We start from the raw sequence: 122590 nt of genomic DNA, 5'->3' as shown, positions 1-122590 counted from the left end.
ACCAGGAAGATAGAACAAAATGTGCAGTGACTTTAGTGTAACCAACATTTTACAAATGTACAGCCATGTCACAGTCTATAAACGCGACTGCTAAAACAAATGTTAATCTGTTTTCTGTTTTAATGCCGTTTATCATGTTTGTCTGTATTTTTAACAGGTCCAACCTTTAATGATTCATTCAGAGGATTATTACCATTTAGGAAAAAGGTTATTACTCACGTCTGTTTTCTAACCATTTTATGTCCGCAATTTATGACCACGCATGTATGCATGTATGTACATAAGACCGTGGGAAAAAAAACAAAACCGGGTTACACCTTCTTTGAGGGATTTACGTAACGCCTTCTTTATATATGCCCACGAAATGATCTATGACACATCCAGGATTTAACAATTAGCAACACACATTTATGTAACGTGTTTACATAGCAGATATCAAAATATAAATGCTTTGAAGCGGAACAATTGCTGGTGCCCCCACACTTCTGCACCTATATGGACAGTGTTTGTTGGACTGTCTGGCATTTTGTCAGTGACCAGAATAAAACTGATAACAGACTATTAAAATACAAATGAGTCACCCACATACTTTGATTCCTCCTGTATATGGGCTATTGGGTTTCTTTTAACCACAAAAAACATTGTGTACCTTAAAGGATAAGATCACATTTCATCAAGTCTGTCTTAAAACAATACTCACACGCCCATATGTGCATTGAAAGAATTATTCGTTGTTGTTATTATTCCTCCTCCTCCTCACTTGCTGTGAAGCGATAACTTCCTAGGACTGAGGGACAAAATCCACAGTCTTCATCCTGTGCAAAAATGTATTCTAAAATTCAGCCAAAGCTATGAGGGTTCAGCAGGCTGAGTTAGTCAAACAAAGTGTGTATCTTCTAAAGTTAGGGTCTTTTTTAGTACAAAATGTGTGTTGTTATACCTCCACTGCAGCCCAGCAAGGAAATGCTGTCCAAACACAAAGAGTGAATTTCATTTGAACGATAAAATAAGATAATCCTTTATTGATCCCCCACAGGGGAAATTCAGGTATTACAGCAGCACAGACAGATATAAGTACAGATAAATAGATAAAATTAGTTTGGCGAACTCAGACTGCTGAACCCTCATATTAGCTTCAGCTGAAATTAAAGGGACACTACTGCTTTTATACATGAGGATCAGTTTACCTGTCATGGGGAGCACTACGGTTGCATAATGACTTCTGTGGCTCTGGTGGGAGCTTTCCAGAGTTTGAGAAACTAACCCTGGTGATGTCATAGTGATGTCATCAGGGTTATCTCAATTTGGACATGTAGACTGATATTTTGAAACAGAAAGCCTGCGTTGCAAACTGGATATTTCTGCCTCTGCTGCTTTGATTTTGAGCAATCTTTACAGCCAGTGTGAACAGGAGAAATTACAATGACCAATAACTCTTTCAATAATGTACATATAGGCATGTGAGTATTGTGTTAAGATAGACTTGAAAAACATCCGAACCTGTCCTTTAATATGTTTCTGGCTGATTTGATTGAACTTGAGTGGCCCCTGTGCTACATGTAGATCACATCTGTCCATGGCAGGGTTAGTCTGTGAGGGCCATTATTCCTATGCAGAAATATTACAAGTTGGTTTTCTCGATTGCTAAGACACATTTCTTGAAAGCTGCTCTCCTTTTCTCTAAACTGTGAACACAAAACAATTTTCAAGCTACATTCACAAAACCTCAGACTCTTCTTGCAAAACCAAACTTTCACCTCAAAACAGTTCAATCTGTGCTCAAAACTGAACTATGTTGTCAAATCGTGCCCCGAGTCAATCAAAATTAACACTGCTGAACAGTCACTAAACACTACGTAGAAAAATAGAAAACACAATGCTCAGGACATGAAGCTGGAGAAATAAATGTTTATTGTTCACTGTAGGCTAAATGCATGTTGCAAAACAAAAATAACCCTGTGCATTTAGCACTTGTATAAAAAGACAAAACAAATCTTATGCGTTTGCCACTGGTGTACAGTAAGCCCATGTAAAAATATAGTACAAAAATATACATGGAATACTAGGCCTACAAACAGTTAGACCAACCCTCCATTACAATACTACAGTATATTGGTACAGTGATGTACTGAAACATTTACTTACAGTATACTGTGGTACAGTATGTAGTATGTCATACAGTAATTGCTGTCAACATTTACATACTGTACTATAATGTCAAAAAAAGGTAATTACCTGTTCTCTAAATCTTCGGTTTATGGTGGACACAGTGAATCTACTGATGTTTGGTTGTACCCTTTGTCCAGCCTCCCTCATGCTCATACCATCGACAAGAACATGGTCAATCACAGTAGCTCTGGTTTCATCAGATATTACTGTTCTTGGTCTTCGCTGACCACCTCGACCTCCTCTCACACAAACTCTTCCTCTCAGATTTCTATCCATTGTAGGGCCTCACAAACCAGTGCTCTCTGAACTGGCTTACTTTATATGTTCCCTCACATCATTAGCCACACGTGTGATCAATTTTGAGTTGTGTTCAAGTGGTGACATCTGTGCTTTAATTGTGTTTGACTTTTGTCACCTGTCAAAAGAGTGATTGATTCAATCAGTGGGTTCAGGCAACTGAGCATTTCGGTTCAGACAATAGGGTTTAGTGTTTTAGCAATTGAGAAAAACTGCAATTTAGCAATATGCATCATGTAAGCACAGTATCCACTGAAATAATAAAGATCTTAAAACTACATTCTGATGCTCTTACAGCCTTAAGACTGGGTAAAGCAGGGTCCCTCATCATGTCAGTGGTGCTTTAGTAGTAATATATTCCAAAACAAAGTTAAAATTAAGTTACCACATTCCTACACAGTGAACCTGGGGCTTTTTGGGGCCTCTGGGGATCTTGTTACCAGAAATCTGTAGCGACCAGCTGTCACAGAATAAGCTGTTTTTGTCCATCCATTTCCCCACCTTGCAGCAGGTAAGAGCGCTGTCTTATTAAAACGTTGTTCATATGAAATATTAGTATGTTCTGACGGGTCGCAAAACTATAAAAAGCATCACTTTCCCACCTGTCGGCTAAAAATAAGTTGATGGGATGTTTTCAGCCTTATTAAGAGCGCAGTATCCCTTATTCAAGAAATGAGTCAGTGAGAGACATGAAGCCCACTCTACATATTCAAGAAGTAACTTCAATGCACTTTATGAACCTCATTCCCACCGTAATTATTCAGCGCAGTGGGCGGCCGGCCGTCATCGTTTCGTTTTATTTTCGGCTGTTACAAACTCCAGAGATGGTGTACAGCGACTCGCCTGCCTTTGGAGGCGTTGGTTTCTGTTTCTGTCTATCTTACGTACTATCTCCGCCCTCAAGGGAGAGACTTCTCCGTTTACCGAGCACCTTTTTTCACGCACTGCCGTTAGATCAAAATTAGGTGTGACGGACTGCAAGAGCGCAAAGGACAACGCTTCAATTTGGCACCGGACCCCCCCCCTCCTCCTCTCTCTCTCGTTATGAATTTCTGGATTAAGGGGACGTCGTTATGCCACGCAGGGTGAACTACAGACGCTTTCCAAGATAAAATCACCGGAGCTAGAAGCAAAGGAGCACGTCAAAAAATGTGCATGAATCAGATAATGCTCAGATGCCGCTGCACATTTTCGGGATTTCGCCTGTAAATACCTCTGGGATGTTTATTTTTATGCTTTTGTGGTTTTAGTGCGCGCAATGTGCAGTAGGTTCGTGTGCTGCTCAGAGTTGGCATAGCCCACCTTGATAATTATCCTCATTTTAATATCAGTAATCGGCATGATTAATGTGCAGCGTGCTGTACTTGTAACCATACAGAATCCGTGTTGTGTCGTGTTTTTAAATGTAAATATAAGTGACAAATGAAGAACTAATTGGGTCTGTGGATCGGTAGACCAAACGCGCTAACAGGAGTTCATATTATTCCCAGATAATAAAGCGACGCAGGGGCTGTTTGAAGTCACATGTGCCCAGAACAAACAATTAAGATGACAAAAACCGTCCTCAGAAGAGATTCTCTTTATTACCGAGGAAGCTGCATTGGGATCACATCTCAGTTCCTGGATTGCAATAGAGTTGGAAGACAGGGAGCAGAGGAAGAAGAGAGGGAGGAGAAGCAGAGGAGAGCTGCTGAGCTGCACAACAGAGCCACTGCTGATAGACAAGCTTTGGCTTCAGTGATGGACTGAGCTGAAGGTGTCGGGACCCCTGTGACAGCCAGCTTCACTGCTTCCCTCAAGAGGCCTTCACGCTTGACAAAAGGCATGCATGGACACACTGCAGCATAGGTGAGAACACAAGGAGTTGCCCACGTTTGAACACAACAAATTGGCCCTAATGATTGAAATACAACTATCTCTCAAAGAGGACAACACTGGCCTTTCATTTGGAAACCGTCTCTCAGGTCTGCATAAACTGATTTTACCTTTGTCCCAAAAAGCAAGTAAACCTGGAACCTCAGCCCCTTCCCAAGTGCCCTGGAAACCCACCGGATTCAGTCCGCAACCACAGATGTAACTAAGCTGTCAGGATTTCGTCACCAGGAAGTCCTGTGTTTTTGGGTGAGTGTTGTACACATGTGTGGGCAGAAAGTCAAGTGACATACACACAAAATATCTCTCCCATCTTATAGTGTCAGTGACAGCGGGCCTGGAGAGGTTCACTAATCGAGCTGCTTAAGCTGGTCGTCCACCTTACAGCCTGAATAGTTTTCAACAACACAGGCAGCAGGGTCTATACCAGCTGTTAATACAACTGTGACATTGCTCAGGTGTCTTTCTGAGCCTTTTTTTTTAAAGGTGATGCACTGCAGGCCGAATGACCTCTGACGACACAGTGATGAGTTCAGTGAAAGTGGGACATCAGCACACAGGTAGAAAATTTAAGATTTGCCTAATGATTTTATATAAATAACTGGTGCCTATATGAAACATGTATTTCATGTGTTTTCAATGATAAAATGTTATGTGGTTTTTTCGCAGTAGTTTTACCAGTTTATTTTGGAGACATTCTCCCACAAATGTGTAGGCTGTTTAGGAAATTTGGCACAAAAGCAAAATGAGCCACTGTTGTGATTTGCTTGCTGTACCGGAAGGCTGCCCCCTCCCCTCCTCTAGCATTGGCCTGATGGATGTTTGATAAGACAATTTATGGAGGGTTTCTATGTATGAAGATCTGATTAGACACCGTGTTCTTTGCAGGATATGATGCCTTAAGTATCACATGTGTAAAATGCATTTTCTGCCACTATATGTATGTTTCAGTCATTTAATTTGTATATATGCTATTTTCTGGCATTATAAAGCCACACAAGTGCCACAAATTTGCATTTAAAACTTGCATTTTAACTGTTTGTTTGCATGAAATATTCGCTAATCGGCGCAAAACTGCTTTCATGAAGTGTTACTTATGTAAAAGTGCTAGCCAGGTGTCACAATAGTTCATTTTGTCCCACGTGCAAGATGCCCCAAGATGCAATTTGTACACATAATAATGGATATCACAGTACCTATAATATCATAGCACAAAACACAACACCTGACACTTGGTGCCACACATTGTGTAGAATATTGTTTATTCATATAATGTATTATCAAGAGAATTTTAAATTAGGTCCCTGTAAAGTCCCCCAAAAGGTGAAGGCAGTGTAAGGACCTGGTTGATTAGCACTCAGCTTCTGTAAAGTCGGCAGATTTTCTTGCCATTTTGCACTAGTTTCACCGATACCTGTTGTTTGCTAATTAGCTGTCTCTAGGTGGTGCACACTGAACACCTGCACAGACTACAGGGGGGATCTGAGAGCTGAGATATGCAAATTAGATATTAAGAGCTCATTCTTTAATTTCAATTATGTCAGAACAAAGTCGAAATGACAAAATGGGATATTAATTTATTATTTTAGCTTTCTCAAATTAGTTTACTTTGACCAGGCTTGGTTCAATTTACAAAAACAAAATTGGTGCGAGTACATTTGTGTTATGGTTAAAATAACATTTGCCAAAAAGTGTCCCACTTTCACTGGACTTTGCACTGGGGTCTGTTTGTGTATTTTGGACGAATAGATGAAAAATCAAGATACGCTTGTGTGGATTTTTCTGTTGTGACAGTTTTCCTCCATCTCAGCTGGCAAAAACAGATTTACTTGATGTTTGGACACTCTGTAATGTAGCTTTATTATATTGCGGCTCTTGCATACAGTTCCCCATCTTAACAAAACAAAACATAATGCAGTGGAGAGAGAAGAGCTTCAGGTAATGAAATGTCTGAGGCTGCACACTTGATAGAACAAGATAAGTCCAGCTCGCTATGACTCACTGGCCCTCGCAGGATGTGAGCTATCTCGTACATCTCGTCATAGGATTATTTTCTTAGTTTAGCTGAAATAGAAAGGGTGAGAGTCATGGACGTCTAGTAATCTTTCTTTGTTCTTCGTGGCACTGTGGAGAATCTGGACTCCTTGCCACTCTGCCACAGTTGTCAGCTGGGAGCCTGACAGCTGGCAATGAGCTGATTCCACTCCAACACCAAGTTTCCGTCATAATTCTGCTGCTCTTCAGCCATCTTCAATGCGACGCATGGCGGGGCTTTCTCTCGCTGCCAAGGACAGAAAGGCTTTGTCAGTCTGTTTGAATGTTCTCTAAAAAACAAAAAAGAGTAGGGACTCCTGTCAGTGAGCTCTCGTCCTGCAATCTTCTCAAATTGTTTTCTTTTGCTTCGGGCCATGAATTTCTTTGCCATCCTCATTTTTTTCAGCAACCCAACTGAGAAAACACAAGATATTTTTACCCTTCTGACAATTCTTCTCCATCCTGAGCCTCTGTTCTCACTTAACAACAGTACTACCTCATAATACTCATCTGTTTTCTCTTCCAGAACTGCCTGACAAACCTCTCCTCATATCCTCCTCCTCTTAATCTGTTCTGTTCCTTCACTAGACTTAACTACCTCAGATTTCTCATTAAAGTGCCTAAATAGTTAGCATCTCATACAGCTGTGAGTAACAGTTATTTTTAAGATAAATGGATGTCACGAGCGGGACAATCTCTATTGAAGCTGGCATGTCCCCTGTCACAAGAGAATAATCAAATGTCTTGACTGTTTTCCACGTTTTCCAAATCTCCTTGTTTGGATGACATATGTATTGGCTGTGTTATGACTGTTTTTCCCACCTTTCTTCCTGAAATTCCAATCAGCGAACAAGGAATAGAAAACATGGGGATTAAAGCACTGATGTGTCGGTAGGCATGCTTATCAATTAATCATAATAACAGCTTGTGGTTAAGCAGCATCATGACATTTAGCCTACAAGGTTATAAAGGGCAGCTATGATAAGTTGAAAGTTGCTTTTAATACAAATATATAATTTACTGTGGCCTGTAGTTTTTCAGTTTTTCTCTATGGTGAGTGAAATTAAGAAGACAGTAAACCTCCACCACTATTTTTGGTAAAAATCTGATTTGTTTCAAGGCATAGACACATTTCTGAGTGTGTTCACATGCTCTGCAGTAGCCCCAGATTGTGCCTCCCATGTATTATTATTGCATTCAAGTCAAACAGCTAAACATTTCCTGAAAAAAAATCCAGAGGGTCATTCATCAGCACTTACTGCTGTTTGTAAGACATTTCCAGAATCCTCAAAGACTCTTTTAACCATTTAGATGAAAAGATATTCCACCTACTGCATGATTAAAAAATATATTTTTAACTTATTTTCCAAGTTGCGACTCTATTCCCTATACCAAACCAAAATTGTGGCTGGAAGTTACATTTCTCCTTGTTTGTTTTGTGAACCAAAATGCTAAAGTTTTGTTTTCATCTCTGGTCATATTTGTCTATATTAATGTTACTTTCCTTTATTTCATATTTACATGCATAATTACATTTATTTTTCTTGTGGTACACAAAAAATAATCTTGTCATTGTTGTTGTAAGTGACTATCGGTCCATCAATCTTAAAAACTAAAAAAATACAACTTTACTTTTGTCTGTGCCATATAGCTGCATGGACACATCTTCAAAGACGTGGCTGCCGCATCAGAGTCAGTTTGGGTTGGTTGGTCAAGCAGAGGTTTGCTGTGGCGGACCTGGAGTTTTAACCCCAAGTGAGTCAGTTTAGCCCCACACTGGTGGAAGTCTGCTTTTCACTACTGTCAACTGTGCCTAACTTTTACAGCCTCTTCTCCAGTCTGTCGTGGTCCAATAAGATTTTTCTCTGTTATATATGTTTTTATATGTTTCCCTTCAACTTGCTGTCTTCTCTGACACCACTGTCGCCAATGGTTAATGGAAGGTTTTAAAATACACTCAGCCTCAGCTGTGCCATTCTGCTCTTTTTCCTCTGCCATGGCTTTCCAGTCCTTTTCAGCACTATGCAGTTTTACAAAAGTACCTCAGTATATTGAGGATTTTTTTACCACTCAATCCTCTACCGGAGCATCACTCACCCTCTGAGACCTGCTTTGTCACACTCCCAGAGTTTTATTTTGACATCCTCTAGGTTTGATAGCGCCATTTGCCTTTTATACCGGCTTTGATACACTTCCGAGTCTTCCACCTCACTATGCTCTCTTTACTTCCCCAGATGAAAGCAACAATTTCTGCTCCCTCCAGGGACAGGAAGAGAAATCATTTTGTGTTAGTTAGCACAGCGTGTAAAGCTGTTGTTTCATTTCAAACATTAAGACCTACACACTAATGTTTTGAAGTCTTAGGAGGAAACTAACAAGATGCGGTTCATATTGTTGGAGAATTCTTAGTTGAGAATCATCTTATTTTCAGCTGTGTTATATCTGGTGAGATAATACAGAAGTATCTCCGTACAGTCAGTGTTAAGAGCTTCAAATTGCTGCTTGATCTCTGATTTCATTTTCACAATTTTCAGCTATTTAGATTTGGGTCTGCTCTTTTATAAGCACGGCACCACAAAAATGCTTCTAAATACATTAGTAAAAATGAAGGTAGTTTGATGGAGAGCAGTGCACAAGCTGCGAACGTTCCTATGGTAACTAGGCCACACTCCCCTTGGCTAGCTCACACACACACAGGCAGAGGGACAGGCAGGAGAGAGGCAGGAATGCTGGAAAACACACACGATGGAGAGCAACTTCAGACTGTTTATTTAGGTTACTGTTCTTATGCATTTCCTCCACTTGAAAGGTATTCACATTTTAAAAACCCTGTTGCTTGGCCTTGAGAAATCGTGGTTACATGCAGAACGTTGGCAGTCGCATTCTTTCTGTTCCTCCAAAAATATCTGTCAGTTTTCAAGCCGGTCTCAGGTTCTTTCCCATGGCTCCGCACACACCCACACCGCCCCTGCTTCCTCAACCCCTCCACCCACCTCTGCTTTCAAATCCAGCAGCTCTGTGCATTTTTCCATTTACTTGATTACAGTGCTGTTTCTAAACATAGCAACTGAGTGGCTCTGAACGCAGTCAGAAGTGTCATTTGTCCCTTTTTGTCCCAACTTTTCTTAGCATATACCCAACAACCCAAGTTTTTTTTCTATTTAAACATCTTATAATTAAAGCAGTATTAACTTTTTTGTGCCATTATCTTTTGCGTGTTTATGTTCGACCCATCATGTTAACTCCTCCAAGTTTGCGTCTTTACTCAAAAAGGAGCTTACTAAACAGTAGCCCTGTTGCTTATTCACCTTGCACTTAAAAGCACCAGGCATTGCAAGACAAGAGTTTATTCCATCAAGCAGCTGATTCTCAAAATGTGCTCGGCATCTCCGATGTCGTTCTGCGTTTTGTAAATCACTGCTCACACTTAAACTGTGTCAAATCTCCTGGGGCGATGCTGCCGGCTTGTCAAAGAGCCACAAGGTTGATCCAGCAGGGTTTTGCTTCTGTCAGTCATGCAGGCTGATTATTTGGACAGCTCGCTGTTAATGAATGGCCTTAACTTTCTACGCACATTTCTACACACGCACTGTCAGTGGTTTTTCAACAGCTGTGATGAATTCATGGTGGCAGATAAACCACCTTTGACCCGATGTACTTTGGCAGTTGGCATTTGTTTTCTTAAACAAGCGCTTCTAGAGTTAAGTGTTTGCTTAAAGAGAGTCAATTCACCCAAATTAAAATGTATTTTCTCACTTGCCTCTTGTGCTATCTATCCAAAATTTTGATTATTTAAAGAGCGACTTAACGCCCTGTTTTAGCTTGAATACTGCCCCTTTATGATATTAAAAAATGTATTCAAATCCAGCGTGCAATGATTGCATCAATTTGCTTTGTACTTTGGGGTCATGTAGTACAAGACAACGTCACAGTTTCTTGCTTTTGTTTGGTCTAGAAGACATAATTACTAGATTGTTTCCTTGAAGAAAGAAAGAAACACTGCAGACACCAGGATCAGTTGATGGTATAATAATATAACTTTACATATAATTTACTAAATCAAGTGGATTTAGTTTTAAGTAACTCTTTAAGCACCACAAACATAATTCCTTTCACCTCCATTGTATAGACAGGAAGAAGAAATGTGAAAGGATATCTCAAAACCTAGGGACATAAAATCAAAACTCTTTATGGCTTGGTACCACTAGGACCTTTATATTTTTAAGGTGGGTGCATTTTTAAGGTGGTGTTGTCCACAGAAGATTTAGTGCTGACTGTGGAATAATAAAGGAATAAAACTGTTGCATACTTTGGCGATTATAAGGCCACTGATACTGGATATCTGAGGCAGAAATCAATATTTGAGAGAGAAAAGACAGATAACGATGTAATGGTCAATATTCATTTGTTTACATGCACACATAACATAAACAAACATTTTTGATAAGGATATCTGAAGTTGTTTTTTAGAGTTGTGACCAAATTGATCCAGAGCGGGACATTTTACAGTTGACAAATAAACATTGTTTCTAAATAACCTCAACATATCTTTGGTAGTTCTGTACCACAATTTCTTGCTGCTTATTGGTCATCATATTATTATTATGTTATTAGCAGATAATATCAGCCAACCAATTTATCTGGCGGGCTGTAATACTGATGGAATCATAATACAGGTGATTTTGTGACCTGCAGTAAATTGCTGATTTGTTTGCAGTAGTCAATCACGTGAAAAATCACATTTTTATTTTATTAACTGCATTATAAAATGTTCAGTTGTCTAGAATTGTATAGATAATAGAAATTAAACAGTTTAATACAAACAGCACTAAGTTTGAGCCTTTTGAATAGATACATACAGTAGAAGCTATGAACTGGCAGAACAGATAAGATAGAACTTTATTCATCTCGAAGGAAATTGTTGTGTCACAGTTACAGTAGGAAGCAGGAAAGAGTGCAAATATATAATATCAATAAATGTGCAAAAAAATCCCAAATATACATAATGACAAAAATATAAACAAGGTTAACGGTAAGGATCATATGTTGCTCATATCTCAAAGTATATCATATCTTCAAGCTGCAGAAACTGTGCTGTGATATATGGATGTTGATTATTTGTCCAAATGTAATAAACTTAATTAGCATTAATTTAATAACATTTTCTCCAACGTTTAACACTCTTTTATGATGAGCAGATTTTGCAGGAAGGAAAATAGTGCGCACAATCTCGACAGCATTAAATAACGATTAAGTTAGTAAAACCTCGACATATCGACTTATGTTATGGACATATTGGAGCTGTCGGAAAAATACCAATTTCCCAGTCATAATTACCATTTGGTTGTTGACGTGAACAGTATTTACTAGTCGGAATGTGGCAATTACGGAGACTTCCATATGACATGAATGCGACATCTGCCCCAGCAGGCCTGTCTGTGAGTCACCAGAGGCTCCTTGTTGTCATATGCTCCAGACCAGACATAACGAGATTGTGTGTGTGTGTGTGTGTGTGTGTGTGATCTAAAACTGGAGACACTGTCACTCCAAGACAAACTGGTCTGCACCATCACCATTGTGGACAGTCGCAATAAAATCAAGCTCAGCTCCCACTCTCTATACAGTGAATCTTAAAACATAAATCATGTAGCCCTCATAACACTGAAGAGGCCTCACACATGTGACATAAAACAAACTGAATATGACACCTGTCAGAGAGCACAAATAGCATAAACAATGCACATTCTCATCATGAGTGAAAATGCAAATGATGATCAGTAAAAGCATCCATATTGGCATAATTTTTCATTTAAAACTGTGCTTTTGAATATGTTCATACTTTTTTGTCCATACCAAAAAGTTATACGTGTGGTGATTTGATTTTAGGTGTTTAAATACATTACATAGCATAATGATTTTCTGCATTATGTTTATATTCAGCTGCAGTTCAGAAAAGTCACTGTACTATACAAACCAACTTACCACCCTGACATTTACATACTGTCCCAGCAGACAGTCATAGCTGTGTCCTCCAGATGACACAGGCATCACTTGAGAGGACACAGTCAAACTTTAAAATAACTTTCCGAACAAATGCAACTGTGTGGGGCTGTTAACAGTTTTGTAATATGTGTGAAAACGTGTTCACATTGAATCTCGAGCCTTTCTTTTTGATAAAGTGCATCTGCATGCCAACAAACAGACACTACTTAGGATTATATTGTAGTTAGGGATGCACATATCCGACTTTTCTCTTCAGATACCAATTCAGATACACAAATCGTGTGTACAGATGCGTAGAACTTATTAGGATCATTTTCGGCTCTATGGATGGCAATGTTGGTCTGTCAGTCGGTTGGTTCACCACTTTGATCCAGACTGAAATATCTCAACAACTATCATATAGATTGCCATGACTTTTTGTACAATCATGGTCTCCAGATGATCATTTCTAATGAATTTGGTGATCCCCTGACTCTAGTGCAACCATGATGTTGACATTTGTGGTTCTGCGTGAAACGTCCATTGGATGGATTGCTATGAAATTTGGTGCCATTCATGTCCCCCTCAGGATCAATTGTAATCTCTTTAGTGATCCCCTGACTTTTCATCTAGCACCATCATCAAGTCAAAATTTCAATTTGTCCAGTACTTTGGTTCAAATACCTGCAAGGCTAATGGCATTCATGTGTCTGCGTTTTTGTGTACCCACCAGAAGCTTCGTCTTAAACCATCATAATTGACATTTTATCGAGTGTTTAAGCCAAATTTCTATGCTACACTATTTTCCTGGCCATTGTTTTAGCTATATGTTTTAACTTGGTAAAAGTTTTCAGTCATTGGACGTATGGATCTTAAGTGATTTAAAGATGGCTGTCAACTCGACGTGGTTTACCGGACTGCCTCCACTGCTGATAGCTCAGCTAGGTTTGTTTTTCGTCCGGCGGCTAGGCTATCCGGTTGCTTTTATTAAGGATTTTAAGCTCTTTAGCACTTTTATGGACTTTACTGTGGATTTTAAGTTTTGAGCACTCTCATGGATTAACTGCAAGCCTGATGGCTCAGTGTGGATCTTGTCACCTTACCGTCTGTAAGCTGAAGAAAAGTATTGCCTGTCTGGAAGCCAAACTCATCCTGGAGTTCTCCACTGTCGCCTCGGCCCAGGCAAAACACCTTGCACTCCCCAGCTACTCTGTCTGCGGCAACCAGAATGCGACCATCCCATCTCACTCCCCTGACTGATCCCATCATCACTGGCGCCCCGGAGCATGAAGCCGTTCCAGCTAAGCCTGAAGATCCGTGGCTCCCCATGGGTGCAAAGCCCAAAGCAATTGCCATTTCTATTCCTTGCTGAGCCACAGTGGATGCACGGTCACTCGTCGGCGGGGGTGGTGAGAAGGCTCCGGTGAATTCGACTCCACGTCAACCAGAGCGCTGGACTGTAGCCTGTAAGGACAGACATGGAGGGATGCTCCCTTTTTCCAGCGGTCAAGTCTTCCTCTCGCCGCAAGTTACTGAAAGAGGCCGTGATCAGGAGAAGCTCTGGAGGTCTCATTCGTCCTGAGATGGCAGAGAACACCTCTGCTAAGAAGGACGTCGCCCTCTCGCCGCAGCAGTCCCCGGCCACGTCTATCCCAGGGACAGCTGATGGAACTCGGCAGTCTCCATGGTCATCGACTCTGCCTCCTCTCCTTAGGATTGATTTTAAGATCTTATTGATTGCTCTCCATGGCCTGGCTCCAGACTATATTTTAGACTATATTTTAGACCTTGTAATCCCTTATGAACCTTCACGTACTTTGAGATCTTCGGGCAGGGGTCTTCTGTCTGTTCCTGAGTCGAGGATGAAAACTAAGGGGGACAGATCTTTTACCATCAGGGCCCCGAGGCTCTGGAACAACTTGCCCGAAGAAATTAGGTTGTCTGAGTCAGTGTCTTCTTTTAAGTCTCTTCTCAAAACACATTTTTATCAGAAAGCATATCCTGATTTTAGCTGAACTGGCTGTTTATTTGATTGCTTTTGTGTATTTTATTTCTTTATATTTCATCATTCACTGTGGTATTTTATTTCTCTTGTTGTGAAGCACTTTGTACTTTGTTTTGAAAAGTGCTCTATAAATAAAGTTTTATTATTAATTATTATTATTCCCATCATCCTCAGCTGTACAGTGGCTTTAGTGCTAATTAACAGCATGCTAACATGTTAAACTAAGATGGTGACCATGGTAAACATTAAATTGAATTAATAATTAAACTTACGCTGTGTCCCAAATCTGTACTGCCTAATATTTCTATACAGTGTATATACTACATACTAATTGTCATAGTATACTGTTTTAGCAGTTAGCATATGTTCTTAACACCTTTATACTAACCGGAAGTGATACAATACGTGCAGTGTCAGATGTTCATCAAACTGCGACTTTGTCACTGCCAGTTTAACTTCACAAACAGAAAGCAAAGAATCTTTCTTAAAATGAAATACTTTTTTTGTTTTCCAACATCTTAATAACATCTCACAATTTATTTTAATATTTTTCCCAGCTGCTAGCAGCTCCTCCATTTCCTTTCTGCATTGCATTGTGGGGAAACAAGTATCCATCAACAGCACACTCAAAAATCAACTGTATTTAGTATGCACTCTGTCCAATTTGAGTATACTTAATTTTGTCACTTTTCAAGTGTGAACACACTATATATTGAAAACCTGCTTAGAAGTAGTATGGATTTGAGACATGCAGGTTGTCGTTGTTAACATGCTGGCATTAGCATTTAGCTAAATCCACTGTTGTGCCTAATTACAGCCTAACAGAGCCGCATGGCTGTGGACTCTTGTTGACCACAAATGATTGTTTGATGATTATGTGCCATGGGGTGAATGGAAAGTTGGGGTTTCATTAAGTGCATCTTTAGGTAAATGAATAGCTGCTGTGAGACTTCATGGTTATTAAAAACTAATTTCATAGTTTCTATTTGGTAGGGCTGCTTATGTCATGATCACTTAGCTCTATTCTTAGTTCTAGTTCTGCATCTATTTCTATTTCAAAAAATAAAATCAATCCTGTGAAAAAGGTTCATGATTTAATTCAATTTATTTAAAAAAAAAAGTTTCCAAATATGTATTAATAGAGAGCTATATGCTAAAGGTTGAGTATGTTTCTCCAACACCCACTCATAGTCTTCCTCTTTCTGTCTTCCTCTCCCTCTGTATCACAGTTAGCTAGAGGCTGTTGCCACCCACACACTCCATCCTGACAGCAATTTACATTCAGAATAACCCATGTGAACACATCCATGTGTTCTAATATGTCACGTTTACTTAGAGCACCGCATGATGCTGCTGACTGTTTTAATGGCGGTGATGTTAAAAATTGGAAATATGCTAAATATTCCTCTGCAGGGTCATTCAATCAATATGATGTAGCTCTGCCTCTGAGAAGTGTTAGGATTCAGCCCCTCATGAGACACAGAAGAAACTGAAATATTTCCTGCAGTCGAGAAAGATTCCCCCTGTGGGCACCCGATAGGTCTGATCAGTTCACTCGCATGCGTGTTACCAGAAACACAGTGTTGTGCAGCATGTTACTTAGTGTTTTTCATCATCTTTATTGTGCAGTTGTGTGCCAATATCTTCTACAGTTCAAGTAGAAGCCCTTGGAGTTGTTTCCATGGATACCAAACAATTAGCTGGGATTCAGAATAGAACCTGGAGAGTAGCCTATTTACAGGCTTTAGGAGCGAGGAAATCATAGGATGATAATGTCTTGATTCTCTGTTGCAAAGGGGAAAAAAATCTGCTCATTTGGTTAATGGGTAATTTCTAAAAAAATTAAATAAATAAATTTGATCCAACAGACCAATTACAGACAAAAATAGAAGAGCAGAATGAATATCAACATGAAATATACACATGCTTTTAGCTTTAAGAGACAAACCTATGGATGAATTAGGTTAACATCAAAGGATCAAATGTATGATGGGTTAAAAAGCTTAAAAAAAACATGAAATCCAAACAATATATGAATATAAAATAGAATGTGGCTTTATTTTACAACCTAAAAAGTCATCTTTGGCTTCAAGTAAGAGCAACATATTACCTTTAGACATGCTTCATTCCTCCTTGTGTTGCTGTAATTACAAACCTTGAACTGTTTTTAGCTGGAAAGCCTGATAATCAGACTGAATTTAACTTAAACTTTCATTCAGCCTGACATCATGTTCTTGTTATCTGATTTCTTGTTAAGTGGGGCGTTATTTTGTTTCTAATCAATCGGTAGCGCGTGACATATCTGTCCAATCAATGTCATTTTCACTTGACACCTGCTGCGGTAGTGGTTACTGAGAGCAGTTAACATTTTTCACACTGATCAAAGAAATATGATAATTTAAGAGTTATTTCTGTAACTCGACTCACGACAACTTGTACAGCGGCGTCAATCTCATCCACGCTTTTCACCATTTTTCTCTCACTATTTTTCATGTAGCTAGGTAGCTAACTAGCAATGTTGGAAGATGACTTTCCCATTCCTTATCCTGCCTGCTAAACTCTGATTTGTTGATTGTTTCAATTGTTGAACAAATTGGACATGTGGGTGGCGATTCACAGGTCTGGAACCATCCAGGCTAGGAAATAGGACAATTTTTCAACAGGGTGTAAATTTACATATTAAGCTTGTAGATTTGGGGTGTATTTGCCTTCATTCTGTTGTTTATAAAACCTCTCTTGCATTTCTGTTGCTGTCTGTATGGAGAGATAAGGATTTCGGAGTAACACGTGGCATGTTCTGCTCCTGTGCATTGGCCTAATCTTTCTTAGCCAACGCAGACATGTAGAGAAAGCATCAGATCTGATTCCCTACAGATAGCAGTCTATACTTTTATTGATCCAGCACCATGTTCCAGAGTTTGCACAAGCCCAAAGTCAGACAAAGACCATAAGGTTCAAGATGACTCAGTACAGCATGTTACTTCTTTTCAGGAGTCCAGTATAGTTTTCACATCAGGTTTTGCGTCACTGGCCTTGGATACACAATGTTTTCCAATGGAAGGGCGATGAAAAGTGTCTTCCAGACTGTCACAATGTTGTTCTTTGTGGTTTTTTGGAGGCTGTAGCTGTCTGTCCTTGTTGCTGAGCTTCACTTACACCTACTATTCTGCATTGTTGATGTGCTTTTAGCTTGTTTGTGATTATTATATGTTTGACATGTTTTTGTAATCCTATTTCCTTTTCTATATGTGACCAAAGCAGCTGCAAGGTAATGACACAAGCTATGAATAAGATAATGTAATAACTGTAATAAAATGGCCCTCTTGACTTGACTTTTTTGTGATAATGTAACAATAACATCAAGAAATATTACTTAAATAACTTAGAAGAAAAAGAATATAACGGTTCGTTATTATATTATGATTCAACATAATAATTATACGATCCATTACGCTGTCTTTTGTGACCTATTTCACATTTTGTGTCATTTTGTTATTACATCATCAAATGTCTGTAATATTGTTCAAGTTGTCTCATGTTGTTTTTTCAAATCTCACAAGAGTGTCAGATCACTTTGTAAGCCAGCACACACTGTTAATTGTCATTCAGACTTAATGACTCTGTAGCTGCTTGTACATTTTGTCCTATTTTGACTTTTTTCAATGCTCCTCTTACATATTTTATCTATTCTTCACCATATTTGGTACAAAATGTATTTGGAAGAGCACAAAAAGTTTTTAATTTGTTTTCTGATTTCATACCCTTTTCCGATTATTGGCTGCCAAAGTAGGTGTGACCCATTTGACATTAAATTGTCATAATCGTTGAACGCATTGTGTAATTGCTACCTAATTTAGATAAACAAGCACAGATAAACTCTGAGCAATCTTGCAAAAATTGATGGAAATTTACTCAGCAACAGCCTTACAGCAACATGGTAAATTTAAATGGCCATAACTCAGCAGCCAATTAGTCTGACTCACCGACAGTTTGCACAGTTCATCATCAAAATCCTAACATTCCCAGCATTTTGGTATAAAATCAGCATGATCTTTCATAATGCACTATATATATTTTGATGCTGTATCGGGATTCAGATGCAGGAAAAAAACTCAAAGGACAAAAACATTTGATATTTATTAGAATAATACATTTAGTAATAATGCATTTGCTGACTAGGTATAATAATTTAATGTCTGTAATGTCTATGTTTTTTTATTGATCTATTTTATTTTTTATTTTTTTGCTGCACTCTTTTCTAATAGACCAATCTCGCAGGGCAAGTTTTGCCTCTGTAAGACAGTCAAGCATGGAGACCCCTCCCAATGCCACCCCACAGCCCTTCAGACAGCCGGTGAGTACAGTAAGGTTTGTCACGCTCTCCTGATGCAAGTGTATGGCATATGTAAGCTTTCTGCTCACATAGAAAACATGTACACATTTTTGGGCCCAGTCCGATATTGTAAATTCACACTAGGGATGCAAAACCAATGTCATGCTTGAAGAAGAGTTTACACTTTCATAGATACATTTTCATACATAAAGTTTCTAGCTAAGCTAAGCTTTTTTATTGCATTATATTCCGACAGTTGGGGGAAGTTTTCACTCTGCTCTTATAAACTGTATTTGTTTCTATTTTCCCTTGTTGAATCTTCAGAGTTTTCTCAATCGAAGGTTGAAGGGTTCCATCAAGAGGGCCAAAAGTCAGCCCAAACTGGACCGAACCAGCAGCTTCAGACAAATGATTTTGCCCCGGTTTCGTAGTGCTGACCAAGAGAGGTAAGTAACTTTTGTTGTATGAAGCGTTCATATAATTCAAGGTAATACCAACTGTTTTCTAATTTGGTGTGACGTGGGTGTTGGAGCCTGTCCCAGCATACTTTGGGCAAAAGCCAGGAAAACACTGTGGACAGGTTGCCAGTTTATCACAGGTCTAACAAATATATTAAATATAATATATATAATAAGACATGTATGTTACAGTTTGTGTTGTGGTAAGATCATGCAATAATTATGTGATCATGACAATATAAAACATAAAAATCATTACAGCATGGATTCTGTGTTCCTTGGGATCATGTTCTTGGACTGTGGGAGGAAGCTAGAGCACCCAGCGGAAACACAAACCCAGGGAGAGTAGGCTAACTCCACGCAGAAAGAACCAGAGAAATTTTTTTTTAGATTTTTCTTTTTGTGTGTGGCATGTTTGCCTTTATTTTATAGTGAAGAGCCTCACAAGAAATGTGGAGAGAAAGAGAGGGGTATGGAATCAAGTAAGGGAACATTGTGCTTATATGGTATGCGTCTTAACCACTAGGATGCCCCTCCATGACCCTTTTTACTGAGTCAGTTTGCTGACTTTTATTTTCTACTAATGGTCCCATTCTATTCGCTCTCGGTCAGGTCACCTAATGATGGTGCCTTTAAAGTCACAGTGAAACGGAAGTTAGAGTGTCTTTATCTTTAGTAATATGTGTGGACGGAGTTTAGTTACTGTGATTTGAATCAAATCCTGTAGATTTGATTGGGTTGCTCAAACGTGGGCATGGCTAAGCGAATACAGCGTGATATGGGGCTCTATTTTTGTGACGCATATTTAGCATGTAACAAGACATTAATGAATAATTAACACAGGAACACAAGATTAGAATTTGTAAAATGTATTTTTAATTTCACTGTGTCTCAAAAGTAACTGACTGATGAGAATCTTGGGAAATGTAGTGAAATCCAATTAGACCTCGTCCTGTAATAGACCTCTAATATGGCTTACTGGGCTACTTAAAGGGCCAGTGTGTAGGATTTAATGACATCTAATGGTGAGGTTGCAGATTGCAACCAACTGATAACCCTTCCCTTCATCCTTCTGTTACAAGCGTGTAGGAGAAACTATGGTGGCCGCTAAACTCGCGAAAAATACTAAAGACCCTCTCTATAGCCACCGTTGGCTTGAACCTTCTGGGCTACTGTAGAAACAGCGGTGCAACATGGCGACCTCCGTGGAAGGGGACCCGCTTGCTCTGTAGATATAAAGGGCTTATTCTAAGGTAATGGAAACACAACAATTCTTATTTTCAGGTGATTATATACTAATGAAAACATATGAATATTATATTACATTTCTGCCAATATCCCCCTAAATCTTACACACTGGTCCTTAAAAAGAAATGGAGCCATTGTTAATGTTTTTAGTTACATCTGTGCTATTCCTGTTGTGGCAAGTCAAAATGTCTGCTGTGAAAAAGGTCTGTTGCTACTTGTGGCCACACTGGCTGATGTTACATAGTTACGTAGTCTCGCTTTAATAGATTGCAGTTAAGATTGGTAGATGTTCAAAGTCCCCAGATGACTTTGATGATCCCTTGACTTTTCATTCACAGCCATATAAAAATGTTCACTTGTCCAGCACTTCAGTTCAAGACAAGATACCTTGAAAAACCAATGAATTCTCGTCAGCCTCAGCTGCACATTAAGATTATTACTCACATGGCATGCTTACATGCTAACATTAGCATTTGTGTTATCCTTAGGGAAGATATATATATATATATATATATATATATATATACACATACGCACAAGAATACAGGATACACAAACAAAATCTCCAGTACAACAATCAAAGATTTAACCACAACATCCTCCACCCCTACACACAATCCACCCCTTCCCCACCTAAAAAAAAAAAAAAATCTTCAGTTTAAGTACATCTTATATTAGTCTACAAATGTTGAAAATAAAAACCTTTGTCAGATTTGGACGTTACAGAGGGCTACTTATTTATCCCCAGGTGCTTCTATCATATGGGCTAAGTCTGTCCTCTCTAGATAACATACGAAGGGACCCCAAATGTTGTGAAAGATTGACTGATTACCCCTGGCAGAGTCCTAGATAATTCAGAAATCCATTTACCCATACTCGGCCTACCGACCCTTTTTCCATGATAGAGCAATAACTCTTTTGGCCAACATTTTTTTTTTTGTCTCCTTCTAACGTTATGATTAGCTGGATATTAACCTAGTATAAAAAGCTTTGGGTCTAGAGGTATTTATATGGATAATAGTCCTGATAAGAGTTACTGCTTCCCAGAATGTTTTTATTTGATTACACTGCCAACAACAGTGTAAAGGTGTGGGAAAATTTTAAACCATTTCTCAAAAAACTAAAATCTCTCTTGTGTTTTTATGTGTGAAGCAGAGTGTGTATAAATCTCAAACTGCCAGTGGCTCACCTGCCTCTCCACCTGAACTGTGGCTTCTTATCATCTACTCTGACAAAAAGCAAAGCCCTGCTGAATGAGGGACATTGCCTTTAGTCATTCACTCACAGATGGTTTGAGCTTGTGCTTTTTCCAGAGCTTTCAGGCAGTTACTTAAGATATTCATTTGATTGACATTAATAGCAGAACTACAAAACAATTTATCCCATCATTGCAATGCTGCCATCGGAGCTGTGAAGTATTACAAGTGAACTTAAAATGGATTTGCCAAACCTTGTCTTTTAAATAAATTTGTGGTTTGGAGTCAGTTTGCAGGTGTTACACTTTTCTAAATTTTCTAATCTAAAACTATCATGAATGTTATTTTGGTAAAAATATCTTAATTTCAAAGGTCTGTTGGACATTGCTAGAATTAAATGATGCCTACATTTATCATGTCAGTGTGATTGATCACGTCAGGATGAGATAGCTTGCAGCTCCGGAGGCTCTCATGACAGCTTTTTCTTGTTTTGTATTCTGGCTTGAGGTCACACCTCGGAGGATTCTGGCTTCCATGGTGATCAAAATTTTATGCAGTCCTCACACAATCCAGTCACGACGCACATATGGGAAATGTAACGATGTAGAGAGGGAGAGGCAGAAAGTAAAAATGTAATGCTGACATTACACTTTCCTCCCATCACAGGAGATGCATAGACATTTTTAGGGCAGGTGTGGATGTCCGATGCTCAGAGATGTGAAATGTGTCGTTTAGCAAGGGCTGTAAAAATCCTTTGTTCTAAAATGCAGGGTGAGCACCAATGCAGAAGCCCAGTTCAAATGTTAAAATGAATTATATATTAACCCAAGGGGTTCTGTGGAGGCAGCATTGAAGGAGGTGGTAGCTTAATGGTGTCGGGGTTAAAGGGACTTTCTGCCTCAGTCAGTGTGCTTTCCCCTCTAACCACAGCCGTTCTCCAGCTCCCACCGCTGCCTCAGACAGCTGCCTTCACAGCCTGCTTTGAGTTCTGCCCACACACACTTAATTTACTCAGTAGTGTTAAGTTGACTTTGCTATAAACCCTCGCCGTCCAACTCCACACTCTAGCTTTCCAACACAGCTGCTCTACTTCTTCTGCCAAGTCGGTTTACCAAAGTATTTTACATGTTCTTCATTCTGCGATGGCACTGTCAGCTCCACTGTCAGATTCACTGCACCTCTCACCACATTAAATCTGGTCTTAAATTAGCGCTCCTCATTTGCTGCATAATTATCAGGTGTTTCTTCAAAGATGCTGCTTTTCCTTCATTTTCTCTTATGTTCAAAGGCAGTGTTAAAAATGCAGCATGCTAGCTCCAGCTTTTTAGTGCAGATGAACTCCACACTTTTTAGTTCATTCTTCTTTAGTCCAAACTAGTTTCAGAAAATGTCAAAGGAATAGTTAGAAAACGTTTTGAGGAATACACTTGTTTACTTTCTCACTAATAGTTGATTAGAATGATGATTGATGAGAAGATTGATTCCACTGTCATAGAGACTAGACTAGGCTAGAGCCAGCAGCCGGTTAGCTAACTTTGCATAAAAACTGGAAAAGGGGGGGGGAAACAGCCAGCCTGGTTGTGTCCAAAGTGGAAAATAAAATATGCCTACCACCACTTCTATAGCTCAAAAAGTAGTCCAGCACATACACAAAGGTTTTTTGTATGGATTAAACAAATGAGATATAACGTGTTAGTGGCCTTTAGAGGTGCTGGACCGTTGATTTTGGGGCTTGCTCCCCCTGCTTCCAGCCTTTATACTAGGCTAAGCTAATCACCTGCTGGCTTCTTCACATCTTCACATACACTAGTGTACAGACACGAGAGGGGTATCAATCTTCTCATAACTCTCGAAGCAAAAATGTTTTCCTCTGTACATTTTTTTCAATTGGCCTACTGACCTTTTTGCTTCCACTTCCACCACCACTTTTCTTTTTCTTGATATGGCTGCCCTCTTCTAAAGGTTACCCTATGATCAGGCCTAATCCTCTGTGCCTTTTATAACTGCACTACAGTATTTCTGCAGACTAGCCCCACTGAACTTTTACATTTACGTTTACATTTTTCCCCATTACACAGTAGGCAGTACCATCATTACATTTACATTTTCATTTTTAAAGTCTTTTGCAGTTGTAGGAATTTAAAGAGTTGCATTTCCAGACAACACCACAAACTCAGACACTGTGGGCCATATAACAGGCAGTATGAGTCACATGAGTCGAGTCAACAAACCAAACTGCAAGCACCAGAACTGAAAATCTGGTAGTCTTAACTTTTCCATAAACTCATTATAAAAGGATCAGATCTCAAAAATCATAGTGAGATTGCAGGAGAAATGCACAAGGATTTCTGAGCTGCAGTGACTCATTGTTTGTTAAATGAAAACCTTTCTGGATTGTTTATCTGAAGACCAATGATTATCTGAATTCTGAAAGTAAATAAATCTCTTCTTCTTCTCTCACCAGGACACGATTGATGCAGAGCTTCAAAGAATCCCACTCCCATGAATCCCTACTTTCTCCTAGCAGTGCAGCGGAGGCTTTGGACCTAGTTTTGGATGAAGATGCCATAATTAAACCTGTCCACTCTAGCATTTTAGGACAAGAGTACTGCTTTGAGGTGTGTTAAGTTGTATAACCTTTTTTATTCTCCCTGGTTTCACCTGCCTACTAATGGACTTGTTTTTTTTTTTTAAACTCACTGTATACTTCTTTAGCCAACTAACCAATTGAATTGAATTTGTTAAAATGTATGTTAAGACATCAGATCAGATGCGACTACAAAGCCACTTCTCACCTCTCTCCAAATTAGATAAACCTAGATAGACCTAGCGATTTAAAGAGTTTGTGCTAAAGTGATTAGTCGATTGACAGAAAATTAATAGGCAACAGTTTTGAATCGATTAATCTTATCTTTAGTCTTTTATTCTTGTGTATCAGGAGATTATCTGGTTCCAGCTTATCGTGAGAATTTGCTATTTTCCCCTGACTTTTTATCCGACTGTAAATTAATTTTCTTTGTTATCTTAAGCTTTGAGGAATTGTTACATTTATATATTTTATTTACCAACCAATTAATCTGAAAGACAATCAACAGATCAGTAGTGAAAATAATTGTTAGTTGCAGCCACATAAGGAATATTATATAATAATGAATATACTAAAACTTTATTTTTGTCTGCAGGTGACCACCAATTCAGGGACAAAATGTTTTGCTTGTCGTTCAGCTTCTGAGAGAGACAAGTGGATTGAAAATCTGCAACGAGCTGTCAAACCTAACAAGGTAGAATCAGTAGATTTTTTTGTAATTTTAAATTCTAACTCAAAATGATCCGGCACCTGGTGACCTGTTATTTCATCACAAGAGCCAAGGTGTAACATTAAGAACATATGTAGATAAGGACTGTTATAATGCAGTAACAGAACTCCTCGTTTCACTTTCAGGACAACAGCAGACGAGTGGACAATGTGCTCAAGTTGTGGATCATTGAAGCTCGAGACCTTCCAGCTAAGAAACGCTACTATTGTGAGCTGTGTCTGGATGACATGCTGTACGCACGCACCACCAGCAAACCCCGGACCGACACCGTCTTCTGGGGCGAGCATTTTGAATTCAACAATTTGCCTACCATTCGTAGCCTTCGTTTGCACCTCTACAAGGAAACTGACAAAAAAAGACGCAAGGTAAAGTATTTTATATTGATCTGAAAAACTCTAGTTCTGGGTCAAAAACCATTTTATTGTGCTACAAATATAAAAAAAAAATAAATAAAAAAAAACGATTTCTTGGTAATCTAGGAGAAAAGCACATATCTTGGCCTTGTCAGCATCCCCATCTCCAGCATCACGGGCCGGCAGTTTGTGGAGCAGTGGTACCCGGTGATACAGTCCAGTGTCTTGTCCAAAAGCGGCGGTGTTGGAAGTGCCAAAGTGATCAACGCCTCACTACGTGTCAAGTCTCGCTACCAGACAATGAACATCCTCCCGATGGAGCTGTACAAGGAGTTTGCCGAGTACATTACCAACAACTACCGAACACTGTGTGCAGTCCTGGAGCCGCTGTTGAGTGTGAAAAGCAAAGAGGAGGTTGCGTTTGCTCTGGTGCACATCCTTCAAAGCACAGGGAAAACAAAGGTAAACAAAGGGGTAAAAATGTAACCTGATTGCATGTTATAGTTCCATAAATCAATGCTGTTCACATCTCTCAGCTCTCTGTATGATCTGTAGGTTTGTTTCATCGCAATAAGTACTACTTCCTTTCCTTTGTATATGCTCTACTGAAGTGAAAATGTAATCTCTTCTCAGGAGTTCCTGTCTGACATGGCGATGTGTGAGGTGGATCGATTCATGGATCGTGAGCACTTGATCTTTCGTGAGAACACGCTAGCTACAAAAGCTGTGGAAGAGTACCTTAAACTGATAGGTCACAGATACCTCAAGGATGCTATAGGTAAGGCTAAATCACTGTGTATGTAATCCCCAGCTACCTGAATGAAAGGCGTATTTGAAGTGTGTCAGACTAGGCTACATTCCAGCATAAACAAAATCTGTTCATTTAGCAAAAATGATTGTGACATTGTTTAACGTTGAGATTGTTTGATCTACATTTGTGATATATTTGTGACATCTTCCCAAATGTCTCTTATTTATTGTGGTAGCAGCATTTTAGAAATACTAGTCTAAGAAGAACTGTCTAAATGTCACATCAACAAACAGGAACTGCGCTTTAATACCATTTCTGTGTAAATAAAATGCAAATTTCTTCTTTTATTCTCTCATGGAATGAAAGAAAAATAATAAGAACAGTTGGATTAGCTGTTTTTAAGGTTTTTCTTGATGCACACAATCCAGGAAGACATCCCGGTGATTTTTCATGTTTTATCCCATTTATTACAAATCCTGTATATTTTACATTTATATTTTTAAGTTTTAATATTGACTTCCTCCAAGCAACCATTGTTTAACAAATTAGTAACCCACGTTTTAGCTTTGAGAGGAACAGCATATCTGTTGAGGCATTTTAGGGCTGAGCTTTTTGTATAATGATGTATTTTGGGAAATATAATGACACTGTGATCTACAACTTGCAGGTGACTTCATTCGAGCCTTATATGAGTCTGAGGAGAACTGTGAGGTGGATCCCATGCGTGTCCCACCGTCAGTCCTTGCCGACCATCAAGCCAACCTTCGCATGTGTTGCGAGCTGTTACTCTGCAAGATTATTAACTCTCTTTGGTCAGTTTTTCCCGATTTATACCCCTCAGAAAACTGTACGCATTTATCTGCTCTGTATCTGTATTGATTGATGCCATGAAGGGTCTAAAACAGCCTGCTAAATGCAACTCTCTGTCTGGCGTCCATTTTGGTCCACGCCAGTCACTTTAATATGGTGTGTAGAAAATTCCGAGTCTCACCTTTCCCAGTTCCCACATTTCCTGAAGGCAGCATGATTGAGCAAAGGTCTCAACCTTCTTTGTTATGCAGTAATTCACAATGCCACATCTCTCTCTGTTGATCCCGCCCCTCGACGCCAGCAGGGGGACAAAAGTCAGCTGAAAAATAAGATTGAACCCGAAAACATAAAATCTGAAACTGAAAAAACTTTTAGAATCTGGGGGAAAAAAGATTTTTATTAGGAAAATAAATGTATATAAAATGAAAAAAAGAAAATAAATAATTTATTCTAAGAAATTACAGAAATGAATTAAACTTTTATTTAGTTTGGTTACATTTTTTTCAGGGTTTAAGATCTAGCTTTCAGTTTAAAATTTTGGCTTTACATTTACAATTTTGTCTTTCCAATTGACAAAATATCTTTTCCCCCATTTGTCTCCATGGTAACAACAATATGAAAGCTTTTGTTTTGCAAACTGATATGTAAGCAGCAATAACTAAATGAACTAAAGAACATGATTATTTACTATTTAGATGTTTTTTTCCCCCCAGTGATATAATCAGTAAAATCATCAACATCATGTAAGACAGTTTAAAAAATGGCTTCATAAACACATTCTCCATCCTGAGCAGGATATGGTCCAGTAATTTTCCGTATGTTTTAGTCTCCTGACCTTGCTGAATTTCTTGTTTCAGCATATTTCCCCGGGAGCTAAAGGAAGTTTTCGCCTCGTGGAGAGCCAGATGTGCTGAGCGTGGAAGAGAGGATCTCGCCGACAGCCTCATCAGCTCCTCCCTGTTTCTTCGCTTCATGTGCCCGGCCATCATGTCCCCCTCCCTGTTCAACCTAATGCAGGAGTACCCCGCCGAACGCACGTCCCGCACACTCACACTCATAGCCAAGGTGATGCAGAACCTGGCCAGCTTCAACAAGTGAGTCTCTATCATCCCCTGTCCTCTTACACCAGCTAAGACATTACTTAATTAATTTGATTCATTTCATTGTAGATCTGTGGACATTGACACTTGTGCTAGGTGGGATGCACGTCACAATGTAACATCACGGAAATAGAGACTTGCAGCTTTGACTGCGAGGGTATAAACTGTTACTCACCCACAGTGAGCTCCAAGGCTTTCAGCTGCGACACATTTGTTCCTACCTTCACTCTGTACTCTCTACTGACATTTCTTTGAATATTAAAACTGTTCTGCTGGCTTAAATAGGCTCCTATAATTAAGATATCAAAAGTTTGGTGGTAATTTAATAGGCTCTACACTTAAGTATCATTGGATAAAATGCTCGAACGATCAGAGATGTAATACTGTTGGCACCCAGAAATATTACTGAAGGTGATTTTTAAGGTGAAGTTCATGCTTACGCTACATTATCTTAGGCATATGTTTATATTGTGATAAAATAATACTGACTCAAGATCCCCTATAGTGTTGAAACAATTAGTTGTTTGACAGAAAATGAATCATCAACAATTTTAATAATCCATTTTAACAGTCAGTCCTCTGTTCAAAACATGGTTCCAGCTTCTCCAATGAGAGGATTTGCTGCTTTTCTCAGTTTTATATCATTGCTAATTTAATATGTTTGGAAGTATTTTGACAATGTCACCTCGGCCTTTGGGAACTTGTTATGGAAGTTTTTCACTATTTTCTGACATTTTATAGACTAAATCGTTAATTGAAAAAATTTTAAATAATAATTAGTTTTACCTTTTTTCAGAGCTTTCAACTACACATGTGAGGAGTCATTGGCTGGTTGGAGAAAGATCAGGTCATTTACATCTGATGCCAAAATCTTTGAAAACAGGGGTTACAACTTGTTTTCACATGACTGAAATTGGGCTGTGAGATTCAGTTGAGTTAGTAAGCAGACCTTGAGTTAACAATATTTGGTCAAACTACTGTACAAATCAATCAATTTCCGAGTGTGTTTACATGCGCAGTATCCTGGTTATGATCAGGTTTTTGGTTTTTGAGTAACAACATCTTTCAGAAACCTGAATAAGCCCTTATCCTGGTTTTTAGAAACCTGGATATGCTACTGTAGCTGTAGCACTCTTAAAGAAAACCAGGATATTGTGGCATGTAAACACCTTATCCAGAACTAATCACACAGTGAGTAAAAAAACTCTAATAAATATAATGATAAACAATGTAATTATGGTTTAAATTCTGAAATGAAAGTCAGTGAAAGTCTGACAATAGTGCTGCAGAGGATAATTTTTAGTAATGCATTTATCTTCCATTACTAATGACAAAGACACACCTGCACCGACGCAAACGTTCAGAAACCTGGATACTGTTAGAATTATATTAACAGGTTTCTCATGTTCCATGTAAATATTATATCTCGACTATGATCAAATGATATGAGTCAAAATGGGCATGTAAACATACTCACTGTTGTTATATTGTTTTACACTCAGAATGAATATGTGCTGGACATCAAAAGTAAAAGCAAACACTTTCCAAATACCTTTTTCACAATATATGACACTCCTGTACTGTACAGTGTGTTTCCATCTTCTTCTCTGTCTTCATGTATCCTGTCATTATTGCCTCTGCAGATTTGGACCCAAGGAAGAGTACATGTATTTCATGAACGAGTTCCTGGAGATGGAGTGGGGCTCCATGCAGCAGTTTCTCTATGAGATTTCCAACATGGACACTGGAGGAAATGCTGGAGGGTTTGAGGGCTACATTGACTTGGGCAGAGAGTTGTCCATGCTCCACAGCTTACTGTGGGAAGTCATGGGCCAGCTTAGCAAGGTAGGTGGAATAATGGGAAAATTAAATGAAACATTTAATATGATTTCTTTCACTAACTGAGGAATATAGAGAGTTGGAAAATGAGGTTCTGCAGTTTTCTATTTATCAGACACAGGATGATTGTTATTTGAACTCCATTAAAACTGAGTTTGAATTAGTACTTTAATATTTAACTCTAGTGCTTGCACTGTTAATTAATTGAAATTCTACTGTAGCTGTAACATAATGAAAGTTATGAATATTTTATGCTCCGCCCTAAATTGTCTCATAGGTTGACAGATGTGTAACGTCATGTGCTTTTTAGCTGCTGTAGTCTGGGTTTCATGAAAGACATTTTCTGCGTTTTCTGAATAACATTTGAAATTTCTGAATGAGTAAGTGAATCATACATGTATATAACAGAGGTTTCCAACCCCTGGGGGACAGACAAGTACTGGGCCATGGAACATTTGCTACTGGGCTGCATAAAACGCTGAATAATAGTTTTATTATTAGGGATGCACCAATCTAACTTTTTCTCTCACGCTACAGATTCCGATACCTAAAATAAGGTTATCTGCTGATACTGAGTACCATTCCAGTACCATGCTCTCTTCATCCCAAAATTAAATATGTATAAAACGTATTACATATAACAAAATTGTCTATAAATGACTTCCTGACAAAAAAAGTGCAGAAAATGGTCTTAATGTTCTTTTAGAAACACTACATAGAATTAATTTTTAGTAACATTAGCTAACCCTGAATGCTGCTGTCAACACTTCCTTCACATTAAAATGAATTTAATGCAGTTATTACATCTTTATTGAGTTGACGGTTCATGGCTGAATGAATGTCACTGATAACTGAAAGCTGAAACTTGAACGACATTAATGGAAAAAAGGTTTTAGTGTGAATTGGTGACGTGGTCAGTATTGGTGACGTGGTCAGTATTGGTGCCGACACCTACCCAGCAGATTGAATTAGGGCATCCCTATTTATTATTATAATAATGATAATATTAAATAATAATTTAAGGCCATTTGTGCCTATTACCGTGAACTTGGCACAGTCTCCCTGTGATTCTTCTTGCCTTATGCCTCGCTGTCAAGCCCACAACAACAGGATAATGACTTTGAACTAAAGTAGGTCATCAGTACATGAGGTGATTAGTTTAATCTTCTGTTTTACCTTTTTTTCTCCGGTCGTGCCCTCCCTCCACTTGCCTGGACCACTACTGCATTGTCAATAAAATGGTCTCTGTTGTAAAAAAGGTTGGGAACCCCTGGTGTAAGGCATGTGATCATAGGAAGCTTTGGGATTTCTTGATTTTGAAAACCTTTCCATGCTGCAGGATGCCATTCTCAAACTCGGACCCCTACCACGGCTGCTGAATGACATCAGCGTCGCCCTGAGGAACCCGCAGCTCCACATGCCCACAAATCAGCAGCCAGACCGACCAAAGGACAGACTCTTCTCGCGACCATCTTTCAATCGTCTTATGTCCTCTGACTTCCAAAGCCTTATGATGCGTGACTTAAACAGGTATCTTCTCATAGTTTCCTTTGGGAAAATGTTTTCTTTCGTAAATTCTTTACATGAAGTTGGATTTGCATGTCTTTAAAGAGTGTGTGCTCCTGTGGACTGTGTGCCAAGATGGGTAATGCTAATGGGAATGGTCATAATTGCAAATATGCACCTATTGCACATAAACAGAGGAATTTCAGTTTCACACAGGTGTAATTAACAGCAGCACATAAAAAAGCCAAAAATACACAAAAAGTGAGAATTCAGTAACACAAAACAAAACACTGGTGTATTTTTAAGAGCCCCTAACGCTAATGCTAATGCACCTCTTCAAGCTTTTTAAGTATTTTATCAATCGGTAATTGCAGGCACCATCTGCTCCCAGACTCTTACCCAAACCTCTTTCCTCTGTGTTAATTCATTTCAGCACTCTTGCTATTGTCAAGAGACAGTTGCTCTCATTACAGCCTAACTGTTTAAATAAGAACTCTTTAAGTAAGAGAAAAACAGCGGTAATATCAGAGGACTCCACTGCAGCTATTTGTGTTTACTATTATAAATCCCTACTACAGCTTCAAACAATTAACAAGCTACAATTTCCTTGAGTACATTTGCTAACCGTATAATGTTTTGGCCGTATAATTGGCATCCTGTCGGCCTATAGGGCAACGGTCCACGTGAGATGAATCTAGTGGGTCGTGAGATAATTAGGAAATTTGTTCATGTTTCTGACTTTTCTGTTTTTTTTCTTGTGAAATACTGCTTTGTACTTTCAGGCCTCTAAAAATTATTCTAAAAATTCACTCTTTGCTTGTGATCCCTTAATATGAGGCAATATCTCCTTGCAACCCCTCATAATTGCAAAGAAGGTTGGGAACCACAGGCCTAGAGGTTAAAGGCACTGACCATGTGATTGCGGTGTCCCCAGTTCGGGCCTTGCCAGGGACCTTAGTGTCATGTTGTTCCCCACTTTGTTCCCCCACCTTTTCTGTCAACTCTCTACTGTCCACTGTCTAATAAAGGCATAAAATGCTACAAAAAATACTGCAAAAACAGTAGGTAGAACAGAAGGCAAAATTTCATGTTTGGGACCACCTGTCCTGTTTAAAATTAAATGAGATAATGCAAAATAGAATCAAGTATAAAATATTTATGAGACAGTGTTCATAAACCCATCATTGTAACATATTTTTCTGTTGTGTTTTTGCAGTTCAATAGATATCTCTCGCCTGCCATCCCCTACGACTGGAGTCTCAGCTGTAGAATCCCTCTCATCTAATCTGAACATGAGGCGTCAGGCAGAACGAGACCTCCGCTCGTCGTCGAGGGAAGTGTTCTACGTGACCCGCCCGCCGCTGGCTCGATCCAGCCCCGCATACTGCACGAGCAGCTCGGACATCACTGAACCTGATCCAAAGGTACGATGTAAAATAGTGAGGTAACTGATTTAGGTCATAATTCTTTTTAAGCCTTCCTGCAAATATCAGTACATACAGTTTTATAAAATACCATAAACAAATTGCTAGCATATTTACATTACTATATATGACAACTAAATGTGTTTGAATCAAATTTAAAACTCAAAATGCACACATTTACTGTACATTTAGAAATGGAATAAAATGTGTGTATTTTCTTTGTCATGAACAATGTTTTTGTATATAAATCCAGTCCAACATAAAGCTACAATAAATGTTTTTGCTGTTTCTCTCAGGTCCATAGTGTGAATAAAAGTGTGTCCATGATGGACCTTCAGGACTCCCGTATGAACAGCATTTCCAACCTGAACTCTGTGGGAGACATGCTCACCTCCTCTCAAGCCTCCATTGCCGGCCTGGGCCACAGCTTCGGGAACCTGTGTGGTCCTCTTCGTATGGGAGGGCATATGCCAGCGGGCTCATCGGGCTCCGGTTTGAGGCTGAGCCAGATGGGCCACATAGGGGGGCCCACCGAATCCATCTCTCAACAGCAGCAGCAGGCGGCAGCAGCCATGCACTTCCCCCTGTCTTTCCAGAACCCGCTATTCCATCTGGCCGCCCAGAACTCCCCAGCTCAGTCTCAGTCTCAGCCTCACCCCCCTCCCCTCCTCCTTGCCCCCGAGCCCGAGAATGGCCACCACGACTATCAGCCAGCCTTTGCCAACAATGCTTTCTCTCGCAGCGAGGACTTGTCCGGCCTGCGGTCACAGAGCAGTCTGGTGCAGCCGAGCATTGTCCACTCACACAGCTACAGTGATGATTTCACCCGGCAGAATCAGAGCAATGACTACGCCTGGCACCAGCTGTCACTGCAGGTGCAGGTAGGAATCTGTTTCTTATCTTCACACTCTAAATATTACAGAAAGACAGTTTTACATTTATAAGGATATGCAACAATATTCTTTTGAAGAACATTTTCTTTGCTTTAAAGGTTTACCTTCGTATTTTTCACCATTATCGGCGAATCTTACATATGCAAGATCTGTGCAATATAGTGTTAACGTTTTATCTACACAGATGATTCCCATAGTATAAAAGAAACATTTACTGTTTAATGTCTACATTTATATTTATGGATGCAACGCAATGTTTCTATGGGAATGCATAATTCAGGGTTTTGTTAAAAGCAGTCTAATGTCATTTTATAGACACAGAGGTGACAGAAACAGTCATCACAGATTGTCTCTCTGCCTCTTAATGAGTGTATAATCTGTAAGAGACCATTTCCATCTGGACAGAAATTGGTCTCCATATTTATACTGAACTGTAGCTGAATAGTCAGAATGGCATTGTATTTTAAAGAGCACCACCAGGTGGAGAACTTGCTAGCTTGTCCATAAACTCACAATGTACACAGACTGCTATTCATTTCAGTTGTTCACTCTGTTTATTTTTTTTACTTGTATCTGTAGCAGTGACCTCTAACTAGCTCTCTATAATTCAGGTCACGTTCTAAATCTCAAAACTGGACCACCTGTTGTGTATTTATTGTTCGACACTGGCTGCTGCCATTGTTGTTGGTTGCTTGGCTGTCAGAGCTGCCACAGCATACACTCAGTTGCCAGGTAATTGTATTGCACTATACTGACAATATTTATTTGGCAAAATAATATAAACACCTCTCTGTAAAACGGAACTACATCCTCCATTTCAACAGAAACTGAACATTATAACCTTCATTAACGTGGGATTTACTGCAGGACTGTTGTATTAGACTAATAAACTGGAAACTGATTGTACATCTCAAGCTTTTTGGAAAACAGTGGGTATCCTCAGCTTAATAAAAACAGAATATCTGTGACACTATTTAAAGACATCTTTTTATTACTTTTTGTATGACCTCAATAAATATACAGTGTGAACGCCATGCACGTCAAGATTCACCCTCTCTGAGACTAAAACCAGGTTGCTTTGGCTTCTCTTGAGTTTGGAGTCAGCTTCAATTAGAAGTTAGATATTAATGTGAACTTATAATTTACAGTTGCTACTTTAAGCTTTTGTGTAGGACAAAACGGCTGACCACTTGAAACTATTGACTAGTTACTTGTTTATCATTATTCAAACCCCTTAAACTTTTGAGTGGACAAATAAGGTAAATAAAATGGCAATGCCTGATTTTAGTAAAAATATGTATTCCTCACATATGACTAACTTTAAAAAAACTCAAAAAATTACTTTAATCCCCATCGGGTACTTCTATTAAGCAACAAAAATCTCTGCAAAGTCAAACCCAATGCTTGAAACTGCAAATATGCCACTGTCCTTTTTAAGTTGTGCATATCAGTGGATCTCCTGGCTTATGCCCCTCACATTTTCTACTGTTTCCTTTATTTTAGCAATCACTCTAATTCAATACAATAGAGTATTAATCACTACTGGATCTATACATGTTGTGATGAGAACAGTCACAGCCAAGAATTTTTTTTCTTATTTTTTCAATTTCAAGCCAAATTGTCCATCATACTTAGAGCCTTGTCATTTATTCTTAGTGTGATTTTAACTCCTCGATTGAGCAACAAAAATGTCTGCATGAATTGCTGAATTCAGGCCCTAGTAGTTCATTAGATCCTGCTTGTACTTTTGTTTTCACTGCGTTCAAACTGATTGTCAGGTTGCAGAACAAAGCTCGGATCCCAACGAAATATGAAGTGTGTACAAAATGGCTCTCTCATGAGCAGCAGAATATGCAAATCTAACAGTAATCTAAGGACACTTTTGAGGGACACTTGTTACGCTACAGACAGCACACTAAGGCAGGATCATTCGCTGGTCTGCTCTGCTGAACTGCGTAGGGTGCTTGACATCAATCATACTGTGTGTCCTTGTTTCAACAGGGCTGAAAACAAGCTGTCGGTCAAAACAGGCAAGAAAAGAGTGTCATAACTGTATGAAAAAGTTATGACACTTTATACTGTATCCATTAAAAGCTATTTTATACATATACAATTATTATATGGACAATTAGTATCAAACTTGTTTTAAAACACACGAGAACCCACATTATAAACTTTAATTAAACTGTCACTTGTTTGATGGAGTTCAATAGGATTCTTGTATTTTTTTGGAACAGCCTTTAATGAAACAGAAATCTAAACTGATCTTTTTGGAGTTATATGAGTTGATGGTGTACTCGGGCTGCTGATATATCACACTTAGACATTTACTACAGCATGTCTGTGTAAAATTAAAGTGTTTAATGATACCGTCTTGTAGTCTTGAGATATTTCCGTCCTGCTGTGTGGGCCTTAATGGAACAAACTTCACAAGTCTCCTGTTTATTAATACAGATGGTGTGTCAGGACAGTGCTTTATCTATCTATTCATCTCTCTATCTATACAGCTATACAGCAAGATATACATTTATCCATACTGCGGTTGGTTTATAAAGCACTAAATGGTTTAGGGCCAAAACACATTCAAGGTCGGCTGGGACAGATCTGCTCTCTGTCCCCAGAGTCAAAACAAAACATCAGCATTCAGTTTTTATTCACCACATATCTGGAACAAACCCAGAAAGCCTGAGGTCTGCTCCGACTCTAAGTTCTTTTAAATCAAGGCTAAGAACGATTCTTTTTGCCACTGCTTGTTATTAAATTAAATTTAATTTAGGACTATTCCGTATATCTTGCACTTGCATTTTTATTCTTCTGTTTAATCCGTTTGTATTAGTTTTTAGCTTTTTTTAATCTTCTATTTTATTTTTCTCTTTTTAAATCCTTTTTTATGTCTTTTTATATCACCTTTTTTATATCTGCCTTTTTATGTCTTATGTAAAGCACTTTGCATGGTCTTGGTGTTGAAAGTTTGCCTTGTTTGCCCAACCATCTGTCCATCCACACAAGTCACTGTGTGACGTAATTATAGCATCTTTCAAATGATTCAGATGGCATATGTTGTTGTTTGTAGAAAGAGCAGCTAAAAAATTTGTGCAGTGAATGTGTTTCTTGGTGTCCCGGGCTCAAATCCGTGGGTGGTATGGGGTAACTATGTGCACTTCTGTCTGCCTTTGTGTCTTATTGGATTTCACCACTGGGGGGTGTCATAGTTGGATATTTTCTAATTCTACACATAATGGCTTTCAGTAAACATTGGCTTAATTTTCTTGACAATTTCTTTTTTTTCTGTCACCTTATTCTCTCCTCAGGAGTCTCTCCAGCAGCAGCACATGATGGGAGTTGCATCTCAGACAACCACTGGGACGGGCACCCCTGCCTCTTTGGCCACACCACCTACTACAGTTCACCATGCCCGCCAGACATCCATCGCCCCGCCCCAACACCTCAAGTCACAGCGGTCCATTAACACTCCAGCCACCGCCACACCTCCGAAGGTTCGGCCGCAGAGCAGGAACCTCCTCCTCGACTCTTCTGACACAAACTTCAGTGGCAGTCAGCCGAAACAGCGCCAAATTCAGCAGCCGCCGCATCAGCAACAACAGCAACAACATCAACATCAGCAGCAACAACATCAACAACATCAGCAACAACAGCAACAACATCAGCTGCAACAGCAACAACATCAGCAGCAACAGCAGACGCAGCAGCAGCAACAACAGGACACACAGCTGTCGGTGACAGACAGTCCAGCTCCCGGACTCCCGTACCAGACGAGTTCTGCCAAAGAGAACCAGGGCCCGTCAGCTGCTGCAGAGGGGTCAACAGACACGCCCACAAAAAGTACCAAGAAGTCTCAACAGTCACAACTGCAGCCACCACAGCAGCATCTGCTCAAACCAGGCAATAAACAGGTCGATATAACTACAGTCCTTTAAATTAAAATGGAGCTACAAAACTGTATAGAAAAAATATTTATAACCGTATCCACACAAGCTTGACATTTTCATCAGTGCCTCACTTTATACAGTATGCCACTATATTAAAACACTTTGTTATTTTAAATGGGCATGGGAGCAAGACCACATCTGGATGCATTACATGTCAGTCATGTCAGTCAGATTTTTCACTTTATTTGAAGATTCACTTCAGCAAAAGTCAAATATCAAGGCATTTCTAATATGAAGACTTGAATTTAAAGCATGACTTACCTGTGTTGTTGTTGTTTCAGGGTTCTCAGTCGACATTGAACACCCCGGCCCTCAACGAACGGACGGTCGCCTGGGTGTCCAACATGCCTCATCTCTCTGCTGACATTGAGAGCCTGCGGCCGGACCGTGAGGGCCAGCTGAAAGAGTACTCCAAGAGCATGGATGAGTCACGACTAGAGAGGGTCAGCACATTATTTTTGTACCACGTGTTTAAAAAGTAAACTCACTCGCTTATTATGAATACTTAACATGAGGTTAGAAAATATAAAAAGTATGTCAGTATTTTTGCCAGATTGAAATATGTGAGTAAAAATAGTTTTGTCAAAATATCTGTGACTATTTAAGGTGAAAGCAGAGATACAAAACATTTAACATGAATTAGCCTATGTATTCATTATTTGCTTTACCGTTGATTGACGGTAAGAAACATAGAGCACTTTTAGACCAACCAATTTTTTTTCTCCAGAAACTTAGCATTTTGGTAGCTAAAAAAACAGATGCAAGACGCAACTGTTTGATTCAATAGAAATCACCGGACACTGGATCAGTAAACTGCGGTGAAGTTTAGGATGAAGTTCTTTTATCTTTGACTTTGAACTGATCTATCAGATAACAACTAATGTCACTTTGGACAATGACAGTAGATTTGCACTGCTACATCACATATCTTTTACCACGCCTTGAATTACAATAGGGTTGTTTTTTTTTTAGATTATGTATTTTAAATTTGCAAAGCCAGATCAACTACATGGTGGGACTACGGGTGCAGGTTTGCATTAATGTGGTTAAATGTTAGTGTTGATTAATGTACATGGTCCCCTATAAGTAAGCAAACAAACAAACAGGTGCTAGTCATGGAAGTGTTCCTGGTAAAAGACTACACACACTCTATCATGCTTGGTCTGGTACGTTGTTAGTTAACTAGTTGTTAATCATAAGCATACACTGAGACCAACACATAATATGCCAAAACCACTCAGTTTTGACAAACTGTCCCGAGGGGTTAATTGTCAACGCACAAACTCAGCTGCCTTTATTCCAAATGTATCTTAATATTTCAGTCATACTGTGCATGTAAAACCTATGTTAAGCAACAACACACTTCGGGTCTTTATACTGTACCAAACACTTCAGAACAAAACATACTTAAACTGTTTTCTACATGTGCATGATCTGCACTGAGGTGACACTGTTTCAACCTGCTCTGACATATTGCAACTATATATCAGAGCTATAACAAAAGTTGCCGTTGGCTGTTGTGCATTTGCTATGATGAATAACTCCCACACTCATGCCTATATTACAAACACATGTCTATGCAGTTCTTATTGCACAGCATTGCAATTTATGATAGCACACATTTAAGCCTACCACACTTCCACCGCAGCTTTGTCTGCACATTTATCCCACTTGCTGCTTAGCATAACGAGAGCTGTGCTGCAGAGCCTATCTGTCTATAGTGATAAAGTCACTCATCATTCAGGAATATTTCTGAATAGCAGTGACGACACAGGTGAAGTGACTTTATGTTTATTTCAGGTAAAAGAGTACGAAGAAGAGATACATTCCTTGAAGGAACGGCTAAAGATGTCTCATCGCAAGCTTGAAGAATATGAGCAGAGACTTATGTCACAGGAACAGCAGACAAGCAAGATCCTAATGCAGTATCAGAACCGCCTGGAAGACAGTGAGCGCCGTCTAAAGCAGCAGCAAATGGAGAAGGACTCTCAAATCAAAGGCATCATCACCAGGTGATTAGTGTTCGGGTTGAACTACAGCTGGCAGAAATGAGGCTTTCTTGGCTTTCTCTATTGCATCAAATTTGTCACTAACAAGTTGCTACCATGATAATAAATAATAATTATAAAATAAGCTTTTCAGCAAAGCTTAAAATCCACAATATTTTTTAAATGTATGTCTTATATCATGATTATATATGTTATATAGAAATTCTGTATTTACCATGGAGACAGTCTGTTACTCACATTCATGTGACCTGGTCAGGCAATGACTATTCAGTGTATAACAACTATCTATCCTGTTTCTTCAAAGTGTAACAAGTAATGTACTGCAGATGTAAAAGCAAATGTTTGAGTGCTACAACAAAACGATCCATAAAAGTAGTCAAACACAACTTCAGTGAAAATTCATGCAAAGTAAAGGTGGTTAAAAGTGGTGACCAGTTGAGTAAAAGTTGAGGTTTTCCACTGAAATACGACTTGCATGATGTCATATGTATCAATTTTTGAAGAAATAGCTCAACATTTTGAGCAATACATTTATTTGCTTTCTTGCTGAGAGTTAAATGAAAAGATAGATACCACTCTCATATCTGTGCTTGAGCCAGGAGGCACTTAGCTTAGCATTAAGTCTGGAAGCAAATTTAAAAAAAAAAAAAAAAACACTCCGTAAAAAACTCCCCGTAAAACCACACATTGTTGTTTTTACATTTCTGTTTTTGTATGGATTAAACAAATAAGGTACAACATGTTAATTATTGAGCTTAGTCTTTATGCTAAGGTAAGCTAATGACCTCCTAGCTTTAGCTCCATACTTAAAGGAACCCTGTGGAGTTTTCTTGTAAACAAACACAGTTTATATTGACATATGAATTTGTATCATGTTACCCAAGTCCATGCATGGCCGCGTTTATGTTAATCTTTATAAGCATTTTTATGTGCGTTTCCATCCACCTGTTTTTATGTGCATTTTAAATTTGTGCTTAAAAAAACCTGAGTGGAAATGCAGAAAATAAAAAAAAACTTGAAATATTGCAAAAAAAGTTTTTACGCTTGGCTGAGGTGGACAAGTTGGTGTATAAATAAAAGCAAATGTGACAAAGTACAATGGAAACAGAGCGAATAAATCATGATGCCCATGAAGCATGTGACTTCAACGTCAAGCTTCCGCTCCACTGAAGAGACTAAAAATAGCAGCAGAGGAAAACACAACAACATCAGATCTGTGTGGAGCCATGAGGAGACTGTAACCTTTCTCAAATTAATATATGAAACAAACATAAATGCCATATTTCCATCATGTTTTCTACATTGTTTTCCACCGTTTGAGGTTTGATTGCTGCTCTTTTAATCACGTCACCTTGTTGCGCCCTCTTCCTCTGCAATGGTTTAATGGCACCCAACTGGAGAATTAGCGCCACCAACTGTTTATCTCGATGCTCTCAACTCCTAATAGTCGTATATACAGTAGTGGATGGAAACATACATTCTTTTACAGATTACGCTAACTTTTGTAAGGAAACATGGCTATTGTGCTGCTGCTAGTAGAACACAAAAAACAAGGGACCCACTCATCCACACATTGCTCCATTGCACCAGTAATGGTCAAAAACTCCACAGGATACCTTAACGCACGCATGTAAGAGTGGTATTGATCTTCTAATCCAACTCTCAGAAAAAAAGCAAATAAATATATTTCCCAAAATGTGGAACTATTCCTTTAAATGAAGCTCATTTGAATATCACAACTAATACTGCAAATCATACCCATTAGGCTCATACTTAATATGAAACACCGGTTAAGTCTCAAAATTATTTCAGTATCTTGATTACAAGGACAGAAGAAACCAGGCCAGAATAATTCTGACTGTAGCTACTAAAGAAAATGTTTCACGGAACAAAGTGGGATTCCTACCCAATGAAATGCTTTGTGCACCACATTAAATTTATTTCTGAAAGCCAAACGTTTGTATAACTGGAGTATACAGAGCTCGCATCTCATCACATTTGGTAGAAAGCCTCCATCAGTTAAATTAAACATTTCCTCTGAATACAGATACCACAGATGGGTGCACACTTAACTATCCTGCACACACTCATTTCACAAGTTCTGTATCTGAACAGCTGAATTTGAACTGCCTGGATTGTTCTGAAGGCAGTTCAGATTCAGCTTCAGGAAGCTCTGAGGATAGCTGAATGTACCCAGAAACATGTCAAGACCTTAATATCATCATATGGCCACATAATCCTACAGTAAATTTGAAGAACACCGGCTTCATAATTCTATTTTTGTCAACCGGTATGTTTGTGTCTATTTCCCTGTTGTCAGACTCATGGCTGTGGAAGATGAGCTGAGAGGGGGTGCCATTCCTGATATTAAGCCTCGAATCCTCACAGACCAGGTTTGTGCCTGTGTCTACATCTTTTATCATCCCTATTTGCTAAACCAGTCATGTCCTAAAACAGTTTGCATCATTCTTGCATCACATCCAGAGCATTTGCCAAAGCCAGTGCAGAGGAAAAAGTTTGCAGCTGTCATACACTTCACCTATTCCCATCTTTCAAAAGTACATTTATGTCACATCTGAAATAACATTTCACCATTTACTGCACACGCTTGAAGAGAGAATGAAAACAGTGCTGAGCCTAAAAATCAAGAGCTGGATGGAGCTTAAATTTATGTACAGAGGTTAATCTAGTTTGTCTCTGTGCAGGAAAAGCACGTCTTCAACACTCGAACTGAATATTATTTACCACAAAAAGACTGTTATTATACCACAGAACACATTCATTATTAGAAAACCTTGACTGTGACTCACCAGCAGCGTCACAGTAATTCTGCAGGGCCCAGCTTCGTGAATGCACCATGTGGGCTGGATTGTGACGCAGGTGAAGAGGCTGTGTGTTACGTCGAAATAACTCAGGAGAAACAACGTTTGCTACCCTTGAAATACACTGTTACTTTCTTTCAGCTCTCAATATCAAGAGCAAATAGACAAAATTGCCTCTTGAAATTAAGAACATATATAGTGTTTCTCCACTGGGTCTGCTGTGAGATTGTAATTGTTTTTACACCAGACTTCTTAAACAAATATGAGTGCGTGATGAGAATGCGCGTCCAAACTCTGCAGTTTAGAGTCTAGTAAAGCAGTTTTATGTTGGCAAAGCAGGATTAGTTTGCAAGCGTCCTTTTTGGCTCAAATTATAGTTTATAGCTATAGTATATAGCTATAAAAACAACACACTCGTGATATTGAATGTTATTGGAGTCCCATTAAAGAAGAATCATAGTCCAAGTATGTGTTGAGAAATGCTGTTCCTTCAGATTGGGATAGTCTGGCGAGTGTGAACCGTTCTTTTCCAAAGAGAAAACAGAGAATTAAGATTTAAAAGGAATAGTTTAACTTTTTGGGAAATGCGTCTATTCACTTTCTTGCCGAGAATTAGATATCGGTTAGCTTAGCTTAGCACAATGACTGGTAACAGGTGGAAACAGCTAGCCTGGCTCAGTTCAAAGGGGTGAGTACAAAGGTTTAGTACAAAAACTGAAGTGTAAAAATGACAATTTGCTGTTTTACTGGGGTTATTTGGTAGACTATTTCTTGGCCAGGAGCAGTAACTTCCTGGAGTCTCCGCTGATTTCCTGCCAATCAGATAGACATAGACATAACATCCCGTAAAATAGCAAATTATCATTTTTACAATTTGGTTTTTGTATGGATTAAACAAACGAGATATAATGTGTTAATAACTTAGCTTTAGAGGTGCTGGTAAGCATATTTTGTTACCTCTGGACAGAGTGAGGCTAGCCGTTTCCCCCTGTTTCCAGTCTTTATGCTAAGCTAAGCTAACTGGCTGCTGGCTCCAGCTACATACTTACCGTAAAAACACAGGAGTGGTATTTTGGAGAGTGATCTTCTCATCCAACTCTCTGTAAGAAAGTAAATACACTTATTTTTCAAAATTTCCAACTATTCCTTTAAACTTGCGCCTTTATGAAGCTATAAATGAAGATAAGTTGTAATTTCATCTGTTTTCTCTCCCTTCAGTCTATCTGCCAGGGCTATGGTGGCCACCCAGGATCCTGACTGTCAATTCCAAAGTGACCAGAGTTCATGATGGTCACTCGAGTATGAGAAGACTGATTGAGATCCTCCTACAAAAACCCATGAAGAGAAGCTCACTGGAGGCTTCATCTCACAGCGTTCTTAAAAAAAACTTTGCACATATTCAAACTTTGCCTGTACCAGAACTTGACAATCAGTTTAGCTTGAGGACCAATGTGTGCAGTGAATCGTCTGCACATTTTGACTGAAATATAAGCCAATGCCAAAACAATGGCAATACTGAACCTAATGAGTTTCTTTATTTAATCGGAGGAAGCGAAAAACACTGGGGATGAAGATGGATTCATGATTTTCCCAGCTACAAGCAGCACACTCGCTTCTCACTTAAGTGGCTGCAGACAAAATGTTGTAAAGGCTTTTAAAAGCACAATATTCCCTCATGGTGACGCCTGTGATAAATAACAAGCATGTTGTTAAATCATTTGCCCTCTATAATCCTCGGATACAGGGCCCAAGCAAGACCTATATTACTATTTGATTCTGATTAAATCATTTAGTAGCATATTCTCACTACAAAGGTATTTTTGCTTACAAAGGTGGTTATCATTATGATTTTTGCATTCTTTTGCATATTTTATAGGACAACCATCCCATCTGAATAGATGCCAAACAAATCCTACAATCAACTAATTGCTTTAAATACAATCTAAATCTTCTCGTTGGTTACGTTTGCCTTTAGCACACAGTGTAAGAACAACAGTCTCTTGACTTGCAGTGTATAGAAGAAGTATTTCTTAAAGCAACTAAACCTTTTTAATAATGGAAATACTTTACAATAATCTGAGGTTATAATGTGTTTTGTTCACTTTGTAATAATAATAATATTAATCATAATAAAGAATATATATGACATTTAAAAACAGTGATACAAAGTGCTTCATATATAATATAGACAGAAAGGCCTGACATGAAAGAAAAATGTAAGAAAATATTGAATTTAAAGGGGCACTCCACCAATTCTATGCAGTATAGGAGTACTTCTCAGCCTATGGAAACAGTTTTATAATGTCTTCTGTGGCTCTGGAGGAGCTTTGAGAAAATAATATCTCAGCTTGGGCTTGGAGACTCCAACGCAAAGTCTGCGTTACAAACTGGGGGTGTGGAGTTTGACAGACATGGGCATTAACCAGGCAGTAGGGGCTGGCGAAAAGATGCAATTGGTTGCATCATGGGAAATGTAGGATCCAGTATTTTGGAGTTTGACCCATGCTAGGGACTAAGGCCCCATTTACATTTCGTATTAGCATGTGATCTGTATCTCAGGCCTTTGCATTTACACCTGGTATTAATCTCTGGAACTCAATATGCTGATTAGTTAGCCATGGACGGGTGTCATTCATTTCTAAATCACGTTTTGCAAGGGAAGAGTTGTTAGCTACTGCTACTACTTGAAATTTTGGCAAGCAGCTTAAGCTAGCAGGGAGAGTCAGAGTTAGTTGAACTCTCAATCTGCTCTTCAGATTTTTTTCTTAACAATATGGTCATACTGTACGGATGTGATTTACACCTGGTTGAGATCCTTTCACAGTGCATTCTGCGTGCATTTAAACGTTGCATTTACATGTGTTTTTCCTTATCCAGTTAGGACGTCCAGATACAGATTGCAGGTTAATTCCAGGTGTAAATGGGGTCTAAGAGTCTGGATATCTCGGCCTCAGCTGCTTCGATTTTGACCGTACTTTTTATAAAGGCCTCCAACTTAATGGAAGTGCAATACTAAATCACTGGAGTGCCCCTCCCCCTTTTAGGGAAAACAAACTACATCTATTTAACAACACCGGTTATGTGATCAGAAATTTCTGAAAGATGATACTGATAGCAACAGCAGGACTCCAGCTCATCTTTAGTCTACAATTTCTAATGAATGCTTGTCTCATGGACAGTTACATCTGAGAGACAGTGTTGGTCTAAAGCCAACAGCCTCAAAAGTAATGAATCAACCTGAAAAATCTAAAAAATTATGGTCTGCCATTTTCATGATTTATCTTTTTAGCCTTTTCATGTTTTGTTGTACAGCACTTTGTAACATTGGTTTGAAAAGTGCTGTATAAATACATTTTAATAATTATGATTATAAACATTATGTGCAACTGGAAACAAATCATATTATAGCAAGTAGTGAATTACTCATCTGTTGTGTTGAATGTTTCTGAAGCATAGATGTGCAACAGTTCTGCATGTGCTTTTTAAATGCGAGGACGAGCAAGTCAATTTGTTGTCAGATATTCTAATGTACAAAAAAAAAAACGTGGACATGGCTTTCTCATTGGAAGGCATCTTTTTTTATCCAACCTGCTGATTCTTCTGTTTTTTGCAGAAGAGAGTGGCATTCAGCCTTTTGCATTATACAACATGGAAATACTGAGAGAAATGAACAGAAATCGCAGACTAACAAAACGAGGAGAGACAGTGAAAACAACAGAACAATAAAGAGTTTCCAAGCAGGGATATGTAGTATATGTGCATAGGATCTGACTGCCTTACAGTCTGTGCCACAGGGCCCAAAATAACAATGCCAATACAAAAAAACTTGTAAACTTTGTATATTAAATGTCCTTTTTTTTGTAGTCAGGTGATGAATTAATAAGCAGTGTGTTGGTTAACTCTGTATGTTAGTCAGAATCATTTATATTACAAATTTCATGGTTGATATAATTTATCTTAACCTCTTGCCTTTAAAAGGACATTTTCTTTTCAAGATAAATATCAATGATACAAAGTTATATGTTTATGTTACCAGAAATGTATAAAATAGCTTAATGTATATCTATTCTTATATGTAAAATGTATTCAAATCAAGGGTAGGCCTTCAGGCATGTTGAACTTGTGGTAAAAACTGATTCTTATATTATTAACTCTTAATGCTGCAATCCAGAAACTACAGTGCTATGGTGTGACTGCGTTCATGGGATGAGAGCTGAATAATTTCCCAGCATAGCACATTTCTGTTCTGTTGTGGAATAATAAGACAAATTCTTAAAATATCTCGCCTATGTTTGTGTAACCAAAATAGCAGTGGTGCTTTCAACAATACTGGATTGCAGTTTTAACTAATCTTCTTTTGAAATATGCGTTTATTTATTTGGCCTGCATTGCAATTCAGTATTATGAAATGTTAATACTGCACTTCTGTTTTCAGTTTATGAGAAGCTGCAATCCATAATCTGAAAAAAATGTTTATAAAGACATAAAAATATATGATGCCCATGTATTCTTGAAACACTCTCTGTATTAGCTGCAGTGGTACATACAGTGTGCTACCTCTGAAATCATGCCCTCATCTCCCTTCTCTGTTGGAATTAAGGATCCTTATTCTGCTTTATACCACAACCTGACAGGATACTTTATTCCATGTGGCTAGAAAACCTCCATTTATTTAAGACACAATGCTAACAAAATGTTATAATTTTCTCTCTAACCAAATGCGAAGTCAGGCTTAATTTTTGGTTGCTTGTTTATTGCTGTTTTAGGATTTCCTATATACACACACCTTTCACCATCACAGGGTTTACTATTGAATTTAAGTGCCGTTACCATTACATTTATACAAATCTCCTTTTAATCACAGGATGAGATTGATCGTGTTCCAGGTATCTGTCAGACTCTCAGGTGTTACAAGCAACACAGAGATGCTAGCAAGAACTTTTGATATCATCAAATGCACAAAAATATTGAAACACAATCTTTGGCAAGTGACAATTGAAGCTAAATACAACTCAAAAAGCACATGAAATGAGGGGTCTGTGCTGAGGCGACTACTCTGCTTTTATTTTGGTTGGTTCCTGGCCCTCATCTCATCCATATAAATAGTTTAATTTACACCTTCTCTTTTTGTATTATATGTTACATAACAGGGAACAAGAGTTGCGTTTCTTGGTCCAAATGAAAAACGTGATGGATGCCCTAGTGTAATAAAACTTGGTGAGGAATATTATTGAAGTTACTGTTGAAGAAGTGCTTTATGTTTACAGAATCACGACATTTTAAAAGATGTATGAACCTTTGTTGACCTAAGGGAGAATAACTGCCGCTAATAAATGAAATGAGATATCTTGTATATTTTGAATAAGGGTATTTAACATCTAACAACATATTTATGTTTCTAAAATGGATGTATAGCATTTTGGAATGAAACAAAGTATTTTTCTTGGCAGCTATCATTCTGCACAATTGATCTACTGTGTCACAAATATATAGTTGGTGGGATTTCTGACTTGAATTGGGCCTACTGGATGTAATACCTTAATTTACTTGACATTTCTTTTTAAATAAGCCATGCCCCATGGATAAGCCATACCCTCCAGTCCCCTGATGTTGTATGGTGGATGTTTAATGTTGGTAGTTTTATTTATAATGGTAGTTATTGTAGGTATGATTGCGCTTGTAATTATTATTATTATTAGTGTAAGTATACTTGATTGATATGATTTGTTTTGTTTGAACAAAGGGAATGTATTCATTTTTCAGGTGATTTTTCCGAGTGATTTAAATAAACTAATAAATCCCTAATTGAAGATCTTTTATTTTAAAGTACCAAAGTGAGCTACTTCAGCATTTTTTAAAAAGTTAAAAAGTTAAAAACATAGCAAGGTTACATTGATATTGAGATACAGTATATAAGCATTGGCTTTCAATTAAATTCTTTGAAGACAGGAAGTAAAGTAATTTCTAGATTTTTATAAATACATACTGTAAATGTGAGAGATTTACATTATTTGTGATACAGACCTAAAAGATTGGAGAAGAATCTAAGAGAAACGTCTCCTCAGTCTGTGGAGGAGGTGTAAGTCTTCTGTCTTAATCTCGAATGCTGGATGTGTAAACTGTTTGTGCTAACACATTCACCATATGAACTTTTTACGAAAATAAAATGCCATGTTGTGTTTTCAGCTTGTTCTGCTGCCCCCAAGTGGCCAAAAAAAATCTATTAATATATCAAATATAATCTGGTAATGTTGAGGTTGACTAACATAGGTTAACCATACTGTAGGCCCTACCAGTCTGACGTCTGCAAGCCTCCACAGCTCTTTCTCCCACATATAATGAAGAGATGATCCAATCTAGTCAAGATGCACCACCAAACAATGCTCCTCAACTCACGACTCTAATGTGTCACAACCAATCATAGTCCATCCTCTCATCACAACCCAGTTTAGTACGCTCGTGTGTCATTACTCAGATCTTTTACTTAAGGAAAAGTAGCAATACTACAGTGTAAAAGTACTCTATTACAAGTAAAAGTCCTACATTCACTTAAGTATGAGTATAAAAGAATTAGCATCAAAATATACTTAAAGTACAGTAAAAGTATTGATTATGCAGAATGGCCCATTTCAGAATTGTATATATTATATTATTGGATTATAATTAGGGATGCATTATTGTTGGAGCTTGTAAAAGTGGAGCTAATTTTAATTTATTTATTTTATATACTGTATCTTAACCTTTAATAATGCATCATAATTTATTAGTTTATTTTATTTTTTTGTATTAATAACCTAAATCTGCAAAGTAACTAGCGACTAAAGTTATCGAATAAATGTAGTGGAGTAAAAAGTGCAATATTTGCCTCTGAAATGTAATGGCGTAGAAGTAAAGTACAAGTACTTCAAAATTGCACTTAAGTGCAGTACTTGAGTAAATGTACTTAGTTACTTTCCACCACTGCATTTGAACGGCTGAGCGGGTCGTGGGATGTCAGCTGCTCTCCATCAGAGATCTGATGATCTGATGATCTGATGATGCAAGAGGACTGCAGACAACCACCTGCCTGACACACTGCAGGAATCACTTTCACAGCTCCCACTGCTCCTTCAATTTAATTTCTTTCTTGTCACACTCCTTTACGGGTCATGTATGCTTGTGATGCTTAGTCAATCTAGCTTGAAAATGTTGTGAAAAATGTGTGAAATATACCTTGAATGGATTCTGGTTTCTTAAATTGATTTGCATTCCGCTGTCAAAGACGGAAATAAGTAGTTAATGGAGAAGTAATTTGCAAATTCAGAAAAACGACTTGATAAAATACAGTAGAAACCAATAAGAAGTCGAAAGCTTACTGAAACATCTTATGATTAAGATCAAATTTAGATTAAAGTCAAGTGTTTTTTAAACTGTACTAAATCTCTCTAAAACAATCAAATCCAATAATCTAGTGCATTGATTTATAGAAGAAGTGAAAGATGACAACTCTGAAGAATGTGTGTCCCTGTTATTGTGTGTGGGATCAGTTTGAGCCTCATTCAGTTTTTAAAGTTGATCAACGACACCATCTTGTGGTGTACTGGGAGCACAGAAGGCACAATGGGGCTTTTACATTTGTCATACAGTAGTTTTGCCAAAAACTTTATCTAAACAGTATTGAAACCCTCGATATTTCTAAAGGGGTTTATCTTGATGTATGATCAAATTTGAATAACCTGCCCAACCATCGTTAAGACTGTGGCCAACAATTTGGGTGTAATGTTAAAATGAAAGAAAAGCACTCTTCTTCTCTCTTAAAACGTGACATTTAGCTATTGCTATGATAGTTTGATGCAATGTTTAAGGATTTTTATGTTTTAAGGACATGAATATAGATTTTTAAAAATTTCGATCTATGAGTTCTACTACTATTTTTTCTGACTTGGTGCTCCACTTTTAGTCTACACCAGCTGAGATCACTGTTGTTCTTAAAGTAACAACATACAATCTGACATTTTATTTAGTTCTGATTGGGGCTGTCTGTCTTTATTACTCTGAGTAACTTTGTAGCAAGACTAAACATGCTACATGTAAGTTTGGCATTAGAAACCTACATGTATTTCCAATATTACAGAACAACTTTATGCCTTATTTCTGTAAACTGTGTGCATTAAAGTTTCAGAAAACACAGGTGCATTCCTAAGAATGTAATAATAATAATAAATGTATTTATTCTTTATTCTTTTATACAAGAAATGCAGCTCAAAGTGTGTTACAACAAAGAAAATGCATGCACCGAGTGCTTCACATAAAAAGCAACAGAATGAACATAAAAACAGGGATAGAATGTCATAGTTAATGTAAAATAAAGAATGAGGAATGCATAACATAAGATGGGAAATAAAACCCACTAAAACAATAATATTTAAAAAATCAAATAAATAAAATTTTTTAGCTTTCTTTTCAAACTATTTAGCGAGCTTTCTTCCCTGATACCTACAGGTGCGGTTTACCTCCAGTAAACCAGCAGCAGATGATCGTAGTAGTGAAGTTAGCAATGTCGCTTGGTCCTAGCCCATTAAGGGTTTTGTATGTAAGGAGAAGGACCTTAAAATCAAATGTTACAGGAAGCCAGTGCAGAGCAGCTAAAACTGGACAAAGTGCTCTCTCCTCCTGTTGCGGGTTAACAGCTCAGCTGCAGTTTTGAATGGGCTGAAGTCTCTCCGTGGTTGGTGGTTTTCAGCATCTTTTTGATTTATAAATGGTCGGCTATGTTTCTAAGATGGAAAATTATGTTTTCGCCCCCCTTTTTAATGTGGGACTTGAAGCTTATCTGATCTTAGCTCCCTTGTGCAACAGACGCACAAAATGACACATGACCTTGATGTATGTTTAGAACCAGTTTAACACACAGTCAGAAAGACCAACCAACTTTTCAAGACGATCGATTAAGATGTCCTAGTCAGTCGTATGAAATGCTGCACTTAGGTCTAAGAGAACAAGAACTGAGACCTTATTTTCATCAGTTTAGTCTGAGGTTGTGGATTATTTTAGTAAGAGTATGTTCTAAAGCCTGACTGAAGTTCCTCCAGGATATTATTTATCATCATTATTATATCAGAAAAGAGTTTATTTGCTCTGAAACAACTTTTTCAATGATCTTACTAATGAGTGGAAGGTTGGATATCGGCCTGTAGCTGCTCAGTGCATTACCGTCTAGGTTGGCTTTCTTTAATAAGGGTTTTACGACAGCTGTTTTGAAAGCATCTGGGAAGATGCCTGTTTGAAGAGATGTCTTTATAATCTTCAGGACATGAATTGAAACACTATCAAACACCCGCTTGAAAAATACTGTAGGTCTAGGGTCAATACATGAGGTGGAGGAGTTACACTCAGTGAAAGTCTTGCAAAGCTCAATTAATGTAATACAGGTGAATGTTCCCATGGTTACATCTTGTTTACAGAGTTTGCTGAGGTCATGTGTGTTTACATCAGCAGCCATACCGGCTCTAAATGAAGTTATTTTGTTATTGAAGAACAATGCAAGTTCTTCACAATTTGGGGACAGTGTTGAGTGGCTGGTCAATAGTGGAGAATTATATTCTAGAGTTTCCAGCCTTCTCTGTAATAATTTTGGAAAAGTAATCCATTCTTGCCAGACGTATTGCTTTGTTATAGACAGTCATGGCTTCTTTGTATATATTACAGTGAACTGCGGGCCTAATTTTCCTCCATTTTCTTTCAGCTGCTGGACAGATTCTCTTAATCTCATTAACAGTTATTGTTTAACCATGGGATAATGACCTGTTGCAGCTGGTGTCTTCAATCAAATCATCACAGGACCAGAAAGACAGACACAGAAAGCCTAGATGACGTGCAAAAACCCAATAAGTAGTAAAAAAAAAAGTGCAGGTTAGGGACAATTTTATTTATTAATTTCTATTCGAACAAATGACAAAAATGTGTTCACAGCTGGACAACACAACCAGACTTACAGTGCAGCAATATTAATTGTTCCAAACTGCAGTAGTAAACATGTATACATTAGTTTCATACAATAGTAAACTATTGTATAGTATTTCATGTTAATAATACAACAATAAGAGAAGATGGAGAAGAAAAGGAACAGGAGGGATATCTTCTATTATGCCTTCATTAAATAAGACTCGAGTTGTGCAGCCCAGTCAGACAGCTAAAACTGTAAAATGCAAGACCCACAAAAGCTTAGGTGTGTTTAAGATGCAGCATATTCACAACAGATCTGAAATATATATACTGCACATCCTTAGAAGAAAAGACAGGTCCTCCTAAAGCACACAATCAAAATCCATAAAATTAAACATACCATCCTCGTTACATAAAACTAAAGTATAGGTGTAAAGAATGTGATCATTGTGTTGTGGCTTTACAGGATGGACACTACTGTTGGAAGTGCTGACAGAGGTGCATATCTCTGTGTGTCACTTTGCGTTGTCTGGCTGAACATGTCATTGAGTGGAATGGCCAGCTGCCCAGCTTGTCCCGAGCCCTGCTCCGAATTAATGCCATAGGGTATCTTGGACACAATAGCCAGGCTCAACTTGAAGAGCACATTGTGGAGAGCCACACGGTATTCTTTTCTCACCAGGCAATAGATGACAGGGTTGAAGCAGCTGCTGGTGAAAGCCAAGCAGTTGGCCAGAGGGAAAAAGTATGTTTGAGCCAAGTAGAATGAGGGGCTGATATCAACAATGTCAAGTTGGATCAGGACACTCCAAAGTGTGAGGATATTGTATGGGAACCAGCACAAGCAGAACGAAAGTACCACCACTGCCACAGACTTTGAAATATCTACCTTTCGCCGAGAATTGCTGCCCTTCAGTTTATGCCGACAGAGGAAGCGCAGCAGAAGCAGGTAGGAGAGGGTGATGGTGGCGTAGGGCAGCAGAAATCCCAGCACTACTCGCAGGAGCTGGTTTACTCCAAGCCAGGCTGTACCAACTGGGAAACGGAGCAGGCATGCTGTGTCGTTGCCACTGCCCACACGTCTCAGGTCAGCAAACACAGCTCGGGGTGACGCTGCTACGAGCGCTCCAGCCCAGATAAAAGCTGTGGCCACCGGAGAAGTGCAAGGTCTACTGCACAGGGGGGCTCTGGGTTTGAGGGCAGTGGCCACATAGCAGTACCGGGTCAAACTCATAGCTGTCAGGAAAAAGCAGCTCGCAAACACATTGAGCCCAGTGAGTAAGGACACAGCCTTGCATGTGGCCAAGCCAAACGGCCAGCTGTAGTCCAGTGCAATGTCTACGGCCCAAAACGGCAAGGCCAGGGAGAACAGCAAGTGAGCCAAAGCTAAGTTGAACACAAATAAATTGATGGTGCCTGTGGTGATGGTGCGAGTGGAATACAGCAGGAACATCACTAACAAGTTCCCCAACACTCCTGCTGTAGCCACAACAAAGTACACCACAGAGATGACTATTCTTAGCCAGGGGGATCCATCATCTACAATCTCCAGCCCGCTGTCGATGCTTGTGTTGTGGAAAATCAGATTGGAGTTATTACAGGATGGGCCTACACTGCAACCATTCAGGATGTTGCTAAAGAGCTCAAGTCTTTTGGAGTCAGTGTCTGACATGTTGCTACCCAGAAGGCAATCCTGTTGAGGGTTAAGGTTGTCCCAGCTATTCTTGTGCCAATAATGAACTAAAAATTTAAGTTCTGGTTGTCTGTTTATTAGCTGACAGTCATCTATCCCTGCAAGGAAAGAGGAAATGATTATTACATAATAGGCGCTGCAGTTTGTGAGTAAATAAGTACATTAGCTTTGTCAGATAAGCATATTACACTAAAGTGTTACCCACAGAGTTAGATAATCCAATTTAGATCTCAAAGAATCAAACTTCTCTGGGAGGAAATATATTTAAAAAAGATGAAGCGACTAATCTAATTTCACCCTTTGAAGTGAAAAAGCCTGTCAAAAGTCCTCCAGAGTAATCTATCATATAATCTACATCTATGTAATCTATTATAATCTGTACAAATCCATTGCCTAATAGTGTGTTGGCAAGTGATCAAAGTATTGATATTGTTTTTAGAAACAATATAAATGTTTGATTTGTTAGAAATGTCATTACATATAGTATAATCTACCAGATAACAGACGTGTTATTGCTTATTTAGTAAAACATGGCAGATACACTTTTGAAAATAAGAGTTTTAGATGCAATATGAAATAACAAAAGTACTCTTGGCAGTTTACATGATTAGCATCTGAAGAAAAAAAAGAAGATATATTTTGACCTTAAGGATAATAAGATTACACCCAAATAATTCAGAAGATACTGGTGTTTATTTGTTCACTCCACACTCACAAAATGGTACATTTTCAGATCAGCTTTTTTTCATTTCATTTTAAGCTGTTTTGCCCATCTTTAAGTCCATAAATGACCAATAATTTCATAATTTGACATCAAGTGAATCATCCCAAACTTGTAGTGGAGTTACTGTATTTGTGAGCAAAAGGGAAGCAAATAGACTAGTAAAGGTCACAGGGTAGCAATTGGGTTTAAAATGAGTTAATGCAACAGTGATGAAAGAATTGCATGTTTAATTCTTACATGCTATATATGCAATTTTATGCAAGTACTTATCTTAATCAAAAATGTGTATAAATAACTTTTAGGCAACCTGATCTAAGGCTGTTATCTCCAAATAGAACTATGACATTTTCAAGCAAAATGTGCCACATACTGTAGGTCAGGGGTATTTTCTCCTTCAGAGATAAAATAATTCAAGTTTCTATTTATTTCTAACCTTGTGATCGATAAACTGTGTAATAAACAACCAAATCTAAACTTGATTCAGTTGCAACTCTTTCCATACACATGCATAGCTTTATGTAGAAAAAGATCTCACCTGAATCTCATAAAGGAGGTCAATTTTCAGCTTTCAACAGTTTGTTTTCTTGTAGCCACCAGCTCTGCTGCACAACATGGAATTATCTTGACGGCGGACAACAACAACAACAATGTGGATGTCACCCACCCTGAATTCATGCTCCACCCCATCATATTTTTCACTTTGCATATTCAGACTGGAAATCATTTGCAATGGCACTACTGAAACACAGAAAATAAAAGTGATTACGATGGAAAGATATAATTAAAAAAATTAAAAAACAACTAACCACAACAAACAGGAAAATACCCAAAAGAGAAACTGGGCCATTGTCCAGGCAACAAGTGTTTTAGTTTGATTAGTTTTTAGTGAAGATACAAATTAACTTTACGTCTTAAGTCTTGACTCCTGAACCCAAAGAGACAGATTTTGTTCTGTGATTTTAGCTAGTTGTAAATCGCTTTGTAACATTGTGTTTTCAAAAGTTTTGCATGTATAAATGAATAAGTAAGAAATGGGCTAGCTGGGTGCTTGCCCAGTCTATTTTCCAACTGAAAATCACAGTTTTCCTTATTCAACCAACTCTGTTTATAAGCTTTCTCAAAAACGGATTGTGTAGTCTGACTAAAACATCAAGTACAGTTCAGGATCTGTTGGGACAGGTTAACGAATGTCATTACCACATTTTCCATATTTATACTTTCATTGCTTACTATTCTTTGCCGCTACATTAATTAAATAGAGCACACATTATATTCTTTCTCCAGTTCACATTAAAAGGGTTAAAAAGCCTCTCTGAGTTTTTGCACAGAGGATGCATGTAACAATGTGCTTAAATATTTATGGTGGCGTTAAAGACAAAAAATTACAAGACTTTGACAGAAAATAAAAGCATAGCAAAGCCAATTTTTTCTATTTCTATCTGGGGCTTCAAGATTAGATTGATAGTGGAAATAACATCAGCAGTGAATGAGTAAATGAGATTAGCTTGGAATAGGCGGAAGAGTGGGGAAGGTGATTAATGCTGGTCTGCCAAACTGAACCATCTTCATAAACTAGCTGAACAAAACATGCAGTGTTCTCTGAGTGTTCATGTTTTCATGGCCAGCAACATGCTACAGAAATAACATGTTCATTTCAACCTGAATGTCTCCTCTATGGCACAGCTTTACTTTAATCATGTTATCTAATGACAGCATCCTGCACCATGTTTGAAGCTTTTCATTTGCAACATTTTATTTGTAAACAGATGTTTTGACAAACAGGTCTAAATACTAGCATTTTAATTAGCTACAGATCTGTTAAATTTACTCTCTGTATCCATTTTTTCAGCATTGTGCTTTTTAATAGTAACAGTTTGGCTTTGCTTTTCATTTACTCTATATTTGTAGAGTGTACCGTACTGTAGCTACATGCACAAACATGAATTTGATATGTGAATCTGCACATACCTACTAATTTAATTTCAAGCGCTACAGAACAACCACCTGAAAGCTTATTCGCTTTCTTGCTGAGATTTAGATGAGATTGAAATTGATACCACTGTCATATCTTTATAAGTAGCTTTACAGGTGCTGGTAGGTGGATTTTGTTACCTATGGACAGAGTGGTGCTTTCAGCTATGGTAAATGCTGTTAGCTTCACAGCATGTTAACACGCTCACAATGACAATACTAACATGCTGATGCTAAGCAGGTCTAATGTTTATCATCTTAGTGTTAGCATGCAAACATTTGCTAATTAGCACTAAAAGCAAACTACAGCTGAGGATGATGGGAATGACATTAATTTTGCAGGTATTATACAAATTGAAATGTTCATCCTGAAGGGGCATGAATGTCTGTAGCATACTTCATGGCAATCCATCCAATAGTTGTCAAGACATGTTAGTTAAAACCAAAAATGTCAGCCTGTTGGTGGCGCTAGAGGAAAAGTCAGGGGATGACCATGGTATTATTAATAATGATGATGATGATGATGATGATGATGATGATGATGATGATGATAATAATAATTATTATTATTATAATCTTTATTTATATAGCACTTTTCGAAACAAAGTTACAAAGTGCTTTACAAAATAAAAATAAAATAAAACAGGTAGACAAACAATTTAAAAACAGCATAGCAGTTACACAGCATTGAGCAAAAGGAGTTACATATGAGAAAGATAGAATAATGTCATATAATTAAAGGTGGGGTATCTGATTCTAATCCAATACACGTCTTTTTGTCAAATTCAGCGAATATCTCCTCACAGTCTGCTAGCTGTCTGTTCTGTGTGAGCTGAAATTTTTTTTTAAAAATCCAGTGTTTGTACACAGCTCTGGCTCTGTAAATGGGAAATAAACAAAGTGTCTCGGACCGAGCTGCACAACACTGTTCCAGCCATGAATTGTGTGTCAGGTAATGTTAAATGACTTGCCCACGGACATTCAGCTTACTTTCTAGTTTGCCAAGATATGCTGTTGTGATGTTAGCTATAGCAGCAGGAGAGTTGTGAGTATCGCTGTCTGGAGCTGCTGTGCTGCTCTGGGAAAGCGTCTCGTCCTCTCTGGCTGTTAGCTTCACAGCAGCAACTGTGGGGACAGTTTGCTAACCCACAACCTAGCTAACTTTAGTTACATTGCTCGCCGTGTCGTTGTTTGTGCTATATCAAGGCCCCGTCACCCTGCTGTTGGTCTGTCTTAGTAGAATTCATGAATGTCTGTACAAAATTTCATCTGAATCCATCAAATAGTTGAGGTTTTTCACTCTGGACTAAAGTGGCGGACCAACTGACAAACAATGCCCTCGAGCCATGCCTTTCTGATAAAGCCTCTTACAGTAAGTGCATTTTAAATGTATTAAATCAATTTTACAGGAAGAAACAACCTGCTGTTGAACAAGTTCAGGAATAACTGTTTTCCTACATCACAGATGGTATCCACCACTCATTTTTTCCTACAAAACCCACATAATGATTTATTTTCCTGCTTGATGTGTATATTGTTGTTGTTGTCACATCTAAAGGTACTGCATGAGTATGAAAATCAATTGCATTCTTTATTCAGCAAGAGATTGGAGATTTCAATGGATTTTACAGTTAGATAATATAGCAATAACTTTCTTGAACTCTTAATTTGAGAAGCATGAACACCAAGGAGGTGTCTGTGTATTTCTCTACTTTTTCTCCACTGAACCTCTGACTCGTGTTATAACTTTTTGATCCTTCCCTGTAAGAAAACTATGCTCTCCCATGAGAAAGTGTTTTATTTTGCCTAAATTTTTTGCGTGAACCTGAGTCAGGTGGGGCGTGTTCTTTACTAGGCCTTATAGATGCTATAAATCCTTTATTAATACTTTATAATTTAACTGTAAATATAACTGTAAATAACTGTATAGGTACTGGATGCTTTCTCATATACAGTAAAACTTTTCCCTTATAGAGGAACTCTTATCTGGAAAGGTGATATGTCTATTTTGTTAAATGTTAAATAAAGACAAATGTGGTAATTTAGTTACATTTGCTTATTCGAACCCACTAGTGTGTTGTCAGCATGATAACATTTGCTACATTTACAGTAGGACTGACTCTGGCAAAACACAATTCAGCTGGTCAGGTGTATTTTTTTGGGTGCCTCTTTAATAAATGACATACTTGGATTGCCGTCACCGTGGTTTGTGCATTTCTGAGCATTCCCAGTTGTGCCCCGGAGAATGGGGAGGTCTGTGAGGAAAGTGAATGAACAGTAGTGATGTGGCTTTGTCGCCACCCTTTTTAAAAAGAGAATACAACACTTCTCTGTGCCAAGAAGAGGAGGAGGCCTGGAAACAGCTCCCTCCAACACATTCCCTTTGCTTTCTGTTAGAGTGAGCCCTCTGGTGACAAACGACTGACCTAACAACAAGCAGCATGAGCCCATTTGCTCTATGATGGAGAGAGAAGTTGTTCAGAGAAGGAATATATCATACATAAAAAAAAACCAAACACAAAGTCTTGTCAAATAAGATTATGAACACGTAAAACTGAATCTAAAAACAGCAACACACTGCATCTATGACCAGCCACCTGCTGTGCAACAGATTGGCAATAGAGACTTTGTGTGCCACTACTTTACATTTTGTAAATGATCACTTTTGTTGCTGTTGCCACTGTTATTGTTATAAATCCTGTTGTAGGACTTTGCAAAATGAAAACAGATAATCCTAATCCTGATGACAGTAACACATATTTAACTGTCTAAACCATACCAAACAAAAATCTAACTAAAAACCGAATTTGTGCTATTGTAATGATTTTTGCACCACTGAAATGAACAAGTAGCGTAATAGACTGACTAAACACATAAGTGGGAAATGTTGGTTTCCTGACTCTGTCTTTCCCCAAACAGTGTTTCCCTGATGAGCGGCAACTATGAGGGAATGTTGTACTAAAAAGGCTGTAACTTTGGAAGATATCCTCTTGATTTACTTGGACGCCTCATATTAGCTTCAGATAAAGTTCTGATACATTTTTGCACATTACTTACTTTGAAAGCATATTAGGAGGGGATCTTTTAATGGCCAGTATGAACAAGAGAAATGATGAAGCTACAGCAAGCAAAAACTGTGTCAGTGTTCATATGGGTTGTTCTAAAACAGACTTGAAAAACTGTTAATGTATTCTTTAAAAAGTGAACATCATAACCTGCATGAAGGTAGGATTTATTGCAGAGCTACTGTATTGGACTCAATAGCAGGTTTTATGGGGGGCGGCAAACCCAGGGTCCACACTCACTAAGGGGCCCCATAAGATCACACCCTACTTTCCTTTTGTTACCATAAATTTTATTTGACTAATTTTTATTGATTTAAAACACTACTGTATTCTGTATAGGAAAGATTTAATATTATGCAGTGTGCTATGCATCTGCTTTTTTTTACCTCTCTATTCTGGTGGCATTGTGGTGTTCCTGTTGTCTGTCTGGTACCCCTTGCCTGACCTTCGTTTTGCTTTGCTCTTTTGGTAGAATAATTTAGTCATTTAAATTATGTTAACGTTTAAAACACTGAGGCAGAAAACTGCTTAATTTTACAATAAATTTAGTTTAATGAGTCAGTTATTCATGTTGCCATATACAGTGAAGTTTATGTGTCCCGTTTTTTGAGGATACTGTGCTACAAGGGCTAAACTATTGCAAAATGAAAAAAACAACAAAAACATCTGGTGCACAGAGAAGCAGAGAAGCCTTTGAAATGAATTGTGTGTATTCTTCTAGTTTTTTTAGTCATTGGCAGGTTTGCTAGTATGAAACGGAGAAGGACGGACATCTAAAAGTGGACATTAACTTGTATTTAGTTTGTTGTTTGGAGTTAACTGAATAATTAATTAACTTGGAGTTGAACAGCAGGAATCTTTGAGAAACACACAGTTAGGTTAGTAAAAATAGTGTAGTGGATTTGTGGCTGTCAACTGTTGTGCTAATCATAGTGTAAGTCATCAACCAGAAATACTGCTGATTTTATTCATAGTGTAGTCAAATTGTTGACAGTGAGGATGGTATTTTTGTTAGTGTTTGTTTTTAGAGAGTGAAAACTTGTTTATTGATGAAGTCAGATCTATGCTGTGCATTCTCCTTGGAGACTCTGGACAGGAGGCACTGCCTGACAGTATCTATAATATAATATTATACTGATATCATATGAGAAAACCATCATAAACTCACTGTTGAGTAGCTGCAAAAGAACATCCATTGATATGCTAAATTAATACTAAGTTGTTGTTGGGTACACCACAACAATTTACAACAGAGCAAAATCACAAGTTAGTTACTATATGAACATTTTGAAGTGACATGAGAAATTACATGCTAGAATGTGGTACTTAAGTATTTTCAGTATTTAAGTTACTAAACTGTACCACATAGATCCTGACAGAGATATAATAGGAATATTATAGTAATATCATACAGGGCTTAAAATGATACATTGTGAACTCTTGCTTCCATTTTTTATGATTCAGTAGGCATACTTTAGGCAGTTTCTATACTGTGTTTATGAACCATATTACTGATTATATTATTCAGTGACGGAGGAGGGCCCACAAACAAAGCTCCGCCCCTCTCCCACCAGCAGGTCTATCCCGCCCCTGATTAATAGACTGCATTAGTTTGCCTAAGGTGTAACCATAGATAATAGCGTAACTAGCAACTGAGTACAGTTTAGAGTCCCTTTTAAACACAAGGTCGGCTTGTTGAGGTCAAGAGAGCAAAACATTTTTTCCTTTCCTATAATAATAGTTTGAGTGTTAAATTGTTTATTTTACCATTTTTACACCGCCATGAGTAGTCACGCGACATTGAAGCAATATGGTCTAAACTAATTACTAAACTAATTATTTTATTTACACATAAGGTTTAACTGAATGTATATTAGTGGTTGTGTGATCAGTGAAGACCATCTGTGTGATTGTGCCATTAGAGTACATTCACCTTTGTATTAACACTACCACATAATCCCAAATAAACTAACATTAATCTGAGATAAACGTCCCGCGCGCGCGCGCCCACCGGTCACTTCTTCCCAGCTCAGTTGCAGTGAATGGGGCAGAGCCGCGCGCACGCAGAGATCACTCGCTCTTGTTATTAACGTTAATAACGTTATCTCTCGCGTCACTCATGTCCCCAACAACGACTGCTACCGCTGCGGTGGAGGAGGACGGGACTGCGGTTCAGGTGCACCGCTGTGATTGAAAGACAGTGAAGTTTTTTAACGCTACCGAGAAGAAAGAGATGAGCCCGCATGTTAAGAATAGCGTCTTGGTTCGTCGACAAGTGTTAATCTGTTAAACTCGGCTCGCCATCGTTTTTTAATCGGTGATGGGATTCCTTGAGGAGCGACCTGCCGCCTAACGTTAACCCCTCTAAGGTAAGGAGTGAAGCTAAACGACGGTTAACTAACAAAAGACGGTGTGTCAAACAGGAGTAGGATGTTGTAGTGGCAGTTTGTACAAGTGTGGGTGCTGTGTTTTGGGAGTTTGTGTGGGCGAAAGTTAACAACATCAGTAATATGGATGTCAGTTATAGTGAAACACTCGGTCAAGTCGTGTGTCCTCTGCATCTCGTGTTGGAGCAGCTTGCTACTAGCGACTGATACTCCTGACACTAACTCCCCACCTTATCATCATCATTATTAGGCTATTATTATTATTATCTTTGCTGCGGTTTGGCACAGCTATCAGTGAACATTGTCAACGCACTCAAACTTGTGGTAAGTGAGTGCAAAACGGGACAGACAACAAGGCTGCCATTGTACCGGATCAGCGGCGGATTAACGGAATTCCTTTTCTCTGCACTGTCTGAATGGCCTCCAGTCTCTCTCTCTCTGCCTGCCTCCCTCCCTCCCTCTGTGGGTCTAACATCTTGATTTCTAGCTGCTTTAACCTCTGGCACTCGGTAGAAACCGTAAACTAAAACACCTCACAGCCGGCAGCCACCAAACCAGAGATGTCCAACTGAGCTGTTGTGAAACATGTGGATGGGACTGTGCTGGCCAGTTGTAGTTATTGTTATCAAGGTTTATGGCTGAAAAAAAGGTGATCAGTTAACAGTAGGGCTGCAGCTAACAATTATTTTCATTATTGATGAATCGTTTAGTCTACAAAAAGTCAGAAAATAGTGGGAAATGCCTGTCACAACTTCCCACAGCCCAAGGTGACATATTTAAATTGCTTGTTTTGTCCGACCAACCAAAAGACATTTAATTTACACAATATAACGTAGAGAAAAGCAGCAAATCCTCACATCTGATAAGCTGCAACCAAAGAACTTCATTTTTGCTTGATAACTGACTGACTCAGTTATCAAAATTGTTGCCAATTAAGTTTCTGTCAATCGATTAATTGATTAATTGTTTCATCTCTAGGAAACAACATTGCAAGATGATGCTACAGGCCTTTAAACCCAGGGGTGTGTAGAGTTAATGAGCATGAGAGGACAAATAGATCTTCAGGGTGTTGTTTGTCTGCCTTGCTGATAAAAAGCTGTTGTCTCATGACTGATCATCAGTGTCAGCATTTAAGGATAAAGATTGTTATGTGGGCTGAAAAAAATCTAATTACATCCTGCAGACAATCAGACATGATAGAGGTTGTAGCTCTTATGTTATAGTACTCAAAGACAATAAACAAACCCAGATTTTTATATTTCTAACCTCTCCACCCCTCCTACCCTCCTTCCATACATTTGCACATCATGCACAACATGCACCATCCCCAGCCTCCCCCCCTGTATGTGGCCAACCAACATGTGGGGAAGTAATCCCAGCTATTAGGGTAATCTCCTCAGTATGACGATCAATAGGGGAGGGTGTGCGACGACTACCAGACAAGAGTAGTGGGGGGACAAAATTTGTGCTAAAGAAAAATTATTTAATCATCCAGATTAGGTCAGGAGACTGGGGTCTGGACAGGGGCTTTTTGCTGGAAGGGGGGAGGGGTGCAGACCGAGCAGACAGGAAGATGTGAGGGGTAAGGACATCTCCACTTTGGGCAGCTCCCTTATGTGAGAATGGGCTGAAACATTGAGTTTTCCTTAATCTGGTAAATGTAAACAGACAAAATGGTCACTGCCTAACTGATTATGGGACTGCAACAAGAGTGTTAGTGTAATGAGGAAGAAAGTAAGAAATTGGTGCAAACACTGTATAAGAAGCCAGATTTTGGTTTTGTTAACAGTGTTTCATAAAACATGTTAAACTGAAAAAAGCCACAAGACGTTGTGGAGATGACTGACCCCTGTTGGGATTCAGGTAGGGCAGGTTTGGTTATTAGCAGAAATATCAAAGGTATTTATGAATATTAGTCAAATTATTAATCTTATCAAAATTATTAATATGGATTAATAATTACGGGCCACCACCTTGGGATCAGGGACCAATAACCAAACGTGAAAAACAGTCTCAAAGTTGGCTGTCCACGTAAAATTGCTGATATTTAAAGTACTATCTTACATTAATAAGGGAGACCGTGAAGGGTGAATCTGAGCACTGACCGTCGCAACCAGCTGTTATTACAACACATACACACAATAACCACAGGCAGCAGCTCTTTAAAAGAGACAATAGAGTATTTAACCTTAGCACTGATTAACACTCAATAACTTCAGTCAACAACCACTACCTAAACACAATAAGCATACAACAATCAGCAAGCATATAAGATGTGTGTGTGGGGGGGGGAGAAGATGAGTAAGATGGCGGACGTGACCACGTGGGTCTTCGTCACGCACAGAGCCAAAATGGCGGGCAGATCTGCAAAACTCAAACAAAGGGACAGAGCCGAAAAGGAGGACACGCTCTATTTGTCTTCAAGACAAGCGGGCAGCTTAGCTAGCTATGCGCTCACGCTATCTGGGCATATAAGATGTGTGGGTAAGTGTATAAGTATGTGTAAAGGTGTGTGGGTTAGTGGAGAGGAAAGAAAGCACACAGAGTAAGGCACAAGGAATCTCAAATGCCATGGCAAAGCACAATAGCTGCCCTTTTATCACACAGGAACCCCACAGGAAACTTTAATTCACCATCCATGTTATTGGACTTTGGTCTGATAGAGCACAGTTATTAGCTTCCACGGTGGCTAAAGCTAACACAGTTAAACGGTCCAATGGTGTGGTACCGAAACAAAATGGAACGTGCTAACACAAAGAAAAACACAGCAATTAAGACACAGCAATCCGTTACTCTCTAAAATAAGCAAAGCACAATTAACAACAGTGAAGCTTAGATGAAATAAGGCACAGTTACTGTATAAAATCTATCCACACTATCGGCGGCTCCAGTGGCAAAACTGTTCCTTTGAGTGGCCGCAAAGGGAAGCAGTGGTCGATGTCTGTGGGGAGAGAGAGGCTCAGCGGCGGTCTTGCTCTCTGTGAAGAAACGGTCGGTCCGTGTCTCTTCCTTCTGCACTGACTCAGCCATTTCATGAAACACCTGAGCTGCCAGGTGGACGGACAGGAGCGTCTCACTGAAGCACAGGATTATTTTAATGTAAAATATTGTAGAGAATCATCAGCTGTTTAATGGGATCGTTACAGGGTATAAACGATCAGGATCCAAAAGTGTATTCAGCAAATACAAAACAGCCTGTTGCTTATCCAGCGAGTTAAGACTCTCCTAGGAAAATAAAGTTCACGTGATCTTCCTGATCACGCTTCCTGATCTAACCGGGGTTACAGTGGAAAAGACGACGAGCAGTGTGTGGCGCTAGGCTTTATAGACGTGATGTTGTCACAGCTGCACGCCGAGATTTCATGCGCTGTATTGCGCGTCTCGTCCAATAGGAGTCCGATGTTCGGATTGAACTGAGATCTTGTGTGGCTTCCACCGGGATCTTGCGTTAGTCTTACACCTGGGTGTGAGTTAACGGCTATAGGGACATGGTGCCGTTCTACTGTCTGTCCTTTGTTTCTCAGCTGAGCCTCTTAGTGAAGGCTTCAGCTTTTCCAGGTAGGCCTGTCTTTGTCTCTCAGACGTGGTGAGGCGAGGCAAGGCCATTTTGAGTCTTTAAACAAGGTACTTCAAGGAGAGGAAATTGTAAAGGGAGAAAAGCCCAGGAGAAATAGGTGATCAAAACAGGACAAAGTCATGAAGCTGTTGTTACTGTGGATGCGTTGTGAAGTAGTTAAAACACAGCATGTTTTTCAGCTACATATGAATTTGCTCACCATATTAAAAAGTTACAGGCATCAGTAAGTTACAGCAGTTATATCAACAAAATTGCTCTCTCTTCAAAAGCTGTCATCACTTGCTGCCAATACCTCAAAAACTATTTTTTTTACTGTTAGTGTAATGAGGAAGAAAGTAAGAAATTGGTGCAAACACTGTATAAGAAGCCAGATTTTGTTTTTGTTAACAGCGTTTCATAAAACATGTTAAACTCAAAAAATGTAACTGTTGAATACCTTGTTATTACACCTTTATTTACACTATAATTACCTAGTTGCTGTATGTCATGTACCATGGAGAGAAAAATTATTTAGTTAGAGCTGAAACAATTAGTCAATGTGTCGACAAAAGTTCACTGGTTTCAGCTGAATATTTGCATTTTTCTGTGTTATGTCATTGTAAACAGAATATCTTTTGGTTTTGGACTTTTGGAAATTGTGATGGGCATTTTTCACTACTTTCTGGCATTTTATAGACCAAACTATTAATCAGGAAATCGGCAGATTAATCAGTAATGAAAATATACATTAGTTGCAGCAATAGATTTTAGTTGTTGTGTCAAAACATTCTGTCAAAGTATAACTAATCAGTGCATATCTCAAATATGTTTTGAAAATGGGAAAACATTTACTGTACTTCAATATCCCTGCCATTGTTTATTCAAATACTACTTGTGAAGAGTATTGTAGTCTAATTAAGGTAAGTAACTAAGTAAGGTACTGGGTTAATGCAGTGCAGCATTCCTCTCTGGTCACTAAGCAACTTTTCGTTGTTAACAACTCACCCATCAAAACAAAATACTAGTGGAAGTAAGGATAGACTGGGTTTTGTGATGACTCAGATAGGTTACTGGGGGAAAAAAAGAACTTGCCCTTTAAGTCTCCAGTGGCGGAACTGGAGTGCAAACACTGGCAAAATGTCCAGATGGAAGATGGGAGGGATGAGTAAGGCTTTCACAGATCCCTTCTGCTTGGCCCCATTGAGACAGAGGGAGACGAGATTGGATGGGTCCGAGGGAGTCAGGTTACTATTGGCCCATTCTACTCCAAAGAAGCGGTGGTGTAAAAGATGCAATACCCCTATGGGAAACCTAATCCAGACTCTGCTGCCAGCGGTCATTCTTTTGCTCCAGGGTAAAATCGCTAAGCAGGTATCGCCTTACCCTTCAATCCTTACCTTAATCATAGCAGGAAATAGGAAATTACACACATATGGTTCTGTACTACAAATCAACTTTGTCTATGTAATTTGAGAATTTTGATCTTATGCATTGATAAAGATCTACGCGTCACAAAAGAGCGATGCCGTACCGTAGCGGTAGTACCGGTACCGGTTGTACTCATGAGATTTTGCTGTAGTAAATTATCAGTAAATTATTAAGTTTAAGTATTACAAGATTCTTATCCAAATCACAGAGAATAAATGTTAACACTCAAATCATTGACTACAACATTACTGCACAGAGGGATATTATACTACACTCTTTGTGTATGAAGAAATAATTTTTGACCCTGTACTTTGAGAGTATTTCAGCATAACTTTTTTATTAAATAGTTTGAGATCACAGCCAGTCAAAGCTTACTATTGAGATGAAGAAACCTTATCACAATAGATCAAGATTAGGCATGGGACTATGAAAATTTCATGTCACGATTATCCTGGCCAAATTAATTGTGATACACAATATTATCCCAATAATCATCAAAATATACTTAAAACTCATAAAATGGCACTAAACATACTGGAATCCCTTTACCATCACAGATAGGAATCATCAATTTAGTGAAAAACAAACAATCTTATAAAAATATAGGTATAAGGATAAATAAAAAAATAAAAAATAGCAACATTGTGTGGAACTGTTATAGTAAAAAAAGTAGTCACTCGTGAGAATATTCACGATTATCCTGATAATGGAAATTCACCACAATCAACTTAACTTGAGTGTTTTTTATCCCGATCTGCGATAATATTGTATATCCTTCCATCCCTAATCAAGATGGTTTAGATAAAAAGGGAGCAACGCTGAATTAAGCAATTTCTACACTGTACTATTTGATCTACAACCATGCAATGCTCAAGGTTCGATAGGTTAATACTTTATTGCCATGTATAGCTGAAACAGTTACTAGATTAATTGATCAAAATTAAGATCAATTGGCAGCAATTTTTATAATTGAATAAGTCAATTTATATTATATTATTTTGTATTTGCAAGTTTTCTCACTTTTCTGTGATGGTTTTTGGACTGTTAGTATGACCAAAGTCTAATTTTCCAGGTCAAACCACAGCAGCACGATTGTTTCTTACTCTAACCTAATCTCACTTTAATAGTGTGGGTAAAGTCAGTTTCCCATCATTTATATTTTACGTTTTCTGTGGCTTCTAGCTTTGGTGGAGGACTCTGTACCATAACGTCCTGTATATTTAATCTCTGTTAATCTGTTGTGTTTTCTTTTGCATTGCAGATCAGCATGATCTACATTTAGGTGAGTCTGAAATGAATGACAGTGTGAAAATTTACACCTGACAGAGGTAGCAGGTAGAAAAAAAGATGACAAAACTGATAAAGTGAAAGAGAGAAAGCAGAGTGATAGAGACATAAAGGGAGACAGTCTGAGCGAGTCTGAGCTGACCTTGCCATGATAATCTAATCCCTGTCGAGAGTGCTTTTTTTAGAGAGCAAGTTAATGCCAGCAGATTATACTCCAGTGTCTCCCACACTAGCCAATCCACACTGAAAAGAGTGGGTCCATAGTAGATCCTCAGACCTACGACAGGAGATAAATTAAAGTCAGTAATAGAAGGCAAAATTGCAGTCCTTTGAGAAATCTCTAGCAATCACATCTCTTCATCTTTGCCTTTCTGCTTTCAGTGGCATTGTTCAGTTACTTTTTGATGTCTGCATTTGGGCTCCTGCATGAGACATCTTGTGTATTTTGTTTTTTAGAGTAACTGCTCACATTTTCACATCAGGTAAAATCTCTGCCAATAATCTCTCTTCTCTTTGTCAGTGTACCTTCCCTGTGTGTGCTTCATAGCACTAAGGGGCATCCATGATAAAAAGGCCACTCATCGAGCAGCTCATCTCATGCTACGGAGAGTAATCCCTGTATATGTTGTGTAACCGAGTGGAGAGTTGCACAAGGAGGGGGATGGGCACGAATGTGCGCAAGTTTGTCCGTGCTTGTGACTGTTGAGCTCATGGCTGTCTAATCTCTTAGTACATTAGGCTGTTCGCCCACTGTACTATGCTGCTTCATTGTTTTTCATGCACTTAAGTCACTCTAGGAACAGTGTTGGTCTTGAATACTATCTATGATTTATGCCCAAGTTATACATTAGCAGGTTGTGTTGAGGTATATTAGTATGTGTCAGTCAAATCATATTGTGCTCATTATACTGTCAACATGTACAACACAGGGAAATAGTGCAAGATTGTTGGTTGTGATGGGAGTGACATCACTTTTGCCACTGTCTATGGCTCACTTTCTGTTTCTTTTCTTTTTTTAGCACTTTGCTGTAACACGGTTGTTCTGTGGTCACAGGGGCGCTATAGTCTTGACAGTGTGGTGGTTATTTGAGTAATTGTCATTTTTGTGAACTAAAAATGGAAGCTTATTTTGCTCACTGTAAGGTGCATCAGACCTGAATGTTGAGCATGCTAACTTGTTGTGCTGGATAGTCATTAAACACGTCATCTCATGCAAGTACCTGGGAGCGTGTGTTGACTCCCCTACATCTGGAAGGAGTCATCTTCAACTGCATCAGCAGTGAATCAGCAGAGAATACATTTTCTGCATGCATGCTCCAGAACACAAGTAAAGCGATAAGAAACATATTTTTCTCCTTTGCTTTCAGTATGACTTAGTGAAAAATTAAGGATTTATGCACATTTCAGATAGTTGCTCAGGTGTTATATTGGTCCTTTAGATATAAAACAGTTACATTAAAAAGCAGGCTATTTAAGAGTTTTTTTTGGAGCAATTTAGCTTTAAATGCAGTAAAACATAATTTGTTATGTCAAAATGCAACATTTACATCCTGTATAAAGGAGTTTTTAGATTTGCACATTTAAAAAGTTGGCTCCAAATTTTATTTGTATCATTGTCATTGTAACAGACAGCTGTTTTCACACAACTGAATCTGTCAGTAAATACACTGACACTCATATCCACCACACCTCGGAGTGAGTGCAGGATAGTAAGCTTCCAATAAGGGGATGCATACTGTATACAGGGTTGGGAAAGTTGCTGTAAAAATATGAATTAGGCCTAATCATTACACATTACCTACTGTAAATAACCAGCAACATGTTCCACTAAATTATTAGGAATCAGTAAAAAAAAAAAAAAAAGTTTATTTGACTTCAGTTTGCAGTTAAAGAAAACTTGACATTTGCCATTGTCATTTTTATGATTGTTTTTTTTAATTGTGTTTTCTATAATTATCCAACAGCTGACATAATGTTTTAAAAAAAAAACAACCTAACAGTGATTTGATTTTGTACATGATTGTATTTGCAGTGCTGACAGCAGACAGGTTTCTGAGATTTAGGAAAGCTAATAGGACTTGAAGATAAACGAAGAAAATCTTTGTATTTAGACTGCATTTACTTACTTTGTGTAGCCTATTAGTTTTGTTTTATGCCTCAGTTGTGTTTGCAGGTGGTGGAAACAGACAGGATTATTGGACACAACACAGTAGATGCGAGCTGAGGCTTAGCGAGTGACTATGGCTTTGAACACTAGCATAAGGACAGTCACATGCTATCTCCAGTCAGGGGTATGTTGGCACAGGCTTGTTGCTGGTTGTTGAGAATATTTGGATGACTTCAGCACATACACACACACATTCATGCACAGTCATGGGGTTCATACACACATGCATACTTCCTTCTACCGGTCTACAGTTGCAGAATTTTGCAGATTAGCTGAAAGTGAACATTTCTTACTTACAAAAAAAAGGTATTCGAGATATTTTGGTGTGTAGTATCTTGCATCAGGGGAAATGCTATTTCCAGATCCCGGCAGGAAATTACACCCACAGTTTCAGTGCAGCAACCAGGCACACAGGCAGTGAGCACACATGCGACCCACCAACAGTGGATATTTTCATGCACACGCACACACAAACACAGCACACAGGCTCTCAGCATCAGTGCCCTGGCCATAGGGAGTTTGTGCTGAGCTGGTTGGGACGTCAGGATGAATCAATGCGAGGACAGCTGACTGGACATGCCTATTCATCTGCCAAAGAAAAGAGAGAGAAAAAGGGAGCGAGGGATTCTAAAAGAAATGAATTAAGCCCTGGAGCAACATGTTTGGCTATCTGCATTACTTTACAGATCCTCCATAGGGCTTTCAGTATTTATGGGATAAAAGCAGAAGAGGTGGAAAAGATAGTGACATACAGAGAGGGGAGGGGAAAAAAGAAACCTGGAGGGTTCAAATTATTTTATTAGATTGATTTTTGTTGTTAAAAATGCAGTAAACAAATTCCTTGTTTAAACACAAACACTATACAAATGCATTTTCTTGTATGTTTGAGCAAAAGTAGTATATTGCAGATGCAAATTTATAGCACACACTTAGCACGTAGGCTGCTTTTGACAAAGGCATAAGCTCATACTGTTGAGGCGGCTAACTCCATACTGATGGCCCGTTTATTCCCATCTGTTGCCCTCATCTCTCTGACTTTATCCCCATTGTGTTAACTCATTACATTCGCCTTAACCTTAACCCCTTAATTGCCACCCTCCAGTTTCTCTTGCACATCCTCCCCCTCTTGGAGACAGTGTGCCACATTGCCCATGCACTAATCTGATGGCGTCTGCCTACCAAACACCTGCCATGTCCGGAAAAACCTCCTAAACTCCTCCCATATTCCCGATAAACACCCATTCCAGTGTGAGCGGATCAGCACACATGAACGCAAGCAGGCAGGCATGCATGCAGACAGATGCGACCGTGGATGCAGATACAGATAATTAGACAGACAACCTCATTCCCTGAAAATCATACCAGAGTCAGTCTCTTTTTCTAGCCTTTGAGTATGTGCACCTAGTTTTTCCTCACATTTAAAAGACTGACAAGACAAGAGTCGTCTTTTGTCCTGCTTTTTTGCACAGACATGTATTCGAAGACAGTGACATGTAGGCCCAGGCCTCTTTGCTTTAACAATACCTCTCTCGACCCCCCAATGAGGGGTGGAGGGCCAGACATGAGGCGATGTGACAGTTCTGGTGCGGTTGACACAATAGCAGGTTTTTCTTTTGACTGCCTGGCTGGCTATACGCCACAGAGTACTTTCTTTCACTATTAACAATCTAGCAAATAGTCATGTTTGCCAGAGGAACAAGTTTAACCACATCAGACCGTGCCTATGCCATGTGCTATTTTTCCTGTAGAGTACGACAAATGCCTGTTCTGTTCCTGTATGGTTTTGTTCTGGTTTAAATCACATGTCTCAGAACTATTTGAGCGTGATATATCAAAGTTATGTTTCTGGCTGCTAAGATAATTTACTTCACATTTATGAAGGTTTAATTCTGTGATATTTCTCCCATTATTTAAACTGTGATGTTTAGAAATGTACTTTGTTACCTTTACCCACAATCATACATCAGCACCCAAAATCAGGGCTATGTGTGTGCCTGTATGGGAACTTCTAAAATGAAGTTTGTTGATAATGGATTATTGATTGTGAATTAGAGTGGCCTGCCCCTCTGGGCTCATCCTGGTTGGCCAGGAATGAATACATCTCTTCATGCTTCACCTCACGCACTCAATTTAGGAATAGGAAACCAAAGGACAACACACACACGCATGTTGAGACACTGCCCCGCGCTCTAATATGCACAGACGCTCATCCACTAAGGGACAAAGGTTACTCTAAAATCTGTGTGATGCAAATTGCCTCAGTGGGATATCTCTCTTAGTATATGATTTGTAGTTTATACACATACTGAGTGAAACTACCTTACATGTAAGCAACTTCTGCTTTCATTGTTAGTGTATTCATAGCGAAACCAGTCTCTGCATCTCTGGAAATGTTCTGTGTACCTACGCAAAAGCAAAAAGAAACGTTTTGTTTGACATCTGGCAGTTCTTTGATTTGGGAGAACAAAATAGTGTGTTTTAAGTAAAATTGTCACAAAGTACATCTTATCTTAACTTCTCATACATGAGAATGTGTTACAATAATGAATCTTTCTGGAATTCATTATTATTAAAAAGAGATTTGGATTGGAGCCATGTTATTTTCTGCTTCTCCTAATATATTATATAGAATAATTGTATATTGGTAATAATATTTGACTGACCTTTTTTGATGTCATCTGTGAATTTGGATCATAAGTGAAGTTATCACTAGCCTAATTATAATTTATTTTTCTATTTTCAGGTGTTCTTGCCAAAACAGTATGAAACATCTCTTAAAAAATCAGGATGGACACTAAAGCTGTGAAGATTGGCAAGTTTTTGATGCCTGTTCTGAGAACTCACTAACTTTTGGAAGATAAACTTTGCATAGTTAGAGGATTTATTTATACTGCTTTTTGGTATACCAGTGCTCCAGGAAAAGTAATGGAGACAGAAGAGAGGGAGGATGTATCACAAAAAACTGCAGCTAATATAAAAGCAGAGACAGAGGAAGATGTGACCTCTGGCCACACCTGTGGGGTGTGCGGCCGCAGCTTCCCTCTTCTCAGCTCTCTGTCCCAGCACATGAGAAGACACACACGGGAAAAGCCGTACAAGTGTCCGTACTGTGAGCACAGGACAGCTCAGAAGGGCAGTCTGAAGGCCCACATTCGAAGCCATAAACTGGGCCTATTCAGCCATAACCTCAGTGACAAGGAGGGGGATGGGGATGGAGATGGAGAGCAGAAAGATAACGCTGGGACACCTGACCCTGCTGAAATCGTCAGCACGTCGGACAAAGCTCATAATGTCAACAGGAAGGTGAAGAAGAAAGGAACTAAGAAAAAAGTTATGGGTAAAGATGGCGTTGAGGTCGTTGATGAGGCTGATGGTGGGTCCTGTACCTGCAGCATTTGTGGCCAGGTTTTCCCTCAGGTACTACTCCTTAAATCCCACATGAAAAGGCACCGCAGCTCCCAGGATCATGGTTGCCGGATTTGTGGACGCCGTTTCCGCCAGGCATGGTTCCTCCAAAGTCATATGCGCATTCACCGGGTCAAAGCCAAGCTAAAAGGGGGCAAAAGCAATGAGCCGCCTGCCACCATCAATGGAGTTCCTCAGGACCCAGCATCGCTGACAAATGAAGAGTGCCTCTATGAGCTCTGTGCCGGCTGTGGTAACTTCTTCTCGGACCGCAAGACATTGCGAATACACGAAAAACTACATAAACTGAACCACAGCCGCACTCAGACACAAAATCCACCACAGGAAGATAGTGCAGCTTCTGAGCTGCCCATTGCTAAGAGGCATTTTTTGGAAAGCCTGAACCTGACATGTGTTGGACCAAGGGAAACTTCTGAGGAAAAGAGTCTGGGCAGGCGAATTCCAGAGCTGGATCCAGTTTGTAGTTACCAAGCGTGGCAGCTGGCCACAAGGGGGCGACTTGTGGAGGTCACAGAGAAATGTCTGGGATGGGAGGAGAGGCTAGCAGATGCTGAGGTGGCATATGACACAGAAAAGGGTGAATATGTACCCCTGAAGCAGGAGAAAAAGAGGAAGCAAATTGACGCCTCTAGCTCCAACATTAAGAAGATGAAGGGTGATCCAGGCCTTGATCACACATTAAACAGCTTTGCTCACACTAAAGGTGGTGACAAGAAGATTTGCCCGAAGGACCGTATTCTGTTGAATGGACTTGGTCATGCTTTTTATGAGGCGCTGCAGACTAAGAAAGTCAAAGATGTTCACTTAACACCTAAACAGACCAACAGCATCAGGAGCCAAGACCAGGAGGGTAAGCCATACACACCACACTACAATATCTGTGCTACAGTTTGGACAAGACAGTAGTTCAAAGTCCTTGAAAATGGGAATCAATTACCAGGTCCAGTTTGTGTACAGTTTGTGCATAGGACAGTAGGTTTGTACTGAATATTGCACCCTTTTGTTTAAATTAAGCTATCAAATGTTATGTTATCAATGTTAATGTTATGTTTGTGGACATGCAGACACATTTTCTGGTAAAAACTGCTGGCTTCAATATAGACAGACCAAGAGTCTCTCTCTGATATTGCTGTAAAGTTAAACTTAGGCCATCAATGGAGAAATTCAACACAGACAATTCTGTATTGGGTGTAAAAAGCTGTTCGAATTTAACATTGTACTGTGGAAAAGGGAGACCTCTAGTGAATTTGTAATGGAATTACAGCAACTGTAACTGCACGTTTGCACTGATTTTGAAAATGGACACCCATTAAGGTTTCCTCACCTAAGTTTCAGAAGATTTTAAAGGGACATATACATTTTGATTCCAAAATGTTTTAATTAGCTAAAGGAATATTTATATTGGCTGAAATCAGTGTTTTTCAAACTGACAAAGAACACTTTGTTGTGGTTGTGGAGAGTATAAATCCTGCTTTTGTGGCAGGTAAAACATGTTACACCATGTTTATTGCTAAATAAACACCTAATATCTTTCTTTGTTCAACTAGATTTAGAGCTGGGTACCCAAGCTGTTTGCCTGCCCAATTCACAAATATGTGTTTGATCAGCACAAGATAATGGAATGATAATCACTTAGCGTTTTAGTGAAATTAACTTATTTAATAATCTTTAAAGTATGTAAAACATTCATTATAAGTAGGGGTGGGACGATACAGGTACCTCACGATTCAATTCTGTGGCAATATGTGGTCCACGATATGATAATATCACGATTCGCGATATCTACGATATTGAATATATTGGAAAAAATTTCATCAACGATATATCACGATATATGTGACTGAAAAGAAAAAGAAGGAATAAGGAAATAAGGAAATTTTATGCATTTATTAATGCCAACATTTCCAACATTGTGCAAAGAAATATGCATTTGCATAACTCACTGCCTCCTGGTCTTAAATGTAAACACTGTACATCTAGACAGATAAAAGTGCATGAACATTACAAAACAACATGAACATTAACATGTGTAAACCATAATACTGAAACGTACTGAGCGCACCCTCCACTTTGGCTCTGGTATCTGCATTGAATGCAGGGATGACTTTGTCTGTAAAGTGCCGACGACTCGGTATCTCGTATCTCGGTTCCAGTGTTGTCAACATTCTGCAAAATCCATCATTCTCGACCACGCTGTAAGGGCGAAGGTCCTTGCAAATAAATTCGGCGATGGACTTAGTGATACTCTGTGCCCTCGGCGACCCAAAGGGGAGCTTTGCTTTGAACGCAGTAGTGATTGTCGGCTGACTTGGTTTACCCTCATTATCACCTGAGAGTAGTTCACCGTGATAGCGAACGAGGTGCATTTGCAGATTCGTAGTGTTGCAGTTATATTTTATCTTTGCAAAGCAGTTCTTGCAGATTGCATAGTTTTTATCCAGTGCCTTTCCGTCGACTGTCTCGTAAAACCCGAAGTGTCTCCACACTTTAGAGTGGAAACTAGCGGGTGGGTCTTTGATTAGTTTTTTATTGTTTTCCGCCATTCTTCTCGCTTCTCTTTTTCTGCAATTCTCTGTTGTTTAGTTAACTTGTGTTCTTCACCGGCCGCTGTTTGTGCCACTTTACCCCTATTTACTCGAACAGCGCCCCCCGCAAACAGAATGGTAGATATTGGGTAGTGACAGTGACAATGACAACGGGTAAATTAATCATTTTGTGTTGTAATAAAATATCGATATTGGGCGTTAGTGTATCGATTATTTATTGCGACAGAGAGCACAACAATATATTGCAATATCGATTTTTTTTCCCACCCCTAATTATAAGTATGTAATCACTGCTAGTGACTATGATGTATACATACACATACACCTAAATTATATGTATGTCCTTTACATTGCTTCTTCTGCTCTTACCTACAGATAAAAAACCATACTTCTGTGAGCACTGTGATTTCCACACTGTCGATGCCTCACTACTCAGGTCTCACCTGCACAGACAGCACCAGGACTTCCTGGGTCCCTACAGCAAACACAGCACCATTCTGGACAACATTAACCAAAGTGGTTCCAAAGCCTCAAGATACATGGACTACCTCAGAAACAGGAGCGAGTTGCTCAGTCAGCCATACTGGAATCCTTACACCTGTCCGCCTGGCCAGGGCTCAGCAGAGTCAAACATTAAAACAGAGAAGTCAAATGGTACTGAGGTCAAAGGGCAGGGACATACTACTAATGATGCTGGAAGTCTCCTTAATCTGTCTTCATTACCCATATGTGAAGGAGACGGCACTGTAAATGATCCGATAACAACGGAGGGCCTGGTGAGACATCAGTGCCCATACTGCTCTCACACTACCAACTACCCAGAAGTACTGTGGATTCATCAGCGGGTTGCACACAGGGTGGATGGCAGCAGCTCCATGGCACCCAAGTGGGCACCCTGCACTAACAGCTCCAAGAGTTTCAAGGCAGGTGCTACCCAGTGGAGACGCACAGGGCCTCCACCGTTCCTCGAAGGCAAGGACTGCCCTGCTTTACTTGCTCCAAGAACTCAGCGCACACAGCCTCCAGGTTTCACAGCCCACAGCAGCAGCAGCAGCAGCAGCAGCAGCAGCAAGCACTCAGCCCCCAAGACCCAATCAGGTGTCCCTAAGTCCAAGCATCAGTCAAAGGACTCATGCTCTTCAGATGGGACACAGTCAGGTGGGAGGATAGGACTTCTACCTCAAAAGAAGTCTGGTGAACATAAACGGGCAGAGGAGGGGGGAAGTAAAAGCTCCAGTACCCAAGCTACTTCATCGAGCACTACTGTGCACAGAAAGAGTGCCCCTACTCTCCAGCCTACAAGCAGCCCCAAACACAGAGGCCCCAGAGCTGCAGTGGAAGCAAACTTCCCACAGGAGGGTTTGGGTTTTATGTTGGCCAGAAATCATGGCGGGACTTCATCTAACACAGCTGCAGATAGACCCCATCCCCGCAGGCAGTCATGTGACTCCTCTTCAGGTCCTAAAGGTCCTGATCTGTGGGCTGCCATGAACATGTGGGGTCACAAAGCATATTTAGAACCACTCCGGTTTGCTCAGGGAAAGAACGAATCAACAGGAGAAATGCCAATGGACATTGATATTTTGAGTCTCCTGAAAAACTACAGTCCCCACGACCTGACTGCTCTTTACCAGCACTGGGGGTTTGTTGATCCCAGGATTGATCCACAAGGTGAGCTTGTTTTGATGTTTAATATACTGTTAATGGGCAGATGAATAACTGAATATTGATTTTTTCAAGATGGAGGCCAGAATTAAATTAAAATTTTATGGGATTAAATAATAGTACCCGCATGACTTCACCCACTGGCAACCCAGTAAGAGTGACTTCTAATGTTATGATGTTTTACACTGAAGGATGAGTGATTCGTTTTAAATCAGAATGAGACATGACTAGGATATTTATACTTTTTATATTTCTGTTTTTACAGCAATGTTGCAGTTAAATGGAAATTTTGGAAAAGAAGTCCATTCCACCTCTGAAGCTTCCAAACAAGTATGTTTTCTTTGCAGCAGCCACTGATATTGCAGTTTTGGATTGACAGAAATTGTCTCTTAGTCTTCAGCCTATGGACAAATTAATGAACATAACACATTACTTTATTTTAATCAATTAAAAGGCCCAATCATGCCATTTTTACATTTATATGATGGATGTATTTATATGTATAATTGTGGGGTTTTACATTTAGATGAAAAATCATCATTTTAAGTTTCTGAAGTCACCGTAATTGAAAATATGAACCTGTTTTACTGCTGTTAGGGTTTCTTGCAGCGTTTTATAGTGGAGGTGGGCCACACTGCTGTTCTGTGTATAGAAACATCTTTAATGTAAACAAACCTTTACCCCCATAAGAAAGCATTATATCTTAAATTTTGTCATGTACTGTATGTCCATGTACTAAAAAAAGCCAGTCAGTTGGTGGTGCTTTTGTTTACATCAGCTTTAATTACAGTTAAACTGATATTTATAATTCTGAAGTCAGTTGACTGCAAACCTGATCCGTCAATTCACTTTCTAAAATTAATAACAGCATAAAAGTCCTGCTATCCCTCCCAAGTATGTACAGTACGTCTTCGCCAACTGTGTGTGCCTGTTCTCGTGTCTGTACCTTGTCTGTGTCTGAATACAATATGTAATTTCCGTGCACACGTGCGTCTGCGTGTTTTCATGTGTTTGCGTGCGTGGCTGTCAACTTCCACAGCCTGGCTGTCTCTTCCTCCTCGTTTCCGTAAGAGAGGCTGACAGAGATGAGGCAAACACGTAATAAAAAAACACTGTTGTCCCCTCAGGGTAAAACTCGCCCAGCATCTCCATATGGTGTGTCATCAGCCTGTCAGTCAGGCCTACCCTGATGCTACCTACAACTGTTCTTGCTTTCTCCTCTTCCCCCTAGAGTAATATGTGGGCAACCTTTTAAACACTAGTGATGGGAAATATGTCTGTAGGGGTGAGGAATAATCAGATAAAACTAATATGGATAACTGTGGGGGATGTTAAATAGTAATATTGGGACATATTTCTTGCTAAAATAGCTGACAAATGATTATTTTCTTTCTTTTACATTTCTTGTGTCTTCTTTAAGCTTTCATTTTTACAAAGGCACCAGCTTCATTCTGTCCATAATATGCGCATATTCCACGGCTTTATGTACAACTTAACATTAGTGAGACCTTGTAGGTCATACAATAGCTACTGCATAAAATATCATAGCATAGTGTGACAGGCACTGCACTAGACAACATCGCATCATCAGACATTCGATTATCACCAAAGTGTAGACGTATTAACACATACTGTTCTGTACACCCCAAAACTAGATAGGTATATTTATATTTATATGGCATTTCATTAAGGGCATAACACTAAATGGACAAAAGAGATACATTTAAAATATGGTGACTGTAATTACATTTTTATGTCCAAATATGTCAGCAAACAACTTTTATACTATATTTAGTTTTGTTGTTTTAATTGAGTTAGGTCGTCATTATTCTTTAATCTTATGAGACAACTACTGCATGTTATTTGATCATTAAACCAGGTTTACAACAGCATTTGGGATGCTGTTGTGTTGAAAACTGACTTCAACTACAGTGTAAAAGTATTTTCTTTTTTTTTGTACTGGACAATACCTGTTGCAAACAAAAGCAAAATAAATTAAGGAGACCATCTTAAAAGTACAAGCCTAAACCTACATGTGATGCTAAATTTAACTAAAGCTTTACATTTTTAAGAAATATAAATATATACATATTATCATTCTAGAATACAAACTAACAAACTTTGTAAAAATGCCAAATTCCAATTCCAAGCCATAATAAGTAAAGCTAATTCAAATGTGTTTCTCACAAAATGATACTTCCTGTTGAAAATACATGTCGTCATTGAACGATAACTGAGTGGCTGTTATGAACAAAATAAAACAGTATCAGAAATTGTCTGATGATTTCAAGTAATTATGATATTAAAAAATTAGAACATTTCTAATTGTGATTGTTGCCCTCTTAAGTGTGTATGATTTTAAACATTTATTGATAGTTCGACAGTGTGCATATACATACATACACACACACACACACACACATACCCTCAGTGTTGTTAGGTATCTAACTGGTGTGCCTCACACTTGTCTCCTGCAGGTGAACAGCCGCTCCACTTCATCCTCAGGGTCTCTTCATAAAGGAACGTGAAGAAACATTGTGTTCCTGTTGGCGTCCAGCCTGCATGATACTGCTGAACAAAGAGGCCTGCTGTTCTTTAAAAGGAACCAGCCATAACTCCTAAAAGGACAGAGGCACTGGATAACGCACAATATATGCAAAGCAATGAGGTGGAATCTATTATTTTGTAATATGGTTGTTTTAATTTGAAGTGTTATGCATGCTTTTTGTTTGTTACGAGTGTAGATATGTTAGTTATCAAAACACACTTGAAGACATGTTCTATGGAAATGAGGTAGCACTGTTTGAGCTTGTTGTAAAAATAAACAATGGGGGCACCACAGCCTGGATGGAAATGAAATGTGAAGCTACATTCACAACGATAAAGAGGACATTATAATGGCTAAAGACCCACAGATATTGTCTGGTTTTGAGTGAAAGATGAGCTTTAGCTGGTGAGATCCAGCAAAGCAGTAAAGAAAAACAGCAAATCTTCAAAAACCAAGATGCCACTAGAAACACTTCAAAAAACTTCAAAAGATGTCAGCTGTGACCTGAACATTTTACTTCACTTTCAGTTTGTTGTTTTTTATGGAGCCTACAAGCTTGTAAAATTTCCATTTTTGGTTTAAGGTTAGTACCGTTTCAATTGTTCAACGTTCACAATATGCACTTAAATATAAATTGCAGCTAAAACATTGTCACTTTTCAGTTTTAAGCCCATATTCACATAATTATTCAAATTCTGAGTGGACAGTTGTTATCCATCACTATGCTATGACAAGTATAGTGCTGGTAAATTCAGAAGAGTCAAGTAAAGCGCTCAGTCACAGCAACTTTCTTTTCAGTTAAACCAGCAGAGGTTTGCTTCCACCGCTTTCAACTAAAAATGAACAGTCATGATCCCACTGTTAGGCACTATGGGATGGTTTAATTACAGCTAAATCTGACGAGACTTCAGGCTTTAGCACTATTAGCTCATCATCCCACACACATTTAGAGAAACAGGATGCACTAGTTATATTATCATTCTCACACTGGATGTTGTGACATAAAAGCTCCTCAGTCTCACAAGTAATGGTTTGACTTCAACTCAAATAGCTGGCAAAAAATATTTCTCCTCAACATTACTGTGATGATAATTTACCTCATCTGTGCTGCATATTTGTTGCACACATGATATACTTTATGTGCAAATACTACGAAACCTTGCCATACTTTTGACAGAACATGAGCATCATACCCGAGGCAAGTGGAATTTCTTTATGTAAATTCATTCTTGATCAGTATGTACTCAAACATACCCACAAACACTTGTGCTGAAGGGCATCATCAGTGCATCTTCCATCATCTGCTACAATCTGTTGTGCCAGTGACCAAGTTAAACTGTTGACTTCCAGTTTACAGCCGAAATTTATACCACCTAATGTAATTCAACAACAAGCAGGGCAGCATTAAATCCTTGTCTTTTTGATCGGACATCCATGTCAGGTGTGTGGCACCATGGTGTTAATCACTCAACATTTATCCATGACAAATCCATAGCTATTGCCACACCTAAGGTCCAGAATCGACAATCAATTAATGTGAGAAAACCAGAGAAATATACCTAAATTGGTGGCTATCGTTGTAGCCAGTCTGTCAAACAAGTTTATGTGTCAAAATGACCAAATAACAATGAAATGTGCTTTATAATTCTAAGTTTGAAATTTAAATGCTCTAATTTGTCCTTTTTCTCCTATCAGAAAGCTAGTGTAAACATCTGCACTCATTTCACATTGTGCTAGTGATGTAGCAAATTTAATGCTGTGATTTTTAGAAGTAGAAACTGTAGCGATAACAATTCCTACTGATGTGGCCCGACTTACATCTGCCAGTCAAGCTTTTTGAAATTTCACCTCATTCTCAATTTGTTTTCACGTGTTTCCTGTTTGCAGATTTGTTTAGTATGTTTAGATTTTTGTTCTGATTCAGTGTATTCATCTCCCATAGAGAAATAGCCTGTGCATTTGACAAAAAAAGCCATCAATTTATGGATTCTTGGGAGATCTTGAGAATACATAATTTATTACTTGAGTATTGACTGTTTTTTGATAAATATTGTAAATGTTTGTTTGCTAAGAGTGGAATTTGAACACTCCTAAGTACTTGATATTTGTAGTAACAACAGAAAATGTAAAAACAAAAATTAAAAAAAGGATTTTTTTTCAGTGACACACTTGAGGTCAGAGTGCAGGGTCAGTTGGGAGTGAAGCTCCTGCAGGAGGTATTATTGAGCCTGTGATCTAATCGGTCTGTAAAGATGCTGCTGCAGACAGTTTTGTAGGGGAGGAGTGACAGGAAAACAGTGAGACAGTGATTTTTATGCAAGCCTGAACTTGTATGCAAACCTAAAGCTTAAAGTTGAGCTTGTGACTATGTAAACATATTTCACAGTTAATAATTATGTTGGTATCAGAATTTCTATTTTCACCAGTTCCACATTTTATCTGATTGTAAAAATATACAAATAAAGTTGGTCGATGTAGATTTACATTATAATAGTGCTGTTGTCATTATCACACACACACGCACACAGCCTTCAAATGAATTTGAAATTGATCAATCACTGGTAAATACGTATGACCTGTTGTATTTGATGGACAGTAATCTCTTTAGAGTTTTTTAAATAGATTTTGGAATATTTCATGCACATGACATAAATTACATAAATCAGTGGTTCCCGAGCCATCCTAGGGGTCTTTGTCTGATTTTCTTTTCTAATAAATGCTCTGTGCTTGTGATTTACTGGGTCATTTTACATCTTAAAGTGCCTAAAATGTCAAATAAACCAATCTGGGGAGGCAAAATCCACATTTACATTTAGCTTTCACACTTCACTTCAAATGATCATTTTAGTAGGATTAGACAGAGACAGTTAAAAGCTTTAATATAGAGAGTACATCGTATCTTCATACCACACTTTCTGACCAGTGGTACATCTGAGCTGAATACGCTCAGTCCACCTTAAAACAACCAGATGCAGTTTACCACTGTGCCCTGTGTTTCATTATGGAGATAAATATCGAAAAAGTAGGTCGGTCCTGACTAGCAACAAGAACAGAACTACACACTATAATTTAGTTTATAAATGCATCCTACTAAAGCTGCCTCAGTAGATCACATCTCCTCTCCATCAGAGCAGAGCCCAGGACTGACTAACTCTTGATACTCCCCGAGTAAATACTGACCTGGTGAAGATTATCTTCCACTACTTTGCACCATATAAATGGAATGAATTTAAAAGGATTTTAAACTTTTAAATTTGGACATTTTAGAGATGTGTTTGATTGCTTCTGATTCGGTTTGTATGTGCTCATGTGTGACTGGCTGTGTTTTGTTCTGTGTCTTATCTCTGTTCTTATTTCTTCTGCACTCAGGTCAGGTGAGATTTTGATCTCAATGAGATTATCTCATTAAATAAAAGTAAAAATAATAATAATAATAATATATGGCCTCATCATTGCTGCAGTTTACCACTTTTACCAGAAGATGGCAGTCAATGTCAAGAAATAGAGGAGCTGCCTTTGTTATATATCCCATTATTTTACTTGCTGGCTATATGACTTCTTCATGTGTCATTTGTATTTCTTCTAGTCTTTTTAACCACTAACCCATTCAAATGTTTGCCCTAAAACTTCCTCTATAAGCTGCCCCTGTATACAGCTTGATATCGTACAAAGACTAAGCTTCAAATTATGGATGAGGCCTTTTTTCCCATCATCAGACAGCTATTTGCCTGCAGGCAATGTGGTGAATCTCAAACTTGCCCAAAAAGCCAACCTTTAGCATTGTGAAATGTGTTGAGTGGATAAGGTTTAGCAAATGGAACAAAAGAAAATAAGTCACTAAGTCACAGAAAAGCATTTGAATTCTAATATTTTCTGTGACAGTCGACATATGTGCAGCTGACCTTATCTGGTCGCTTAAACCCAGAGGAGAAAATAAATACTGAATAAAGGTTGTACTTGCAGCAACTGTTGTATGGCACATCGGCGAGGCACGAGTACTTGTTCGTGTGTCTGTGTACACACTGGTGTGCCTGTATGTCCTTGTCACAATGTGTTTGTCAGTGGGTCGTGTTATGTCTTGGTGCAGTGACAGCATCAGTTAGCTGCCTGAGAGACATCAGAGATCATGTTCGCAGTGCCACCAGCAAGAGGGCTGAGAGTTGGAGCCGGCCACAGGGTCTGGGAGTGGATACTGTCAGGCGGCTCGGAGCAGGAGAAATGCAGTGGCATATGTTGTCTGACAGGGAAACGCCTGGCTGTTGTCGAGCAGAGAGGAAAGACGGACTGGTGGCCGATTGGAGTGACAGCTGTCAGGACCAACTCTGTGTGTGTGTGTTGTTGTTGTACTGCTGTTTGAGCTTTAGACCTCGCAAGTGAAGACAATACTGTAAAGTGACTTTATTTTGGGAGGTGTTGTTTACTTTTTGAACAGGGTGGTTTAAGGTTAGAAGTCAGAATAAGACGGTGTAGTCCCTCATTCGTCCAGGAGTGTTCTATCGTAGAAAAGGTTTCAGTCGTAGTCATTACTGGGCCATCATGGAAACAATTAGGTCAGTTTCAGGTGAAACTACCTATTAACAGATACTCAGGTAGATTCTTTCCTGAGGGCAGGGCTTATGCAACACAGAGTAGCTTAAATTTCCGAGTTCCCGTTCCATTTTTTCACAATTGAGAATGACTTCCGGATGGGAGCCGAAACGTCTTGATTCTGAAAACAGTGTCCAGATGACTACGACTGAAACCTTTTCTACGTTAGAAGTCAGAAATAGAATTTGGCTTAAGTTAGGCTAAAGGTCAAAGTAAAAGTAAAAAGGTAGTTGGATTAAAGTTTAAAGTTTAAAGTTAGACTTTAAGACAATGAAGTCATGCCCTTGGTTAATATTACAGGAAATGTGGGGGGTTTATCATTACATGAAGAGCAGTTTACATTTTACAACTACACACATACAACACAATGTTTTTTGAAGCAGGTTCTAACATTTTTTAGACAAAATTTCACAGTTTTTTAGGCAAAAAAAACCTATTTAAATGAAATTAAAATGAAAGTAATGTAGTATTCTCCACCAGTTACACACCACATCATAATATATGCAGGTGATAAAAAGTAAATAATTAGAGGAGATTAAAGTAAATATAATTGAACAGTTAAATAAACTATATAGATTAACTTAAATTTGGAATCAATAAAAATGGCGATTTTCTTAAATAGTCAGAATTTGGGTTTGGCAAGTGGCTTGTCAAAAACATTTGTGGGTGGGGTTCTGCGTGGGGGAATTTGGACTTAAAGCCTCAGCATTTTTTTTAATTCTGGCTACAGCTCTGCTTTAGGATGAGAAAAGTTCAAATTAGTTGGTTTAGGACTTTAGGGTGTAAAGTAACAGTTAGAATTAGTTTACAGTAAAGGTTTAAATAAAGGCAACTACTGTAGTGGTGACAGACGTGGGGAACCTCTGATGTCGACCTTTTGCATCAAATCATAGACCAACTGTATCTACCTCAGACCTCCTTCCAACATTACTTTTCCTCCATGAAATACCAGTCATATTTTTTTCTTAAATTAGGTATATTTAACGATCGGTATTTGTTTTCTTTAGTTATGCATGTAGTTATATTTCCATATAAAGTAATTTTTTATTTGTTTCAGGTCCTTAAAGTGCATTGCAGTATCTCAGCTTTTAGATACTGAGACCCCACTGTGACAGTAATGACTAGACAGCAGGTTAAAATACTGAGTGCCGCCTCAGACAGGTGACACTGGTGATAAGGAGATTTTCCAGCAGTCACAGTAGGTGACTGGAAATGTTGCTCTGTATACCTCAGTTGTTGAAGCATGGCATTACAGTTGACAGGGTCAGAGATGTGATTCCTACCTGCATATTTATATATTGCAAGAAATATTTGAAAATATCAAGTTTAAGAAAAGATGATTTTCTCTCCTACATATATTCTCTTCCAGTTACCTTTGTCTACTCTGTTTCAAACTTTGTAATTAATATTAAAAATGCTTTTAAAGTTTCCATCTTAACAACATTTGAATCCTCAATCCACAACCAAGACTGAGACCTTGAATATAGTGAAAAAGAAGTTTGTCAGACCATTATTATGAACCTGCTTTAAACAGAGTGAAGATGAAGTGTGACAGTCCAGGTAGAGAGAGACATGCAGGAAGAAGAAGGCATATCCATCAGATTAACACACAGTAATGTCTTCCTGGTCTGGCTCCCAGCATCAGTGATTTATCAATGCAAAGCTAATAGCATCAATATGAATCTAACTAAAAATCAATATTTCATTACCTAATTGTTAGTGGGAATGAAGAAGGATGATTGTATGAGACAGCGTTTGAGAGCATCTGGAGTTCACAGAGACATCTGGAGGACAAACTCGAACAGTAACTGCACACTCAGTTACAACACACTTTTAAAGAAGTGGGGAGAAAATCAATGTACACGGCTTTAATGTGGTAAAACACCAACAACAAATAGACAAAATCCAATGATTTGTTGCACAATGCTACTGCGAGGTTAAAACTATGCTACACCACACACACACACACACAAATTGCAGTCTGAACAATCCATTAAAAATACTGATAGTTCAAAAAGGCTCAAAGACATCAAACCCAGACAGGCAACCCAGACCTCCAGCATCCATCACTTACAAGTTATTAAATAGTCTGTTGGCAAAAGTCAATATCATGCAATTTGAAAACAAAGATGCGTAAAATAAATTCAAATTTAATCCCACCAGCTACTTTGAAGTCAGATCTAAAGTAAATCATATTGATAATCACAATCTTACTTCCTTAAACCTTTATACCGGATATTATGTCTTGTAAAAGCTTAAATTTGACCTAAAAAATATACTGTTCTTATGTCTCTATTATTTAACTAACCACTAGTACTGTATGGTATACTGCTGGTTTCTAATAATCAGGTATTATTTGCCCCAGGGTTTCCTGTTAAGAACAGGTCATGAATAGTTTCAAAAAGGCTAAATAATTTCCTAAAAACAGCTGGGCACTGTAGTTTTTAGCAAACATTACTTAAACAGGAGTAAATAGATCATTTATTGGGGACTATTTTCAGACGCGGATTAAGATACATTTGGTGCTCTAGTGCATATTTACAGCAGCAGGACGGCATATGTGGGATTCACTCAAAATAAACTACAGTGGCCGTGTTCATGGCAATGAAGGAACATGCCAGCTTGTGCAACCTGTGGATTAATTCATTGTTGGCTTTGGTTTCCATGGGATTTGATGACAATAAGAAAAATAAAGAATATCACCTGACTTATCCTCTGAAAGTCTGTCAAATCTGAAAGGTTGTATTGTATCCTTTGTAGCATGGAGCAGTATAAGAGCTGTTTATATACACTGAGATGGCGGTACTTCAAAAGCACCATCACGAGTATTTTGCCTTTATTTTATAGTTGACAGTGGAGACACTGTCAGAAAACGTGGAAGTGAGATGACAGTGAAACACAACAAATGGTGCGATTTAGATACTCAAGTGTATATACATTATGTACTGAATATGGTGTATTGTACATCTCTGGGAGATTTCCTTTGAATGAAACATGTCCCCAGTTTGTTTCTGCCCTCCAGCTCTTCTTTACATTTTATTTCCCCGTGTCAACAATGAAATATTATTTAACCTGAGGTAATACTACTCAGAGCTATAAATTCTTCCAGTTGTAAAGAACACTCTTTGCTTTATCATAAAAGAGCATACTTCAGTGAAAACAAAAAACATGTATTTATTCATAAGACTGATAAGTTAGTTAAAATTACAGCCACTTTCCACTTTCTACAGATTCCATTTATTTGGAGTTAAAGTTCTCTACGATGCACTCCATGTATCCACCACATGAAAATATCTGAAAGATAATCTTAACAGTTGTGTAAAATGTAATTTAAAAATGAAAAACATGATGAATGTTTACAGTATATGATTAGTGTAGTTAGACAAAGCACCTGAATATACATTTTCATTTCACAAGACACCACCATATCTAAAGATCCATATCTATCTTTTTGAAAATAACAAAACAACTGTATAAACACAGTATAACTAAAGTGTGTGTGGTTACACTCATATCGTGGTGTAAACCTGCGGTGAGCGTAAACTGGTTTGGAAATGAATTTCATCTTGCTCTTGAACTGTGATGTTGTGTAATTCACCATCTTCCTGTACTTTACTTATTGTGCTTCCTTCAGCAGTTCCTGCAAAAGCTGAGAAAGGAGACCAGTTGCGATAAGTTCTTAAAGTCAGGGACAACAGATAATTGAGGTGAGTGTGACATGACATGATTGTGCCAGTTTTTAACACATATGCCAGAGCTATAAATGGACTCAAAGTTTGTTTAATTTTTTAGACAATATCTGTGCAAGAAGAACATATTTAAACTGTCATTATTTTTATTTAAATTTCTATTTACTCCTACTTACTCTCTGAGTTTCTTCTTTGCTACTACTAAAAATGCAAGTTAATAGATTGCGACTATTTTGTTATGGTGTCTCTGCATTTTTAATCACGCTATTTGGTCCACTCAACATTCTCGATTATTCTGTGTTTTAAAAACATGACCATTTCAGTGCAGGTTTGTACAGTAGTTTGTACTACTGAGTCAGTCGGAAGCTGTATTCTTGATGAAAATGATAAGGACATGCTGACATTCACTCTCCTGACCTGGTATCATGCAGGATTCCCAGGAAATTAAAGCTGGTCATCACAATTTGGAGCACTAACATAAAGCAAAAGTAAAATACATTTTCAGTGATTGCATCTTTTAAAGCTTCATTAACCAGTCAATCAAACAGCGCAGGTGTTTATTTGCCTTTTACACTGCTGAAAAAACAAGATTTCTATTTAAACAGGACCTGCAGATATTATTCAGCTTCATGTAGCACTTATTTATTTCGGACAATATTTACAACAGAACAGAGATGCATTGGTTATACATCATTTGGCCCTTAAAGGAACAAAATGGGAAGTAATAGCATCCATCGCAAAATAAAGAGTAACCTGGCTATGGGTATGAATATGAGTGAGTCTATCTGCATTATCCAAGACCTTGAAGGTATCACAGTCATATACTGCAGTTGTTAAAAAGACTGAGAGGATATTATCTCGATGGTGCCAAAATAAATCTCTCAGGCAAAGGTATTATTTGTCATGTCAAAGATCTCACCGCACGGTGACACTTGTTAATGCTTTTGTAATTTATGAAATGGTTATTTACAGGCTTTGAATCTGTAGCATAGAGAGGAAAGAGGGGGTTTGGTTTAATTGCTGTGGAGCAAAGTACACGACAAGGCCCAGGAACTGGAGAGAAGCCAGATCCCTCCACTGTCAGGCACTAATAACACATCACAGTGACAGAGATGCGCCTCCTCTCTACCTTGCTGTATCGATCTCCCATCTCGCTGTTAATAGTGCTGTTAAACACCAGCTCTTGGCTCTTTACTGTGTCCAAACCCACTTAACAATAAAACTCCCCCTCCGCTCACCTTTTAAAAATGCCTGAGAGGGAGCGAGACAGCCGTGGGCAAAACGGTTGGCGGTGGTGTTACGGATTCAGGATAATAGGTTCACATTTGTAGTCCCTAAAACGTGTCTTAATTAGTATAAAGCAAAAATGTGTTGCACGTATTGATTTGCTTGCAGGAATTTCTGCTCCTGTTTAATTTATCTGCGTGATACAATATGGAGGGAAGCAGTAATAATTCAGGTGCACTTTCGACAGTCACATGCTAGATTGTTCAGTTGTGTTTTTGACTATTGCAAATCTGACTGTAAATATGACATGAGTTGAGTAATTAAATACCTGACCTGTCAATCACTTATACACAGGCTTATCTGTAGATGTATCTGACCAGTGTATCTGGGATATGTAAAGGGTTGTACCATGTTAGAGGAGAGAATCACTGTAATGCAGGCTTTGACATAAGGTGTATAAGAGGCCTTGATGGTTAACACACTCAAAGTGCTTTGCACTACATGCCATTCACCCTATTCACACACTGATGGCAGGTGCCAACTGCTCATCAGTACAAAGAAACTAACTCATTCACACACACTCACACGGGAGCAATTTAGAGTTCAGTTTCTTGCCCAAGGACACTTCAACATGCGGGCTGGGGAAAGCCGGGATCAAACCACCAATCTTCCAATTAGAGGACGACCCGCTCTACCTCTATGCCACAGCCGCCCCAACAACTACTTAATTTACCACCAAAGTTTTTAGCCATGCTAGCAGCAAGGCTCGATGGTAATGTCGGTTGGTTGGGTTCAGACTGAAATATCTCAACAATTGTTGGATGGATTGCTTTGAAATTTAGTACTGACACTCATGGTCCCCACGGGATAAATCCTACTGGCTTTGGTGATCCCCTGACTTTTCCTCTAGTGCCACCATGAGGTCACGATGTGTGGTTTTGAGTTATTTCTCAACAACGATGCGATGGACTGCCATACAATTTGGCACAGACATTCATGTTCCCCACAGGATAATTTGTCATAACTTTGGTGATCTGTGACTTTTCTTCTAGCCCCATAATCATTTTATTTCTCCAATGCTTACACCAAATATCTGCAGCACTAGTGACATTTCCATCAGCTTCAGCTGTACTTTGTGTTTAGGGCTAATTAGCAATTATTAGCATGCTAACACACTAAACTAAGATGGTGAACATGGTAAACATTATACCTGCTGAAGATCAGCATTGTCATTGTGAGCATGGTAGAATGCTGACATTAGCATCAAAGCACCAAAGGTTAAATATAACCTGAGCCGCTAGCATGGCTGTACACTTTTAGTCTTGTTCTAGTACAACTGTTGATATTAATTTTTTACCCTCAAAATGTCTCAGTTTGACCTCATATTACAAGTGTTATCATCACTGTTGGAAATTTCTTCAGTTAGTTTTCTGATCTTACATTATACCGTGCTACACTGACTCTTGTTTGAGAACAACTAGCTAAAAAAGACAGATATTGTGCAAAGCAGAGCTTTAAAGAAGAACTGCACCAATTATATTATGGAGAGATTTAAAATTCGCATGAGCATCAAATAACAAATGGCAAATGAACATGTTTAGGCAGTAAACAGTGCATTAAGTAATTGCCATTGTGGGAAGAGATGGAGGACTACGTCTAAGACAAACAATTGCTGCCCATGAAGCAGATGTCCGGAGGGAGCCCAAGTCTTTAGTCAAGGACTTGTGTTTTATTAGTTGAACGATATAAAACATGACAAAACGCCTACTCAAAGAGAATCATAGAATCTCAACCCTTCCCACGGGGACTTCTATATAGGGCAAGAGCCTCTCTCGCTCTCTCTCTCTCTCTGTGTAGGCATTGTCAGAAACAAGCTCTAAAAACCTCCCCCATCGACAAACAACCACCATTAACTTTTGTAACAACACGGCAACAACATTTTCTGAAACATTTCACTGAAACAAAATCCAGTACGCACAGTCTGTATTGCTTGAGAAAATATACATTTTGTGAACTGCAGTCTATATTTTATGGTGGTTAAATTCATTAATAGAAGTTTGACCTGGTTTAATAAATATTTTGCAACACAGCATAAAATTATTTATGATTTTAAACTCACTTTAGCTGAACTATAATTAACCTAAAACTTTGTTTAAATCCTTTCTTTGTGGTGCAACCCAACAAAGATGGGGTAAATTCAGGGTAAAGTATTTTGTCACGATTTGCCAACCTTTTGTCACAAATCCACACTGCAGAAAAAACAAACTCTGCATGTGTCTGCCTTGAGCGCGCTGAGATTAGAAAGACAAAAACTGATACATTTTTACAGGGAGGTGTACGTGTGTTTGTGCTTTGAAACTTTTTTGATAGTGCGTGAGCATAGCTCCTTTTGAGCAGAAAAAACAACATTTGAGAAACTAAACAGGAGCATAAGAGTGATGTTTGTTGTTTTTGATTTCACTGATGCCTCAGGATGGAATTTCTAGCTTTGGTGGTAAGGCTTTGAAGAGAGCTTTCTTAAAAAGGTGTGCAATGTTTTTCTTGTCTCAATAACAGCATTTGATTTTTATTTATCCTGCTAATGTCACGAATCAGGAGCGCACACAAAATACACACACACTCACAGACATACTTAGATCAGAGAAATGTTAAGACAAAATATACAGTACCACTGGGCCAGACTATAAGATTAGAAACGTTCATAAATTAACCTGAAGGAGAGCTCTTTGGTCTTTTCCAAACAACTTTACATTGTTTTCATATTCACTTATATTGCTCTCTGTCATAACATTACATCTTAAAAATGGATACACTGGGGCGCCCTGGTGGCCTAGGCTAGAGTTGAGGCGGCGATCATGAACCACTAGATCCCCAGTTTTAGTCCTTTGGCACCTTTGTTGCATGCCATCCCCATAATCCCTCTCCCCTCATTTCCTGTCATCTCCCCACTGTGGGCTCCAGAATAAAGGCTTGCAATGCCCAAGAAGAAAAAAGATACATGACTCTTTGTATTCCAGCTGAATCTAAAGACTCAGTTTTAGTTGTTTGAACAGATTCTTTTGAAAAATAAAATAAAATAACTCAAGGTCCACTTACTATGTTTTTAAGGAGCTTTCACCCACATCTCAAATGAACTTTCATGTTTGACAATTAAAATGTTTTTTAAACTAACCGATAAGCTAACTGATTTTGTGATCGAGGTATTCAGTACATGTACGAATTATTCTTTAACAATGAGTCTTTAAACTGACTACACTAAATTATATTACCTCACCTGACTTCCTCTGTTGCTCCCATCTTAATTACTAATTTATTGCTACCATTAGTGGTTGCTGCCTAACAATAAACGTAAATATGGGTCATAATAAGCTGCTTTCATAGACGACCTATAAGGCTGTAATTTTGGGGAGGATGGTCTGTATGAACAGTGATGCGTTCACATACTGTTGTACGTACTGATGAACTGAGATGCGATCGCTTAGCTTAGGGGGAAAGAAGTTAACGAACTACATCGCCAGGGGCTACAACTCTTTGAACAGAACGAAGCAATTCGAATCAGCAGTGATTCGTCTTTTCCACCTCTATTTTATGATTTGAGAAAAACAACATGGAAACAGATGGCTTGTGGTCAGCCTGCCGATTTTCCATCAGCCAGCTAAGCAATGAATTATGTTGAAAAGTGGCCACTGGCATCACATCTTACAAAATCAATCATAAAATCTACACTTGTTCACTTGTTAACTCTTTCTCAAAATGACACAAACCTATGCATGTAGGCCCAAATGTACATTTCCTGCAAATATGTCCTTTTGACCTCACTGTGAAATGCTACTGAACACACCGTTCCGAGGTATTGCACAATAAACGGACATTTCTCCCCTGATGTGTGTTATTCATCACTGCGGTGAGTTCTGGCTGTAAAACTCAGGTGCCCTGACTGTGTTCATGTAGTGTTACCAAATGATTCATAAACTCTGCTGAGTCTGCACTTTGCCTGAATGTGGACATTTTTCTCCTGAAATGTTCACCATAATAGCTCCGTTCTGAATCACAGCATTGCTGAAGGTGGCAATCATGTTGCTAAATTAGTCATTCTAATTTGACAAAAAAAGGAGAAAGGACTGAGAATGAAAACACGAGTCTCTCTCTAACAGAAAAGAGCTTCAGTTCATCCATACACTTCTTTATGAATTTAGTTGCACTGTAGCTAAAACAGAGCACATTTCTCTCTATGTCTCACTGAAATACACACACACTCTCTCTAAGTGCAACTGAAAATCAATATAATGGTGTTAAACTGTATTTCTATCAATACCGAAGCTGTAGCAGCTGTAGATTATCTTTGTTTCTTTATCGACTCAGTTGAGATGATTCAACCGAGAGATGAAAGATAAAGTGAAAGAAGGCTTGGCTCTTGGATGCCTCACCACTACACAGGACTCGTCATGCTTTTCATATCAGTGCTCCTGAAGGTCATTATTATGTTCTTGTAAACAAACTCATTTGTCTTGATGAGAAGGTGACTACGATTTGCTTGCAATATCTTCCAAAAGAAATTACTGAACGAAGGGTCTAATGTGAAAAACAATAAGCCTACAGGCACTTAGTGGTATGAATAAGTAGACAGCTGTTCAGAAAGAGAAAGTTTCATAAAATGAGATCAGATGAAGATGAAATAAATACTGAATGCTAAGTAGTAGTTTCAGATTAATATTGATCTACTGTCAAGCATGTAATCAGTAACAGTTTTGCCAATGTAGCTGTCTTTATCACCAACTATTAATCAGTATCCTCTCATAGCAGTGAAGTATCTATCTGTCCTCATTATAAAGATGTTCATGTTGCCTGTTCACATGATTTTACAGCCGGTCCCCATTTTGCACAAGAAAACAGCTTTGGACTTTATTTACAGATGGCAGAGTGTGAAGTTATGCTGAACAAACACGTGACAAATAGGAAAACTAATAAACATCTTGTAATTTCCCACATATATTGGATTTGTGTCAGAGGAAAACAAGTAAGAAAAAGTTCAGCACAGCAAACTTCATTTTCAATTAGTAAAAATCTTTAAATTAGTAAATTATGAATGTCATGTGAGTCATGCAGCTGTTACTAAGAGATAGTGATGTTGATAAGTCATGGATTAATGCTGAATAGTCAAAGACTATTACTGTTGTCTACTGTATGTGTGCTAATGTTGTTTGCTGTCTTGCATGTCTCATAATACAAAGAATGCTCTATCCACTTCAGCCCAAGAGTCATCTTCCATGACCCATAATGATTTTATTTATTTACTGGTACTTCAAGCTGAGTATAGAATAGGTACTGTACGTTAAGGTATGTTGTTTCAGTGTTTTCCTTTTCCCCAGCAGCAGTGAGTAGTTTTAGGTTTAGGGAGTATTTTACAAACAAAAAGATTTCGGGGTGTTAATACATCCAACTCAAACGTCAGAGTGGTGCAACAGCAAATACAAAGGATCAACAGGATCATGATGTTGTCGTTTTTTAAATTCATCTTTGGACTAATTCGCCTAATCTTCATGGTTCTTCAGATGTCATGAAAATGCAAACAGGAATGCGCAAAAGGGACTTTTAGTTCCTAGTTTAATTCCTGAGTTTGGTCCCACTTGGGTTTTTTTCAGGTCACTCTCAGTCTCCACATTTTCTGAAAGCTTAAAAACATAAAATCTACTTTTCCTCCTTTGTGGTTGCTATAGACCTAATCAGTGGAATAATGGATGTTACTGGGACTCTTTACATCAGTTTATAATAGAATTATGTGTCATTATTTTACAGATTCAGTGCATGAATGTATTACATTAATTCAGTGTGCTATCACTTTCTGCTTGTCCAATACATTAGCTCCCTTGTAATATTGTGAGGAAGCCAAGAGTGATTATGCTAGCAATGTTTTTCAAATGAAATTCAATCTGGTACGTTTGCACAAAAAAATGGCAGGTTTGTGACCAAGAAGGACTTGATTATGTGCTTAGATCACCATGCAACAATATACCATTGGCTCATCGTTGCCATGTGTTTAGTTGCTTTTTTAAATTGTTTTGAGGAGCTTGTGAGTTGTGTCGTCTTCATAGAACTAAACGAGATTAACTCCACGGCTTTCTAATTACTCACAAGATCCTCCATCTGTTGCGTATGTCATTAAACAAACATGTCTCGTGCCACAGTGAGAATACTGGCATTTGCTTTCAATGCTGTATTAGACTGCATTTTGACAATCTTTAAAAAGACGCCATATTTAATTTGGTTGGTTTAGTGTTCTTCTGGTCTCATTCAAGGGTATAGCCTGTACCAGACACTTGCACAGGAGGGGGCAAATATCTCTAAATGTTGTTGCAGTTCCTGCTGGTCACCAACAGAGATTGATAAAAGTCATGGATGACCTCATGTCCTGTGGAGCACATAGTGATACAGTGCTGAACATATTAAGGTAATGTGATATTTACAGTCAGTTGTGTATCCTGCACTGGGTCCAATCTCTCTCCAGCTTTCCTTCAATTGTCTCCAGTTTAATTGCTTTACTGCCCCCTGAATACCCTTCTCTCTTTTCTGCTTCTCTATCCTCTCTCTCTCTCTTTTTCCCTTTTCCTCAGCCCTCACACACACACACACACACACACACACACACACATACATTTCCTCTGGCCCCGAGTCAGGCAGGGCAGCTGCAAAAGGCCTCACCAATGCCGGCTGACGAGAAGTGACAGCTCTCTGTATCACTCCCTGGCACTGACAACTGACAGATGGATACCACTCACACACACTGCAGGGGGAGGGAGGGAGAGAGAGAGAAAATCAGAGGTCGAGGAAGAGGAAAGCGCCAAGGAGGATGATTCTCCAGCATTATTCTCTTTTCATGGGGCTGTTGTGTGATTGAGTGCCGGGTAGAATAACAAGCTTGTGTCATGCCAACTGTGAGCTCTTTTCTCTTCCCAGACACAAACATAAACATGCACACACACACACACACACACACACACACACACACACACACACAGATACAGATATGACGATCGGATGGTCAAAAAGTAAAGAGAGAAAAAATATTTCGAATACACTGTACTTGAAAGAAAAATAACATTTATAATAAAATGACAGGCATAAATATCTTTACTTTTTAATGTAGATTATATAATAACTCCTTATTACTAACAACCTAAACATTAGAAATATTTAATGATCCATCTGTGTTCAGATGTTTTAACCAGGTGAACTAAAAGTAACAGTGATGAGCACACATGACTGAATTTAGGGGGTTTATGATGCTGAATACATTTTAGACAAGTTATTCATTGTTCTACAGTAAGGTATGAAATTGAAAACAACATTCCCAATCAATGTTTATTCCTTTAGGACATGCACGCTTACGTATATTCAGAAACACTCTTTGCTTTCTTGATCACTCACATGCCAGATGTTTTAACATGTACGTTACTTGATTGATGCCAACACATTCAACTTGTGAATGTGGAGATATAACAGATCTCTGTTCTGACACATTGGAGAAACTACATGGATGCATTTCCCTTTCAAACAACAGTTTAAAGTTGCATGACTACATGTTGATCTTTTTGACACATGAGAGGCCAAATATGCTTTTTTTCTGCTTTGATGTTGCTTACATATGGTATCCATAAGGATTAAGAAATTGTTCATATTTTTTATCCCAGTGACCATTGCAGATAGGATATAATAGATGTCCATATTCCCTTAAAATTAGTAAAAAGCCTAAAAAGTGACTAATAGTGCACATTATGTGCAGGAATTTAAGTGGTTGTAAATTGGCCGAATCAACTTGTTTTTTTTCCATGTGTATGAGTAATTTCTTTCTTTATATTTAAATTCCTATGGTTTAATTTATTACATTTTCAATGTATTGTTGTAGCGTGTTGGGGAGGGAGAAACGGGATGGGTTGGGTTGTGGGTGGTTTTCAGAGGGCAGAAATATGTATGTTGGAATACTTTTTTGTATATAGCTTGGACAGTTCAATAAAGACAATTATTTACAAAAAATGTACCTGTTTGATGAGTAAAGTAGGCACATTTACAGTTGGCTGAAGCTCTTCCTACTCTGCTGTTGACAAATGCTGATTGGCTTGTACCTGTTTTAATAATGGAAATTCAAAAATCGAGTGAGGATAATGGATGCAATGCATTTTACACCATGTCTGTATCATCATGCATCAAAATCAAGAGTTTAAGCCCAGTAGTATCAAACATTAGCTGGCTTATTTTGCAAGTCTTGCAGAAACTGATCAGCTCTCTACACAACCTTCCAAAAAACTCCATCTATGCTGAAGATCTCTCGCTGCGGCAAAGAGCAACGACATGCTGAAATATTAGATTATGTTACATTATATTCATGCGGCAGAGATGCCTTTGTACATAGAGACATTGTAGACATGTATACAGGAGGAGAGTGGGAATCGAGCCTCCAGCCTTGTGATTAATGGCCAACTCACTTTACCCACTGAGCTACGGCCACCTCAGTTTTAGATTTCAGTTTTAAACAAGAATCAAAAGAAAGAAAACTAAAGAAAAAGGACAAAAAAGGCGAGGAATACCTACATTTTGATCTAAAGATTAAGTTACAAGTTATAAGTTAGAAATTCTCTCATGTTAAAAAATTGGCTCCTCGTCAAATCTTCATCATGGACAGAAAAGGTTTTTGATCGCCATCACATCACTGTGTGCCATTTCATATTTTGTTTGGTGTAGAGCTGAGAAACTGGGAAACTGGGATGGACAGTTTTCACTATATTCTGACATTTCATAGACTAAACGATGAATCGAGGAAATAATCGGCAGGTTAATCGATAATGAAAACAAGCAGCCCTAGTTTGGTGTGCTATTATTTTGTCAGTTACACCTACAGTAAGTAGACAAAAAGTTGGGAACACCTGACAACAGGAGTATCAAGACATAGGGCCACACTTTGCTGTGAAAGCAGCTCTATTCATTCATTCATTATATCATCTGTCACATCAATCTTGACCTGGTGAGACATTGGGCTGCTCTTCAAGAAGAACAGAACGGCCTCCGGTATCCTGAGGAATGAGAGAGGTAGAAGTCTACTCTGCGCTTCAGTGCATCTTTCTATATTAAAATGATCATGCGGTTTTTGTCATGTTTGGAATTCTGTGAAAACCCACATACAAAAATGATAATTATCAAACAAACAATCTTTAAAGCAAGGCCATTTGCTGTAATTATGTCTGATTTATATTCTAGTTGTTTAATACATTGAAAAGTTTAAGTTTAAAGTAAATGATGTGTGACATAAATCGTGGTGCAGGTAATCTTTAAGAATGTAGAAAAAAACCTGTAAAATTACATGGACATCACTGGAAAAAGTAAAAAAAAATAAAATAAAATAAAAAATCAAGCTGTTTTTCACAGTTTGTAGGAAAACAAATCCATCATGTGCCTGCAGATTTGAGCTTATTGTCTGGGTCACAAAACAAATCTATTTTGACATCAGTCGTTTGGCTTGGTCGTATTCACATGAGAATCAATAGCCAGGTGGTGATTGTGGCGGTGAGTGACTCAACTGTGCAGAAAAGTGGAGAGTGAGAAAGAGGGAAGATGAAAGCAAATATTATGGCAGTAAAGGAAATCCCAGGGGAATGACGCTAAGCAGACACAAATCAAAATCAAAATGGACACTGCGACTGCACATAACAGCAGAAACTTGTGCCTCAATAATATGAATATTACCTCAAAGCTCCTGCCTTCTGTATCTTCTCTTAACTATAAAATCTACCTAAAAATACAACACTCCTCCCCCGAACAACAGAACATTAAATTAAAAGCCTCCTCTCAAATCCGTCACTGGGACTGCCGTAAACCACCTTCCACTCTATGAAATCAAATTTTACACTTAACTGTAGGAGCCACACGGGGAGAAGTTGGCATTCAAGTACAACATGCTCAGATTTGATTTTAAGTTGGCACACACTAAGCATCCACACTGAGTCTGATTGAACTAATAAGCTCATGCCTGAAACCTTTAGTGACACTCTAAAATAGCAACAGTGTCAAGTCTCAAATGGGCGACGCCACACCAAGGCGATGATGACATGAGTATTGTGTATAGGAGGTGAAGAGTATGGTAATGTTGTCAGTACACCCCGAGGCCTCAGAGCCATCATACAGCAAAACAAGAACCCCGGCAATACGCTGTCTCGTTACTGGCTGGCACATATTCTGTCAGTCTTCCTAATGCCAGACTGCTGCTCTGATTACTTCCTCTCCACTTCCTGCATCCCTCACAGACTGCTTGACCTTTTGTAATTACGTAAAATGATATTTATTTCGCTCTTTCTGGAGGGTAAATCTCCTGAACATGAAAACTTGTGATCATGATAGCTCGAGTCTCATGTGATCACCATAAGTACAGTCTCTCATGAGCATGATTGCTAGTGTGTTGATAGCTAAAGGCAGCTTGTTTTCTTGGAGAGGACGGAGTCTGACACGTTTGATTCTCAGCCAGGAGGAGTGGACTTAAAGAGGCAGGGGACTGCCATCTGGAAACCCCAAGAATATATCATATGTAGTCAGATTACAGCTTTTGTTTTCGCTCTTGTATCAGTGATGAAATTGTGTTACTTTGGAGATTATTTGTTTGGACATTTCTGCTAAACTAGAAAGTGGAGAGTAGCATGAAGGACAGCTAAGAAATGCTAAAACAACATAACACAACATATGCTGGAATTGAAATAACAATAATGTGGACACACGGCTGCACTGTAGTGCAACAGCAGCTCATGAGAAACATTGTGCCTCAAACTAGTCTGCCGATATGGAGTACCCATCTGATACCAGATGTATAACATTGTAGAGCTACCTCACTGTGTGGGAATTAATGGGATCATCCATATGTAAGGTAACATGAGTCTGTACTGTCACGTCACTTCTGGACTGGAAGTGACACTGATTAATTCTATTTTTCTAGATAGTGTATGAGATTGCATTGTTATAATGCTTCAACAAAAAAAGAAACAACAGCATTTGTAATCTTACACAGCTATGATTAAGGTTTGGTTAGGTTTAGGCAAAAAACAACTTGGTTAGGGAAAGACAATGTTTTGGGTTTAAATAACTACTTCATTAAGGTTAGGGGACCTTCGTCATCTTGGTTAAAAAAAAAGACTCTTGGTTATGGTTAGGGAATGATCGTGGTAATGGTTAAAAGAAACAGGAAGCCAACAGTCTCTGACTGATGCTCACATTTTTCTCGGCAGGACAGTCTGAAATTTTGCGCAAAAGGTGTCCATTTCTTGCTTAAAAACAAACAAACAAACAAAACCGACATATGTATAATGTTTTTTTTTACTCCAGTTGCAAAAAGTTTGGCGTTAATAAGATGTAACATCACTCCTCATTGTTCTCTGAGACTTTCTCCTTTATCAAGCTTGTTAAACATGTAATAAAATCTATGAAATATATGACCCCCCCCCCATTAATAACATTAGCAAACCAAGAATTGCATAGTCAATACCTCTAGTTTTACTGACTTTTATGACATTGATGAAAAAATACCAATACCTGACCTGCTTAATAAAGTCAGAATCTCAGCTGATACCGATTCAGCAAATCATATCGGTGCATCCCAACCTCATACTAATCCACTATTTAATTAATGTACACTCAGTGGAGGAGATAATATTCAACGTACAAAAAAATCAGCTACTTCATTTCCCACTCCGTCTCCACAAAAATAGTTTTATTCACTATCTGCTGTAATATAGTGAAATCTCTACGTTTTCAGTCTCTAAAATAAATCCCTCCCACGCCTACACTCACTCACTCACTCACTCACTCACTCACTCACTCACTCACTCACTCACTCACTCACTCACAGGAACACAGAAGAAATCCGCCATGAAACTTAATCACAAAAGGTCATGTTGGCGAGTGTGGAACAGATTAAATTAGCATAGTATTAGATATGGAAAATGATTTCTGTCAAATCAAACTGTAGCACAATTATAATATGTTAATTACTTATTTCATTAAGGAAGCTGATTGCAGTTCACAGATGAAATCATGCGGGCAGAGACACCTGGAAAGAGGTGATGGAGCTTGAAACATCTCTCTCTCTCTCTCTCTCGTCCCTCCTCTCTGACTCCTCTCGTTTCCTCCCTGCGTTCCTCGTCATCGCTTCTCATCTATTCTCGCTTTGGCTTTTCACGTACGCATTAATTGCCTGAACGTGCCACACAAAAATGCTTCAAAGGGCGCAGGACTTCTCATTTGTTCATCAAAGGGAAGATGATGAGTAGTGCGAGATCATATGACCTACCCACAATGCTCCTCAAGGGAGCCGGGGAGCAGAATCAGTGTGTGAGGCAGCCAATAAAAACATGGAAAAAATTAAGATTTTTCTTTGAGCAGGCTGGATAAACAAGATCTAATTTTACCAATTAGTGTTATAATAACATGGAATTGTTTGTAATAGAAGAAAATATGATCTGTGGTTGTGTGTTTATTGTCTCATGGTAAGAGTGAAGAAAATGAAGTTTAAAGCCAAACTTAACAGTTTGTGTTTTGTGATGTTTAATCTTGGGATATGACCAAAAATTCATCATTTTGTGTGACAACATTTAAACAATTTACAGGCAGCTGTCAACTGCTTTTGTTTTCAAAAGATTGATGAAAAATGAATCGGACTTAAAATGTGAGGATTATTGACAACTTCATTGTTTGGTTTGTTTATTGAGGCAACACACATTTACATTTATGAATTTCAGTTTTCATGAGCAGTTCTCTGTGGTTAGATTGCATGAGACTGATTAAAGTGGCCATTCCCTTTCTAAAAAAAAAAGAAGCAAATAAGGAAGCAATACATGAGTGAAAAGCTAAGAAAATGTATAGCTTTATCGTTAGATAGTTTCAGTTTTACAGTTTTTCAACTAATGTGGAAGAGATTTATTATGTGAATAGAGAGTATTTGCAAAGTTCAAATTTTTACATGTAATATTTACCTCATAATTCACCACAAATACAGCAAGCAGAGTTAGAAAGCGTGACCATAAAAAAGCATTGGATACCACATTAAATACAGAGCCCAACACCAACTATTATGTGTAATCTACTATAAATCTAGCTGCTATGTGGCTATTTCCAAACAAAGCACCTCCAACCATTGAAGGGAATATACTGTCTAGTAAACTGAGATGGAAAAATCTTAAACCAGCAGTCTACCTGATACAGTATGCAGCAGCTATGCAACTATGCAGCAGATAATTATGAACTTAATAAACTATGAATAATCAGCAAATGACCATGAGTTCATGGATATACTGTAAGCTTTGATTGGAAATGAGCATCATGAAGCATACTGTAGATCAGGGGCTCATCAGTTAGATGTGGCTATGATATGAAGGATAATAAAGCAAGCTAACATATAACCCATGCTTTGAATTTAAATGTTTATCTAATGCTTCACTGAACATGAGGTGGAGAAAATGGGTAGAATATAGGTTGGTAGAAATGGAGTCCCAGGAAACCAATATTACGTGAAAAAATGCTGCAAAACAATATTCATATTTAAATCCGAAAATACAACAACAACATACAATCTACCTCTTTTGCATTGAGCCAATAGGAAACTCCAAAATAACAGCAACAACCAAAGAGGAAAGTCACAACAAATCCCAAGCACATGTAGGCAACATAATGCAGGTGCCAAACAACAACCAAAGGAAAATAACCTTAGTCATCAAGGAAATAATTTATATCAAAGCAAATATTGTACATTGCACAGAGACAGCAGCAGCATAAGCATCTGCTGTCTGATTATTTCTGATCTATTTCTAATCATTTGTTCAGGAGAGCACATGGGCAGGTCAGCAGCCTCATAGCTTCAAGACACTGCTTACAAGCACCAACTGAACGGAGCCAAGACAACAACTCACATTATGCATGATAGCACAAGCAACAAACGCTGACCTTGATGAAGGGAAGCATCAAAGTAAATCCCATGGGATGATATGATGCGATGTGAACAGGCTAGGAAAACTCCACTTCCGGTTTGAAGAGGCCATCAGCTGATTTCAGAGCCAGATGCAAAAAGGAACATTTCCTTCACAAAGCAATCCTGAAGTGACATGATCGCTTTTTGTTTGCAGGCAAGATTCCTTTAGAAATGCTGTATAAACAGCAGCAGCAAGAGTTTGCAGCAGCTTTACAGCAGATTTAGCGCACAGGTAGTCCCGCAGGTGAACCGCACGGCAAAAGAGTGGGCGGGGCTTTGACAGGTTTAAATAGACCGCCTTCAGCAGAGGGTGCTATATGTTGCAGCCAGGAGAGTTTGTCAAATGAGTGTACTGTTTTAATTTTCTGGAGATTTTCCATTGATGTAGAGTTCTGTTAAGATGTTTTAAATGTGAAAAGTATCAGGAATTAGGAACAGTGTTAATGACATTAAAAATGTGTTTGATAGTATGACGAATCCCCATGTTTCACAGTTTGCTTCGTGTTGTTTGGCTTGTGTGTGATATCTTGGGGTTGAATGTACTGTGCACTAGTCTTCACATTCCTGAAGGCTCTCAGTGGAGCTGCTGAGCTCTGTAATAAGTGTCAGGATGGGGACAAAAAGCCGGTGTAGGTGTGACGTTCGATGAACAGAACAAAGATCATTCACTGAACAATAATGTTGCTGTGGCTCGAGTGAACAAGTAGTAGTAGTGAGAGAGTAGCTGACAAAACAATCTGACCTGAAGGTCCATTTAGTAGCTCTTCTGGAGCTTTCAATCACAGTAGAGTTGACCCCACTGCAGTGCGACAACATGGTAATGCACATTTTTAACAGTATAGGTTGGTAAGGATGCTCAGTTGCATGGCTGCATTTGCCTTGTAGTATGTATGCTGCTTATTATATCTGCGTGGAGAAGTCCATCAGTGCTTGAGGATTTGTAAACTGTATTTACACATCACCAACTTTTGAGCTATAAATCATTCTACAAAGCCTTCATATTTTGCCAAATTGGATACATTTCTGGCAGAATTTATTATCTAATCAGTGGCCAGAAAAGTTTAAGCTGATCTGAAACCTCTTTGCCTGATTGAAAGACTGACACATCTTGTGTGAGTTACTGAAAGGCTGAAATACTCTGCGATGATGGCAACGCTAAATGACACTTGCCTCTGACAAGTGGCAAAATGGAGAGGATTAGCATGAGCCAATGAGCTACAGAATGAATATATGTTCAAACCTCATTTGAAGTGGCATCTGTGACATTGCCATGCCAATTTAGAGAGAATTCAATCTGCCGGCATCAACTCTCTAAAACTGTGATTGGACTTGTGAAGAGACCAATTTGTTTCTAAATGTGTGCAGTCAGGCCTCTTTGTGATTATGATATGTTATCTGTATTTATTCTTGAGCTTCAGCTGTATTCTCAACTCCATCAGTACTCAAATTAGCCTTTCTTATCAAGTATTTGAGGGAAGATTAGAACATAATACAGTCTATCATTTTGAGAGGCAGGGTTAATGTTTGCAAGGATGTTTGAGAGGTTATCAGCTGTCAGTACAAAGTGCTAGAAAGTTGATGAAGTCTGTGTTTCATTTGTAACCAGCAGTTAATCCAATGTACCAGATTTGTATTCTGAGCCTGCCATCCCTTTTTTGTCATTTTCATGCATGTTTATGCAGTCCATTAATGTCACCGTCAGGGTGTTGCCATTTTTTCTCAATGCTGCTACTCTCGAGTTTTTTCCCAAAAATATACAGTAAATGCATCTTGTAATCATCTCTTTAAATATGACGGTGCCTTTTTTTCTCACAATGCTCCTATATTTCATAGTAGTTTTGTTCCAAATATCCTGAGTAGATGCAACCTTAAAGGAATAGTTTGACATTTTGGGAAATTCGCTTTCTTGCCAAGAGTTAGATGACAAGATTGATACCACTCTTGAATGGTAAATTTGAAGCTACAGCCACCAGCCGGCTAACTTAGCTTAGCATAAAGACTGGAAACCGAGGGAAACAGCCAGGCTAGCTGTTTCCGCCTCTCTCCAGTATTTATGCTAAGCTAAGCTAACCATCTGCTGGCTGTAGCTTCATATTTACCGTTCAAACCTGAAAGTGGTATCTTCTCATCTAACTTTTTTTGCAAATGAGCGTATTTCCCAAAATGTCGAATTATTCCATAATCAAATATGCCTTTAAGGTGGCTTATAAAGGCATCTCACAAAAAAATTAATAAAACTTGGATTCAGAGAGAAATAAATAGCAACCAGATAATTAGATAGATTAAAAAGTCAACATAACAGACAAATATAATAAAAAAGAAAATGATAAGGAACAATTATTTGTACTGACATTAAGATAGATACATATGCACATATATGCTGCTAACAGGCATGCCATGCAAATGCTATAAAAGACAAGGAGAGATAATCTTACAAACTGTATACAGAACTGTAAACAACTCTATACAGTATATTTTCAAAATGACCTACTGATAAAAAAAATAAATAAATAAATAAGGTAAAGTTTTATACTAAAATCAATATAAAGCACTTATTATTATGAAAGTATTTGAAATTCTTCCACAGGCAAACTGCAGCTTGCTGTTACTTGCATCCTTAACTTAAAATTACCAATTTTGTTCAGTCAGATGTTGCAGGAAACTGCATGAAATCCTGCATGTGTCTCATGGTTTGATTATTGTGATGAATGATTATCATCTTTCTTGCTCTCACAGGGCAGCAGAGTATAGGAATGACCAGTTTCTTAGACTATTATCTCTCATGTGTTTGTGCAAACGGCACTTTAATGCTTCAGAGGAGATGTGTCTGAATAAAATTATAATAACTGGATGTGAAAGAGGCGGTTCACTCTGGTGGGGGCCGGTGTTAAAACAAATTGTGTGTACATGACTGTGTGTGTGTGGAGCAGGAGACAGGAGTCCTGTGTGTGTTATGTGTGCAGGAGAGCTTGTGTATGCCCTGTCATATGATAAATGTTCTCTCTCTTATAATCTATGTGCTTCAAAATATGATGTATGTGAGGATGAACTTTGAATTATAACCTAAAGAGTGACTCATTAATCTTCTGACTTTGGTGTGGAGTGGACCAGTGGAATCCATTTGTTTTATGAATAATGCAATATTGCGACTGGCCAGCTGGATCTGTGCAGAGGCGTTCAGACATATAGTAAGTGGACATACAAACAAACAGCTCTGTTTGCTGGAATGAAAAGGAGGTGAATGCATGTTGACATTCACAAGGAAGGTCAACTGATCCCATTTGGGTTTCACTTTGTGCAACATACCTGACCTCAGCGTTCTGGAGATGTAGTTATGACCATGTTGATGCTTCATTTCCTGGTTTATTTTATCACTTTAGTGCATTCTGAACTAGAAAATCGGCTCACAAGGTCAGCAGAGAAGGGAAAAGTGAGAGGTACTGTTGGGTCCCTGTCTCCCCGAAATCCCTGCAGCCAAAAATGCTGCATTCAAGAGCCTCCAGTATAATCGTGTCTACACAATGAGTTACTACTCAAATGTAAACTGAAAAGTGGACATTGGTACAGTTTATTGACAAACTGTAGAGACTGTTTGTATGTTTGAATTCCTTTATTGTTAGCCACGCTAGCGGTATGGCTCTAAGAATAGTAATGTTGGTCTGTTAATCGGTTGGTCGGTTGATTACTTTAGTCCAGACTGAAATATCTCAAAAACTGTTGGATGGATTGCCATAAAATTTTCATTCATGGTCCCCATATGATAATTCTTAATGACTTTGTTGATACCCTGACGTTTCCTCTAGCGACATCATCAGGTCAAATTTCAATTTGTCCAATACTTTGGTTTTTGACCAAAAACTAATGATATTCCCTTCAGCCACAGTTGTACTCAGTTGTTGTGTGTTTTATGGTAATTAGCAAATATTTGCATGTAACAAATAAACTAACACTACACCCTGTCAATAATCTGCTCTCGCCATCACCAAGAGCTCATCACCTTCAACCACACAGCCAGAAAGAAGCAGCTGAAGAAAATACATAAAAGATACAAAGGTAAATTAATGTTTGCCCTAACTCCACATACTCCAACTAGAAAACCAACATTCAAAAATGAAAAAATAGCTAATCCTGTTTCATGAGATCAATTTAATTATCAATTAATCTGACAATTAATCTTGATTAATCACGATCAATCTATAAAACGTTATAGAAAAAAATAAATTCTCAGAGGCTAAGGTGACGTCCAACAAAAAGTCCCAAACCCAAAGATGTTCAGTTTACTATCATGTGGTAAGAAAAATCAAATGCACACATCATTGAAACCGGCAAACTATTGGTATTTTTTGCTTTAAATATGACGATTAATTGATAATCAAAATAGTTGCAGATTATTTTTCCTTTGATCACCTAATTGACTAATTCTTTCAACTCTACTTCTTGAATATGACACAAGATGTAATTCTGATACAGTTTATTTTACTCAGTGAGAATTTGCAGACACAGTGAGATACAGTAAATCTGCTCAGATCATTTCTAACAGAAATATGCCTCGATACAATTTTACAGTCATTTATGCATCTTCTGGATCAATTATTGTTTTCCACAGGGAGTGCAAAAAATGATGCACAATTGTCCGTGCTGCAATTTCAACAGTCATTTAGGTCCTGAGGCCCCAGTGGTGTCCTCAATCCTCAAAATCCTTTTCAAAAGGAAATGTAAGAACCTACCAAGTTATCAGGTGAGCCCAGACACAATGTAAGAGGTGATTTACTCTGAGCAGGCTACATGTCACCAGGGCTTCCTTTGTTTCCCTGAGGTCTGATTTGAACTTAAATTGCTTCTGTGAAGACTCGGCTTGGCTGCTCATTATGTTGCCCCTCCCACTGCTCAAACATTAAGGAGCCTCGTGTACTGTGCTGTACTGTATACTCAAATGGTAATGCCCTCATTCTTTACCACTATGTAACTGCCTGTAAAACTGCTGAGGAGGTTTGATAAGTCTTATATTCCAGTTCGTCATAAAGCAGACTAGAAGCAAAAGCTGAGAAGCCCAATTTTTTTAATTTGATAAAAATGGCTATATTATAGTTGAAATATATTTTACACCACACTTCAATAATTTCAGGGACTTACTATTACAATTCTAGGATTTTGCTAGTTATTAACTGAATTTCAAAATGTTGATTTTTTTTTGCCATAATCAAACTGAACAAATTATCATATTTCAAGAAAATCCACATGCAGGAGACATGGCACGGTATGTTGTTGATAATAAAATGCAGACTGATCAAATCACTCAAGAATCATCCAAGCTAACACCAACACAATGTGACACACATCAGTTTATCCAAATATTTTTTCTTTAAATAACCTATATCAATAAATACATATAATTGCCTACACTATGGGTAACAGTTACCACTTTACTGGATAAAAATAATGAATTTATGGGAAACTTAAAACTTGTAGATTTTATAGTTTTTGTATTAAGTGTTGGTTTTAAAGGAATAGTTCCACCTTTTGGGTAGTACGCTTATTTGCTTTCTTGTAGAGTATTGAGAAGATTGATACCCCTTTCATGTCTGTTTGTTCAATATGAAACTACAGATAAGAAATGGTTAGCTTAGTATAAAGACTGGAGACATGGGCCAGGCGACTTCCTCGTCTTGTTGTCACTGTGAGGTTGCCAGGCAACCAGCAGAGACTACAGGAAGTCGCAAAGAAATCACTTCCTTGTTCACTCATTCACTACTCCTTATATATAAAAGACATTCAATAGCAGTAAATTGAGATTTCGGGCACTTACTAATCATAATCATTTTGCATCACTGACAGCTGCAGCTGTTGAGGGCTAAGCTAAGCTAGCTGGCTGCTGGCTGTAGCTAAACATTGAGCGGACAGACATGAGAGTAGTATTGTCATCTAACCCTCAGCAACAAAGCGAACAAACGTTTTTCCCAAAATGTCAAAGGCAAGACAATTCGATTTTTTATAGCATATTTCATTAAAAGTAAACTAAATGTGCTTTATGTGCATATGAATAGAATATAATTAAAAAATACAAAACAGCAGTAATAAAAAGTAAGAATACAAGATCACTGTGTAGTGCTGCTTCTTGGTGGATATTATTTAATTTTTTGCTTTTGGGCTGTATGTGACTCTTTCTTTGACCTTTTTCCCATTAATGATGTGTTGGGATAACTTAATTTAATAAGAATGAATGCAAAAACTAGCACCTTAATCAACTACATTACGAGTTTTACTCCCATAAATTACTTCAGTTTCATCCATTCACCTGCCTGCCTCATCAAATGAATGACAAAAGTGCTCATTAGACAGCTTAAGTGCTTTATTTGGCTCTGTTAATTATTACCTATTCCCAGGATTCAATAACAGGATATGACACACACAGACACACACACACATTTGTACACACACACTATCATCACTGTGCAGCTGGCCGACCCACCACAATCATCTGAAACAAGATAGAGAAGGATATAGCAGGCAGGAAAGTATACATTAACAAACTTGTAACTTCTAGCGGAGCACCTCTCACCCTTCCTGTGTGCAGCCAGGCAGCCATAACCAGATGCATCAAGCACACATTACATCCCCATACCCTGAGTATTTACTCTGCCATCCAGCCAGAAAGATTAGTTTAGCTGGAGAGTTGATTTATGGACGACAGAAAGTAATCCCTTCTTGTCCTATGTGCTGTAGTCGTGCCTCCTCCTTTGCCACCATGCCGAGCTTACACAGTCTGAAAGCCCTTGATACCGTGTTCGCCCTAAGGTGTAATGTTTGATAATATAACCACTGCTTCTGTCACCCAGACCCCCCACCCCATCTGCACTCACAGCCGAGCCTCCACCCCCCACAAATACATTACAGCCTCACAATGCTTTGAGATTTATGAGGGAGTAGTGGCATAGGAGAGAGTGAGAGAGAGAATATGCATTGATTGAAAGCCCCAGATAGTCCCATCCTATCCCGCCCCAAAGAACATCAGTTATTTTGCATCCTGACACAGCGATTGATAACTTGCAAATGTGTACGGGGATGACAAATGCAGATGGAAACTGACTCTGACAAAAATGATAACGGCATCGGTCTCGAGGGGGGTGACGGAGGTGGAGGCAGGATGCTGCTTAAAATATTTAATAATTGATACAGAGGCAGTAAGATGTTGTTTGACCCTGGAGGAGTGTGAATGTCATCAGAAAATTGCCAAGACTTTGAAGTGAAATACATTAATGATGTGTGTGTGAGTGTGTGTGCATTTGTGCATCTGTGTGTATGTGTGTGTGTATTTGCAGAGCGGGGCAAGAGGTTATGGCCTGTAATGGTCACTAAAATATATCAACAGTACAATCACTATTTGTCTTCAGGATATAAAATTTAATATTTTTACTCCTCAAGGCAGAGAGCATTGTAAAAATGTTCAAACAAGTTTTATCGTTCAGTATTAAAGGCCTCAAATCAGTTGTTTTGCTTTCTACAAGCAAGGATACACTATAAACATAAACTGTTGTGCATATAAATGCCCATAGATCTAACTTTTGAAGTATCTTCAGAACATATTGTTCCTGACTGGTACGTTAACGTGCTATAAATGACAACATTAGATCAACCTGGTAATGAAAAACATTTTTCTGGCTGTTTGACAGTTCAATTTCCTGTTTTGTTTTGTTTCTTGGTCTGTAGGTATTTATCTGGTATTTATATTTTGATATCATATAGGTCACCTAGTTTATTAGATGGGAGTGCCATGGTGCAATAAACTTACTCCAAATAGTTTGTATATTACACACACCAGTTTTAACATCATATTAATTGGGAGAGCTTGTTGTGTATGACAGCTAACTATACTGGATGTTTCAGCTGTATGGAGAACTTTAAATCATTTCTGTCACTTTGCAAAACTGTCAACATGTTGGTTATTTTCAGTATAAATCAACATTTATGACTAAAGAACGTGCCACTGAAAAGACACTTGAAACTGTACAGTACGGTGTAATGTGTTTTGACTAGGATTGTTATCTTTACTTTTACAAACTGAGGAAACCTGTATAAGGCATTGCTGAGACTTAGAAGATGAGAGGTTTACAAGAATGGCTTAATATGAAAATTCTCATAAAATAGAGGGTAAAAGTGGACCCATGATGTTGCAGCTATAGGGTACACACCTCACTTCAGTTCTCCTTGCAGCTATGCATACTCTTAATACATTCCATATAACACTACAATACTGTGCTGTGCTATGGATTAAAGCAGCATCCAAATGTCTCATGTTAAAACATCTGAATTCCTCTCCATATGGTAAGTTGTGCACCCCTGTGGTGGACACAGTGGGAAGCTGGACAGTCTTAGCCCCATTACCCCTCATACCTTCAGCCAACAGCCCTCAAAATCTTTCTGCTGTCTAGTTTGGTAGTAAGACAAATCAGTTTCAAGAGTACATTATGTGCAGCATTTCAATCCTCTTACAGAAGTCTGATGTCTGAAAAGAAATTAAGAAGCTCCAATTAACAAAGTGCATGAGATTAAGGATCGCTGATTAAAATGTCCATTATGTAGTCTCAGGGAGGAAACAGAGACAGATAAATAATGTTATGGGTCCATTTTATAGCTTTATTAGTACAACCTTGAAACTTTTCTTTTGCTCGTAGTTTAATCGTAGAACAATCTAATCCTCTTCAAGGCGTCTCACTGCTTACTGAGTCTTTCATAAAAGTATAACTGGAAATAGACAGAAGATTGTAACGGCCAAACAAAAGCCATTATCTCGCCACTACATGATAAGCATCTTGGATAGATACATGGTGAAAATGGAAGTTGCATCAAAGCCATGCCAGGCCTTCATCTAGAAATGAGGTTGTGCATCACAAAAACCTCCAGTCTCCTGATCCTCAGCCCCATGGATGGATTACTGAACAGGCCTCCCGGGCACAGGCCCATGGGCCTAAAGGGTCTGGGCTTCACATGCCAAATGTCACTCAAAGAGACATATACCAACTACAAAGAGATACACAATGACCACAAAGAGACACAAAACAACCCCAAAGTGACACAAAACAACCATAAAGCGACACAAAACGACCACAAGGAGATGCAAAATGACCATAAAGAGACACAAAAGACCACAAAGTGACGCAAAAGGACTACAAAAAGGGGCAAAAAACCACAAAGAGACACAAAATGACAACAAAGACACAAAACAACCATAAAGAGATGCAAAAAACTACAAAAAGGAGCAGAACAACCACAATGAGATGTAAAATGACCACAAGGAAATACAAAATGACCACAAAGAGACACAGAACAACTACAGAGAGACAGAAAACGACCACAAAGAGACACAAAATGACCAAAAAGAGACACAAAAAGACCACAAAGAGACACAAAATGACCACAAAGAGATACAAAATGACCACAAAACGACAACAAAGAGACAGAGAACAATTACAAAGAGACACAAAATGGCCACAAGAAGACGCAAAATGACCACAAAGTCTATAAGTCTTGCTCCTATGTAGGAGAGATGGTGGGGCCTTTTACATGTCTGTGCCCAGGGGCCCATTGTCTCATAATCTGTCTATACTGACCCCATGCCTGGCAGAATGGATTACAAGTGTAGTAGCAGAAGAGGAGTTATACATAAAAACCTAAACAAAAACGCTGAAATAGCACAACAAAATAAAAATGTGGACTCTTAAACATCAGATCTCTGTCATCTAAAGCTGTACTAGTGAACGATTTAATATCAGAATATCATATTGACTTATTCTGTCTTACTGAAACCTGATTGGGTCATGAAGAATATGTTAGCCTAAATGAATCCACTCCGCCCAGTCATATTAATACTCATATTCCTCGAGGCACTGGCTGAGGAGGTGGAGTTGCAGCCATCTTCGACTCAAGCCTATTAATCAACCCTAAACCTAAACTAAATTATAACTAATTCGAAAGCCTTGTTCTTAGTCTTTCACACCCGACCTGGAAAACACGACAGCCAATTCTGTTTGTTATAGTGTACTGCGCTCCTGGTACTTATTCTGAATTTTTATCTGAATTTTAAGTTTTTATCCAGTTTAGTCCTTAAAACAGATAAAGTAATTATTGTAGGTGATTTCAATATTCATGTTTCCCAAAACCTCTCTCTCTCTCCCTCTCGCTCTCTCTCAAAACCTAACACGGCAGAGGCGGATGGCCGCCCACCATTGAGTCTGGTCCTGTCCAAGGTTTCTGCCTCTTAAAGGAAGTTTTTCCTTGCCACTGTCACCAAATGTTTGCTCATGGTGGGATTTGTTGGGTCTCTGTAAATAATATTCTAAAGAGTACGGTCTAGACCTGCTGTATAGGAAAAGCGCAATGAGATAACTTCTGTTATGAATTGGTGCTATATAAATAAAATTGAATTGAATTGAATTGAATTAGTGGGATGCATACAATACTGTACATGCCAGCTTCTCACGGATGAGAACTGGGAAGGATTCGGTTTGTCCTCCCTTGTGAATGCAAGAACAGGTGCAGCTGCAGGATGTTACAAATGCCATCGCTTTAATAAATGAACTTCTCCGAAAAGCTGCACTAAAATTCTGATTAAAGCTGGACTGATGTTCCTCAGAAGTTAGTTCAAGCTTCCTTTTTTAATATGTTTGACAACGCCTACCTCCAGAAAGAGGGGTGAGGAGCCTGATGAAGCAAAGGCGAAGGAGACGACAGGAGCAGAATGTGAAGAGACATTAAAACATTTCAAATGAAAGGTGCGTCAGAAGAGCTTGTCAGTGCATTACCGCCAAGATTAAAGGGGTCTCGGTGTCTTCTGTCGGGTTCAAGGGAGACTGCATGAGGATTTGGCTCAGACTCTTAAATACCTCTGTCGACTAAGATTCAAACAAACACTTCCACAATAATTACAAGTTGACTTTTCTTCATTGCTAGAGGAGAAGGTAAAACATTTTTAAATGAAACTCCTACATTGTCAGCATAAGTACCCAGTGCTGTTTATTCAAGTTGAATTTTTTTAGACTATTATTCCCTGATTAGGGCACATGGCATAGAAAACATAATGCTAGCACATTTACAAGCCTTTGGAGTTCAAGAGGAATAAGGTATTTAGTTCAGGTATTAGTTAGGAAATGAATGTGCCATTGGTTGTCATCAAGAAATAAAAGTTGTTTCTTGAAGGTATCCTGCTTATAGTGTTGACATTTTGTGCTCAATTTGCAGTTTTTAGGTCTTTTAGGGTTTATTACACACACAAATGCACCAAAACTTACTTATGCAGTATCATATCTGAAGGAGCTGTCATGCTGGTGTTTCTCTTTCGTCTTCTTTTTCTTGCTGTAATGTCTTTTAGTATGGCACGGAAACAAAATCCTACATCCAGCCATGACCTCTGACCTCGCTGCAGATATTAAATATCCCTATAATGATCAATAAAACATTATTATCACTGCATTCAAGTTTCATGTTTAAGACGTTTAAGACGTTTAAGATGTTTAAGATGGAGTTTGGAAGGAAAACACACTCACACACTGTGTTCTCTAAAGCAGTCAGTAGCTCAGTGGGAAGCTGTGGACTGTTGGTGTCCCTAACAGCAGAAGCTGTCAGCACAGACAGGGTGGCTGAACTCTAGACGGCCTGTCAGACGTCCAAGCAGCTGTGACCAGTGCTGCTGAATGCAAACATGAGTGGCCATTTGTATGAACTTGGCAGGCTGAGAGGTGACTGTCAAAACCTGGTTTGAGGAGAGAGACGCACGTACCTATCCTAGTGCCAGTGTAGGAAGGTTCCTCTGGGCAAAATACTTACAAATACTGACGGCATTTCATAGTATTTTGACCGTGTCTTTTGAAACAGCAGTCTGGCAAAACAATCTCAACTCAAGGTCCACTCAAGCTTGTTGCGCCATATCACAAACTCCATCCGCTGATGAAGACCAAGCAATGCGGTTGAAGCTCCAGAACTAGCTAGTAAGTGGACCTCGAGATTGTTCTGTCAAATTGCCTCGTTTGTTTCCTTCAGCAGATATCTCTCATAACAACATACTGTATACTACTGAATTATCATTTTCTACACTATCATTGGCAGCTTGTGTGCTTAAGGTGCGGGAAAGACTGTGGTTCTGACAAATAAAATACGGTTGAGGTTAGAGAAAGATCCTAATTACGGTTCATAAAAACATGAATGTTAGTTAGGGTCCGCCACCCTCCACGCCCTTATTTTCCACCTTCCACCACTACTTGCTAAAATTCTAGATAATACTTTATTTTAGGGGTCTTTTTTTTCCTAATGATTTCCAAATAATTTCTTCAGACATTTCCTGTAAAGACTTATGTAATTTGGTACTAATTATATGGAAAATAGAGACAGTGTTCAATTAGTACACTACCAATCAATGAATCCAAATTAAGTGCTAACGTAACCTAGGTCAACTAAACAGATGATAATATGACATTTGTCTACAGAAAAACATACTGTTCGACATATATAAAGAATATAGTTTTCAGTTATAAATGAATAATAAATGACTGGATTGCTATGGGAATGACACCGTGCACATTGGGAGGCTTTGACTACTGACTACATGTTTACACTACAGTATCCCTATTCATACATTTCACATGCTATATTTAAATACTTTGCACACATACTAAAATGTTATACCTCTAATATGAGGTATACACATTTGAGAAAGAGCTATTATGTGGTGTAAGTAGATAATTTATCACTCCACCACCATTGCAGATGGCTTTTTCCTGCCTCTAATGTATAGCGACGGGAAGCCATTGAATTATATTTGGTTTGACTTTCTTGTCAGCCACAAGTACACAACACATTCCTGTTATGTTTGAGGTTAATAAAGCAGAGTGCATCATATGGATAAAACACCATAACATTTCACAGAAGATATGTTAATTCAAATGCTTTTCTAACAGAACATTCCAAATGTCAGTGTTTGGAAAACCTTAAAAAACAAATGGACGTATCTTTCCCACAGTAATGAAAAATGGCAGTATATACTAACCCAGAGTGATGCTAAGCTACTTAATGTAAATTCTGCCCTGAAGAAGAAAACTACGCTCTCTTTAGTTGACCAGTACAAGGACATACACCCATCACAACAATGAAGACAAAAAGGAGCAGAAATTAGCTGAAAAACCGTGCAGACTGAAACAGAAGTAGCTGAAAATTGATTTCAAGTTCTGTCAGTGACGGTGAAGGAAAACACTGCACACAAAAAAACAACATATCTCACAGACTGCCTCAAGAAAACAAAACTGTGCCATTAAAAATATAATAGGATTATCGTTTCTGTTTGTTTGTCACGGTGGATCAAGAAAATTACAGTTAAGAGAAGAGCTTAGAGCCACATTGTTATCACCACTTCAGAAAACGAGGCACAGACACAGACCATTTACATATTCATTTACTGCTTTTGAAATTCACCTTTTTAATTAGTCTGTGTGTAGCAATCACTTAATATCTGCAAACACCTTGACACCGAGAGCCTCCACAAACACGTCCTCAGCTGCCGCGCACTTAACACGGGTTCATCAAACAGCAGGGAAGTTACCCTACGCTGATGTGTGTGTCAGAGTGATGTCTGAGTGGGAGGGAAAGAGCTGAAAAAGACAAAAAAGAACCACGATGAAGGCTAACAGTCACTCACAAGGTTGTGGGAGCTGTTTGTTTGTTTGTTTGTCTGTTTAGTTGTTATACACTAACAACTAGCAAAATAAGAACAAGCCAAATGCTTCAGGACAGGAAGCTGTTGCAACAGCCCTGATGTAGATCATCCTGGTGTGTTGTCTTGTTTGTTTTTTGTTGTTTATTTTCTACTGGTGGCTTCAGAGGGTGACAGGGAAGACTTCCCGATTGGTCCTCGCCTGCCACAGCACCGGGCCATCCCTTCTTGTATCCTTGTTTTTCTTGTCACAATTATCCTGGAGGACAATGGTGTGCAGTAAACTTTGTGGGATGGGGGTGTGTGGATAAAACAATGTGATTCAGGACACTGTCGTTCGTGTGTGGAGCTTCGGGCCGAGGCAGGCTCATGGCTCCCACAGGAAAAGATGTTTCTAATTATGTGAAATTGGCAGGAAGAACTTGTTTTTCTTCCACCACCTTGATTTCCAGTAAAAAGTAAATTTTTCCACCTTATGGCTCCAGCAGCTTGAAGAGGACAACAAATAAGAAAACATATGTACTGTATATATGTAAGAGTAAACACTGTTTTGGAGCCTACATATAATTTCATTAATAATATAATATGAGTGTAATAGGCAAGATAGTCTCATTTTTTTTAAATGGTAGGAAAGTCAAGAAAACCATTTTCTGAAGAAAAGATGTACACTGGAGCTTGCAACAACACTGATGACTCAGTCTGCAGTAGACGAGTTACAAAACATCATGAGAGTTCTGACTAGGATGCTATCTTTCCTCTCAGGAGCTGGTGAAGGTCCTGGTTTTTCTCTTTTCTTGGAAGTAACTACAATTAACACATTGAACTCTCTCCTGCCCAATCTGCACCTGTTCTTTAAGATCTATCTGAATAATGATAATACACCTTGGCTTCTCAGCTCAAACCACCAGCAGTCCTGCAATGTGCAGTTTTATAATTCTACTAAAATAGTCTAATTGCAAACTCATTAGTGCTATTTGCTTTCATTTGTGTCTTGCTCCCAGTTATATATAACTGTTATCCACTAGTGGGAAATTTGCTCCCTATTTAATCTCGTTAAACTATTCCACATATTATAGGGTAAAGACTTAGAGAGTAAAATTGCCAGTTTATAAAAGCTCCACGTTAGTTTCTAAACCAGGTTGAGGTCATGCAAATGACAAGATCAGCAGGGGAATAAAAAAACATTGGACACAAAAGACAAGAGACGGAATGGTGACAGTGAAAATTGTGCAAGTCAGGCTGAAAGAAAAAGGTATACTATTTAACGTCATATAAAATAAGAAAACAACCATCTGGTCCCATGTTGCAAATATGGTTTTTATACGTGATTGTGATTGAGCATTTCTGTTTGAAACTCATTCGTGTCACTTAGGGTTTAAATCTTTTAAAAAAGAGAGATGTAGTATGGTGTGTAAAATAAAGAAAATGAGAGCTGCTGGACAACAAGCATATTTCCATCAAACTGATCAGAAAACTCTACTGATGCCTCAAGACGATACAAGGATTAACAGCACTGCTTAGATCTTCATGGTTATAAAACACAGCTGTAAAATTTATCAGTTTTACAGTAGCTGCCACAATAAATTTTTTCATGTAAAATGATATTTAGTCTCTTCATTGATGGCTGATTAAAAACATATTTTTTACGCTATACTGTGTTTTATTCAAAGGATTGTGTTGAAGAAATGGCAGCTAGACTTACTGGTGTTGACATAAAAATAAGAAAACAAGCCCAATAATCTTGCTTCTGGTATTAGGTTTGATTTCTGGGTTAACTTCAGTTTGAGGTTTTATGTAGATAAGATTTAATAAAAGATTGAATCACCACATGCACTTGATTTTGTTACAAGATACACTGATTATAATGCAGTATAAGTGTATATTACATTTTTATGATTTCTTAAATTGGCTAATCACAAAGTTTAATCACATTGTTACAACCAATAAAAAAAGAAAGCTGAGATGAAAGATTAAGGCACACTTTGGATCAAAAAATGCCATACTTCTAGTGTTTTATTCACTGACTAAACCACTTTACAATGATGTGACTAGTGTTTTAAGACCATTCAGTATTGTTTCATGTCAGACGACATTTGGAGTAAGTTGACAGCTGCCACTCAAGCCTCTCTGATGTCTCTGCAGAGAGATTTCCCAGCTCCAGTGGTAGTTAGTGTTATAATGATCATCAGCAGTGACAGATGTACAGCTAATGAAGAGAGCGGTCAGACAGAAACAGCAGCAGCACGCAAATAAATATACAGCATGTAACATACTGGAGTCTCTCTTGATGTCATGTTTCAATAAAGCACTGTGATGTAATGATGTTGCGTCTTGCTTTATGTAATTTATGTCCCACAGAGGATGAAGACGTGAATAAGTACAGCTGAACATTAACTGTAAAAGACTCTTAACTTTTTAAGGGCTTCCTGTTGTTACCAGTAGTTAAACATAGTACATTTTTGTCTTAAACCCAATAAATCTAACAAAATTAGAGCACCATTGCAGTTGTCTTTTTTTAAACCCTGGTATTGGTTGAGTTTTTAATAAATATCAATTTAAACTAAGTAATAATCAGGTGAGCCTTGTTTTGGGTCCTTGCCTAATTTTGTACAGAACAAAATGATTAAATCTGTCAATATGAAACAGAAACTTTAGGTCACTTTACGTGAAGCAGCTGGGTAATATTAGATAAAACAAACTCAGATTAAAGCTTAAAATTTTATCAAAAGCAATATTACTCAAAAATCCAATTGATAGTTCCTTAAAAATGTTGAAGCAAGTAAGACAATGTCCACCCAGATCCCTTTTTATTTCCATTACTCACGCAGATGGCAGCTTGGCTCCTCTGACTGGCAGTTAGACTCAGATGACATGACAGATGTTATTTCATTGATCTGTTTTTTGTTTTCCTCTGTTTGGACAGAGAATAATTGGATTGGATCTATTGAAAGTAATTCCGTACGACTCTTTTAGTTTTCCACATAGTCTGTTTTAGCTCTATTTTGTCGCAGCTTTTTGGTTACTCTTTGAATTTTCAGGATTAAACACTGCGGCTAAGACAGGGCACAATAAGTGTGACTCACTTTCAATTCAAAATTTCTTCATTGAGAAAGCTGCGCCTAAAGGATTCATGGGAGTTGATTGTTGGCCATAGTGGCACATAAATCAAGCTCAATTCTGAAATAATTTTCCCAGTTGCATCAAAAATAGTTTCCTTCCATCAGCTGTCAGTTTGCAAAGCCACTGCGAGCTGCCTTTTTGGGGTTTTTCAGGAGGGATATCCCTGCAGCACTGGCAGAAAACGCAGCCAATTCACTGTGTACTGTGCAACCAAACCTGTTTTATTCTTAGGGTCGGTACCTAGCACTTTCTGACATGTTTGATGTGTTTGCACATCTCGGTGTGATGCGTGTGTACATCAATAACACAATTCTGAACATCTGTGTGTGTGTGTGTACAGTAAGGAGGGGGACATCTTTCTGCAACGCCGTCTTGTTGCCGCATTTCTTGCTGACAGGTCTGATCAGAAAGCGATGACAGCCTATGATTGTCAAAACGCCTGTCAGTGAGTGGCAGCTCGGCTTTGGCTCTGCCTTATTTTCCACTTCCCTTCCCCCTGGTTCTGTCACATCTCTCTCCCAGCAGTGGGGTTGGCTTAACTCAGAGTGAAGGTAAGAAGAGACTGGTATAGGCAACATGAGGAACTCAATCTCAGCGTGTTGTGTTAAGGCCGTTGTAGATGTCACGCGTTAATACTCCCACGGCGGTGGAGAAGCGAGCCAGATAGTGACAGTGTGGGAGTTAAACCAGGAGTTGGAGAGCTGGTTTGGTGAGTGTCTTGACAAACAAAGCAGAGCTGTTCCTTGCATTGTGTGCTGGACAGGTATGACAAGAGCAATATGTGTAGTTTCACTAGAAGAATGCTCAAACCAACAGCTTCGAATGGTGCACCAACTGATACATTTCACAATAAAGTTCCTCTTTTATTTAGAGGATTGAGGGGTTTTAAGACTAGTAGATCTCGTCCAATTAAACAACAATAATAATAATAATAATAATAATAATAACAGGTGATCTTCAGAGAAAGTGGGTATTTTTCTTTAGCTTGCAAGGTATTTGGTTTAGTATTTAGTTTTCTGAATTAGTCTACTACTATCCTGTCCTCCAGCATAGTTTTTGAACAAAGTATGTAATTAATGTGCACATTTTTCAAAGAGCTTCCCGACAAAGGTCAACTGACAGGAATTCATCAGTTTTTGAGAAGATGAATTTGGAATTTCAGAGTGTGGGTCTGGATTTGACTATGTTACATTACATTGAACAAAGTTGTTTGGAGAGCTTCAAATGAAGCCTTTATGGTCCATCTAACAAAGATGGCTGCAATCATTCAAATGACAAACTGCTGCAATTTTGGGGAGATACATAAGGTTGGGCAGGTGTCATGATTTAAGAAACAAAATGTACAAAAGTTCTAACAAACTTCTGGTCTTGGCCTCTGGTCAATGTAGAAAATGTGATGGTATTTATGTTTGTGTCAGTCCACACAGATGTTTTCGTCTGTCGCCATTCTTCGTCTCTCCAACGAAGCAGAAAGTTCAGTGGACATTTAAGTCGCATGCTTCATGTGTATCATGATTTAT

The 122590-nt window shown here is 38.5% G+C and overlaps 3 protein-coding genes across 12 annotated transcripts; 2 read left to right on the top strand and 1 right to left on the bottom strand.

Moving 5' to 3' along the window:
- The first annotated feature begins 3247 nt into the window (after window positions 1–3247).
- LOC122864981 (ras/Rap GTPase-activating protein SynGAP-like) lies at window positions 3248–48173 on the top strand. Of its 8 annotated transcripts, XM_044172833.1 has the most exons (23): window positions 3248–4314; window positions 4467–4587; window positions 4797–4898; window positions 7219–7263; window positions 8024–8127; window positions 18625–18713; window positions 19017–19138; window positions 24059–24212; window positions 24777–24875; window positions 25037–25276; window positions 25391–25726; window positions 25898–26042; window positions 26683–26827; window positions 27683–27919; window positions 29569–29770; window positions 31104–31294; window positions 32487–32694; window positions 32991–33575; window positions 36899–37501; window positions 37819–37980; window positions 39338–39549; window positions 41867–41939; window positions 43587–48173. In XM_044172833.1, exons 4-23 carry the CDS (start codon window positions 7238–7240, stop codon window positions 43623–43625), a joined length of 3972 nt encoding a protein of 1323 aa, XP_044028768.1. In that variant the 5' UTR covers window positions 3248–4314; window positions 4467–4587; window positions 4797–4898; window positions 7219–7237; the 3' UTR covers window positions 43626–48173. The 8 variants fall into 8 exon arrangements, with proteins under 8 accessions (XP_044028768.1, XP_044028767.1, XP_044028765.1 ...); XM_044172832.1 differs by having other exon boundaries at window positions 3248–4587; window positions 4825–4898; XM_044172830.1 differs by having other exon boundaries at window positions 3248–4587.
- A 4179-nt stretch (window positions 48174–52352) lies between these two features.
- LOC122864980 (relaxin-3 receptor 1-like) lies at window positions 52353–104522 on the bottom strand. 2 transcript variants are annotated; one of them, XM_044172828.1, is made up of 3 exons: window positions 104230–104522; window positions 55245–55330; window positions 52353–54083 (listed from the first exon to the last, which is right to left on the bottom strand). In XM_044172828.1, exon 3 carries the CDS (start codon window positions 53962–53964, stop codon window positions 52753–52755), a length of 1212 nt encoding a protein of 403 aa, XP_044028763.1. In that variant the 5' UTR covers window positions 53965–54083; window positions 55245–55330; window positions 104230–104522; the 3' UTR covers window positions 52353–52752. The 2 variants fall into 2 exon arrangements, with proteins under 2 accessions (XP_044028763.1, XP_044028764.1); XM_044172829.1 differs by lacking the exon at window positions 55245–55330.
- Window positions 61572–83238, top strand: LOC122864979 (zinc finger protein 516-like). Of its 2 annotated transcripts, XM_044172825.1 has the most exons (6): window positions 61572–62114; window positions 68378–68398; window positions 73314–74846; window positions 76918–78213; window positions 78473–78537; window positions 80685–83238. In XM_044172825.1, exons 3-6 carry the CDS (start codon window positions 73496–73498, stop codon window positions 80733–80735), a joined length of 2763 nt encoding a protein of 920 aa, XP_044028760.1. In that variant the 5' UTR covers window positions 61572–62114; window positions 68378–68398; window positions 73314–73495; the 3' UTR covers window positions 80736–83238. The 2 variants fall into 2 exon arrangements, with proteins under 2 accessions (XP_044028760.1, XP_044028761.1); XM_044172826.1 differs by lacking the exon at window positions 68378–68398.
- Window positions 104523–122590: the final 18068 nt, after the last annotated feature.

This window comes from Siniperca chuatsi, linkage group LG17 (assembly GCF_020085105.1).
Source record: "Siniperca chuatsi isolate FFG_IHB_CAS linkage group LG17, ASM2008510v1, whole genome shotgun sequence".
Classification (NCBI taxonomy): Eukaryota; Metazoa; Chordata; class Actinopteri; order Centrarchiformes; family Sinipercidae; genus Siniperca; species Siniperca chuatsi.
Note: the sequence above shows the minus strand (reverse complement) of the source record. Positions and strands in the feature narration are given on the sequence as shown.

What these genes read in the sequence shown, in the direction of transcription:
- LOC122864981 (XM_044172833.1), top strand. Translation starts at nt 7,238, where the DNA reads ATGGGGATTAAAGCACTGATGTGTCG. An exon ending in CACAGCCCTTCAGACAGCCG is followed by an intron (nt 18,714 to 19,016) that starts GTGAGTACAGTA and finishes TTGAATCTTCAG; the next exon opens with AGTTTTCTCAATCGAAGGTT. An exon ending in TCATGGGCCAGCTTAGCAAG is followed by an intron (nt 29,771 to 31,103) that starts GTAGGTGGAATA and finishes TCCATGCTGCAG; the next exon opens with GATGCCATTCTCAAACTCGG.
- LOC122864980 (XM_044172828.1), bottom strand. Translation starts at nt 53,964, where the DNA reads ATGTCAGACACTGACTCCAAAAGACTTGAGCTCTTTAGCAACATCCTG.
- LOC122864979 (XM_044172826.1), top strand. Translation starts at nt 73,496, where the DNA reads ATGGAGACAGAAGAGAGGGAGGATGTATCACAAAAAACTGCAGCTAAT. An exon ending in TCCCAGGATTGATCCACAAG is followed by an intron (nt 78,214 to 78,472) that starts GTGAGCTTGTTT and finishes CTGTTTTTACAG; the next exon opens with CAATGTTGCAGTTAAATGGA. An exon ending in CCTCTGAAGCTTCCAAACAA is followed by an intron (nt 78,538 to 80,684) that starts GTATGTTTTCTT and finishes TGTCTCCTGCAG; the next exon opens with GTGAACAGCCGCTCCACTTC.